The sequence below is a fragment of the Numenius arquata genome, chromosome 13, assembly GCF_964106895.1.
Source record: "Numenius arquata chromosome 13, bNumArq3.hap1.1, whole genome shotgun sequence".
Taxonomy (NCBI): Eukaryota; Metazoa; Chordata; class Aves; order Charadriiformes; family Scolopacidae; genus Numenius; species Numenius arquata.
Genome location: NC_133588.1, coordinates 6,360,975 through 6,505,153, shown reverse-complemented (window position 1 = coordinate 6,505,153; position 144,179 = coordinate 6,360,975). Strand labels below are relative to the sequence as shown.

General features: G+C 38.2%; 2 protein-coding genes across 6 annotated transcripts; one reads left to right on the top strand and one right to left on the bottom strand.

Annotated features, from left to right (window-relative positions):
* Positions 1 to 37,406: 37,406 nt before the first annotated feature.
* LONP2 (lon peptidase 2, peroxisomal) lies at positions 37,407 to 83,524 on the top strand. 2 transcript variants are annotated; one of them, XM_074158125.1, is made up of 15 exons: positions 37,407 to 37,691; positions 38,645 to 38,879; positions 39,667 to 39,798; positions 41,152 to 41,274; positions 42,153 to 42,316; positions 43,037 to 43,131; positions 45,246 to 45,504; positions 54,109 to 54,250; positions 60,177 to 60,327; positions 60,849 to 60,975; positions 62,067 to 62,200; positions 70,618 to 70,760; positions 78,083 to 78,290; positions 79,289 to 79,479; positions 81,293 to 83,524. In XM_074158125.1, exons 1-15 carry the CDS (start codon positions 37,459 to 37,461, stop codon positions 81,512 to 81,514), a joined length of 2,559 nt encoding a protein of 852 aa, XP_074014226.1. In that variant the 5' UTR covers positions 37,407 to 37,458; the 3' UTR covers positions 81,515 to 83,524. The 2 variants fall into 2 exon arrangements, with proteins under 2 accessions (XP_074014226.1, XP_074014227.1); XM_074158126.1 differs by lacking the exon at positions 39,667 to 39,798 and having other exon boundaries at positions 37,459 to 37,691; positions 81,293 to 82,898.
* A 1,688-nt stretch (positions 83,525 to 85,212) lies between these two features.
* SIAH1 (siah E3 ubiquitin protein ligase 1) lies at positions 85,213 to 105,769 on the bottom strand. 4 transcript variants are annotated; one of them, XM_074158124.1, is made up of 3 exons: positions 90,623 to 90,705; positions 89,780 to 89,802; positions 85,651 to 87,582 (listed from the first exon to the last, which is right to left on the bottom strand). In XM_074158124.1, the coding sequence occupies exons 1-3, from the start codon at positions 90,667 to 90,669 to the stop codon at positions 86,732 to 86,734; spliced, it is 921 nt and encodes a 306-aa protein (XP_074014225.1). In that variant the 5' UTR covers positions 90,670 to 90,705; the 3' UTR covers positions 85,651 to 86,731. The 4 variants fall into 4 exon arrangements, with proteins under 4 accessions (XP_074014223.1, XP_074014224.1, XP_074014225.1 ...); XM_074158122.1 differs by lacking the exons at positions 89,780 to 89,802; positions 90,623 to 90,705 and adding an exon at positions 105,171 to 105,355 and having other exon boundaries at positions 85,213 to 87,582; XM_074158123.1 differs by lacking the exons at positions 89,780 to 89,802; positions 90,623 to 90,705 and adding an exon at positions 105,646 to 105,769 and having other exon boundaries at positions 85,645 to 87,582.
* Between the last annotated feature and the right edge of the window lie 38,410 nt (positions 105,770 to 144,179).

Genomic DNA, 144,179 nt, shown 5'->3' with positions numbered 1-144,179 from the left:
GTGCCAGCAGTTGGTTCTACTGGTCAGAACAGCGCTACGCGTACTGAAAGCTTGTCTGCAGGAAATAAAATATGGAATTAAGTTTTAAATAGTTATTTATAGTGGATGCCCCCCATAGTTGGAGGGCATCTATGCTGGCAGACCTCTGACTGAATATATGTGCTCTATATTTTACAAATTAAGTAGACTATGATAGGCATGACTGCAAGATGCTAACAGTTACACCTCTGCCATCCTATCATTATTACACGTCCATCATTTGGAGTTTGCGAGGAAGGAATGTATGATTTTTAAGGTGTGTGAGATTCGTTCATGCTGCTTACTCACTCCTTTTGGGCTCTCTGTTGAACTTGTTAGTAAGTGCATCAGTAATATTAAAAATAGTTTAAAATAAGGGCAATCTTTGAAATTTTATGAAAGCTATTCAGGAGGTTTCTAATTTTAAGAAAGGAGCATTAATATTTTAGAGGAGCAGTATAAAAATTTACCCTGCACAGTTAATTGGACAATTTACAAAATTAAATTAATGTACAGCAGACTGTGTGAGCAATCTGTTGGATTAGACAGTTTCACAACTCATAAAGGGTGTAGAAATGTCTGTGAAAACACACAGGTTCTTAAACTTTTTTTTATGAACTAAAGATAATAAAACCTGATTTAACCTGTGATGTTCATTCAACTGTGAATGGACAAAGAAATACCAATGTGCAAGGGTAATATTCTCATTACTTGCTGAATAGGCAACATTCTTCGTGATTTGTGCGTAATTAAAGATGAAACTTCTAGACTGCTGTCCCTCTGGATATGCTGACATGGCATAATGAAATGTTGCATAGTGGTAACAAAGTTGGATCTAATTGTGTGGACTGAGATATTAAGAATCTATTTACATACTATACGTACGTTTCACATATGTTAATAATCCCTGTTTCTCAGCATAATTTATTAACATGTATGGAGTATACTACACCTAACGCATCACCTCACCCCCCCCCGCCCCCCCCCTTAAGCAAACTTATTTAGGATTGTTTTAGGATGTCATTTTATAGCCCTGCAATATATAGTGTGGATCTTTGTAGTATAAAAATCGTAATTTACAGCGAAGTCTACTTAGAAATATAGATATTTGTGAAATATGCTATTAGGTGGCGCAAGAAAAAGCATATCCAACAAAAAAGGTGTGTATCTTATCAACATGTGTTCTTCTGACAGTACCAATAGTTTCTTGACCATTAAACTTAATATTTAGGCCTGTGAAAACCATAGAACTGCTTTCTCTGTATTTCATTTGATGGTCTTTAAAGATAACTTCTCCTTGACTCAGCCAGACTTTTGGAGGTGACTCAATGTGTTTGACTCTCAGGAATACATTTCAGAAATGGGGGGTGGAGTGTATTATTTAATGCATGCGCAGTGTCTTTAATAATGCTATTATTTTTTAACAGAATTTAAAATATCTGTTAAAAATGTGGTCTTGCTGCCATGTTTACAGGTAGTACCAAGGGATGTTCCATTATCTCTTCAACTGAAGTAAATTTTGAGTCTGTCTCAGTTCCTGTTCTCACACACACCATGAGAAGTCCACTCAGCTGTAATTTAACCAGGAAAAAAAAATCCGATATAATTATTGGAAAATCACCTTTTGTTCATTTTTATCTGTAATAGCTCTGTTGAGGAAAGAAAAGTGACTCATCAAAGTAAAAGGCTGCTTAAGAATGAAGCAATATAAAAGCTCATCAACAACAGAATTCAGTGATAGGCCCTGAGGCAATTTCTAAGCTATTAGAACTGCCTGTGGAGACTGCCAAGCTGCAGGAGCTAGAAAAATATCTTTCACAGTTTGATGTGAAGCCCTGTGTTTTTCTAGCCTCTCTTCTTACTTTTAGGAGATATTGCGTAGTTAATAAAATGCAATAAACAGTATATTTAGTGTGAAATTTTAACTAAATGTATATATTGTAACAGCGCTAACAATCAAGTAGTAATGCTACTATAGTGTGTTTCTCTACGCAAGTTTTTAGTAGATGCTTGAATTTTAAATATAAATAGAAGTAAGACTGAGGTGAAAAAAGGCTAAGATGGAAAAAATGCTTATTGCATATCAGGGTTTTATTATGATTTGATGTATTTGCAGACTGAAAAATTATTAAGAAAAAAAAAAGCCCAACTGAAGCACTAACCCAAGATTGTACAATGATGATGTTTAAGACAAAGATAACACACTTCATTATGAAGGAAGTAATTCTAATTCCTTTTACGCAATGAAGCAAACTGAGATCCATTTTTTTCCTTATGCATTCAGAAAAACCCTGAGTTATGTTTACGTAGTCTAAACACCTATGTTTAGAACTGATACTCTTTTTTTTACTTTATTTAACCGTACACAAAGAAAGTAATCAGATTTGGGGTATACTGTACTAAATGTGATACAGATACAAAAAGAAAATACAATTTCTGCTTTACCCTTAATAAAATACTTCCAATCTTATTTTTAAAAGATAGCGCAAGTGAGTTTAACACATATAGAAGGGCATTAATGTGAAATGAAATACATACTCAGTAACAATGGCATACAGATTAGCTACATGTATAACTTCGTTTTGTACAAGAGCTCTTTCCAAAGTGCAGATTTTTACCCCTCTCCTTTTTGTTCCTCTCCCTTGGGATGCCTGCAGAATGCTGTCTGAATATAAGTAGGATAGAATGTGGCCCAAGAGAATTTAAGTCTTGAACTGTGTGGTATAAACAGTGGCTAGATTAAGAACAACAACATATAGCAGCGTAATTTAACAAGGTTAACCAGTGAATAATTTGTTGTACCTGGATGATGTAAGGTAATGTCAAATATTTTGATGCAGCACTTACGAATAGAGAGCTCAAAATATAATGCCACAATCCAAGTGACAAAGCTGATGAGGATATATGTTCTAACTGCAAACCAGAATAACGCACGGTTGAATAACAGCATACGTTTGGCTTTTTCATTAGTTAACTTCTTTTAACCTGAAATGAACACAAAAATGAACATTCAGTTTTATATAAAAGTTTTTACCAGAAGCTGAAGTTTCATGTTAAATGTTGAAGTGCTGATTTTTAAACATAAGCTTTGTGAATGTCTTCACTCAAAATAGTGTGCAAGCCCCATTTACTGAAGGAGGTGTGTTGATTATGAACTTCACAGAATCACAGAATCTTCTTGGTTGGAAGGGACCTTTGAGATCATCGAGTACAACCAACAAAAAAAAAAAAAAAAAACCCAAAAAAAAACCAAAAACAAAAAAAAACCCAAACAAAAAACCACAACACCAAACACCAAAACCAAACCAAAACAAACACCCACAACCACACACCACACCTACCCACAAACAGATGCAAACCAACAATCTCGGGCACTAGAGCATGCCCTGAAGTGCCATGTCTACATGTTTCTTAAATACCTCCAGGGAAGAATCAGATTAGATTGCCACATATTTTGAAGGACAGTACTACAATTTGAGGAGAATCTGGCAGTTCAGGTGTTATTAGTACCATGCTCCTGTATGATGAAGATATTTGGATTGGTATTTGCCACCTTGGGAATATATTTTCTAAAAGGTGCTGTGTGTTTCCAGCTAAACCCTATCAGTTTGAGCAGCATTCTTTGGTGTACTTGATCTTTTCTCTTCTTACTCAATGTAAATGCACATATGAAAGGACTAATATTTAATATGGTATTTAACCCATTGCTTACTAAATCTGGAAGATTGATGGGTAAACTTTACTTCAGTACACGTATTGAAAGATAAACTCTGTGCAAGCATGGAAATCAAAGTTAAGATCTGTTCAAATGTGGAAAAGAGAATTTTGTATGTAACTTATTTCTATCTCTGTATACAGATTAGACAAGAGGTTAGCCAAGGAACTCTGGAGATTATAAATTTGAGAACAATCCTTTCTTGCTGAAATTGTGATAGATATCCATAAATTTCACTTACATTGACAAAAGCACATGTAGTATCTTCACTGTATTTGGATAGGATCAGGGACAAAGTATGTACAAATTTGAGATTTTACAAGGATGAAGGGACTACAGCTAATTGTAATCATGCAGTTCAGGGCCCTTTCATTGTTCCTGAGAGGCAAACCTTTGTGTGGATATGAACTATCGTATTTAACATTTCTGCTGAGCGATGAGAGTGCCTCTGGTCTGCACAGCATACCTTGACTATATTGATATCTCACTGTTAGAATCCTGTTAGATCAGTATTTTTTAATTAGTTACCGGTTTAAACAAATGCCATGCAATGCATTCTCTACTCCCTTGTGCTGGGTTCTGGACAGACAAACCTACTTACTCTCTTTGAGACAGCTTCCCTGAGGATACATACAGCAGTATCTGTTGCTTTAAGAACCCACTACTGGGAGTCATTGATCCATATCTCTTTAAAAGGGTTCTGGAGATTGCTTAAAACTCACATGTAAATGTATGTGCTATGTTTAAAAACTGGCACAGTGAGATTGGATTTAATGGTGTTTGTTAAATTCTTTTGAGGGCTTGTAGCAGGAACTGGAACATTCCTGTGGCTGCTCATTTTCTAAATATAAAAAGCTATAGGATCTTTGCTGCTTGTGTAGCCTGGGAACTTTGATGGAAACATTCTTTTATCACCCTGTCGGGATTTCATCAAAGTCAGTGGGGATGTCAGCTTACAATATCCACAATCAGCTAATTTTAAAGGCAGTGTTGCTATCGAAATTAGAGCAAAAATGAAACAAAGAATGTTCAATTGCATTTGTCTTACTGGTTGATAGAGTCATCTTTTCTGTCGTTAGCATGAATTACACAGAGACCTTGCACAGAGGAGGTTATTATGTGTAGTAGTGACCTGCTGATATTTTTCATTCTTTTTAGTTCTTGGATAATTCTCAGAAAAAATCTGCAACACGATAGAAACACAATGTACTAATTCCATGTGCCAGTAAAACCACTGTGTGTAAACCATAGCTCAGAATTTGGTAATGATACTGCCTTATGCAGGTGATTTGAACTGAACCTTTGCAATGTGTGTATGCTGACAGCTCTTGGATTATTTGTGCTGTATGATTTTGCCTGAATGTCCCAAGAATGCGGAACTCTATATGTTCTTCCAGCCTCTGCTTTGCTTTTTCTTAGCCGAGTCCTGTTTTCAATTTAGAGAAAATTGAGACTATGGCCCTATCTCTTACTTTTAACTTTTGAAATATTCTGCACCTTCAGAAACTTACAAAAAAGTAGTACTTACATTTCCTGACTGGTCACAGTAATTGTACCTAGGTTTGGCGTAGTAGTAGAAAGTTAGGACAGCCTTCTGGCTTGCAGGTTAGACAAATACCCGTTTTAGGAGTCTAGCTTAAGACACCTTTAAAAGCCTGTTTAAGGGAGTAGCTACCAGTATTTGAATTAGTTCTCCTCAGGTTATCTTGGATCATTAGTCAGTTGAAAACTCTGGCCACACTTGCTGTTTCTGTACCTTCGTTCTCCTCAGGTTCTCCCTGAAGACTTTAGCATAGAAAAATGTTACTAATAAATTTTTCATATTCAGAATCTCCTGTCACATTTCAGTAATCATAATGCGTTAGTAACAAAATAATGCAAGATCCTTACCCTTGCAAAATCTCTTACATTATTTTGTGTCCTTTCATTGGTGATATATTATGAATATTGAAATAAGACAAAACATACAAGAAAAACAATGAAAATGCTTTAATTGGTATTGTCAGAAGGGCAGAGAAGCTTGAAGAATAGCAACACATTTAATCAAGCATATGCCTTTCAAAAAAGCCCTGAGGTCTCTGGAGTGGTGGCTGAATGTGAGAAAGTACCTTTGAATGTTCTAAATTCTTACGTTGCTGGATACTGTCTATCATGTGCTGCAGTAGTGAATTTCCAGCCACTTCAATTCGCCATTCCTGCTAACCTGGCCTATTTCTGTATCTTTGTTGCCAGCTGTAGGACTCTGGGTGAGCAGGCAGTAGTGGTTGACGTGTACCTCTGTAATCACACTTTGCACAGATGAAGAGACTTGGCTACATTAGGAAAAAATGGTTTAACCAAAGCCTGAATGCAGCCCTTTATACAAAAAGCAGAGAATAATTGACAGCTTACCATGCTGGATGTGCTTGCTATTTAAGATACTTGGTTCTACAGTTCTCAGCCTCTGCGAAACCTTAACAAAAGCATCTGCAGAATTGAAGATTAAGAATAAAATACAAAAGCATACACTGTAAATATCTGTAGGTCAGACAAAAAGGATAATTCAAATCACTTAAAATATCTTGAAGGAATAGTACATCAACTTACTTAAAAAGAAAAAAAAAACCACCAAAAATAATAGCTGATAGCAACTGCAATTAGCAGAAAAGGAAAAACGAGCTATTTTGACTAGAATAAAGAAGACTTGAATCTGCTGCAAAACACTCTCAGCGTGAAATGGAAGGCTCACATCCAATTCATCCGTATTATTAGAAAAAAAGGTTCATTAGCCTGCCAGTGGGAGTTGTATCAAAGAAACTCATTGGACTCTCTAAGATCTCTGGATAAAGGGAAAGAACACAATCAGATTATAGTCTTTGTCTTTTACTGTAGTTAGAGTTTATGTAGTAACGCATACAATAGCTTTAATCTTGGCTAAGATTAAAATTATAGGAGTAGAGAACAATGTTATTACAGCTTTTACAACATCAGCATTTATAAAGCAGCTTTTGAAAGTAAAATAAATTTCTTCAAGTGTTAAAGTCTTTCTGTTTTCATAAGTAAAGCAAAAACCAAAATAAATGCCTGAGAGTCAGCATATCAAAGGTGTGATGATTTCATAACAAAACCTACTACCTCCACTCAGTTCTGTGACTTAGACACAAATAATAGCAACTTAAAGCGGATTGGAGGTGCCATTATAGATGAGGTTACACAGAATGATAGTTTTTACTTAGAGACCTCGTCAGAGGGTTCTAGACATTTTATGAAGATTAACTGATTATGAGGTTTTTATAGGTAGTACTTTTTGTGATATAATATAAAACCTGATGCAAAAGACTGAGATTCAAATCATCTGCATTAGGTACCTCTGATGTAGATGTCTGCATCCAAGCCTGTTATCTAAGCCCTTTTTACAATAAGTGGAAGTAAGTACACGCTTCTAGAGGACTGTTCATCTGACATGTTTCAAGCATTTTATCTCAGGACAGGATGAATCTCAATTAGTTGCTGGTTTTCTCCTTCAATTATTAATAAAGTCTGGATAAATATTAAACAAATATTCTCTATTAGCTGTAAAGAACAAGGTAGTTGCTTTATCTTATGAAATAAATTATCAGGTAACATAGCAGGATCCTTTAATATTGCCTTTGGAAAAAATAAACCCTTTAATGATGCTTTGTGTGATGATGGTCACTATACTAATTCCATAGACTAATAGACAAAAGTATGTTCTAGGGTTGTCTGAAATACTTTCCAGCACAATGGGTTTTTGCTTTGTAATCCAAAACGTTGTAGTTTTCCTTTAAAAAATACAGAAACAGATCCATGATCTAAATCTTCACTGGTGTTCACTGATACAGTGATAGATAGGAGTGCAGAAAGACAGGGCAGCTTAACTAGAAGGGACTTCTTCTACACTGCTTTATCTTTTTTCTTTTTTTTTTTTTTCCCCCTTTTTCTTTTTAAATTGGAAAATGGGTCTGCAGAAGGCTGGTGTTGTGTAAAGCAATTTTAAGACATCTCATGCAGAGTAAATCCTTCTACTTTATGTAGAAAAAGCCTTGGATCTATAGGCTTTATGCAAGGCTCTCCTATCACACAGATGCCACATTTTTGTTGTATTGAATTATGTTGTATTGAGTTATGAAACATTTGTAATAATTTCACTGATGTATTAGCTAAGTACTCTATACAGTGTTTAGTTTCACCATCTGAAAACTGCATTTTGACTGAAATCATATTCACTTCTTTTAATACTTCACTTTCCATTTGATATAACTGTCAACTTTCTTTTTTTTATGCTTTCAGACTTTTGTTTCAGATTTCTGGATAACTTGGAAACTTGTAGCGTTTCTTCCACTAAACAGAGTGAAGTTTTTTCACAGGCGGTATAAAGTTAAGTTACAGAGGATAATTCTCTTGAATTTTTAAAGATACGTCTGAGCTCCATGTTATTGTAACCAAATTCAGATGGCTGTAATCTATTTCTTGTTGCTACATCTCTTCTTCTAGAAACAATGTATTTAAAGTTCCATGTGCCCCCTGCTACATAGAATCACGGAATAGTTTGGGTTGGAAGGGACTTTTAAAGGTCATCTAGTCCAACTTCCTCTGCAATGAACAGGGGCATCTTCAACTAGCTCAGGTTGCTCAGAGCCCCGTCCACCCTGATCTTGAGCGTTTCCAGGGATGGAACATATATCATCTCCTTGGGAAACCTGGGCCAGTGTTTCACCACCCTCACTGTAAGAAATTTCTTCCTTATATCTAGTCTGAATCTACCATCTTTTAGTTTAAAGGCCTTAATAAAAAGTCTGTCCCCATCTTTCTTATAAGCCCTCTTTTAAGTACTGAAGGGCTGCAATAAGGTCTCCCTGGAGCCTTCTCTTCCCTGGGCTGAACAACCCCAACTCTTTCAGCCTGTCCTCATAGGAGAGGTGCTCCAGCCCTCTGATCATTTTTGTGGCCCTCCGCTGGACCTGCTCCAACAGATCCATGTCTTTCCTGTGCTGAGGGCTCCAGAGCTGGATGCAGTACTCCAGGTGGGGTTTCACCAGGGCAGAGTAGAGGAGCAGAATCGCCTCCCTTGACCTGCTGGCCATGCTTTTTTTGATGCAGCCCAGGATACAAAATAAATAACTTGAGTTAAGAGTTTTGTATAGTTAAAGCTGTAGGTGTTTTCTAAAACCCACACTTGTTCAATGTATTTACAGTTAAGTCAGAATTTTATTTGCATTCTTTGGAAAAAGGGGTTAAAATAGTGCAAAGTACATGAAATATTTCTTAAAATTAATGGTTTATAATTCTAATTTCAGTTTGATCAATGTAGTGACTATAGTAACAACACTGGTTGTTGTGAAATGAGGTTGATGGAAGCAATGGAAGAGGGATATGCAATTACTGAGATGGAGATAAGATGAATAATATGTTAATCTGCAGTAGGATTTGAGAAGAGCAATAGGGTTATATATCATAATTCTCTAATAGTCAATATATTATTAATATGCTAAATTTGAGCTTTATTGCTCATATACTTCATATATCTACAACTGTCCCTCTAAGAATCAGAAATGAATTAGAATACTATTGATATACTTGTGCACATATCTCTGAGTCTTGCTCTACCCAGGAACTCAGCCACCAGTTACTGAAGACTGAAGAGCTCATAGTCACCATATGAAAGGAACACAAGGTGAAACTTAGAAATGGAATATAAGACCACATTGAGGGCGAAGTAATTTGACACATGAAATTTACTTAATGTGCTGGGTAGTTTCTCAGCAAAGACATTATTACTTAATCCTGTTTTTCATTCTTCATATGTACAGAGCTTCTATTTATGAAAATGAGAATGGAGAGTATAATTATTTTTTACTTAGTGACGTCAATGTAAATTCTGCCCAAACAAAATTTGAATTAGAACATCAAAACTGAGTTCATATACAGGGGAATATCTAACTTGACATTTCTCAGGAGCATGCCAAAGGGGCAGATTCCTATTAAACAAAATTATTTCTGTGCGTATACATCTCACGAAAAGTCACTCACAGATCATTAAATTAGGGACTGAGAGAAAACGGTTTATGTGTTTATAAAGAGGAATGACTGGACACTGCATAAAGAGTCTGAACCTTTTAAAAATAACCAGCAACAGAGACTGGGCATAAATCCGAAAGGTATTCTGAAAGTTTATGATACCCATATAAAAATTTCAGTGGACCTCAGTCCTTTTTCTAGAGAGCAATCAACAGAATAAAAATCTATTGATAAACATATAAAAAAAGGCAAAACAAAAAATCTAATAATTCTAGATTGCAATTGCCAGTAAACCTAATCTTTTATTTAAATAGCCTGGAAATGTCCCCACCATATCCGAGTTCAAATACTAATTTTTTATGACAATGCACTTAACAAAGACCAAAATGTTCCAGATTTTGGTAAATCTAAAATTCTGATGAGATCCACTCTGACTATACACTGTTCTTTTTTATTCATTTATTTATTTCAATGATTTTCTCTACTAAAATATTTCTTTTTGAAGAGGAAAAGAAAGGAGCAATCTGTATCTTTAGTTTATAAATATTTTGAAAGTTTATTAAGTTATTTTTTTGAAAAATACCTCCTTTCATGTAATGCATTTGTCAGAGTTCAATAAAGTTAAAGCAGATATATTCAGCTGAAACAAGGAATAACTCAGTTTAATACCTTAGTTTTGAATGAAAGGAGGAGAACTCTCTGTTTCTTCTCTTCTCAAACAAATTGGTTTATAGGAGCTGCAATACAAATTTCTTTGTACGACTAGATGTGGTCATTTCTGTGCTAGCATCAGCCAATATTAAGCATGTTTTAGCACAATATCCAGACAAAAGAACCTTTGTGTTAGTTATTTCATAGGAAAGTTTTATCAAATCTACTTATTCATATCTAGAATCCCTGCTTTTGCTAAATGCAGCTATGTGGCAGGTACTCCTTCCAGTTTTGTAGCAGTTATTGAATGACTAACCAATTGTGATAAATTATATGTACTTACTAAGACTGATGAGTAGCTTTTAGGTCTGCATACAAAACGATATTGATATTCCATTTTTCCTTTCTCATCCTTGACAAAATAAAATGTCAATAGAAAGAAAAGCAAACCCCAAATTTTGTTCCATGAAAAAGTAGCTATAAATCTATTTCTCTCCTCCCCCTCCCTCCCCCCCATTTTTTTTCCCTGAATTGAACTAGGAGGGCAAAATTTTTATAGATTAAGAAGTAATTTGTCATCTGTGAAATGAACCTTCGAGCTATAAAGAAAATGACTGTGGGATGATGTAATGGAGATCTGCAAAGGTGGGAATGAAATGAAGAGGATGGGTAGGAATTAAGTGGTCAGTGTCTAATATGATTACTGCGATGCCCAAGATGAAACAAACTGAGCTAAGGATGATGGTTCTTCATATCGTATGCAGTAGATCTGTAACACTTACTGTGGATGCTTTACATGGCTCCAAAGGTAGACTGGACAAGCTCATGAGGAGGAAATCTATTGAGAATTACTAAATATTCAGAAACTACAATTAGTCCAGGAATTACATAACATGGCATTTAAATAGTTAAACTCAATCCCACTATCTGTGTCACTAATGGAAATGTTAAAATGATATCAGTCCCAGATAAAGACTTGTAGGGTTTTTTTTCCATGGGACAGGTGAAGTAGATGAAGTAGAAGTATGGTTCTGCCTGTCCGTTGAGGCTGTAGGAATTTCAGAATCCAGGATTGTGTTGGGGACAAAGGAGGAATCGGGTCAAGCCAGTATTGCGAGTTCAAAAGAAAACAGCTGTTAGTGAAGACAACCAGCCAGAGCCTTTACTTAACCTGTTCTGGAATGATCAGTGGGCAGAATGCACAAAAGTGATGCAACTAGTAAATGTTTGCTCTCATTTAGAGTCCTTATTTTACCTTGTTGATACAAGGCAATTAGTTACTTTGCCAAAAAAAAAAAAAAAAAAAAAAAAAGGTTCTTTTTATTTAATGATTTACCTTTTAAAACAGTTGGGCACTTCAGGCATTTATACATCAGCTAATTGGTTTTTATAGTCACTCCTTTTAATTCCTGAAAGGCACTTGCTCTTAACAAACAAACAAACATACAACATTTTTCCAGTCACGAGGCCACGAAGAAAACTCAAAATCAGAAGAAACAAATGTAAAGCCATGCAGGTTGGTCTTTTTTTGAGATGAGACTGACAGAACTTGTGAGCTCTGTTCATCTCAATAGATGCTAAGTGTGAAGTTAAAAAATACTTTTTAGTGTCAGCATTATCTTGTTACTGATCTTCATAGTGGATTTGCCACAAAAATATGTCTCTTCCCTTGAAAAGTTAATTACTTTGTATTTACCTATTATTTCCTCTTTTGTACCCTAAACGCACCTGCGGTAATCCTCAGATGTATTGCTCCGTTTCTGTTCTGTTTCTAAAAAGAAAATAGTGTACCTCTCATACTTATTTGCATATATTGTTTGAAGAATGATTAGTATTTTGTAAAAATATATATACACATTTCACTTATGAATACCACAATATTCATAAGTGAAAGAAAAAGCCCTCTCTTTACCTCCTGTAGTTGATGCGTTACTAACAGTATTGTTTTTTTCCTTTAAGGGCCTCTTTTATGTGTTGTTCAAAAATATGCTTTCCAACATGTGCATTAACTGCTGGTTGGATCATCCAACAAATAAATACCTCTTTTGGCATAAATAACATGCACAAAGATGATCCTTTGTTTCTGATCACCAGAAAGGTTTAGACCTCTTACATCTAAGAGGAAGAAAAAACTACATAAATTAGAGGACAGACACCTAGACAAAACACAGTATTGTAGAGGGTAGCTCTGCATTCATAGTTCCAGTTGATCCATGATTTTCATTGATTATAAGGCTGTGTTCTTAATCAGATGAGGATTTACTTATCTAATATAGTTTTAGCCTTCCATGGAGCAAATACATCAAATGACACACAAATTTTGTGAGGCTTGATTCTGTGACTCAATCTTTTTTGCGTTAGAGTTGCAGTTGCTGGCTTTCACACATTCATAAAAGGGTGCTGTCACCTGTCTCCCCATCTTTGATAATTTTGGTAGTATTACGGTTATGGGAAGGTATTGCCTCACAGGGATAGGGATAACCTGATAGACACGTCCCTGAACCTTAAGGGAACTTGTAGCAAATTTAGACCTCAATTTCATGTCTTTCCAAGAGTCACTGAAATGAAAACTTTTAACAGAACACCACACGTCTCTTTACTGCAGTGAATTCTGAAAAAAAAGGAGTGTGGCTGTATAAAGCTACTGAAGGACTATCTTAACGGGAGAAAAAAAAAAAAAAAGAAGGTTGTATGGAATCTTGTACTTGCAAGTAGTAACTTGCATTTAAAATTATTTCAAAGCATTCTACGAAATGACTCTTGCTTAGGCAAACTGCTACATATTTATTAAAATTCTGCATATTGTTCTTGATCTTAATCACAAGTTTTATTTTAGTTTTCAAAATGTGTAAATCAATCAGTACTTCTCAGAGATGATCATCAGGTAGTAAAAAGGGCAGAAACAAGCTGGGTAGAAAGGTTCTTCATGATTTCAGCTGCCCCCCAAATTTAACATTTTTCTGGCTACAGTACAGTATTTGATCCCAAATCTTTCCGAAGAATGTAATCCTTTCCTTTCCCATATCTGAAATAAGAATTGCAGCTGTCAGCTGTTTAACCACAAGGTATATCTGAAGAAATTGGTATAAGAGCTTCAATGGGAAGTCAATAGCAGTATAAATTTATAAAACTCCTGTTAAAATATATCCTTCTGACAGCTATTTCTCTAGCCAAGGAAGAGAAAAAGACCTTTCTCAGAACAGGTCAGGTCAGTAACTGATCTATTATAAACTGGCATAGAGATGTCTCTGCTTCTTGAAGTTTGGAAGCGAGTTGCTCTTTCCAAGATTTTTGAGAGGAGGATGAAATCTTAAGGGGAACAAAGTGAGTGTGTAACAGGGTGCTCTAATTGCATCACTTTTGTGACTGATCACATTAGCATTTGCTCTGATTATTAGGAACAACTGTATAATTTGAAATGCATGCCTCTGGAGTAGTTGAATTAGCTTCATCAGCTATAGCATAATTTTCTACTGTAAAATTTTTCATCTGTATTTTGAATCCCTAAGTGCAGATCAGGGCTTAGTCACTTTAAAAAATATATTACTAACCTCATAACATTTGAGAATACGATCAGAAAAATAAAAGACAAAATTTAGTAGTTACTCCACCATTTGGAAATAACTGACTTAAACATTCAGTGACAGATGCTCAGCAGTTACAATATCTGATAGCTTCATTCACCACGGTTTGCCCCTGCTGAGACACTGGCCCTTGTGGACTGGCCCTTTATGGACTATAAATGACTCACAGACAGTAACCACACTGAAATGGCAGAAGAGAATACCATCATTCTCCCATGTCTGCTGACGAGACTTCCTTGTTATAAAGACACTCAGTGAACCTCTCCATATTTCATTGTTTTACCATCTAGATTTCTTTATCTGATATGATGGCATGTACTTTATTGACAGTAGTATAAGAAAACTTTTAAAAGATGGTAAACCTTGTACCTCTTTCTATGCAGTATTACCTCCAAAATGCATAGATACAGAATAGTTTATTTGAGCTTCTTAGAGGCAAACCTACCTATACAAGGAATATATATCACAAAGATGATGTGCGCTTAGGAGAACACATGCAAACACACAAAGGGCACATTGAATCCTGAGGCCTACTAACATGGCGAGATGCCTGATGAGATGGAGTCAGTTATGTCTGACATAGACTTTGGTGCAATTGAAAATGTGCTGCTGTGCAGAATTTGAGAAACTTAATTGTATAAAAGAAATCCTGGGATAGAAAGTCAGTGACTGTATTCAAAGCCTTTTTTTCTGGGTAGCAGTTCTTAGGGTTAATTGTGTTAATGAACTTGCTATAGTAAGAGTGCTCCTACAATACGATTTTGAGTTTTCTTCACTTAGACTAGATTTTAAAATGCTTATAATTTTTTTTTTCTCCTTTATTCTTTCTCCCTTTTTCTTAAATGGTAGTATAGTTGCTTACATTTTAGTATGAATTGTAATAGTTAATTCAGTCGTATCTCCATGAGGAAGAATTTCCATACCTGACTCCAGGCTGCATGCATTGACTGCATAATTGTAGCTGAAAGTAAGAGCTCAACATTTCTTACTTTTCATCGTCTGAATAAAATCTCATGCATTGTTATTAATTGTGGCATCTGTGCTCCAAAACAGTGCTTTGAACCATACAGATATATGACTAAAATTCAGTCCTTCATCTAGCTCTCACGTTTCCTCTCTGTAAAATTGCAGCTGTTTCATGCTGTGAGACCTGTGGTATTCTCTTTAGTTCTTATATTTTTTTATGAGAAGAAATAAATTGCTGCACTTTCTAGCTTATATTTTAGACAAGAAGTACTTAATCTGTTTGAAATTTTGAGCACTTACAAACCAACAAGTTATGGACTTGACATAAGATTTTATTGAGGATATACAATGCACAGGATTTTCTCCTGTAATAGGGCAGTTTGCCTTAACAGTCAGGGTACAAATTTACCAGGTTGATTATTTGCCTGTTCCATCGCATTTTCAAAGACACTGTTACTTTTGGTAGTTGTCTTAAGCCAATATGAGTATAGTAGTCCATTCTACAAATGCCCCTTTGTTGCATATGGCATGCTCAATTTTTATTCCAAGGTGAATCCCTCTTCACTACTTTTTGTAATATTTTTTACTTTCTAAGTACATGTATATGAGTATTCTGTCCTCTCTGTATATATACTAGTTCTGCTTTGTGAATGAGTAACTTAAAAATGAGAAAAGTGTTAATGCCATCCTTTGCTGCATATATCATTCCACTGAGTATTTGGCACTTCATCCCATTTCCATGTAAGTGTTCACATTCGGAAGTGAGTACAAATTAACACGGGCTGATCTTGTGACCAAAATTTGGAGGCATTGGATTTACTCCTTAAGAACCATATATTCAATACTTGCTCTCTTCTTGTAATTTACGAGAAGTCAGTTCTAACAAGGCTTAGTTGCTCCTTATCTATCAACATTTCAAGATGGATGCTTATTAGGGAAACTGGAGTCAGTTTAGAAAAGTGCATGAAAAGTTATTTGGAGAGTAAGGGAATAATTTATGAGAAAAGATTAAGTGAGTTAAATATGCATGCCTTAGTTAAAGAAACACCTATGGCATTCATAAAGGTCTACAGATATTGAACAGATATAAACAGCAAGGAGAGTGTGAGCGGAATTATTAAGGGACTGTTAGTCATCTGACTAGAATAAGAAAGTGAAGGCGGTTGGTTTTGGTTTTTTTTCAAATGTTATCTGAAAATCAGAGCAAAATTAATTATATAAAAAATTAAATCTTTGGACTAGCACATGTAACCTTTAGCGTGCTTTGAGATCAGGGTCACGAAATAGTAAGTCTCTGAAGAACTATGGCAGTTTGAGACATCACATTTCATTATCTATCATGGGTTTTAAGACAGAGTTTTGATTTTAAAGTGGTTGGAATTATGAGTATAATTAGTTTAAGTGTTTGGAACATTCGAATTGGATGTGAATCAAGTACTAGATAACAAGCTAGGAAAAAGCATTCATTGGGAAAGCATTAGCATAAATGAGTTTGGTGTTTTGGGGCGGAGGGTGTTGGTTTTTGGGGTTTTGTTTTTTTTTTTTTTGCTCTATGAGTAAAATTGTAAAAGGCTAATAGTGATTTAGAAAACTAAATTCAGAGGAATGGAACTGTGAAGAGAAATCTGTAGTACCTGAATCTCCAGATCTGTTACTATTGGCTTTTCACGTTGTTGTGGTTTAACCCCAGGTGGCAACTTGAACCACACAGCCTCTTGCTCCCCACTCCTGCGGCCCCAGTTTGGGTGAAAGAGAGAATCAGAAGAGTAAAAGTGAGAAAAAACTTGAGGGTTGAGATAAAGACAGTTTAATAGGTAGAGCAAAAGCTGGGTGCCATCACAGGTAATGGTTACTTGGGAAGACAAATGCCTTGACTCCAAATGTGTCCACCCCCTTCCTTCTTCTTTCCCCAGCTTTATACACTGAGCATGACATCACATGATATGGAATATCCCTTTGGTCAGTTGGGGTCAGGTATCCCGGCTGTGTCCCCTCCCAACTCCTTGTGCCCCTCAGCCCGCTAGCTGACGCGGTGACATGAGGAGCAGAAAAGGCTTTGACTGCCTTGTAACAACTAAAACCACCACTGCGCCATCGAAAGTATTTCTCATCCCAAATCCATAACATAGCATGACACCAGCTGCTGGTAAAAAAGTTAACTCTATCCCAGCTGAAACCATGGCACATATAGTAGGGGATTCTTTCCTACTGATGCAGAGACTTTTGTTCCTCTGGGATGGAGCAAAAAAATACTACTCTCTTGAGATGATTTCTGATATTTTGGTCTCTTTGCCTCTTACTAGGAGAGAGAACTCAGAAGAGGAATGTATAAAGATCCTTCCAGATGAAATGTTTTAGAAACTACAATAATGCATATTGTTTCTGTTAACTGATATTGGAAAGAAAACTACAATTATAATTGTTTGCTACTTTGAAATCATAATTTTCTATACCTTAGGTGGTTGTTGCAAAAGCTATTTCCAATAGTACATTACAGTCAATTTTATGCATGTTAAAATCTCATTCTTTATTTGTATACATTTATCAGTTACTGAAATTGCTGCTTGTTCAATTTCAGTTGTGAATTTAGCCACCTTTGTCTGTAATCAAGCTGTAAAAATCTTGTTGAAACATTTTCTTAATACTAAAATACCGTCAAAAAATTAACATAAGTGGAGATAATTGAACATGAGTGTTATAAAGTAGAAATGTTACAAACCATGTGCCATACTTTTTAAAGTGATAATTGTTACCTCTTTTTATGTTTATTTTTTTCAAGCATATATGCTTCTACATTCCTTACTGAATATTCATTTATTCCTGTGACTTCTATTACATTTTATTTCTTATTACAGTATTCTGTTGCTCACTAGGAACATTAGTCAAGGTTCCCTTTTTATGCTTATTGCTGTATGCTAGCAAATGAACATGGGGGAAAAAAAGCTTTAGAAAAAAATCAACTTGTTTAACAAAAGAGCCCCATGTTGTTAAATGCTTGATTAGCAATATATATATATGATGTATTAGATATATGGAGGTATATATGCTTTACGAATGTATAGAAAAAAATAGAACTTCTGAAATACGAAGTGATTCTTTGCATATGAAGTTCTTCTATGTGTTCCAGAAATTTCTTAGGATTTTGCCCTGCATCTTATTTTTAACTGAAGGGACTGTCTAGATAATTGTTGCAACTAGCTACAATGGCTTTTATGACCTAGATGACTTTGTTGTCTAGAACCTCATTGACATCATCTTTGTTGTCACCCTAAGAATGGCTGACATGAGACTAATTGCTTTGATGGATCTGTGGACACTTAATAAATAGTCTGGCAAATAATCGTATTCAAATCATATGATACAACCTGTCTTTTAATACAGTGCAAAGTTTTGACTCACAGAGTAGGATTCCTTTGGTTTGGCTGATGCAGTCATTGTGGAATGAAGGTACTGAAATGTTGTTCCTGATGGATGAGGCTTTACCTTTTCTTGCTCAGTAATTGGTGACGCTGGCTGATGGCATCAAGCAACTAAGTCATGTTTGATGCACACATTCTCTTTCCAAGACAACACCAGGCATTTTTCCGGTGTTTTTACCTGGTTGTAATCTGGTGCCCAGCACAATCAGTCTTCTAAAGCCTGTAATGTCCACTCATTACGAACAAATTCGCTATTCTTACTTGGTGAAATAGATGTAGACAAAAGCATTAATTTTCAAGTAGAAATACTGGAGTAAAGTTTAGAGAAGGGTTCCTGTGGTCCCATAGTCAAATGGCCAAAAAGGAGTTATTCCTGATTTAATTATTATTACTGTGCATACAGAATGTTTGAGAGTAATTTGAATAAAAATACTGTCTCCTTTATAAAAGAATCACATGAAAACTTATAAGTACAATAAATATTAAATAGGTTCTATTTTTAATAAATTCAGAAAAAAAACCCTTTAAAAGTTATATGTAGTGGAATGTTTTACTAATCTTTTATTTTCTAGCTTTTTTTGAATTATATTTCCTTGAACTTGAGCACTTTTCAAATCAGTATTAACTCATCAAAGAAACGTAATGTAAACCCTATACTTAGTTGCCTACTGCTACTGATTTCTATAGCACATAATGCTTGAGTGCCTTTGAAGAGTTGGACATCAGATACTGTAGCAACATGAGAAGGACTCAACCCCTTTTTAGATTAAAGAAAAAAGTACTGCTAGAGTTTTTGTGAAAACTGTGCTTTAACACTAAAAATTACTTTTCATTCCCACTGTTTGGTCATACATGGAATGCAGAGATTCTGGATGACTGACGTTCTCACTGATCTTCAATCAGACTATTAAAAACTTATATTCTGTTGTTAGAAATCTTCCTTAGATTTGGACTAAAACACCACCTTTCATTCATGGCTTCCATATCATAAGATAAAAAACGACTTCTGTGATTTATAATGAGATGTCACTCTATGGAAAATGTGGATGAATAGATTTGTTTTGCTCAGGGCTGTCCCAGGCTCCTCTCTTTAAAGGTGGAGAGAATAGTCTTTAAGCCTTCTTAAATTTTTGAAAAGTTCTTCAGTGAGTATGGAACAAAAGTCATCTGGGTTTGGTGGGGGGTTTTTTTATTCAAATGGTATAGTTGGTTTCATCATACTGAAATTATTCCACTGCAGCAGCAAAACCTGCTCTTGATCGTGGCAGCTTCCAGTGGAACCAGTTATGGGCAAAGAAGAGAGAATGCAGGAACAGCGTGTCCTTGCTTCTGAAGATCAGATCTGTGCACTGACATACATGCGAATGGGGAATGTCGCTTTTGAAAAGGAAAGATGAGGACAAAAGGTCTGCTGCTGGTATTCTTTGCCATCTTCTCCCCATTACAGAAGCAGAGTGTCAAAACAGAGTTGATGGAGAGACAAAGATACTCTCAGCACCTGCTTGCCACCATTCAATGTAGACTTAAGGAAATGCTGAGGTTAAGTGAGTTAGAGATTGAACAGTAGGGCCTTTGCATCAATTTAAATACTTTGGGGGTTTTTATATCTATTTAGTTCCGGTGGTATGATGTGATGTAAAGCAGGCAGTCTGAGGTGCACTGTTCCTTTCTGGAGCACAAGGATTTTGTGTTCATATACTTGAGGAAATCAGAGTACACACAATCTTCTGTAGTCTGTATTGTGGTCTCTGTTCATGCGTGAGAGGAGATGGACATATGGATAAGAGAAACTTCTGTAGAACAGATGGTTTTGCATTTAGTGATTTGTTATGTTAATTGTTCAGATACTAAGAGCATGAAAATACAGAAACTATCTCAATTTTCGTGTGAGGCTCACGATTTCACTGAATTTCACTGAATTTTTTAGAGTTGGAAGGGACCATAAAGATCATCTAGTCCAACTCCCCTGCCGAAGCAGGATTGCCCAGAGCATGTACTGAATTTCACTGAATTTTTTAGAGTTGGAAGGGACCATAAAGATCATCTAGTCCAACATAAAGATCATCTAGTCCAACTATATTTCCTATAGCAATTCTGCAAATATATCTGTAGAAAAATGAAGGCAAATGATTCAAAAATGAACAGACACTGGAGGACACCTTGGGACAACATTTCCCATTGCACTGTTACTTATTCATTGTGTGATATATTCATCTCCTGTGTTGTTCATCTTGCTATTGTATAAGCAAGCCCTGAATTGTAGCTGAGGTCAACATTGATATTAATATATTGATAATATGGTAATATTAATTCCTAGATTGTGGTTTATCTTTCTAAAAACAGACTGTATTTTAAGTGTTTAAAATATCTTCATATTAAGTATTTATGTAGTAATAAAGTATAATAAGAATATTAGTAAAAATGCTCATAAATATGAAGTAGAACTTAGAGGTGTTAAAGCAGCAAATGCAGTGCTAACTGAATGTGCTATGATATCCACTAAAAGCCTCATTCTTTGGAATTTCCGTACTACTTCATCCAAGGAAGGCTTTTTCAGGCCCAACACTTGCAAACTATACTTTCCAATGGTGTTGAAATCTGTAAATAAATAAGTAAATTTCCCTGATTTAAAAAGTGAAGTATTTAATGGATTTTTTTCCAATCCAAAAAAATTGTAAGACACTTGTATAGGAAACTGCTTAAGTAATAATATTCATCTTCTTGCTCTGCCAATCGGTTTATTTGAAGACATCTTTAGAAGTAACATACAGAGCACATTTCCAGAAAACGAAAACAACATCTCATGAAACAAATTTATTATGCAATATGACTCCTCTAGGAGATTCTTAAAATGAAGCATTAATTGAGAATTTGTTTCATGACGACAGACAGTCTTAATTTTTGAGCTAAATGTAGACCACAGGGGAATAGTATGAAATAATTGGTTTTTTCAACCCCTGGCGTGAAGTCACAGAGTGCCAATGTTAAGTTGAAATGAATGTCAGCTTCTAGTGCTAGAAACTGAAGTTTCATGGAGTTGTTAATACTAAATGTAAAACTCACTCATTTCTTTTCACAAAGCTTTGCACTTGATACTATAAAACTCTGAGCAATCTGACCCCACCCTGTGATACTATGAACATGAATTTGAGGTTATAAGTAAATTTTACAATATTTTTAAGAATTCATGCTAATCATGAGCAGAACATTTGGATTGGATTCAGCTTACACAAAAAATTGTTTGCAGCTTCTGGTGGTGTTTGGTTTGGACCAAACGCTAATTTGGGTGGAGACACATGCAGGTTGATGAATTTTGAGAATAATTCTTCACAGCCTTTTTTATTTTATGGGTAGAGAATAGATCTTCTTGCATAATGTTTAAGGAGACATGCAGCAAACCTTTTTTATTTTTGCCTTTATGTTTGTTTCTCTGTTTTTCTGTATGTTATACAGAACTCCTTTTTGTTCTTTTATGTTAAAAATGTTATGCTCCTTGCACCTTTTTTATTTTATTATTTTCTGAGAATGATAAGTTGAACAATGGGAACAGCACAAAATTTTTTTGCAGCTATGTCTGTATCTTTTCATCATTAAGGGTGAAAGCCAAGAGTATGTAGCAGATGAGAACAGCCTTGCATCCATTGGATTAACAGCCAACGCGAGGGAAAACAAAATATATTATTATGTATTCACCAAGTTCATTTTATGGTTGTCGAACTGACCTTACAAACGTTTACTGTAGAAAATTATGTGTTCTGAAGCATATAAAGATCTTTTGATGCTTCTAGGCAGAGATTACCATGCATTTTTTAGGAGCATGAAAGACAACCTGAATACACCACTTGCTAATTAATGGTAAGGTAAGGTCACATTCATGGGCTAAGAATCAAGCCCTTCTTTCCAGTGAATGCTCTCCCCTCTGTTTCTGAGCCAAAGGAGACTCCCCTTCTTGAGGAAAACTGACATTTGCTACATACAGCCAGTATCCTCCTCATGCTGCTATAGGGCATGCACAGCGTGTTAGGGCATATGTTCATGTTACCTTGCAACAATGCTGAAATGTCATATTGTGTGAGTTTAACTCGGCTCAGGTTGGGGCTAAACATTGTCTTGACAACATATTGACCCAGTTAAAAAAACAAACTAAAGAAAGACACTGTTTCAAAATAACATAGCTAATGAAATTTCAACTGTCCTGTATGTTTCTGCATTTAATTTTCCAGTTACAAACAGATGTGACTTACTTTGCTGTGATGTGGATAGGAATCACTGTTTTTAAACTGGGTTCCTATTTCTGAAGAACAGAGCTTTTATTTACTTGTTCATCTGCCTCATGTGGTGCTGAATTAGTCATTATGCCAATATTCAATTTCCAAAGTTTCTTATCCCTGTTCAGATTTTCCTTTGGAGCAAAAATTTGAAAAGCTTATAATTACCTTTAACAATTTTTAAGTAACTACTTAAACATGGCAGCAAACTGCCTGGGATTTTTGCAGTCATGACAGGATGTTATCATTGAAGATAAACATGGAAAGTGTTCCAACTGAACATATGTGTGCCTGTGTGTATGTCTCTGTGTCTTTGCGTGTATTGGAGAATTAGAAATCCCGGTGATGGGAACGTTTTTAGAGGGTTAATAAATAAGGCCAGCTTCAAAGCCACATTTTATTAGATTGATATTCAGTAACAATACATCTTGCCAATGGTTTTTTGTTAATCGCTGTCAGTCATTATCAACACATGTTCAAAGAATAACTTTTTAACAACCATGTAAACTAGCTGAGTATAAAAACCCCCATGGAGCTGATACTGTAATGTTCAACACTGTGGTTACGGTCCTTCATAGTCTTAGTCACAGAAATCAAAGTGATCACAGTTGAGAGCTCTTCAACAAGGAAAGCTGGAACTGAAGGAGGCTTTCTTCCCCTGCAGTTTTTCACCTGTCCTTAGGGTTTTTTATGCTTCTCACACCATCCTGTCATAGTTCTTTTTATTTTGGGGTCCTGGAATTGTGACTTTTGCCAGGCATGTTTCTTGCTTATTCTGCAGGATTACCCTGGTTTTATGAGACACTTTCTGCTTGGTCTGCAGGATGATATTGGTTTCCCTGGACATCTTTTCTGCCTGCTCTACGTGCTTTGTCTTCTAGATTTTACTGCTTGCAGATGTTTTTCTCTACCCCATTTGTGCAACTGTACCACAAATCTCTGTATGCTCCTTTGCTGTACATATATATATAAAAATATATGTATGCTTAGCTGTGTTATAAAAATGCTTTTAGCTTGATTTTGTTATTCATATTGTTAAAATGTTGCAAAATTCTTACTTACTGTCAGTGGTTAGGCTGTTCTAATGTTCTTAGGTCTAGGTTTAAGACAAATATTAATTATATTGGTTATAAATTGGTTAGTTGGTCTGCTTTTACTCTAGGGATGCATCAGGCCTTTGCCTTGGCTACAAAAGTCTCTCCATCATCACTTTTGTTTTCTCCCTCCTTAGAATATGCCGTTATGACAGTATCACAGTGATAAAAATTAGAAAAGCATGTAAAGGAGTATAAAGGCTATGCTTTCCCTTTGCAATCTGATCTTCATTTCAATTACTTTTTCTTAACTGAGCTATTATATCCTTCTCATTGCCATCGCGCTTAAATTTAGCAACTTATAATTTGAGAGAATTTAGTCTGTGTGGTTACCGTTTCCAGTGATGATGTTGACCTTCATTCAGCGTATCATTGGTCTGACAAAAATGAAAACAAACTTCTGAAAAGTCTGCCTTTTTTTTCTGCTGTGCTTTGTTAGTCTTTATAGTTTGTTATTCAATATTTACTAGACATTAAAAAATGCTACACCCTTTTTTTTCCCTTGCTGCTCAGTTAGAATGATCTTGGTTATTGTCTGTGTTGTCTTTCTGTGTGTTGCTACACCCAAATCATGCCCGAAAACATCACCTCAGTGTCTGAATTGTGTAGACTTTAATTGGAATCAGTGGGATTTTTTTCCCAGTAGTGCTTCAGAATTAAGCCCCCAGTCTTTTCATTTGGGTTACATTATCTCACTTATTTGTGCGGATTTCTTTGTGTGATTTTTTTCTGCTCCAGAGTCTTCAAATCATAACTATAGTCAGCTTGTGCCAAAGCTGTATTTTAACAGCTAAAATATGTATGCATATAGGTATGTGGGTGTCTACATACATGTATATATATGCACACAGATAGTTCACATTTTATAATATATAATCTACATGTACACACACACATATATTTACAAACACTGCAGAAATACTACTGTTTCCTGCTTGGTTCCTAATGTTTCTCTGTTACTATAATTCTGTTGTATGAAGAGCCATATCCTTTTCCTCTACAGAGTTCTAGATCACCTGCATATTTGATCAAGGCGCAATACAGCTCTTTCCAGTCTTCATAAATATTAATTATGTTAATTAAATATTAAACCAAATAGTAAATCATAATTAAAATTAAAATATTAAATATTTATTGAAAGAGATCTAATGTTGGTGGCTCTGAGAGCAGAAATTACCTCCTAGTTAATTTTGTGCCATTTATAATTGTTTTGATAATGGTCCAGCAGCCAATTATGTATTTCAGACTGCTACACTCGTGTTCAAGTCACATCATTCTTTCTACTTAAAATAGATTTGTTGAGCTATAATGAAACCACTGATAAAATTTTAGCAGTAAATTTCCAGTTTGGGGACAATGATTATAGCACAAGACCTGAGAAGTATGCTGATCAAAGTTGACACTTGCTCCCCAATTCAAAGGCTGCTGGCCTTGTAACTTGGTCTTTGAGTAGTTTAGAACACAGTGAAAGAATGCAGTACTTTAAACCTAATCATCACTGGGATGGGAAAAAAAAAATCTCTACACTTTTTCCTGATTATACTTCCTACTCTTGGAATTCTTACAATGGAAAAGGCAATTTGTGCTGGACATTTGTCATTTTGTTTAACTGGTAGGTATTATGCTTTTAGCATATCTGAGCTTACTACTCTTACTCTAACCTGTATTCAGTGGTGTAAAAAGGACTATTGGTCTTTCTCTGTTTTCCGTGCAGAAAATCCTAAAGGTGTATCACCTGGTCTTGTATTCAATTAAATTGCCAGTATCTTGACAGTTCTGTTATCTTACTAAATCATCGTTAAAGCTGAACTGGTAGCATGTGTTGACATGAATTTAAAATACAACTTCACAAGTTAAAAAAAGGGAAATGATATGCTATGGCTAGGTTCCTTGCATTTGTTGTATGTTTTCTGTTTTCTATGAAAGATTGATTACTGGGGGAATTGGAGCTGTAAACCAACTGGGACAGAAGAAATTCCTGTTTCCAGGTTCCAGCCTCCCACCCTGTCATAACTGTCAATGTTTTTTTCTGTAGGGATCTCTCATTCATCATTTCATCAGTAATGAAAAATAACTGCTAATTGGGAGAGAGGATTCAGTGCTCCAAAGATTTTAATGTTCCTTATCTTGATTTCGTAATATAGTAAGGTTGCACTAGGGCTGCAATAGAAGGAGAGTTGCTATCAGGTCGAAGGAGGTGATCCTTCCCCTCTAGTCGGCACTGGTGAGAGCACATCTGGAGTTCTGTGTCCTAGTTCTGGCCTCACCAGTATGAGACACACATTGATTGGATTGGAGACATGGATTGAGTCTAGCAAAGGGACGCAAAGGTTATTAAGGGTTATCTGACATATGAGGAGAGGTGCTGACACCTGCTCCAGGTGTTCAGCCTGGAGAAGAAAAGGCTTGCAGGGAGATGTTAGCAGTATGTATAAGTACTTCATGGGAGGATGGAACGATGGAGCCAGACTCTTCATGGTGATATCATGTGAAAGTGTGAGGTTCACCAAACACTGGAACAGGTTGCACAGAGTGGTTGCAGAGTCTCCAACCTTGGAGGTATTCAAAACCCAAATGGACATTGCAACCTGCTCTAGCTGACTGTTTCGAGCTGCAGGTTTGAACTAGATGGTCTCCAGGGATCCCTTCCAACCTCAACTATTCTATGATTAAAAGTTTCATACCATGTATGTCACAGGAGTTGGTATTTTTAATGCAAAATTGAAACTGATTTACTACAACGTGTAAATGATGATAACATGGCAAAAAGTCATGTTATTAATGCCTATACTGTTTACTTATTCCTCTGTTCATACAGCTTAATTTGGTTTGAACTGTTTATAATTTGCATGTATTTAACTGATTTTCAAATATTCAAGAAACCTGTCTTAGATTATTTTCACTAAAACAGCATTCGGAAGAAAAGTATAAAGAACTGGCATAGCTCCTGGAAGCATCAGAAGCATAGTGTCTGATACAAAAGTCTGCCTCTTATCTTTTTCTTCCAAGTTTAATGTGATAAAGTGTACCTGAAACCTGGAAATCCAGCATGTCTGAAACCATTTATTTTTCATGGAACAGACTAGATGTCACAGGCAAATTTGAACAGTGCACTCGGTAAAACAGGCTGAATATTGAATATGCAATAAATAAATGTGAGCTATTTTTTTGTGAACCTGGTCTGAAGCTTTCAAGTATCAAAAGGTATTTGAATATCTTATCCTGAGTTCTCAATATCCCCAATAAAGTCTATCTTGAAAGAAATAGGGAAAGTCTGCTTTTTTTCTGTATTAGTGTTCATAGGGCCTGGTTTTATTAGCTTTATTTCTGGCCACATTTTTGTTCCCATATGAAAATTTTATTCCACTTGAAATTGTGGAGGCTGAGATAATAATCGTCAGCCTAGCACAGCTACCTATTTGAAATAGCTGATCTAACAAAAATGAGGCTAAAAAGAATCAGAACATGTAAGTTTCTATTAATTTTTAAATGGTGCTTGTGTAATTTATCTGCCCTCACCACGTTTTGTCAGTTAATTTCCTATAGCCTAATATTTCCTGAAAAGCTAGCTTGCTGTTTCTTCCCTTCTTTCTTAATGTAGTAATTAAGAATTAAAAATAATTATCCCTTTAAATTATGTCAAGTTACTTGCTTTTTAACAATTGCGCTGTAAATGGTTTTAAAACTACTATGGAATTAAATCAGAAAGAAAGCTGGTGAAATACTCATGCTGCCAAATAATACATGCGCCACCTGCTGTTGGACATTTTGATTGATATTAAATCTGTATGAAGGCTCAACCTTTATTAATCTAGTATAGGTATTATAAGTATTTATGTTGAAACATGAGGCTAAAGGAGAATACCCCATGCATTGGGAGTAAAGCAGTCAGGCTTACCATCTGTTTCTACCTGGAAACTAATTTTAAAAAATGCAAATATAAATTGTATGCATTTTGTGGGAAAAAAAAAAAAACAGGTAGTAAAAAGAGCTCTTGATTAAGTGTCTAAATTAAAAGAAAGGTAAGCATAATGCTGTTACTCTACATTTTGTTTAGCAACAGGCTCTTGGTTATCAGTCGCCAATTAGTTTGCGTACAGCTGCAGACCAAGCAAAGCGTGTAGTGAGACTGTTCTCACTGGGCTACTTCTTAGAGCTATGCTCAAGGATTATTCCAGAATATGCAAGTGCACAACATTTTAATATTCCCTAGATTTAATTAATGGATAAGAACAAAAACATTGCTGACATCAATACTTGCATGCCAGAACCAAACCTAATGGGCTTTCTCTAATGTAATTGTTAGGAAAATATGGTTCTCCCTACCTAAATAGCATATAAATAAACATTGACAAATCTGACTACTTCTTCTCCTGTTCTACATTTCCATAATTTTGGAGAAAATAGCTTGTGTGAAAAAGATGTTTTTACTATATCAACATTAATGCTTTGCAGAGATGACTAGATACATCAGTAGAGATCATTTGCCTCTCTGGTAAAAGAGGGCATAAAAGTAAAGGAACATGAGGAGAATGAAGCAGAGTAAGATTTATGCAGAGGTGTGTGGGAAATCAAGCTGGCTTTTGCTTCTATTAATTTTGCAGTCCATTTTTGCACTGGTTCAGGATTGTGTTTTTTCTTCCTAGCCTGAAGAATTAATCCCAAAATGGGTGATTGAATTATAGATAGAAGTGATTTTGGTAACATGACTTGCTGTCTTGGATGTTATCAGAGAAGCTGCCACCTAAATGGAGGACTTTTTACTCAGCACAGTTCTGGTAAGCGTACTGTACTCTTCATGTTTCATCAGGAAGCTTAATGGTGCAATATATGTCCAACTTAGGAAATTGATGCATATCACAGTGACTTGGTTAATCTCATATTTGTAAATCACAGAAAATTCTTAGCTATTTAATGTGTACTTTACAATGTTAAATGGTACGCTTTTTCTTTTCTACACATCCTTATTTACAGCAGTTTTTTGCGAGACTCCCAGGAATTTTTGAACACTGATAATCATTTTAAGTTTTTATAGTAGATACTGAAAAAAAGTTTGTACCCACAAAAGTTTTACAAAGAGGCAATAAGTGAAAATAAATGTACCTATATCTGACATGTTTTGTATATTCTGCATTATAATATCCTACCAGAGGGCTAACTGGATAAAAAAATAAACATGTAGATGCTGTTGTGCTTAGCTAATACAATCATTTCTATGAAAAACAAGGTGGTTTTAACTTATTTTTTTAACATTAGAGAAATCAGCATGAAGTAGGATGTTGTTGCCGTGTACATGTGGTATGTTTCTGCTATGGAGATTTCAGAATTTCAGACAACGAGGTCAGTGGCTACCTGACCTGAATTTAGACAACCATATTAGAGAGGAAATTGGTTCTAGTATATAATTTCCTGAAACATCCTCAGGGAGTACACAGTTATGATTACTTAGTGGCTTTAAATCAATGCATCTGGAGCAATATTTGTAATATTTGGCAGCTTAAAAGTATATTTAAACATGAAATTATGGATAACATTTTGGCGAATGACTCCATTCAGCTTGTATCGTGATAAAAATAAGTAATGAAGAGCTGCATGTTTATGTAGCATAGATTGTGCCACATGGCAGTGTGCAGTGTGAAAAGGATTATTTCGCTAATTCAGAGATAGGTAACTGCTTCTATTCAACTTTATTTTTGAAGGGTTTTGCCTCTGGAAAATTGAATAATGGAGATAAAATTTGGTTGAATAACTGAAAGCAGAGTAGGTCATGCTTCATATAGGGAATCATTATCCTGCAGGCTTGAAGAGGATGAGGTAGGGAAACATTCTTGAGTTGATTGACCTACAGCGTGCAGTTAATATGCTGTCAAACTGTTGAAAACAGAGAAGAGTGACTAAATCCAGACCAGGCAGTCTATTCAGAGTTCTTGTCTGCACGCTTGTGATAGAAAGTACATTATGTTGCAAAATGAAGAGAAGGAAATACGAAGGGAGAAAGAGCAAAAATACAATGTGAGCCAAAGAGAAAAGGGAAATAAATGATCAAGGCAAAATTCAAGGAAGGACTGAACAAGTCTTGAATAAGGATATCTAAAATTCTTTCTTGGAAGTTGTAGGCATGAAGCAGTACCTCTGCAACCAAATGATTAGGGTAAAAGAAAATCTAGGCAATACTCCACTAGGTAAGTGGAGTAAAATTTGAACAAAAATACTGCAAGAGAGGGTTAAGGACTAATAATAACTGAGGTTGCAGGAGATTTTATACTGAAATAAGGTTGCAAATCAAGAAAATACTATAGTAGTTGTTTATCACAGTGAATTTCGTGTAAAGTTAACCAAGTTAACATTGCTTTAGTATTGATGCAACTGCTGCATCACTGAATTAATTAAGCAACACTGAGTTAATTAAGTTAATAAAATGGACTAGGCACAAACAATAGCAATAAAAAAACCTGTTCTTGTTATGTGACTTGAATTTGAAAATGTGAGCTTGGAAGCATTGGTAGAACAAGGACAGGGTAGCAGAACATGTAAAGTCAGGGCTACCTTACTCTGTGCTACTACCACGAAGAGCCAAATCAAGTTGTCCATCACTAGCATAGAGGTTATGCGTTACTTCTGTGCTTCCTATGAAAAATGAGATGTCCCCTAGTGCAAAGGTAATCCCAGATTGTTAGAACGGTGCTTTGTGATTATAACTATTAGATAATAATAATGTTACAATTAGGAGAGCTGTAATCTCATTTTTTCTCATGTTATTTAAAAGGAACATGATTCCAAGGTTTACAAGATCTCTAGGAGCCTACCCCACAACCAATGGGGCTGGCTTTAAATTTGTCATTAAATGAGACTAGAGAAATGGAGTATTAATGGTTTCTTTTTATTCTGGTATCTAGCTTTAACCACAGTCTTTTTACTTGCTTTTTGGTATCATCAAAATTAGAAGTTGCACATCTCTCTTTTTTTGTATCAAAAATCAATTAAAATGTTTTTAGATTAATGTTAAATCAGTTAAAAGAGACCATTTCCGCTGTCATTATAGACATGCAAAAATGTAACAGTCGGGCTTCAGAATTGCTGAATACCCCCAGTCTGTGAGAGGAGAATAAGCAGGTGCTCAGAAAACAGCAGCAGAATTTGACAGTCTGTAAGAGGTGCAACACAAGGCACTTCTGTTTCCTATCTGTTCTTTCTCTTCTAATATTGTGGTTTGCTTCCTTAATGTCTTAATATTTACTTTGTCTCTCTTTGTATTTCTACTGATGATAATTTCCCTTATTGCCTACCTCTTTCCATTCTTTCTGCTTTTTTGCTGTGGATTATACTGTCCTCTTACTCTCCAGCAGCCTAGTCAACTGCCACTTTCAACTTGTAAGAAACTTGGAACAAAGTTCCCTACTACTCTGTTATAGAAGCACTACCCCAGGTATTGGAGGCAAAAGCAAGAGAGAATTTTATTTTTGTGCTGAAAAAGCAAATCAGGTACATGACAGCCAAACCCCCTCTTCTGTGGTAGGACGCATCATTTTGGGAAGGTACAGTTTCTCGATCTATGCTGAGCTCCTCCAGAGACAACACATGCAAAAATACAGAAAGACAACTTTGTTAGTAGCATCCTGTATCAATAGAACAAGATTGATTCCATGTATCTTATAAGAGAAGGTAGCAAACCTAGCCTGAGAGCATGTATTTTAGCTGCTGTTCTGGGAGCCAGGGAGATGTTCGGGTCTTCTTCCACAGTAGAGTATTAAGTAGTTGCTAAGAAGCAAAAGGAAAACTCACATTCATTGCAAAATTTAACTGTAATTTCGTCTAAGTAATAATTTTGAAAGCAGGCCTGAGGACTCTGTCCCACAGACTATGTGGACTTCCTTTAAGGTCAAACCCCCAGAACTGATCCAGAACATTAGTGTACCATTTTTAGGTTGCAGTCAGCAAATTTTATTTCAACTATGGAAAAGAAAATGCTCCTTTTGATAAGAGGAACATTAAAATGGGATTCTGCAGCTCCTTCAAACTGTTGCTTCATTAAAACACAGACTATAAATATGATTGAGTTTGAGGAGAGTATTTACTTCAATCAGCTGTGGCAGTAACTCCATTATTTTCCACATTTCTCTTCTTTTGGTAGTTTCAGGAGAAAATTTACTCCTCTTAATTAGAAGCTGAACTTTTTCCCCCTTTATGAGGCTAAAAAAAAAGTGCAAAGCTTATAAAACCATACCAAAGATATATGAACCTCAAACCTGGTCCATTCAGCTTTTTCATACAGTTACATTATACTTAGGAAACAAATTTTTATCTCTTACTAGCAGTTCCCATAAAAAGGCTGATTTGGCAGTATGCAGATTAAAGAGAGAAAAGAAAATCACATTCCAGGTAGAATGACACTGTGTGCAGCAAAACTAAGTTTGAGTAAGATTCTCTTTCAATTCCTTACAGCTGTGTCCTCATCTGAGCATTAATCATCACAGCTCTACTGATGGCATTTCTTTAATTTCCCATGGATATTTCCTGTCCTTCAGAAGTTCCTCTGAATCCTTATTATTTTTGTGGTATGCATCTGGTGTGAAAATCCTGTCTGGTGAGGCAAGACAGGCAAGAACTCTGTCACACGCTACTCTAGCTCAAGTTTCAAATTTGAAAAGTAAGTTTAAATTTATTTTTTTGTATACCTTCCCCCTCCCTCCCCCCTTTCCTTGGAGTTCTCTCACACTTTTGAATGTAAGATTAAGTCTTTAAGTTCAGTTGTTCATGTGAAGTCTGTTAATATGTACTCCTAAATTGCCATGAAAGAATCGTACACACAGCTTTAGAAATTTCGGAAAGGTCTCGCACTCTTTCAGTCAGTAATGTGCTGCCAGCAGTTCTTGGCATGTGTTCCATGTGCTGCGCTTACAGAACCGACTGGTAGCTTTTTAATCAAGCTGGATGGGAAAAAACAAAGATTCTTTTGTGTGAAGAAAGAATGATTGAGGATATGTAATACAAAGCCTACATTAGAAAAACAGATTTTAAAATTTCACTCCAACTTTTCAGTGAGTAAAAAAAGTTGACATTAAATGAACTTTAAAATGCAATTCAGTTATATTGTGACATCGTTTGAATAGCTTTACATAAACTTTCTTCCTAGTTAGAGTATTTTAAAGACTTTTAAGGTGTTCGTGGTGCATGCCAGGGTGATAGGAAGCAGCAGAGTACATTCAGCGGTTGAGGAAGAGGAAATATTATTGAGGAAAATAATCTAAGTCAAGTCTAGTCCATCTTGTGCACCGGGGGTTGACTGTGCCTCCATATAATCTCTCATGTGGGAAGACTTCAAAATGTGTGTTTTATCATCACATGTATTGCAAAATCCTGAGAGCGGGTCCTTTATATTATACCAGTCTTGTATATTCTTTATTGGACGTCTCATGTTAACTAATGTCTAGGAATACACCTTGAATCAATTCAGAGCATCTTTTAATAGCATCTTTAAGCATAAGTGCTTTGTTGGATTTGGAGCCAGATGATGTGTGTGGTAAGAGAGGCTCTTACGTTTTGGCTCTTTACGTCTCTCTTATAGTAGAGAGAGAATTTAAAAAGAAAATATGCAGACTTCTTTTTCTGTTTCATTTACAGATATAGCAGTTAAGACTGGAGAAAAATAGTTCCTAAAGAACACCAGTGCGTCAAACAATCTGTAAGTATAAAATAGAAGCAGTATGAGAAAGGGAAAATCTGATGACAGTTTGAATATCTTGTCTTATAAAAACAGCTGCAGAAGGTATAGCAAGGGCTTGAGAGCTCTAAGGAGTGCCAGTGAGGGGGAGGAAGAGAAGTGCACACACATTTTAGGAGAAGATAATTCAGTTTAGGGAGTCAGATGAAACATAGGCTAGGAGTTTATATTGCATGGAAACTTAACAGGATGTTCTTGGTTTAGAACAGTGTTTTTAATATTTGAAATATCCCACTCTGTAGGTACTATGAAACTGTACCATTTTACAGCTCAGTTTTGTGAGTTCAAACAGGTGCTGGGATTAAAATGACTTGAACCTCTTCTACCAACTTTAAAAAAGGCAGGATTGCTTCAGTGCCCTCAGATCATGAGCCTCTGGGAAAGGCTAATTCCATGTAAATAAAGCCTTCATTTTTTATGTAGCCAGGGTCAAAGCATTTGTATTAGGGGAACTTCAAGGTCATAAAATATGATCTGGAATAGAAAGACTAGAAAAAATTAGTAGTAATAATTGATATCTAGTAGGCAAAAAATAAATCTCTCTTATTGGGACTAATGAGAGCTAGTTAAGGATATAGCAACTCTAAAACCTGTAGCACCTCAAAGATGCACAGTCAGTTAAACCAGTCAAACTGCAAAACAGTTTAAAATTCCTGTGCATCTGTAAGAATAGTATTTGCCATAATTGTATTTTCTGTCTTTGTATTAAATTACTTCCACTTTAAAGTAATGATACTATTATTTCCAAACAATAACAGTGGGTGCAAAATAATAGAAATATATTTCAAATGAAAATAGGTAAATGTACAGCAAGCATTTGATCTGTTTCAAGTGCAAGTTTTTAGTACTTTACAATGCAAATTTCCAGATGTATAAAGTAGATTAATGAGAAGAAAGACGCTCTCAGGTTTTTAAGAGGAAAACTACTTAGTATATGTTATCTGTCAAATCTTTCCAACCCTCATGTCTGATAAATTTTGAAGCTTTTCTACAACATGTAACAGTGTTGAAGATTTCAAAGGCATTACGCTGATACGAGTATGGGCTTCGTCCTGGCAGTGGCTAGACAGCAGAGACACATCCTGTTGATGCTCCTACTGGGAAAAAGTAGGAAGAACTGAGCCCTTATAGGTTGTATTTGACATCAACCAGCTGCTGAATTAGCCTGCTTGATGCTCCAGTGGAGCTGCTCTCTCTTCTTGTCTATGGCTTGGCTGTCTGGTGTCAACAACCTAGATGAGGACTGAGGGGGAAATCCAGGAATTCTGTGAGAATTCTGTGCACTAGTGTTAGTCCAGATTCAGAGAGTGGAAGCAGGAGACTCTGCATGGCACAGATTTATTCAGTGGGAATCACAGGTGCACTACACCATCTGGTATAGTATTCACCGGCTTGTACTATACCACATTGACGCCCATCTCCATCAGTCAGGTTTGTGCTGCAGCCATACCTAAGTATTAGTACTTAAGCTGTGCCAGGTGGTGCTATACCCAGGACTACAAACTTCAGGCTTGATTTTATAAGAAGGGAGTATTAAATGGAAACACAAAGAGAGTATTACCCCCTTTATATGACATTTGCAAGACCAGTTATGGAATACCAGTTATAGGCTACCCACATTTTAAGGAGGGTGGGATTTTATTAAAAAAAAAAAGAGAAATATGGCTAATAGAGAAGCTCAGAGTTAAGCGGTGACTTGATCACGGAGCACTGGTCGTGTTCACAGAGGAAAGATTTTTGTCATAGTAGGCAATTCTTTATTAGACACAAGGGAAGTCTCTGGAAACTGAGATTCCAAGCAAGGTGCAAATTTTAACAATGTAATCAACTATTGAAAAACATCCCTGTAAAGGTGGTAGAGTCTCCCTTACAGCCAGTCTTTAAATCAGGGCTGCGTGTCTTTAGGAGATACAGTGGAACTTGGACACTGTGGAAGTTGCTGGTGAGAGTCAGCGGAGGTCAGACCGGCCGGCAATTGTCCCTTCTGACCTTAAATCCTCTGAGCTGGAGGCACAGAGTTCTCTTAATACTTAATGCTAGACTGTTTCTCCATGTATCAAGAAATGTTCAGCTAATCCAGAAAAAGGTTGCATTTAAGTAGAAAAAAAAAAACAAACCCAACAATTTGGGGGATCAAGTACTATCTAGACATCGTAATGAGGATGTGGCCCTATTGTATCACACAGTACCTGCAGTAAAATACGGCCCTGGGTATTGAGAGTTTTTCTGGAGAAATTGAAAGGAATTTTAAAGCAGTTACTGAGATTATTTTTTTTATACAGCTCCAGAATGAATTAAGAAACTATTTGTAATGACCACATGGACTAGTCATCTCTGAGGGAGGGAAAAAATGGTAGCCTGGAGAATAAACATGATGAGATTGGTAGATTCTTTTTAATTAATCTCTTGAACTGAGAAAATTCATCAACAAATGTGAGAAGCAAATGTTTAACCTTTAGGTTTGGTTTATGTTCACATTCGAAACTAATATAGTTAGAGACACTTAAACATTTGTGAGTAGTGAACATATGTTTACAGAGTAATTATATTTAACATCAAGAAATTCACAAAACACTTCCCATATTCCTGTGGTTTATGCCCTTTTGTTTTCTAAATATCATGTTGAATAGTATGTTAAATTCTAGCTTCTGTCTAAGGTACTGGAGGTGGCTGCTTTAGAAGATATTTTTCTCAGCTGTAGCAACTTCTTGTATCTAAATATGTCATTAGTATTTCCATATGTGCTGTTACCTTGACATTTTCCAATAGGCCAACAGGTTAAGGTATTAATAAACTGAACGATTAAGCAAGTTTTTTTTCCTGTAGCTATAGTTGTACATTTCAAACTGTCAGTTTGTTGCTATTGAGGTTTCCCCTCTGTACAGAATTACCTTTGTTCGAAAGGTCTCATGCCAGTCAGTGATTAACAAAGGATTGGCTAATGTGGTTTGTTACATTATGCAATTTTGATATTGCACAGTTTTTCACCAGTGGTGGTGGTGGGGAAAGGTGAAGTTTCTAAACCCCACTTCTTCATCTGAACTCTCCATAGGGCCTGAGCGCACAGAGCCCCTTCACCTGGGCAGGCTTTTGTAGGACTGGGCAAAGGAATGTTACTGCAAAGGAATGTTAGTGCCAGAGCCTCCAGCTCTGCTGGGAACAGCCCTGCCGCGGTGAACTCCCCCGGCATTTGGGAGGTCCCGGGGTCTGTCTCCGCGGTGGCCTGCCTGGCTCTGGCTGGGGAGCACCACTGGGGGATTTGCTCTTCGCTGCTCCCCGGCCCTCGGGGAAGGCACGGAGAAGGCGTTGTATCCTGCATCTCTTCCCTTGGATTTAGGGCTGCCCCGAGCACTTGGAAGAGCACCCGCCCTAAGAAGGGTCCTGAGCTCTTTGGCCAGGAGCACAGACGCAGGAGAGCAGGTGCTTGTATAAATAAACAAAAAAAAAAAAAAAAGGGGGGGTGTCACTTAGTAACTATCTCGTTTAACAAATGATACATTTGTTACACGCTCCCTCTCGTGTGTCGGACTCCACAGCGCTTTCTCTTTCCCCCGGGTAACTCACAGCCTGCGGCAGCCGGACGGGCCAGCCCGACACCTGGCGGTTGAGGCCGCCGTAGCGGCGCTCGGGGGAGCCGGGGCCCAGCGCGACCCTCGGGCCGTGACCCGCAGCGCCCTTCGGCTTTTCAGAGGCGGGGAAAAAAACAACCGCCAGAGGAAGATTAAAAGTAAGCGAGAAGTGATTGCGCGGTACGAGGCTGGTGGGGCCGGGCAGACGACAGTCCTCTCGCGGGGCGGGGGCGCCCCCCACCTCGGCGAAGGACAGGCCGGGACAGCGCGCCCTTGGCGACCCGGTCCGGCCCGTCCCGGCGGAGGCAGGCGGGAGGGCGACGGCAGCGCCCACTGTCCCTCCCGGGCGCCCGTAGCGGGGCGGAGCCTTGCTCCGAGGCCGCCCGGTGGCGGCGGTGTGTGGGCGGTGCGCGGCGAGGAGCGGAGCGGGCGGCCATGGCGGCGGGTAGCGCCATCCAGATCCCCAGCCGCCTGCCGCTGCTGCTCACCCATGAGGGCGTCCTGTTGCCCGGCTCGACCATGCGGACCAGCGTGGACTCGCCCCGCAATATGCAGCTGGTGCGCAGCCGGCTCCTGAAGGGCACCTCGCTGCGGAGCACCATCATCGGCGTCATCCCCAACACCAGCGACCCCACCTCCGACTGCGACGACCTGCCCTCCCTGCACAGGTGCCCCCCGGGACGGGCTCTGCTCTCCTTCCCGGCCTCGGACGCTCGTCCGAGCTGCTGCTCAACCCGATCCTGCCTCCCCGGCCGGGAGGGTGCTGCCCCGAGGCGAGCTCGCCATGTTGTCACCTCCGCGGGGGCGAGTCTTTTCTGCTCCGCCGCCGTGTGGGAAGCGCTTCTCCCATCGGAGAAACTTTTCTCGCAGCCCCGGACGAGCGTCCCGTTGGGGGTGGGGGGAGCGTATTGTGACGAGGGCTGTCTGACCGACGGCCGGAAGAAAAGTTGGAAAAAGGAGGCCAAGATGGAAGAGGAAAATACGGTCAAAGAACACAGGCCAGGAGCATTAAGGCTGTCTTTTCAGCTAATAAGTAGCACGCATAGTGACCTAGTTCATGTAAAATGAAACGGAATTGCATTTCTGTGCGCCAAAGCATGAGTAAAATTAACATGCTGTAACCCTTAATCTCAAAACTTTATTACAGCAGTGGATTTAGTAAGGTTTTGCTAGAAGATAACTTCTCTCTTAAATCTACTTGAACAGGTACATATGATCTAAAATGTTGGTTCAGAACAAGGCTAACAATTTCCCTGAAGAACTTTAAATTATAAACACTCTGTTTTCCAATGTGTATAGTTTGAGCAGAAATGTCAGCATTCCTGTCCGCACCAAGATCCATTAAATTATTTGTGAAAAAATTATTATATGTTTCTAAATCAGGTGACATATTGCATTATCTTAGTTATTTTTTTCAGTTAGCTTATTCATTTTCAGGGTTTAGGGTTTGGTTTTGTAATCTGTGTTACAAAGGAAATTGTATAATTTAGTTGCGTTTCATGATAAGGAGCTATGACCTAGGAGGTTCTCGCAACCTGTAGCTCAGTTGCTTTTTGATACGGAGCACACAAAATGTTCTGTGGAAGGTGACAAATAATACAAAGATTTGATCTGTTTTCAGGATTGGCACCGCTGCCTTGGCAGTTCAGGTGGTTGGCAGCAACTGGCCCAAGCCACATTATACGTTGCTGGTTACGGGCCTGTGCCGATTCCAGATCCTGCAGTTGCTGAAAGAGAAGCCGTATCCTGTTGCTGAAGTTGAACAGTTAGATCGACTTGAGCAGTTTACTAATCAGCATAAATCTGAGGAGGAACTTGGAGAGCTGTCGGAACAATTCTACAAGTATGCAGTGCAGGTAAATTGTTTTAACCCTATGCATCGCATATTGATGTATTTATGCGTATATTTGTTTCCTATCTGCCCTTCTTTTTCTGTAGGTTTTTATACTTTTCAGTGGCTTGTAAAGTTTCAGTACTTCTGCTACAAAATAAATATTTTTGTTGTACCTTAAGGTTTCTATGTCAAGTTCCAGGGTGTCTATACAGCTCATTGCAGGATGAATCTGACTGTTGTTGGTGCTGTGATAAGTTGGTATTATTTCAATAATTTGATAATATTATAGCAATAATATAATTCCACTCAAGTAGAAGAAATACTTTTGATTTTTGTTTTCACCAGGATTTTAGATATATGTATATGTAAAAATATATACAATGGATTGCTTTTTGTGAGGGGTTTTTTTTATATTATTAAAGGGAAAAAATCCTCTAGAGCCTTGATTATAAACAGAATTTGGGTTTAAAAGACACACAGGAAAAGTCATCGTAGTGTTAAGATAACTGAGAAAGTTTTTTATCAGGGTGTGTGGAGGAAATAAGACGTGGAGGCATTGAAAAAAGAGCTGCAAATGATGATATTTTTTTAAGTTTGCCAAAAAGCGGAAAGCCTGAAGTCTTGATTGCCCTATGCTGAGTTAGTGCCTCTTCTGTGAACTTTTTTGTTTACTTCAGTAGCTTTTTGACAAAGTACCTAGACACGTTTCACACTGCAAGATACAATCCTTTTTAGGTCAGATACTCACTAAAATAATTTGAAAAGAAACATAGCAACCATGAATATTGTTCATTGTGTGTTCCTTACAGTTGGTTGAGATGCTGGATATGTCTGTTCCTGCAGTCGCAAAGCTGAGACGTCTTTTGGACAACCTGCCTAGAGAAGCTTTGCCAGATATACTGACCTCTATCATCCGTACGTCCAACCAAGAGAAGCTTCAGGTATTATGTTGTTAAACTTGTTTAAGGGGAGCTGGATGTTTGCTATTTTTTAGGGTTAATCGCTTTTAGATAATTTAGAAATTGCTTACGGTTGAGACTGTGTAGTGATAACATGCCAGAAAGTATTTGTGTTACAACTGAGCGTGAATACTTGTAAAACATTTTTGTGCTGTTGTTTAAAATATTTATATATCCGTATGTCAGAGCTCACCTAATAGGTTAATGAATCAAGTTAGCTTTGGAAACAGTTCATTTTCTTAAACAATAAATACAACATGGACTTCCCCTTCCCATAGTAAAGATGATAAATCTTTCTTCAAATTATGTTGAAATCTTGCTTACTTATCACAGTTGACAGACCATTATACATCTTTTAGTACCAAGAGCTTCAATTTCAGGTTTTTTTAGTATTTTAAAAATATCTTGAAGTGTGAGGATTTTTTAAATCCTGAGACACTGGTTAAACTTGCATCATATGTCAAAATAGCCGTGCAAAAATAGTGCTTATGGCTTGACACTTACTGGTCTGATTTGTATATTTGCTTGCTGTGTTTGGAAATTTTATTTTTCCTTTTCTTTTGTCACTGCCAGCGCTGCATGTTCAACCTTGAATTGAAAGCATAAGTTAGGTTCTTTCAAAGCACAACAAACGGGAATTAATGCAGTAATTTGAAGTGAAAGTGTGTACTGGAGGTGAATATCCTGCTGGAGGAAAGTACCTTAGTCATTAAATTTACCTTTACCTTGCCTTTTTTTTTTTTTTTTCCTTTAATTGGAGGTGCTAAAGAAAAGAGTAGCCAGTGGTGGAAGCTGTGGAAATACAGGAGAGCCAAATTCTACCCATTTCCACGTATCAACATTGTTAAATGTGAAAATGGAATAGTGTATAAAATTTTAAAAAGACAAGCAAAATAAACAAAAAATCCCAAACCAAAATAAAAAAAACTTAAGGCATAAGGTGATTTTTTCCTGTATTAACCGAAGAGATCATGCTGTTACAGACTTTCTTAGAGGGCTAGCTCTTTCCTGAGGCTCAATAATTGAAAAATAGAATGCTTATAGATGTTTGCCACAGAAAATGCAACCAAAATATTAAGACGCTTTAAAAACTGACAGGATAAAATACTTTTTTTTTTCTATTTTGGAGTGCTTTTCAGTTTTGGCATCCAGACCCTCGAGGTTAGATTTGATGTGCTGTATTCTCATTGCATTTCTTGCTACCTTTTTTCCTAAACCATCTCTTCTATAACTCTGGTCAAAAGACAGTAACAGTACCCTCCCTGTTCCCCTTCCCGAAGTGATGATCCATCAGCATGAACTTATATATGGCAACTTATAACTCCTTGCTTTTAGATTTTAGATGCTGTTAGGCTGGAAGAACGGTTCAAGATGACTATACCATTGCTTGTTAGACAGATTGAAGGCCTGAAGCTGCTTCAGAAAACAAGAAAGCCCAAACAGGATGATGATAAAAGGGTATGGGCATTTAAATGTGGGATATTTAAACATTCTAAATAAGTATAAAGATGCACTTTTAAACAGGCTAATGAACGATTTGAATCTGTGCAAAGTTTTAATTTATAGCCATAATGTTTCATGGTCAGTCTGGAGCTGCAGAGATCACCCAGCTGGCAACTTTGGCTGTTTAAGACACCTAACAGAGAAAATACTCTTTTAAAACTGCGTAGGCTTATTTATTGATTGATTGATTGATTGTTTGATTTTAATCTGAGCACTTTCTGATGTTGAATAAGTGCTCAGGTTCCTTTAAAGAGTCATGCGATTCCCAGTTTACTTGCACAGTGTGCACACAATGAGTTTTGGCCTGTGCAGGGAAACGTGTACCTTTTACTAATGGCATTGCAGGTAAATGATAGCTTTTGAAATACAGATTAAAAAAGTGTGTTGTAAAACGTAGCTTGCTAAACTAGGGCAGCTTAGACTTTTGCTGCATCTACCTCTACTTCTGCAGTTCAGTAAGCAGAAAGTAATTGAGAAATTAAAAAGGTAAGAGAGGACTTATCTGTTTTGTAAAGATTACACTTATTCTGCTTAATATGATGGGCTGCAGTGCCCCCAAAAAATCACAAGTAACTCTTTTCAGTTTTGTTCTCGCCTTTTGTTGTCTGCTAGTTTAAGGTAGATGATAAATGCACTTAGGAAATACATACAGTAAAATAAGAACTGTAACTTTTTAAAGCAGTACCAATAACACTGTGAAGTTACTTATTGAATTAAGCTTTCTGAATTTTTCTAGGTGTTTTTGTCGTGGTTTCCATTCAAAGACAAAGTACACAGTTTGTTTAATAACCAAAAGCTGATACTGTTCTCTGGCTCTGTTTTCCATTTCATAGGTTGTAGCTATTCGTCCTAATAGAAGAATCAATCACATTCCAAGCACTACAGAAGATGAGGAGGAAGAAGAAGATCACGATGATGTTGTCATGCTGGAAAAAAAGATTAGAACATCCAGTATGTCAGAACAAGCTCTTAAAGTTTGTCTTAAGGAAATAAAGAGGTAGGAGACTTTCAAATGGTGGTTTCTTCTCTTATTTAATTTTTAAAAACAAATTTTGTATTAACCTTTTCTTATTTGATGATATGTTTGTATTGGTTGTGTTCTGGATAGAATTTTTAAAAACTTAGAGTGCTAGTTTTTGCTTCTAAATTTCACCATTTCATCTTTTTGGAACATCAGAGGTGATGACAAAGAAATATGAAGTCTTCTAGGTACAGTTTGTACATTAACATAGCATTAAACTAAGCTCTCTAAGCCTCGATGTTATGAAGATTGGAAAAAAAAAGCTAAATAACACCACAGTTGTTAATAATTAATGGATAAACTAACCCACTTATTGAGTCTCTTCCCTCTGTTTTTCTTTAGTGAGAGGATAACTGTGCTATCCATGATGATATGATGGACATAACATCCTCTTTACAGTTAACAACCTCTTTTTCGGTGAGGATGCATATATAGTGGTGCATGCATAGTGTATGCATAGGGAACTGGCTCTTTTTCATTTCTGTTTGTATCCTATAAATAATCTATTCTTAGGCAAAGACAATCTCCGAACTGATGGATTAATGACTTGCATTTTTAGTAGTATGGTTGTCAGAAAGTAAGAGGATATGCTGATGACCTCAAATTTGCCAAATAGCTATCTTGTGGTGCAGGAGAGTCTCTTACTTTGCAGTTAATTCCTGGTTAGCCTTTTGAAATCTGAGCATATATTTCCAGATTAAAGAAGATGCCTCAGTCAATGCCGGAATATGCTTTGACAAGAAATTACTTGGAACTGATGGTAGAATTGCCATGGAACAAGAGTACAAAAGGTAAACCCTTCTGTTATTGTTGATTGTCTCTTGCATAGACATTTTAGGACAAGTAACCATCATGTAAACACTATGTACTTAGTTCTGTCTTGCAAATGTTTGGCTCATTGTCTGATCATAAAAATGTCATCAATGTGTTACTGAAGTCTGCCTGGCTTGAAATAAGATCTGAATACTGAATAGCCTGTGTAGCTCAGTTGTGCATCTAAGAATATGAATTTTAAAAGTATTAGTATTAGTATTTAAAAGTATTATCCACATAGAAAAATGAAGGTGTTATTACTCAGAATCTGTGCTAGTATGTATCTAAAATAATGAGGAAAAGACCATTTAAGTACTTAGATGTCAGACAAAAATGCTTTTGTACATTTCTGTACCATTAGTCTTCCTGAAGAAGGTTCTGGCATGTCTTTTGTTAATCAAGTTTGGTAAGGAACAAAAGAATGAAAAAGCACAACTGTAGTTAATTTTAATAATTACAACTTCAGGTTCCGTACAAAAACTGAGTGTCATGTCAGCTTTGTAGTATAGTTTTCAAGTTTCAAGTACCATAGTTTTCAAAAGTTGTGAGCAGGGAGTGATACTGTTAATATAGGAACAGTATGCAAAAATGGAGGGCAAAGAAAGAGTAGAAAACCAAACATGACTTTTCTTACTGACCAACACAAGTAGACTGAGTGGGCAAAATGACTTTCTGGAAGTTGTATTGCTGGAGAAAAGGATTTTAGTTCCTTTGAGCAGCTACTGAAGAGTGTTTTAAAAGCCACTCAAAAGCCTCAATCTGATTTTAGAAAGAAATTTAACATACCACACCAGCAGAAACATCTGTCTATCTTTTGCCTTCTTAGTATGCACGGTGATGAATTTTGGCTGTTCAAACTAGAGCCTTGGCTGTTTACAAATCTTCTTGTATATATTTTCTTTAATCATTAAATTGTAAAAAGTCTGCCTACAGATCTTTGGAGATCTCTACGGTATTATTGAGAATCCCAAAATGAGTAAGGTATCTGTTGACATTCATGTCCTAGCAGAATGTTTTTTTGGTGAAAGTTGCTCTTTAATCTTTTAAAATGATGCCATGTCGCATGTAGTTTGAAGTTTTTACTTTAAGCAAAGTTGCAAAGTTTGTATTCACATTCATGCAAGTGATACTTTGGACTCCATAGCTACAGTGAATAAAAATATACATTAATATAAAAATAGAAAATCCAATAGAAAATGATGATCGTTAGTGAACTTTTTGTTCAGTGGTTCATTACAAACATTTATATGGTTGATGATGAGAATTTAATCAAAATTGTCCGTATGTGAAATACGCACACTTAGCAGTCTGAGGGTCTGTGTCCGGAATGCATAGAATTTGAAGGGGTGTGTGTGTGCAGAGTTGATAGACTTCACTGCTTCCTGCTTTCTCTCTTTATGTTGTAGAGCAAAGAAGAAGACAGCTGCTTTGTGCCAGAATTCCCACTCTGCATAAAGCGTTAGTTAGTGTCCATTGTTGAGGCCTGCAATTATGTCAATTGCAAAAAACCAGATTTCTCCAGTCGTAGTATCGCACGGGTATTTTAACAGTGCCAAATTGCACGGGTATATTTTCCAGTGCCAAATCAGTTACATGTTGCAAAACAAGTAAAGCCTGCCCCTCGAGCCAATAAGATCTTGCTCTGTTTGCAAGATAGTTATCGACTGTTATCATAAGTAGATGATGAAGACATAAGGATGAATTTGTCTTTTGGGAAGGGCTTACAGAATCAGACTTCATTCTGTGAGAAAGCAAATGCTGAAAAATTTGCTTATCATTGAATCGCTGATCTAGAGTAGACACTAAGTTCATTTGAACCAGATTTCAATCTGTAACAGTGAAAAGTGGCATTTTTTTCAATTTCATTATCAGTATTATGATCTGTCTAGCTTATGTCTAATTTCCTTATTATAATTATTAAAGAATTATAGTATCTTTGTTTTAGGAAAACATTGTCTGAAATGTGTGTAAAGGGGATTGCATTGATGAATGTGTTTGAGAATGTGTTTGTTTCTATTATATTGTAGAATGAGTTGTTTCCATTTTTGAAGGTAAATGTGCTGATATCTCTTCTGTTGTCAATGATTGACAGATCGCCTTGAAATCCGTGCAGCTCGAATTCTTTTGGATAATGATCATTATGCTATGGAGAAGCTGAAGAAGAGAGTTTTGGAGTACTTAGCTGTCCGACAGCTTAAAAACAACCTCAAGGGACCCATTCTTTGTTTTGTGGGACCCCCAGGAGTTGGTAAAACTAGTGTTGGAAGATCAATTGCAAAGACTTTGGGTCGAGAATTCCACAGAATTGCTTTAGGAGGAGTCTGTGATCAGTCTGATATTCGAGGCCACAGGTAACTACTTCCTTTCCTAATTGCAGTTTTTAATTTTTTTTTGTCACAGAATGTATTGATTCTTTTCATTGTTTAGTTAATACTTAAAAAATTTTCAGAGAATCATAGAATTGTCTAGGTTGGAAGAGACCCTTGGGATCATCGAGTCCAACCATCTACCCTACTCTACAAAGTTCTCCCCTACACCATATCCCCCAACACCACATCTAAACGTCTCTTAAACACATCCAGGGATGGTGACTCAACCACCTCTCTGGGCAGCCTGTTCCAATGCCCGACCACTCTTTCTGTGAAAAATTCTTTCCTAATGTTCAGTCTAAAATTAGACAAATTTAAGAAATTTTGCTTATTTCAAACAAGGTAGTTATTCACTGATTTTTCTTGATATTCAATGGTATTCTCCTGAAATTCAGGAGAGAATTTCAGTAATGGGAGTGGATGTTTAGTGTTGACGTATACAGCCTGTATTATTTTTTTCCGCTGCTGCCCTTTATTGTCATAGGGGAGAATGGAATTTCATCTCCAGTCATTTTGGCACTTTGAGGTAAAATTCAGTAGAAAGTCTAATGTAGAATTTTAAATGTTGCATCTGATTTTTCTACCTTTTAAGAGGGATGTAAAGGTTTAGCTGTACAAGATAGCCTATGAATAGCAGCGCATTACTTTATAACCATCTTTGTTGCTAAAACAGGAGGAGAAACTGAGAGTGATACTTAAAAGTTGCTACAGGATAGCAACTGAGTTACTATCTCAAACTTGCTAGTGTACTATTTTGCCATTTTAAAAGGCAGTTTATACAAAGACACCTAAGCTGGAAGATTTCATAGATTTTTTTGGGTGATTTTCCTTAGTACTTTTTTTTTGATCTTGCATCTCTATACATCTACTTCTTAGTCTTTTAAACCATTTGTTTATATTAGTCCATTCCCCATTCCTTGCAACTGGAAGCATAATGAATGGATAATGTAAATAACTGCCAAACATCAGTGCAGCAATTTTGGTTCCATTAAATATATTTTGTGCTTATTGCATGCAGTGTAGGAAATTTGGAATAATGAATTTGTTAGTGTTGTAAAGATCTGTAAAGCCATGTGGCTTTTCTTTTTTAAAGTCACATTATTGAATAAAATTTCTTCTTACAACAGTAGGTAAATTATTGTGAATTAAGTCTATCAGTTATTTCTTCGATGCCGTGTAACAGTTAATATTGCCCAATGTCTATGTTGCTACTTTCAATCATCAGAATACACCATCTTTCTTTCTTCAATTCCAGGTTATTCTGTAATTTCTTTTTGTTTTCAAGGCATAAAATGGACCTTGATATTATTACCATTTCCCTATGTAATTTTAATGAAAAATTAGAAGAAATGCCGTAATTGTTAGGTTCGTCAGACTTCAGACTTCTGACTGTGTAAGCCAGTTGCATGTGTGAATGTGTTACAGTGGTGGAAGCTCACAGTCCCAACTGGAAGGAGTGCAGGCAACACACTGGGAAATCTTGTGCTGAACATATGCATAAACTGCTAGGAATCTAGAATATAATGTATTTCTAGGAATCTAGAGTATAATATGCTACGGATCACTTCTTAGACCAGAACATGAGAAACGAAAAAGTGACAAAACGGTGATTTTGTACTTGATGACAGCTTGAAAGTTCGGTGTTGTTTTGTAACACTTTAGCTCAGCACCCTTGATAAAATGAGCAAGGTGTTTATTCCTGTGCACATTCTTCTGTGGCAAATTTGCAGGAGTTTTGTTTTCCAGAGTGTTTGACGCTTACCCAGAGTTTGTCGCTTGAAAGAATCTGGAAGTTTTTTCTTAGTGTAGGTTTGGTCAACATACCTAGCAGCCACTGGGGCTTTGTAGACACATTTGTTTTAATGCATTTTTTTTTACTGCATAGCAGCACTCTGTGCGTGTGTGTGTGTGATTGTTTCGTAAACCTTTGGAATAGCTGGCCTTTTTACCAATTTACTTACTAATGGAAAAAGAAGTGAAACTCTGTCCTTCTCCTTCACTATGTATTATTCCTGTAATTCATTAACTGCACTGTTAATCACTGTTTAATAAGTTAGAATTCTGGTATTTCAGATTACTTATGGTATGGATCCTAAAAACAATTTAAAATGTGACTCGACAACATGTTGCTATTCAAGCTGAAACCACTAGAGGCTGTTGAATACTAAGTATTACAGATAAGAGTAACTTTTTCACCGCAGAGCAGGACTGAAGCCTTTGTTACCGGGAAACCATGTTCGTATAATTGACATTATGAGTCAAAGTAAAACTGTAAAACTGTCATCAACTCTTACTTAATTGCCAGTATTTTTTACTAGTTTCCTTTTTTCTTTTTTTTTTTTTTTTCCTTTGGCTTTCTATCTTGTGCCTAGACCTAGTAAAGAATAAGGACAGCTAGAGTTGTGCGATAAAAGAGGCTTTTAAATACTTTTAAATGTAAGCGTTTTCATCAGCAAAGGAAAATAGTGTCTCGAATTAGCAAGGGTATCATGTGGTTGCCCTTCAATAAACAAGCGTATAGTTTAAAAACAAACTTTAGAGCAGTTAATACAAGGAGTCCCTTGTAACTGACTGCTTTTCTAAGTTTTTTTGTAGGTAAAATCAAAACCAACTGTTGTATACTGTTTTTTTACATTCTGGTTCATTTTTTTCCCCGCGTCTCTGCTTCTCAAAGTAAGATCAAATTAAAACTACAGCTTTTCTTTAGACCTCTTTCTGTATTGTCCTTTTGCGTGAATAAATCCTTCAAGTTATTCCCAGTCAAGTGAATCCATATTGTGCATCTGGTGGCAGTCACAGAGAGGAATTACAGAGGTGGTCTAAAAGTGGAGGAGACAGAGGCTGCTGTTCTCTGAGTTTTAGTGTTACGCTGATTTTCTAATATTACATGTTGGGAACCATTTTTTTTCTCCTAAAAGCTCCTTATTAGGCTTTAAGGCTTAAGGATTCCATTAACATTGCAGAAGAATGATACTAACTGTACCTACAAATGTACTAAACATTTAAAAAAATGTACTAAATGTACTAGAACATTAAAAAAGAAACTATGGTTCAGTTTCACTTGTGAGCAAACGTTGCCTGAAATAGCATTCACTTTGGCTGCTTATTACTGTTGTAAGTGAAAGGTGCAGACTGCACTTCAGCAAGCAAAATAAAATACATGAGACAGCAGCAGGGTGGGGAGTGGGGTTTCAGTAAGTTGCACAGGCAACTAGAAACTCCCAATTTTTGCAGTTTCGCTCTGGATCATGTGCCTGCAGCTGAGGTTTGTGAATCCTTTTTTGATTGGGTGAAGAGTAGCAACTACTGTTCTGCATTCCCAAAATGAAATCATCATCTTGGTACAAAACCAGAACTGCCTTATCAGACATCCTCCAGCTGTTTACCACTCATCTATACCATATGTTAAAGTTTGCTGGTTTACATTTGTCGTTAATTTGTATTTAAAAAAAAAAATTAAAAAAACACTCTGCAGGATGACTTGGAACTTTTTTCCAAGAAGCTCACTGCATTTAAGATCTCCTCAGTGCTGATATTTTGCTTTATACAGGACCTATATGATCTTCTCTCTTGCATGTGTGTGTGGTTTTCTATTTTTAAAAAAGGGAAGATGTAATTGCACCATTTATTTAGAGCGGTGCTGGTGACATCACTGTGAAGCTCTCTTTTTCTCTCTCTCACCTCTGTGTGAAGCACTCTTTCTAGGACAGTTTACTTTTGGCTTAGGCCTGTGCTGAAGACTTGGTCAGGTGCATTTGTGTGAGAAAAGGTGTTTTTCCTCCCCAGTACAGCCACGTGAGCAGAAGTTCACGACACAGGCCTTGTTGCACTAGGAAAAAAAAAACCTCTAACAGTTTCACCTGTGAGAGGAATAGCTTTGTCATACAGGTATAAAGCACGGATATAATTGTAAAGCACTTCAGTAGACACAACCTCTCGTCCTTGTGAAAAATAAGCTGTGACCTTGTGCAAGTGAGTTCAGAAATGGTTTCTTTGGTGGTATTAACTTTGTGATCTTTTCCTACTTCTGCAGTTTTAAAACCACTGTAGTTGAAAGCAAGTTTAAACTTTTTTTCTTTGGAACAGTATGAAGAAAGTGGGTCGTGTTTTTATCAATAATACTAGTACTGCTTTAAGGGTTCCAGTTCATACACATTCCCAGTTTACATTGGGAGATTTCCCTGCTGTCTGTCTTGCATTTTCTAGGATATATAGCTCCTAATGACATACTACACAACTCTAGTGTTTTTTTAAAGGTACCTTTTCACTGATTTAAAAATGAATAAAAAGATTACTAAATTACAGCCCTGTGGCATGAGCTTCTAAGGGTTTTTTTTTAATTGTTATTACACAAGTGAGATAATCGGGAAACTTGATCTGTACTTCTGGTTTTGCATGGAAAGCAGCTGAATCTTTCTAGATTCAGTGCATGGACAGAAACAGGGCATCAAAAAATGAGCAAAGCCATGTTATATCATCAAAAATGCTAATGTAGAATATTGATTTTCCTCCTTTCAACCCTAGCTAAAATAATTAAAATGAAGAATAACATGACATTCAGTGGCTACTGTTTGCAAACAGCAGTATTCAATTTCGCAAGTTACAAGGCAAAGGTTAATATTCAGACAGATAAATGGCCATATCTGCTTGTAATTTTCGTGTATTCTAGTGGTTTTATATGTAAATATCTGCAGGGTCTGTCTTACCGAGGACTCTTATGTTGAGATATGTTCCATAACAACCATTTAGGAACGAAAACAGGCTGCCTATGTTTGTATTTTCAGGGTAAAATACTATCTTATTGTCCTTTATCATTCCACGTGTGACATTTACATTGGCATTCTTCACTTGCCTTGGAGATGTTGAGTCTTTGATTAATAATATAATAAAATAGGTATCGGTCCATCTCTAGTAAATGAAGATGTATCACAGATTTATAGTTACACATGGGAAGAGTTAATTGATACATAGGTATTTGTTATCCTAAAATTTATAGTCTGAGTTCCTACTTTGTGATACCTGATCAAATGACATAAATAAATTTAAGCATGCTTTTATTTGAAATTTAGTGCATCAATTAAACATTTATATTGGAATCTCTTGTTTAGATTTACCATGTCTAGAGATGCTTGAAAATACAAATGAGAAGACAGTATGAGAGAGAAGAGTGAGAATAGTCACTTGTCAGTAATGAAAGGAAGAGCAGAATGTTTCTAGCCACTGTGTGCTTTTCTCATCTGTTAACCCTAATTCTGTGGACACTGAATATTTTGCAGAACCATTGCATATTTCCAACAATAGTTCTTTTTATTTTGACCTGTGAGTTTCTTGAAGAACTCTTGGTTTCTATAGGGGACCATTTCATCCTTTTCATAAATTGGATCAATTTCAGTTGGACTGTGGTTTCTATTTAAGTTTTTTGTATGGTGGTGCATGACCCAAAGCTTGCTTTGGACAGGGTGCATTAACAAAAAAAGCAAACAAAAGAACGACTTTATGTCACTGTTAGAATGTTTTTCTTATTGCTTGCTTTAGAAGCCACTTAATCTTTATACTCTTAAAATTGTATTTCTCCAAGATATTGATCTCGCTTGACTTGTTATAAGTTGTCTTGAGTATATTTGCTTTTTTCTGCTTTTTCTTCACCACAGATCTCGATACAGTGTTCTTCAGCCTACTTAGTGTATGATTTATTTCAAAATGTTAAGAAACTTTGAATCATAGAATGATAGAATTGTCTAGGTTGGAAGGGACTTTTAAGATCATCGAGTCCAACCATCAACCTGACACTGACAAAACTACCACTAAACCATGTCCCTAAGCACCATGTCTACCTGTCTTTTAAATGCCTCCAGGGATGGTGACTCAACCACTTCCCTGGGCAGCCTGTTCCAGTGTTTGATAACCCCTTCTGTGAAGAAATTTTTCCTAATATCCATCCTAAACCTTCCCTGGTGCAACTTGAGGCCATTTCCTCTCATCCTGTCGCTTGTTACTTGGGAGAAGAGACCGACCCCCACCTCTCTACACCCTCCTTTCAGGGAGTTGTAGAGAGCGATAAGGTCTCCCTTCAGCTTCCTTTTCTCCAGGCTGAACAAGCCCAGTTCCCTCAGCCTCTCCTCATAGGTCTTGTTCTCCAGACCCCTCACCAGCTTTGTCGCCCTTCTCTGGACGTGCTTAATTTCTATGTCTTTCCTGTAGTGAGGGGCCTAAAACCGGACACAGTATCCAAGGTGAGGCCTCACCAGTGCCGAGTGCAGGGGAATGATCACTGCCCTAGTCCTACTCACCACACTATTCCTGAAACTTGGTTTGTGTACAACAGTTAAGTCTTACTGAAAGATGCTGTATCTGTGAGAATCTTCCACAAGTATAAATATGTCATTAAATACCCAAATCTATTTGAATCTAAAATGACTGTGACTTGAAGTATATTTTTGGAGTTGTTTGAGGGGAAAAAAAGTATTTCAATCTGTTAATAACAACAACTTTTTTGTATCTCAAGAAAGAAGCACTTAAACAAACAAGAACAGGAAGAATTTTTTCTATTTGGAAGAACTTCAAAAAAGTTTTTAAAAGTGGTGTGTGTGTGTGTATGGGTATAAACAGACAGATTTCTTACTCGGAAAACCTTTTGGTACCTAACACTTATTATCCTTTGACCTGTGTTGTTGCAATTGGATGGTGCAGGAAAAGAGTGATTATTCACAGTGCTTTCCCTTGACTAAAGAAACCCAGTTTACTTTCATTTAGTTTATAAACCAAAGCTGTTTCTTAAAACCAGATGGAACATAGATATCTCAAAATTTTATAGAATTTAAAAGGATCAGATAAAACTTTGTGTATATAAAAACACAAACATTCATTAAAAAAGTGTGGTCTTTAAACCTGCAGTTGAGAATAATCTACCAAGCAAGAAAGAATATTTGATGTTTACCTAATTATGTTATCCTATTACTGACATAAATAGAACATTAAAACCTGTCAGGCTGCATTGTCTCTAAAGTATATAAAATTATTTACTAGTTCTGTAAGTGCCTTTTTGTCACAAAAAAATAAACGAAAAAACCCCCAAAAAATCAAACCCAAGAACAACAACAAAGCCACCACCACCAACCAACCAAAACCCAAAACCACAAACAAACCTAACAACAAAAAACCCCAAAGAAACCCCAAAGCTGCTACAATGATTAACTTGGTTGCACTGAGAAATGATTCACTTCTATGAACTTCAGTTCTGCTTCAGTCTTGTAATTTTCTGATTGCATTTTATTGAATCCTTTCATTCTTTTGGCAAGGCTGACTGTGTGCGGATGGAGAATGAAGTGGCACACTAATATAAGAGCTCCCCCATGCAGATTCTTCATCTGTAATAAATGTTAGAGAGTGCAGTCCTCAGTGGAGTCCACTCATTGCAGAGTAAGATTGCACAAAAGCAGTGAGTGCCTTTAGCAGCTGTCTCATGAAGGTGGTAAATAGGCAAACTGAAATTCTGTCACATTTCTGGCTGTTTAGCAGATCTTAAAAACTTTGATTTTTGCTCAGATCTGGAATTAAATATAGTGACTGCAATTTGTTCCCTCAGTGATTAAATATTACATGGAACTAACACTATTGCTGTGTGGCTTGAGTTGGGTTTTTTTAATATTTAAAGTCTTCTCTGGTATCTTTTGAAATTACTCCCATGGTATTTTTGGTTTCGTCTTTCTAAATGTCATCCTGTTTATTTTGGACTGTATTAAAACAGATCATATGGCAAAGCAGAACAGTCCTGTTCTGCATATCTGCTTTGTGAGGGTCATGAGATAGATACTGGAATTCAGCACTTCGTGTATCTCTTTCTTCTTAAATGACCGGCATTTCATACTCTTAATTATAGTATTTTGTTTAGTTATGGCACGAGCAGAAAAGGCTGTGGTAAATGCAGCAAATAGGGGGTGCATGTAAAATGCAGTTGCTCTGTGCATTGTGAAAAAAAATTTTTTACCAACTTTGCTGAGTAACTTCAGACTCAGAACTTCTTTGTTGTGTTGCACTGTTCTAGTTTTTTATTTCATGTTGAAATGACATAGTAATTATTTTTTGTGAATATTAATTAAAGCATGCTGTATATACAGGGGACATCGACAGTTCAGCATATTTGGAATTTTGCCCTGGTTTGTAACGTGCTCTGTGAACTCTGTTGCAATCAGAACCCCCCAGTATCATCATTATTAAAATGTTAGTATTAATGAGGTTCCCAAATCTGCTTCTGCCTGTTCATCCAGTACAAGGATGCTTGTACTGAGTCATGTAAAATGCCTGCAAGCCATAAAGTTTTGATATACTTTAATACATATGTTTATCTTTCCAGACCAACTAGTGCATCATGGAACTGTCATTTCCATCTCCTGATATTATTGCTTGTATTAGTTCAGATGCATATTCCATATTTTTATCAACTAGTTCCAAAAAGTTTTGCAGAAAAGCAAGAATTGTTAAAATGCTGCTTATTCTTATATTTTCCTTTACATTTTATTTTTGATGTTTCTACTTCTGTTACATGTGTCTGGCCCCTCTTTCCTCATATACATTTATTTCTCACAGGCGCACCTATGTTGGCAGTATGCCTGGCAGAATAATCAATGGACTGAAGACTGTTGGGGTTAACAATCCGGTATTCCTGTTAGATGAGGTTGATAAACTGGGGAAAAGCTTGCAGGGGGATCCTGCAGCAGCCTTGCTTGAGGTAAGAGATGATAAATTACAAGCATTGTTTCATTTGTAATTAAAAAGAATTAAAATACAGGACTCAGAAAAGAAGATTCACTGGACAAATGACAGTGTCAGCTTTTTTTATTCAAATCCCAACTGCTATGTTTTGACATTGTTGGATTTCTGTCAATTAGTTGCACGCAATGCAAATGCTTTGTATAGTACGCTAAGTAACAGATCTTTAATTTCAGTGATCTGTACTTAAACACAAGGATATATTTTGTGCTGGTTTGTATATTCAAAGACTGTTCAGTCCTTAAACATTACTTATTTGGGGGGCTTGAAGGCGTTGATTTTTAATGACCAAATGCTGTTAACTATGAGAAAGAACTGTAGAGCAGACAGATGGTAGCTGGACTTTTTCAAGTTTTCCCTTTCTTTCATGGAACAATTTTAATGTATTTTTGAAGCTTCTGATGGTACAAGCTTATATGGGAGCTGAGCATTTTACCTAGCATGTAATATGTACTTGTTGCGTCATCTTTTAGCAGCATTTCTTTAATTAGTGTTGTAATTAACTTTCTGAACTTAAGTTTTTCATTTAAGTCACAGCTCCCTACTTCTTGACTGATTGTGTTGTAGAGAGGGTTTGTTTTCCATGAGAATCAGCTATTAAGTGTGTTTTTCCTGAAATTCTGGGACTCAGACCAAGATATAAATCTAATTTGGAAGTCTGTGTTATCACAAAGAGTTTAGAGGTGTTAAAGTTGACTTGCTTAAAGAGACAAATCTAGGAGATACAAGTAAGGACTTTGGTGAATTGAGATATTGTTGGAATGTTTTGTAAATACATCAAGTGTTGGGATGTTATTGATAAGGTTAGTTGTTGGGATTTCAGGAGGCTAAAACTCAGTGATTCATGCATCAGAGCACAGACCAGTAATGAGTTGCCAGAACCTTCTTTCTGTCTTCTTTTTTCCTGGAGTATGATACACCACAATATCCCAGTACGATTCCTTCTTCCTCCGACTTGGATATTCAGCAGTTTTATTCTAGCAATTTGCTGGAGAGGGGAAGGAGTGTCCCCTCAGGTGTGGGGAAGAGACAAAGAGCATTGCCCTTCCCCAGCGTCTTAGTGCGGAAGGCTGTGTACCTCTTCCTGCGCTAGAGCACTGCTGATGAGGAAGGTAATGGCAGAGCAAGGCAGGGGTGGGCATAAAGTCTTGAGCCTGTCCAGAGCAGGTGCACTTAAAGGTTTCGGTATTGCGCACATGTAGAATTTCCTTATACTGCTGTATTTTTACACTGTCTACCTCTCTTTTAAGTTCTCTCTGGCCGTAGGGGCTACCGTCCTACGCTGTTTCACCTGAACTACTTCTGTGATTGTTCTTTACCTGTTTCAGTCAAAAGGGTTGGGTTAGTAAAATATATTTATCCAGATTTTTTGAGCTAGCTCACTTTCACTGAAATGATTTAGGGCATGATCCTAGAAGCACCTCAGTTGTCAGACCTAAGGTACGGTAACTTCTGTAGCTGGGTGGTTGTAGGTGGGGATGGAAGTGGTTCCGGTAATACGGCTCTGGCCTACAGAGTCATTCTAATGACTCTTTTTGACTGACAGTGCTTAATACAGTGATTTGAATATGAAAAATGTTACTTAAATTAAGGTGTCATGAGCTCATCCGTATGCTGTATGACTTCCTGCAAATGAAATGTCAATTGGCATTCTACAAATGTCATTATTTTCTTCCTGCTAGATAGTGTAAAATTACTGTTTTGACAAGGCCAACTAGTTCTTTGAAAATCAGCATATGAACAGGCTATGGTTTGAGAGCTCTGTTTTGATATTTGCATGTTAACATGAACTAGTAATAATTTAAATGTACTAGAAAATACCATGGCTTCACTCTTTTAGCTTTTTTAAATGACAGTTATGATCCTTTACCTGTGCATTTCTCAAGCATGTAGTACACATTTCTAGGGCACATGAAAAGCCTCTAAGTGCAAAGAAAAGAAGCAGGGGAATGTAACAAATATTCAAATGCATCTTCTGTGTACTTTTCACTTGCAGGATTTTATTTACTCTTTGCTGTTAATGGTAATGAGCTCTGTTTCTTAGTTTTCTGATATTTCTTCTGTCGTTTCTCCTTTAGATATTGAACTAAGCTGGCCTAAATCTGCATGGATAAAAAAATACCTGAAAATCAAATTTTGTTAGCTAGCTGACTATTGTTTGCTAGGCAGCCAGAATTAGCAATGAAGCAATGATTTGTCATTTCTTGGAAAGGGAATAACTTTTTTTGGAAGTGTTCCGATCAGTAATCCAGATCTGTACATTAATATTGTTAATTTTATTCAACCTCTGCTGTTTCTTTTAATTTATTTTTCATTCCCTGTCTTGCAGTAGAGAATTAGCATTTCCATTCTTCATCTATCACATCCAGTGTGTGAGGGCAAATAAAATTAATTTCTTTTTTAATTATTTGTGTTTGAATTTTTGATACTTTGTGGCTGCTTGAAGATGTTTCTGTTTCCCTTATTTTAAAACCACATTCTCAGTGATAGTCAGCTCAGCTCCTGCCATGGATTATTCCAGCTGAGGCTGGTGAGGTTAGCTTCCAGCTGTCTGCTTGGGCCGCAGCCTTTATGTAAGTCATTGCTAATTGACCATTAGTTGCATCTGGAGAAGTAATTGCTGTATTAGCCATGTCTGGGCTGCTCCCTTCTGAGATCTGTATATCCCTCTACTGCTGTCTAAACATCCTGAAGCAGGTGCTTTACCTCTTCTAATGGAGAACTCATGCCAGGCCATAACAGCTTAATTTTCATCTGCTTTTTGTGGTTTACACTGTTGGAAAGTCCATCCGGAATGAGCAAAGGTGGCTATTATGTAGGAGAACAAACAATAGTAAGTGGTCACCTAACTGGCACATTTGTTTTTCAGACTGCTGCTTCTTGTTAGGTAAGTGCCATCATTAAGTGTAAAAGGCACATCCTTTTTTCCTTAATGTGTAGGTGTGTTAAATTCTCCCTGTCTGTCTACAATGGGATATATTCAAGAAGAAAATTGCCATACCCTGTAAGCTTGGAAGCAAAGCTTGATGTTTTATAATTGCCGGATATGTGTTTAGTTCTAGTGCTTCTGCAGAGTGGTTGCTTAAGCAAAACAGAATATCTTCCTATTTCCAGTTACTGTTCATCAACAAGGGAATGTTTTAGTCTAAATTTAGATGAGCTCTGTTTAAAACAGAAGAAAGCAGAAATGGATCCAAGTGCCTGATAGCGAGTATTTGTATGCAGGGAAATTAGACCAGGAGCATAGCCAGGCAATTAAATGTTCATGGAACTTATTCTGGATTTTGTGGTAATAAAAAGCTGGTACAGAGAAGCCTTTGTGAGCTGTGAGCTGTCGGTCATAAATTAACTAAGGCGTTTTGTTCACTGAATGTTCTTTTTGTACTTAATATTTTTGTATTAGTTGAGTATCTTTGAAAGCTTTTGAACTTGAGCTTTAGCAGAGATACCTAGCTGAAGAACACTTCTATTTGCTTTGGAAAATATGTTTTAAATGCATAGGCATGATATTGGTTTATGTCTTATTCTAAGAAGTAGTTACCGTGACAAAGAATTGTTAGTCCAGAGAAACTCTAGCCCTTGAAGAAAGTCTCAGATAATTCACATTTTTAGATATAGTCTGAGTTGGTTTTGATGACAGTTTTCTTTACCTTTATTGGACAGTATTGTTTGCAGATGAGTACAGCATCACTATTTTGTATATCTTTGTAAATAATGATATAATCACCAGTTTAGCACTTAAAGAGGATTCATAAGGATTTCTAGTTGCAGACTAGGAGAAAGAGATAAACATGTCTGTAGATACATGTTACAAAAAATCAGTGTGGTCAGTCAGAATACATTGCTTTTCAACATTTTTGGAAGTAGTTGCAAATTCTTCAGCTAATCGACCGGAATTCTGTGGAAATACTTGCTATCAGTGTGAAAAAAGAGTAGTGTTAGGGTTTGCTGTTTAAATCGGTTTTGAAAAATTTGCAAGAGTATATGTTGAGTGGGAGACTAATATTTGCTATAGATCTACTTTCCTTGAAGACGTTTGTAGACGCTGTGCTTGGATACACCGACTGTTGTTGCATCCCCCTACATTTTAGGGCCAGATTGTAGGACTAGTTGAGGTAAGAGACATCTATAACTCTGATTGAATTATGCATCGGTGTACTTGGCGAGTACTTTGCCTTCATCAGGAAAGAAAGGGAGTAAATGATAGCAGCTGCCTGCTGAGGAGGGTGAGAGAGAAGAATGGCTTTTGAATGGCTTAGAGCCAGCCAACAATAACATTCACTGAGTTCCAACCTTAGTTCTAGAATTTAGGCATATGCTTCAGTATGTTTTCAGATTTCACTGTTAAGGGGAACATAACACTTGTATTTTATTACAGTTGCAATACATTTCCAAATATTAGTCTTAAATATGTGCAATACTTCAAAATAAAACCAGAAATTGTTGTTTTTAAAAAATTCTGCTGTTTCTAGCATTCTGTAAAAAAAGTATTTTGTTAGTTTGTTGTTAGCATAAAGCATTCTTGTGCTAACGATTTTTAATTTTTCAAAGACTGAACAGAATTTAAGAGTAATGAAAATTCTGAATTGTTTCTGTCATAACCAGCTAAGAAGTGCTCAAATTCAGGTTTTTTAGAATTATCAATACCATTCTTGGCTATAATTCAAGTTGCTAAGACAAGGGGTGCATTCATTTGGGTATAGGCAGATAAATTATTTTGACAGCAGTGTGCTATTTCTCAGGAGATGCATAGGTCCCGTTATTTGTAACATGAGAATTATTCATGTTGGTGTAGCATTGATAATTCATCATTTGGGAAGGAAAAGCGTGGCAGTACTTTAAAGGGGGTGGAATGAAGGTGGTTCATAGATGGTCATATAGAAGTTGGGCGTAGATTGCTAGATACAATGAACTTCCAATTTTCAGCAAAAACTACAAGACAGCACCTTATTACACTCATGATCCACATATATAGAATATTTGTGACCTAATGCAGAAAAGCAGCTTATTCAAGTGATAGCTTAAATATATGCAAGCGTTGCATTAACACACGTAAGTAGTACTAAAAGCAATAGGAAGACATAACTGTTATTTAAGCCATAGTTCTACTTGTGCTGTAAATTTTTGAGGCTGGTCAGACTGTGTGTTGTTATTCTTCAATGCTTGTTTAATTTTGTCTCTGTTTTCTAATCACAAAATTTGGGGAAAAAAAGAAAAATGCAAAGGCCATGTTAGGAAAGCCAGGGCTCACCTAGAGTCAAGACTTGCACGGGATGTCATGGGCAATAAGAGTTTCTATTACTATGTTAGTAAAAGGCTGGACAAAGCTGAATGCGTGGAGCGGGTGATCTGCTGCTGGGGCAGCAGGTAAGGCTGAGATAACCTGTGTTCTTCCCTTTGGTCTTCACAGTGAGATCTCTCAGGTTGGCGTGCTTAGAGTAAGAAGAGCTACCAGCAGCAGATGAGGATTGGAGTCAGGGATTACTTGAGAGAATTCTACTCATGCAAGTCCATGGGACCACATGGGCTGCTTTTCCAAGGGTGCTGAGAGTCCTTGAGAGGCCACTCTCTACCATCTGTGAAAGGTCACGGAGATAGCTTACAGGAAGTACTCGATGATTGGAGAAATGCTGCAGCCATCTTTAGAAAAGGGTAAAAAGAACTAACGGGGAAATGACTTCTGTTTTTTGCATGTAGTGTGGAATGTAGTTACAGAGTAATAAGAGCGAGGCAGGATAATGAGGGTCAAGCTTTAGTAACATTCATAACATTTTATGAATGTAAAGTCAGATTTGACAGATCCAAATGGAATATAACTAAAATGTATATATTTTATTTACTTATAATTGAGCAACTGCATCAGTTTTGTGTTCACTCTTATTAAGGTCTTGGATCCAGAACAGAATCACAGTTTCACCGATCACTACTTAAATGTAGCCTTTGATCTGTCCCAAGTACTTTTTATAGCTACAGCCAACACTACAGCTACCATCCCACCTGCTCTGCTGGACAGAATGGAAATTATTCAAGTTCCAGGTAACGTTACAGTGTTTTCACTAAAGTGGAGTGGCTATTGCAAGCCCTTAAACAATGTTGGGGTGGTTTTCCTGAAATGAAAAGCAGTTCCTTAAGGTAAGGCTGCTGGAAATCCAGACTGAATGGCCAGAATCCTTAAAAGAGACTAGTCAGCATGCCTCCGTTATGGCCTCTGTCATGAGAATGAAATTTAGAATTGCACTTAGGAAAATTCACTTCCAGGTATATGGAGAAACAGTGATACATTCTGTAACAATATTTTCACTAATTTCTAACTGGCTGTTGGCTGATGCATCTTTTTAAGATCCCTTAAGAAAGGGATCTTTGAAACACTAAAATTCTATTCTTCTTGTTCACATGAAGTTATGAATAACCACAAGGTATCATCCCAACAGCCTTTTAAATTATAGCTGGTTTTTTTAATTTTAAATTCAATCAGATACAACTATAAATGGTAAGAAAATTGATTATATTGTAGTGTATAAGCAAAAAGATTAATAAACATGCTTTTTCTTTTGAAGGATACACACAGGAAGAAAAAATTGAAATTGCACATAGACACTTGATTCCTAAACAGCTTGAACAACATGGCCTGACTCCACAGCAAATACAGATTCCACAAGTAACTACTTTGGACATAATTACCAGGTAAATCTGTTATTCAGTGCTCTAAGTTTAAATAACTTCTTTTTCTGATAACTAGTAAACTATTTATAAAGCGATAACACAAAACATCCCTTAAGATCTCTTGTCCTTAATAGCTTCAGATGTTCAACAATTGGTAATTTATGGAATTGCTCTTTCCTGAGCTCTGTCGGGCTCTGCTGTCTGAACCAAATCATCCTTCCTTCTCTAGAGAATTCCTTGCTCTGGCTCTCAGGGCGCGGGTCACAATCAGTTGCGTTGACGCAATTGGCAAGGCACTATGAATAAACAGAAACCCGTGAAGCTTGTATTGCTGTCATGTTCAGTGTGTGAAGCCATGATCTTGGCAGCAGACAACCTTTATTTCAAAGAATGAAGTTTTATTTCTGTCATTTTCATAGAAAAAAATTGAAATTACCATTTTGTTTCTTGTGACTTGATGGGCCACATTTGTCTAAAAATTGGACTTAGGTTAAAAATATTAAGATGTGGTTTTTTAAATAGCTTGTGTTAATTAGAACTACTTTTTTGTTGGATGTGAGAGTAAAGATACTGATCAGAACATCTTTTGGACTTGAAACTAGCTCATTTCCAGTGGAAAGTGTGTATCAGTATTCAATGAAGTATATTATGACCAGGAACAGCTTTTTGGCATTTAGTGAGTGTTATTGTCTGGTGTTTCCTTTCAATCCATAGACTGAAAGAAAATACTCTTTTACAGTCAGTTCCTCAACTTTCAGTGAACTTTGACTTTTAAAATAGTTCTTCCTTTAATTTTTATGCATCTGAGAAGAGCTCAGTGCTATTGGAGCATTGCTTAGCATTTCACTAAGGTGTGACACCAGGTGTTAGTCATGTCTTCTTCCCACTCAGTAGTTTTGTCTTTCTTTACAATTTTATCAGCGAACCACAATTATTTTGATAAAAGCGCATGACTTTTGTTTTTCCTGTTTATTAGAGTAGCCCAAGTTCTCACTGCCTTTCACGTCTCATTTTATTTGGATGTGTTTTTAAAAAGAAAGTGTGTTTACATTCAAAAGAAATCTCTCGGACAAAGAATATTCACAAAAGTAAAACAATTGTCTCTGTGCTAGATACACTCGAGAGGCAGGAGTCCGCTCTCTAGATCGGAAGCTGGGAGCTATTTGCAGAGCAGTGGCAGTGAAAGTGGCAGAAGGACAGCACAAAGAAACAAAGCCAGATCGTGCTGAAGTGGGTGAAGGAGAAGGTGTGTATATTTTGCATGTTTTATTAAAAGGAAACTTCTAACACAGTTACTGGGAATCTGATTTATCAACCTTTTCTCCTTCTTTATGCTTCTTCAAGGGCTCTGTTTTTAAAAACTTTGCAAATAGACATTCTTATTGTGTGTGGTTCAAATAGTGCTGAATTATGGCTTGGCACTTTTAAGTAATTTCAGCCTGCCAGGTTGGTAATTGAGAAGCACGGTGGATCTGTTTCATATCTTAGGTATCCAATTATGATTTGTGTATGTTTTTATGTCTTCCTAGGCTTTTTTTATGCAAATCTTTCACTTTTTTTTCTTTAATAAAGACTAAGCATGGCTTTAGTTACCATATTTAAACAGTTTCTTTAACTGTGCTATGCATGCTCTACCAGCTCAGAACTCAATCCAGTTATTTTGTTGTACTTTAAAATAAGTATCTGCCTGAAAAGTTTGAAATTTAGAAAGGTTTAGGGGCTCTTCTTGTGTGCTTTTAAGACTGCACTTACTCTAACTCTCTTGGAGCTTTGGTAACTTGTCAACTTCCCATGTATACAGACAATAGTGATTTCTCATTCCCAGACATCCAAGAGACTGAATGGAAACTAAACATAAAATTCTCAAGCGTCAAAAATATGCAGGTAACTGCTTGCCCAGTGAAGGCAGACCTCTTTCTAGTCTTAAAGTAGAAGGTGGGAAGGAAGAAGTCAGACCCGTTGTCCAGAACAACATGCAACTGGTGACTGCTCCCTTTTTCATCCCCAAATTCTCTTTAATAAAAATGAAGTTGAACTTCCATATTGTGTTTGGTTAACCATCCCATGCAGAGCACAGAGGGTTGTGCTTTTCTACCAGCCAGTTGCTGATGGAGGATCTCACTGTACACACCAGTTTTCTGCTGAAGGTGTCAGAGTGCTTGTTGCGCTGCAGGAGCCCACAGTTCAAGGTAGATGAGAAATGCAGAAGGACAGAATTTGAACATAAAGTAGAACATCTAAAGCGTGGGTAGTCCTTAGTCTCAATAAATCTAGCAAGCAGAGTGTCGGGTGTTTTGTTTGTTTGTAAAGACTGCAATGAGTCCAGTTGACACTTTCTGACAAGAAATACTGCCAGCCTGTCAGAGAGCAACTGTGTGCCAGAGGACATCGGGAAGCAAAAGCTGCAGAATGGCTGCTTACTTTTGCTCCAGAATACTCACAAACTTAAAATACTAAACAGACCCCTCATGGTTGGATGTTATGAAAGATTCCATGACTAAGCTGATGTGGGAAATATCTTTAAATTTTAATATTTTTTTTTACAGCTAGAATAGTTCTGGACTAGTTTAGAGGAGGACAAATAAGCTGACTCATTATATGTTCCTTATTAAAATAAGGCAGCTTACAAGTCTGAATGCTGCTCCCCCCTGCCCCTTTCAGAGAATATTTATTTATGCTTTCCGTTTATATTATGTGCATCTTGCCTACCTTCTCTGTACTGGATTTTTTTGAAGTCAGACCCTGAGTTTGTCGATATCTCTGTGATATCTGAACTTGCTCTTGAACCCGAACGCTGAGCCTTTGGGCTGTGGTGGCCGGGCTAACTAACATCAGGCAACATCAGGTGTCTTTGCTGCTGTCACTTTTTTGATAGTAATTTTGACAAGTCATATTTTTAAAGTATTTCTTTGCACTGAAGGGTAGCTATGTCTAAAATGTGCTTAAAAGGTTTAACGTGATTGCTGAATAAAAAGAAGTGTCATTCTGCTCTTTAAGCCTTCTGATAAAATAAATGAAAAGTAGGTTCAGAGCACAACTAAAAGAACTAACTAAAAGAAGGAACGTTTTACTATTAAAGCAAAGAACAAAAAGGAACTGTATTAGACATCTCCATCCAGTGAAAGAGGTATTTACAATGTTAAAATTAGCACTGTACTTGCAACTCAGGTATTTACACTGTTAAAATTATACACTGTTAAAATTAGTACCGGACTTGCAATTTACCAAAGCCAATTGAAAACAGCCAGCCAAGTGCTTCAAAAGAGGGCAAAATGCTGACGGTTTTGGTTGATGCACAATTTGGAGTAAGCCCAGAAGAAATGAGCTGTGAAGAGTTGCCTTTGTACTTCGGGAATTGAAACTGTCCATAAGAAAAAGCTGTATTAATCAAAGGGAGTCCAAGGGAGAGGTGTCTCTGTAGTTCAACTTTGCTGTTATGAAGACATATATAGAATAGTACAGTTTGCAAAATGTGTTTTATTTTGTACTAATAATGTGCTTACACCCTGCTGTATTTTTAGGAGAATATGTCACTCGTTGGAAGTGTATAAGAATAGGGCATTTTTTTTAAATATTTTTGTTTGGTTTTCATTCAGTCCGTTGGAAAAAACCAAGTATTTAAAACAAAACTCGGAAATTTCCCTGAACACTTGCAAGTTGATGCAAATAATGGGATTCGTAGCCTAAATTTATTTCTTTGGAATTTTTTTTTTCCTGTTGATTAGTGGACATTTGTGCAGTTGTGCATAGTGATGATGAATTTTTATTTCATATAATGAATGACTCTGGGAGAATAGTTAATCAACTTGCTGTCTCTTAATAGTTTCATTTATAATTATTTATTGATATTTTTTTCTTTATCTGTATAGAAAGACCTATAATTCATTTTTGCGTTACACGTTTGTCAGTGGGATTGAGACTCTACAGTTAGTGCAATCATATGTCAGGAGCTGTGAATATGAGAGGGCGAGCTACAGCCTTGCCTTGTAGTTTCTAACTTGATAAAGCATAATTTGTATATGATTTATAGCATATCAGAGTAGTAACATGGTACCTATTGTGTTTATTCAGCTGAGTGCCTTCTGGCTTGTGGGTTTGTAATAAAAGTTCAAAGACATTAGGTGGTAGAAGCACAAAAATTCCATTGTTAGCATTGATTAAATCAGATTATTAACTCAATGGAGCATCTGTTTTCAAGGCTTTTGTAAACATCAGGCTTTTGACACTGTTTGATAGTAGGCTCTAAAAGCGGAGGATACCTGCCATAGCAAAACTGATGCTGGGAGATCTGCCATCGAGCCATGTTTAGCACTTTCCAAAAATGCATGACTGAAATACACTGGCAGCTTTGTATTGCCTTCCTCGCTCCTTTGACTCCTGAACTTTATGGTGAAGTTGGCAAATGGAGGAGTGTTAGTTTGCGTCAGTTGTTGAATTTGTACAGTGAACTTCTGCAAAAGCAAATGGAGTCATTTTTCAGACCTCTCCAGGGAGTCATCCCTGTGTACAGTAATGCTATCTGATATTTTACTGAAACACTATCTAAGATTTATGAGACACTCATCTAGTCTTTGACACTAGAAGAAATTCTAGGAGTCACAAAAATATGTGAAACTTTCCTTCCTATTTTAGTGCAACTGCCTTGAGAATACAGTGCAGCAACTGTGCACTAAGGCATCGTATCATGGTACAACAGTTGAAACCCAGAGTGAAAAATGATTTGTCCAATTCAGACTTGAAAGGAGGCTTAGGACAGGTAACATTTAATAACCAAAAGTGATTAAATGAGGATTCTGTCTATGTTGAAACCAAGGCTTTGAAAATACTTAAATATTTCCATAACCCAGTAATACAATATTGTTCTCCTCCTTGTGGATGAAAAAAACACTTGGGTTTGAGTTTAAATGCAAGTTTGACTGAAGTGGTCAACATGAACTGAAACAGTCTTTACTCTCCTCCCTCAGCTTGGGTATAGTGCATTTTATTCACAAAAAATTATTATGCATGACTGGGGGTGGGTGGGTGTGGCTTGTTTTTAGTATATATAAGGGCCTTCATACAGCTGGGCTAACATCACTGCTCTTGCAAGAAGTGACTGGTTCTATGTTCTAGCCAAAACTCAGCACTTTTAGCAGCGTGGGATCTCCCGTAGCACTGGGAAATGGGTTTATGAAATCTGATCTGCATAAATCCCGCGGTGGTATGACTGTAGGAATTCAAGTCTGAGCTCAGCTGTGCCGGCGTTAGTGTACTTATCAGCTCCGCAGACTGGAATATGTCGTTCTTTCTAAAAATTGCTTGGAATGTCTTCTCTATTTTAGGCCAAAGAGGCATAAATGTTATGAAAAGTTGGGTTTATAAACAATTTTTTTTACCATGTTAATTTATAAAACTATTCCTGCATGAAAACCTCAAATTCAAGTGCTTCAAATGCACGTTGTTATTCTAGATCAGAATTGGTGGAATGTAATTATTTTGTAAAAAGAGAAATTTTCTGATCCTGTGGGGAAAAATGCACGTAGCATTAAATTTAAGTACACAAGGAAGTATTAGTAGGATTGGGGTTCCAGGGAGGAGTTCCTGTCCAAAAGAAGATCTTTTGGAAGTAACACTTCCCAAGTATGTGGTGCATAAGGTTTAAGTTGGACAATGGAAAACTGCTTTTAAGATGTACTTTCATGTTCTGCCTGGCTTTCAATGTGGACTTTTGTCAACAAGGGCAATCCCATCCTTTCCTACCTAAATGGAGTTTTGTGGAATTGTTAGTGAGTTTGGAGGGGCTAAAAGAATTCTGGGTCGGTCTGTCGTGTGCTGGAGCATCTGGCAGTACATCAGCTGAGAAAAAAGCTTCTTATACCTCTTCATAGCAATTCAGCAAATTGGAATATCTTATGTTAAAAGCTGTTTAAAAATTTTAGGGTTTTGCTATATTCTTCTATCTTGGACAGAAAGTATGGCAAGAAATCTTTGGGTTTAAGACTTATGTATTACTTAATTTAAATGTGTTTTATGAGGAGCGGAGAAATTGCCACATCTTGAGGAATTTTTAGGCTCTTCACTCATTTCCTTTATCTCTCTAGAAGAAAGTAGCAGTCATAAATTCTTAAATCTTTGTCTGTGTGCCATGGAATGCCTTTTTAGATTAAATCCTGAATTACATATAGTGGTTCATTGGCAGTATGATTTCTTAGGAGCCCATTTTCCTACAAATCCAGTATTTACATGCAAGATTTTGTATTGTTTTGGGATCTTTCAAAGGCAGATTCCTTAGGAACGTTGTCATGATCTTTGCTCTGAAAATTTTACAAAAATAATATTTTTTGGATGGTTGGTTGGTTGTTTTGTGGATTTTTTTTCTTTGTTTTTTTCTGGTTTGTTGGGAGCTTGGGTTTCGTTTTGTTTTTTGTTTTTTGTTTTTTTTAAGTTTTTCCAATTTTTAAGTGTTAAAACAACTCAGTACCATGCTGCTTTTGTTTAAGCAGTAATGTAATAGAGCAGCAGGTGGTTCCTCCAGTGCAGCATGGAGCTGTTAAGGGCACTTTGGCTTTTTAGCTTATTTCTCCGACTTAATTCAAAATGTAAGGTGATTAAGCTGGTATCCTAATGAAAAATTCTGTTTCTGGAAACTTGAATTTACTGCCTTGTTTTAGATAAATCTGACAGTTAACTGCGGTTTGTGACTGTTCATTTGGGATAGGTCGGGACCGTGTACTTGTAATCATTAAAGGAAATCTTAATTACTTGCGTCTATACATTCTTCAGAGTCAGCACTTTCTATAAAGGTGATGAAAGAAGATATGTTTTCCTTCAAAGAAAAAGCTAGTATTTGTAATTATGTTTTGGAACGTCACTGTGTGCTTTTATAGAAAATTAGATAATGTCAGATTTTAGGTTAGTGTTTTTAGAAAAAGTCTGTAGTTTGTTATTGTTACAGATTATAAAATGACGTCTTTTAATTAGATTATATAAACCCAAAGAAAGAGTTTCTGATTCTTTTAATAGGGTAGGTGGCCTCAAAAATTACCAACTGATTTGTTCATGAGAAGTCTGTCTCCTTCAGCTGTCTATGTAGAATTAGGTGAAAAAAGAGCAAGCAGAAATGGAAAATTGTGTTTTTAGGTGCTAGAAGCAGTTGTTTTCAAACTCGGTTTTGTTTTGAAATATAAATTGTCATATCAAATTGCTCAGGTTTTGAAGATCTCTAGTGTTGAAATTGCAGTCTGATTTGCAAGAATAGCATGCGGGATAATGTTTCCGAGACTTGCTGGTATTTATGTATTTGAACTTATTATGTACAGAAATAGTAGTTCAACAAAAATATAGAGACCTGCTGGAACAACAGGAGGGGCATCTGGCAAAGGCAGCGCTTACAGCAAAGGAATGGGATTTATGTGTGGAGCAATGAGTTGTACAATGGAAAGATTAGTGGCTGTTGGATAATAACTATTAGATTTGAGTCCTGAATGAAAGCTGAGTTGGTGTTATTATGGTAATGGTGATGTGGAATGTTTTCCTCGATACTGTATAAAGCCATTAGTGAGAATTGCATTGCAACAGAATTAACTGTAGGAGGGCCTTTCATATATCAGGATTAATAAAAGGATAGTTTGTATCTTGTGAAGGGAGACATTCTCTCTTCATCCATTTTGAGAATTACTGTTGCAGCACAGAACACCTCTTAATGTTATATTAAATAGATTAGATCCGTGATTTGTGTTTTTCTAGAAATGTTTAAATCCCTGGATCTTCAAGTATTGAGTATGCATTAATATGCAAAGGAAAACAGTTTGTTCATTGAAAGCAAATAAGAATTCAAAGAAAGGAAGCAACAGCGGGTAATTTCACCAAATACGGTGCAAAAGTCTCAAAGCTCAGTATACATTCCTGCTTCATATAGACTATTGCTTTAAATGTATCCTAGGCTTGTGGGTTTGGGGTGGGCAGAAATATCTTCACTGTATGTATGTGTACAATGCTTTTCCTAATGGCAGCCTCAGGGCAGGAAGGCACTGCCATAAAACTGCCACAGAACCTTAGAAACATCTGGATTGTTCAAGTATTTTTCATTTCTCTGATACGTTTCACTAAAATATTGCTTGAGGCTCTCAAGAAAATGGTAATGAGCCTTTTGCATCTGGATCAAATTCCATGGGGAAATGACTCCCTGCTTACATTCTCCTTCTGTGTACAGTCGCCTCAGTAAATGTGCAGGGTAGGCCTGGTACAAATGATGTTTAAGTCTTTGAGTTTATTCATGCAAACAACCAGCTGTGCAGTCCAATTTAAAACAATTTTGAGACTTTGATATTTATATGATCCCCATTACAATTCACTTTTGTATGGAACACACATTTGTAGAGAAAACAGAAATTTTAAGGAAATGCTGCTAAGGAAACAATTGTATAGGTAAGAAATACAAACATACTATAAATGGAGGAGGGAAAGAGCACACTTTTGAATCCTAACTATTGCTTTACTTATGTGATCTCTTATTGATGATGCTTGAGTATATTGCATTCAAAAGTGGCAGGCTTAATTGGGTTTTATAGCCCTTCCTGAAGAGTAGATCCCACCTGTAGGTATTTCTAAAAATCCATCTTTGAATTATCTCGTCCAACAAAGAAAAGAGCAGAGCCCTGCGTAAGTATTAGTATTTCAGGACAAAAGCCATAGATGAAGTTGTTACACTGAATTTGAGATTTTTTCACTGCACAAGGACTGTATGCGCTGCATCCTGAACAAACGGGTTGAACAAACAAGGGACATCAATTTTGACGTGAATTAACCACCTGCTCTAGTGAAAGGTGTCCCTGCCTGTGGTGGGGATTGCACTAGATGGTCTTGAAAGGTCCCGTCCCACCCAAACCATTCTGTGATTCTATGATTGAGTAAAGCCATAATAGTCATAAAAGACAAAAATCAAAGTACAAAGCGTGATGTCAGAATTATGTGCTGCACAGGCTGGTGGTGAGGGTTTGTGTGCGGGGACTGGAGAGGGGAGGACAGGGTTACAGAGCAGTAAGCGACGTTGGCCTTGTGGGCCACTGTGAGATGTGACTGGCTGTAATGCAGGGTCGCTCTAAGTAATGCAGCCGTGTGGCAGAGCAAGGTATGTAAATCTGGCCAAAATGCTCCTACTTTATTTGACAGGACTTAATTATTAGTGTCAGAAGTTAAGCATTTAAATCCTTGCAGAAGGAGACCACAGAGAGCGCAGTTGTAAATGTAAGTAAAAAGAACAGTAGTTACTGAACTTCAGTATTTCCATATTCTGTATTACACTACATTAAACATAATCATCTCCTGCAAATACTGGTTTTACGTACGAATCTGATGAAGAGTGTGAAGTCCTAAATGAATTTACTGTATTTTGTCATTCGACCTAGTTTATAATGCATTTAAGCAAGTGAGTTGCATCTCTTTGTCAGTGCTCTAAATTTAATATTATCTTTCCTGAACAGTTAGAACGTGTTTAGGCTTAATAATTAAATTTTATGCCATATTTTTAATTTGACAATATTTTTGTGAAAGATGGTGTAAGTGCACTTTCATGAACTTTCCGAGCGTTTCTTTGAATATTTTATTTTTCTTTGTCACGATTTTTTTAATTCCTGTGTCAAGAAAGACTGCTACAAATCCTAAATGAGATTTTTCTTCTCTTAGATTGCAAAGAGCATGTCACAGAAGATGCAAAAACAGAATCCATCAGTGACACAGCTGACCTGGCTCTGCCACCTGAAATGCCAATTTTAATTGATTTCCACGCTTTAAAAGATATCCTGGGGCCACCCATGTATGAAATGGAGGTAACATCCTCATTTGTTTCTGTTTGACCGCTGTTTCTGTCTGGTGGGACTGGTTGTCTGTTTTATTGCTATTGACTGAATTTACACAATATTAACTTTTTAAAAAATGTATTAGTAACGGGATCGTGTTTCCTTGCGTTCCACCAAGCGCTTTTTCACCTAAAGAAGTTTTTGGTTTGGTTTGGTTTCATTCAGGGTACATAAATAACATAATGGCCTGACTTTTTGTTAGCAAAGATGCCTGCAGCAGTGCTTAAGAATGTTGTGTTTTTTCGGTTTATAACAACTTTGCTTTTGTTTGGGGGATGTTTGGGGTGGTCTTGGGAAAGAAGCCAAAAGTAGAACCCAGGAATCCTGTCTCTCAGGCAGCTGTGTCTAGGACTGTCCCATGTAGCTCCTTAAAGCCAGTCAGCATTTTTGAGAATTAAAACCACTTCAGTTTGCACCAGAAATTCTCAGACATTCTTTAGATTAACGTGACTCTTAGCTATTAAGAATATTTTATGATTGGTCAGTCACCTCCAGCTTCCTAGGACCAGCTCTGTTCTTCAGCAGGCATGTTCCAGAATTTTCTCTTTCCCCCAGCAGTATTTTGCTACGTTCTGTGAAAATACCATCGATTAAAGTAGTTTGTTAGACTGAGATTCTCTTTTCACCGTTTACGTTGCCGTTATTCTCTGCTTTACTTCAGGTCCAGGTGAAGTGACCGAGCATAAGTAGTATATATAGCACTATGACAGGAACCCAGTTGCTGATGGAACCCTAAATGTTTCTGTCTTTATCCTGGAGAAAAGATCTGTAAACCAGTAAGTTATGGAGAAAATAGAAATGAAGGGAAAATTCCCAGTAGAGACAAAATTCAAACTTTTAAGAACTTTTCTGTGATAATTCTTGTCTCCTAGATGAGAGAACCAGACTCCAGTGAGATTTGGAGGATAAAAAGGGGACAAGAGATGCAGGGGAAGCAGGAGAAAATAATTGAGTCAGTTTTTAGACCTGAACTGAGGTTTTTGGAGATGAAGATTTTATCATAGAAGAGATTCTTAATGAAGAAACAGAAATGAGGGAACAAGTTGAAAGAAGACAACACTATTGATTGTGTCAGAGGATGATGATGGTAGCAGTGGAAGCTGGGGGGAACGGGAGGGAAGGAAGATCAGGTGATCAAGAGACCAGTCTCCCTTATGACTCTTGGCTGAGTTTTTTCACATTGGTCATTTGTGTTCTGATTTCTTTTTCATTTCGGAAATTAGAAGAGATTGCTCTTTAGGCAAATGACTATTGTAAGCAACTCATGTTCTTTCTTTTCATCCCTCTGAAGTAGCTATAATAAAATCATGTGAGACAGTTTAAGGCCATTTTAATTAAGCAGGTAGTGTGGATATACTTTAGCTTGATTTGGAATGACCAGCCATCAGGCCGTTTGTAATACTCCTATGGAAATTTTTACAAGTCTGTTTATCTTTTTCTCACTGCCTGACTTTTAGAAACAATTACTGAAAAATAGCATGTGGGTTTTTTTTCAGAGAAATAACATTCTATCTGAATTTTCATTTTGAAATATGTTACGTACTTCAGACATCTGGTCTTTGGAGCTAAAGCGCTGCAGGATCATTTGGCTTTTTAGTGCTTGAATTGCAAAGGCACATAAAGCCATTGTAGTAAATTGAACTTAATATTGAAGCTGGTACTCTGATTTCTATAAATGGTGTTTATTAGTTTCATAAAGGTGCCAAAAAAAAAAAATTTATAAATTTTTACAAAAGTTCTGGTCACTTGCAACTGTACTCCCAGCTCCCAGTCAAGAGTAGAATTAATTCAAATAAATATGAACTTATCACACTCTTAAAGGATTAGATTGTAGGCCAAGAAATATGCTAATATGTGACTTTCCTTAGATGTTCTGCCTAGTTTTGAACTTTTTCTGGAGTTGATTATTCATTTAAATTTGGTGGTGCGGCTGTGTTGGCAAATTTCTGCTATTTTGTCCTTTTTCTACAGGAGTAAATAGTGCAGGTTAAATTTTTTAAATGTGGTTCTTAATTCCAAATATACGAATACATGAGTGCTGGGTTGGGGTTTTTTTTTGCACGAGGAGTTGCCCTGAATATGCACAGAAGCATTTCATGGATCTGCTGGCCTGTGTAAGCTGAAATAAGACTGACTGAAGCTTTTGACCTGTGTATCAAAGATTTTTTTAAATGTTTCCATATTTAGCAGGCAAATTAAGTAGTGCATAAATAGAACTAGAGATGAATCCACACAGCATCAGTTCCCTGAGCAGCCCAGGATTTATTTTCAGGTACTATTTGCTGTAAACATTTCTCAGTGCACCCTTTATGATTCTTTCAATGCGAATTGCCCACATAGCCACATAGCTCCTGTTTTAATGAATTGTCCCAACTGACCTATTATTCCTTTGAATTTTCTCAAGTGCCCCCAAGATTCTTTCAGAGGAAGAGCATAGCTCCTGTCTCAATGACAGGCGTTTCAGATGGGCTGCTGGTGTCTTGGCTGGTTTTGTAGTCTGCACTGTGTGTCTCTCTCTCTAGGCTTAAAAGCTTCACCTTTGACCTGCATTTTGCCATTTGTAATTAGTTGAAATAAAGATACAATGGAGGCAGCCACCGTGTCAGTACTTGGATGACACTGAGCAAATAGAACTGAAAACATGGCATGACTTAATTGATCCGTTGTCCTTCAGGGAATACCTTAAAATAAGTGATCCATCTTCTCAGCTTTTCAGTATTTTCTGCAGAGGTCTCCCAGCAGAAAGGTGTGACAGAACGCTCAGCTCCTACTTGTAGGATTAATTCACTTATCACAAATAAATAATCTTATGTGTCACCCTACAGAACAAATGTTGAAATAAATCACATAGTAAGGCTTTGGAAGAATAATCTTGACAGTAGTTTGAAGTGTGAAAAATGTAATGAAATGTTCCAGCACAGCACGCTTTTGGGGGAAAGGGTTTATAACATATCCAGAGTCTTTATAATGAAGTATTTCTCTTTTGACTTGGATTTTAGCTTGGTTTTTTTTTTTTCTTTTTTTCAATGCTTAATTCTGCTCAGTTAACAGAAAATTATTGGCACAAGTGAGCCCATCAGATTTGGTCCATATCCTCCTAATGCGAGTGAAACTGAAGTGACAGAAGCTCTAGGTCAGTGAAATTACCTGAAATGAAGGTGCAGATGCCATAAAAGAATAACTCTGTTTCATGGGACAAACACAATGTCACAAAACTGTACAAAGCACAGGTTTAGATAGGCATTTTTAGCTAAGAAATACCAGTCTTGTGGTGATATTTTTGGGAAATCCCCTCCCCTTAAAGGGGAGCTGCAGTGGTTTGCTGGGCAATGAATCGGAAGAGTGGACTAGGAAAAAGGTTTGTACAGTCAGGCTGGGATAACAAAGCTGCTAAAGGCCAGCAAGTAACTTAGGGCTGGGTCTCATCTGCCCGTTGTGAATCAGTGACTGAACAGCCTTTTGTCAATTATGCTGACTTACAAAGTAACTCCAAAACTGCACACTTGCGGGTGATGTCTCTTTTCTTTTATCTTGGAATAATAACCTTAAATATTTTAAAATAAATGACTGCACTTAAATGTTAACACTTTAATTTTGCGGTGCCCAGGCAGCTAAAATATATCTGACAATATGCTCATCTACTCAGATTACAGCTAAATCGCAGCTGGCTTGGGCTCACCTACAAACATTTTCAAAAAACCAAGACTGTTTATGTAGGTCAGTGACCTCTTCTTCCATTATCTGACAGACGTGACCAGTCACCAGTTGATTCTAATGGTCATTTTTAATTGAAGTTGTTTAAAAAGTATAAGTTTTGATTTTTTTCTAATTTAAATTCCTCTGACTTTTTGTGAGAATAAATTATTCAGAGGTGCCAGGAGTGATTGAGTCTTGTGGAGCTCACTGTAACACTTCATAGGTATGTTTAATGTAATAGAACATACTTTCCTCTCAGTGTTGCATTGGGGTTTTGTGTGTGTGTTTTTAGGGATTTTCAAGGGTCTTCTCTGTAGACAGCTATCAAACCTGCCAGGGTGTTTCCTATACACACGTCTGTCAACGCGCATCAGTTACCATGCAGGTGAGGAGGCTGCAGTAGAGGAGGCAGTGCAGCCTCTTGTAGCCCAGCCAGAGAAGTTGGTGGCCTCTGAGGCTGCCAGTTAGTGCGAAGAATGATGGTTGAAAGGGGATTAACACTTACAACACGCCTAGTTTCTCTTACCAGATCTCAACTTACTTGTGAAAGTAGGAGGAGGTACCTACCTAGTCTGAGGGTAGAGGAAGGAGTTTGTATCGAGGTGAGATAAATGTTGAGTCTTTAGAACCATGTGGGTTTTGATGTTTAGTCACGTTTGCTATTCTCTGCCCCTGAGCTCTCAGTGGAATTAGTCTGTCAACTGTTTTGAGTTGATACACAGTTAGAACCAGTGCTAACATCCAGTCTGAAAAAAAGGAAAAGAAAACAGACGACCCTAAACCAACAGCCCTTGTTGATGGCTACTTCAGGGTGGGTGAGGGTACGGACAGTTACTTCTGTTCATTGTACCTGAAATGTTTGAAACCGTGACCGGCTGCCAAAATACACAGTTGTCTCAAGCGTAAAGGAGAATGCTTCAGTGGTGTTGGATTTCAGTCTGACTAAGATGAATTGATTTTGTTAACCTGAGTTACTAAGCAATTACTAAGCTAATCAGATTAAGTCACTGTAACTACTAAAATACAGGGAACGGATATAGAAACTTACAATAATGAAAATGAAAATGCTTGAGAAGATGAGGTATTTTGATACCATAAAAACGAAACACTATTATGTACAATTTTCTGAAATGCTGGGAAAAGAAACAGCCATTCTAGCTAAATTATGCTAATAAAAGCAAATGGCGTGATGTTGTTCAAAATATGTAGATAACTGAGAGCCACGGGAGAATGAAGGAGGGGGCTGTGTGGCTTCCTTTGCTGGGCTGTGTAGGTGCTACCTGCCCTGGCTGTCCCAGCCCCACCAGCCTCTGCTGCTTGTCTCACCTGACAACTGGGGTCCGGTTTGTTCCAGCAGCTCCTGTGTCAGCACAGCTTTGCTACGGTCGGACTTAGGCTAACTTCCCTCAAACCAAGGAACAGTGATCCTGAGCGAGGGCCACATTTGAAATCTTAGTCATCAAACTTAGAAGACAGCACTTGCTAGTTCAGGATAGCATTTGGGAAAGCATATAATACAAAATCAGAAATTATAACAAGAAGCGTGTATGTTTAATTTCATTTTGTAGGGCTTCACATGCTTTTTTTTATTTTTTTGCTTCAGCAATTCTCTTGCATGAGCTTGTGTGTTTGTAAATGAGCTTTTTTTTTTTTAAATATGCATCTCTTTTTGGCCGGTAACCAGAGGTACCAGCTGTAGAGTGAATAGTTGTTTACTCTTACTGCATAAAGGAAATGTTTTCTATTTGTGAAAAAAAGAGAAAAAGAAAACTGTGCACTAATAGTTCTACGGTCTTGATTTTGATTCTTTTATGATGGGGATGGATTTCAGCCTAATGCAGAAATGTTAACGTTGGGCCCTATTGAGAAGGAGAGCTCTTGTTCTGGTGACCTGATGGAAGGCGATGCTGTTCTGTTTGGGTAATCCACTGCTGCACTTTGGCTTAGAGACCTTTAGGCCCCTGTACTACCTGGGGACTTGCAGCAGCATGTCTCACGGACCTACAGAGAGGCATTTTATTAAGGGAGGAGAATACGATCGTCTTACTGTCTTTGGAGCTCACAAATGGAAGCATTTCCAGTACAGCCAGCTCGCAGCGGGGGCCGTATGAGTATTTCTGCCTCCAGACAGAAGGTGTGCGGCTGTCGGGGCTTCTGCACAGATTCCTCTGACCTTGCAGCTGGGCTGATGGTTAAAAGCCAGTCGGCTTTGTGTATACAGAGCTTTGCCTTTTCAGCATCCGTGCAAGCTCTGAGCAGTTCACTTCACTGCTGACTCTTGGAAGGAAGCAAAATGAAAGTGTTAAGATTATGGCAAGCGGCGCAGTGCAGAATGAGTTGATGCTGGAGAGAAAAAAAGGTTCTGTTGCTCTGGATTTGCAGGTAGTATAAAATGGAATGTTAAATGTGTTTAGAAGGGACAAAAATGGTTTGAGAAATGTTAAAGTAACTAGAAATGCAGATTTCAGAATTGGAATTCTTTTACTATGGTTGTGTTGTAAGGCTCCTTTGACTTGTTCTCTATCCAAGAAATGAAACACTTCTTTAAATTCTCTAAACAATTTAATGAAGAATTCATCCCTTTCAGGAATGAATCGAAGTCAATTCTGCATTTCAGCAAGAGACAAAATTATTTTAGAAGGGGCCTATTGCTTTATTTTACAAAGGAATATTTTTCTTTAGCTCTAATCACTACCTGATACTACAGTAAAAATTCATCCAATTTCTTTTCTGCCTTGTAATAAATACGTAACTTAGTAGTTGAGGCCGTGCTGATTGGCTGTATGATCGCTCGTCAGGGTTTCTTCAGCTCCTTGAAGCTCAGGAAAACAAAAGGACTCTCTGTAGTCTAAAAGAATCTCTCAGACAAGGAAAAAAAAAAAAACACAAAACAACAAACTGGAACTTCCATGGAAAACATCCTGCCTCTCTTTCCTTCTCTTAACAGGGGAGACTAGGGTTCAGAGACCCCCATTGCTCTCATCAGTAATGGGGCAGGGGCAGAGTTGTAGATACGCAGCTCGTAGGCTTGTGTGGGCTGGAGCTTCCAGAACGGCTTGTAGTTAGCAATGGAGGCAGTCAGGCTTCCCCTGTCCTTCATATCTAGCCCGCTAGCACACTCCTGGCTTCGGTATTCGAAATTATTTATAAACATTTGCAATGAACAAAATGAGTGTGCTGTCTGGCAGTAGTTCAGGTAATGAAACCACCTTTAAAAGGCTTTAAGGTAACATTCGAGAGCAAAACTGGCTTTTTCATACAAGTAAGAGAGGGCAAAAAATACAGTCAGGATTGACTAAATACTTGAAGTCCTTTGAGGTGAAGAGAAAGATTCTCATTGAACTTTTGGGGGCGGGGAATGATACACCCAGATGTTTGCCATTGCCTTAAGCTAAACAGCCCCATACAGCTCCTATTCTGTAATGAATGTTTACACATGGTGCAGAGTTACTGCTGCATTATAAAAAAAGAAGAGGAGACGGATGAGACACTTGGGCTTAACGTTGGTGTTTTAACGGGTAGAGTTGTTTTCAAGGCAACTATCAAATTGGTTTTGTTTTGACTGTTTCCTAAACTGTTTCCTGTGTTATTTTCAGGTGTCAGAACGCTTGAGCCAGCCAGGAGTAGCCATAGGCTTGGCCTGGACTCCCTTAGGGGGAGAGATCATGTTTGTGGAAGCCAGTCGCATGGACGGAGAAGGTCAGCTTACTTTGACGGGTCAACTGGGAGACGTTATGAAGGAGTCGGCGCATCTTGCAATTAGCTGGTTGCGCAGCAACGCAAAGAGATACCAGCTAACGAACGGTAGGTTGGGAAAAACCGACCAACGCCGCGTGGCTGTATTGTGTCATCGAGATTGTGTGCATCCCGTGGCCTCTTATTGCTGGGAAGCATTAATATTGCATGGAAATCAAATATCCTAAACCTTGGTATTTTCACATTGCTGAGTATCATTTTTACATTCAAGCTTTCCAGCAGTACGTTTGTGATGTGGAAATAGATATCCAAGTCTGTAGTTTTCCTCTAAAATCAAGACATAGTTTCTGTTAAATGTATGTTTTTGAAGTCTAAGTTTTAATAGTTTGAGAATTATGGGTTTGTGTGGCACGTGTCGAACTGCAGCGCAACAGGATGCAGCCAAGAAACTTTTAGCTCTTGTTTTTTGCTTGAACCTCCCGAGAGTTCTGGAAACGTGCTTTCCAGTTTGATCAGTCACCAAATACTCAAATAACTGTCCATATCGTTATTTATGGAAACTTAGATAGGTTAAAAACGCTAAATTGAATCAAGGTATGAAAGGCAACTGGCATTGACTGCATACACACTTACCTCTAGTTTACACTGTTATGTCATGTCCTACAGGTTAAGTAAGGTGAAAAGATGTAAATGAGGGATTTGCTTTGTAATACTGGTTAATACTGGGTTTCTGTGGAGTGCTGATTTTGTGGTATGTTCTCTGAAAATTTACATTTATGGTTTGGGACTAAAAAACCCTAAAAATTCTATTTGGAATTCCTTGGTTTCTACATTAGTTCCTACTCTGAATTTCCCAACACAGGCAAATGTGGAGCTTACTGGTTAACTTGTTATGGTTTTGCCCAGGAGTCTGGATGTAGGAAAGCTTGTTGGGTTTTCTTTTTCTTTGTTTTTCTAGGGCCTCTGCATCATAGCGTTGTTTTTTCAGCCTACTGTTAAAAAACAGCGCAATGACTTAGTTCTCTGGTGGGCTTTTAGCATAAAGACCAGGAACAAAATGGGTTTAGATTTTTCACATTCAAACCATTCTTTTTTTTTTCCTTAAGCTTCTGGAAGTTTTGATCTCCTTGACAACACTGACATCCATCTGCACTTCCCAGCTGGAGCTGTCACAAAAGATGGACCATCTGCTGGTGTTACCATAGTAACCTGTCTTGCTTCACTCTTCAGTGGGCGGCTGGTGTGTTCAGATGTAGCCATGACAGGAGAAATTACACTAAGAGGCCTTGTTCTTCCCGTAAGTATCGTTTGAGAGAAGAGCTAAGTTGTATTAATTCTCCATATTCTGGGTATAAAATCTGTTTATAGGCATTTACAAAAGCAAAGTCTCGCTGGATCGTTCCTGAGCTGCAACCCAGGCTCTGCTGCTGCAGTTGTAAGAGGCTGATGGAAGCCAGCGCCCGCTGTAGCGCTGCGCCACTCCTCTGCTTTGCCTTTAATAACAGAGCTGGTCCTGGTGCTGGGCTCGGGGAAAGCACGTTAAAATGTCCAGGTAGGCAGGAAATCTAGAAATCTTAACATTCAAGATGGTTCTGAAATGTGTATGGCAATTTCTAAATGTACTTCCTCCAGCTATTACTGCAGAAGTATCTCCAGTTTCTTTGAAAAGCTGTTTCTTAAAGCTGACAGTAATTGCACATAGGTTACACTTGAAGCCATCTCTATACATCTATTTTTAGATTCTTCTTAAATTGCGTTCCTTGTATCCAGTTCGGCTGAATGCTGTTCCCATAAAGCCTTTTCAAAGTCGGGGGGCAAAGGGAAGTTTTCAAACAAACACAGTTTTCGGTTTAAGTGTCAAGCGGAGCCTGGTGTAAGTGCTTAAGCAGACACAGGAGTTTTACCACCTTGTGCCCAAAACGATGGACAAAGGAAGGATGAAGCTGGAAAACAGTATTTTGTTTCGTGCAGTAGAGAGTAAAGCAGAGAGAACGCGATCAGGTAGCAGACCAGAAGGCGCTCTGAAATGGCACTGCGGTGGTGGTCACACTGACAGGATGCCTGTTCTTCAAGGCTCTACTGAAAAAAAATAAAACACTGCATCTGGTGTTGAGTTTGCTGAGCTTCCCAAAGAGATGGCCTTTATTGCACCAGGGACCAAATTTTGCCTGTTGTTCCAGGTGGGTGCAAAGATTAGGTCTCTCTAATACTAAACCAGGTCGATGATCTTTCTGAATGTTGTCCAGAATCTTACTATTATTAGTAACTTCCCACGAGCGTGCCGTTGACTGCCCGACAGCAAGCACTGGGATACGTAGCATTATCCGGCCCGGACGGTTCATAGCGCCTTGGTTTACAGCAGCCTAAACGTCGCCCTCTGTGCTGTAACACAAGGCTTTCCTTTCCTCTAAAGCGTGGTAAAATCACACGTGTCTTCCGTGTGCTGGTCTTTAAATAGGACTAGAAAAGAGCCCAAGGGGAAGAAGCCACAGCTGTGAGAAAGAAAAACTGATTTAAACCCCCTCTTTACATGGCATTTCAAACTCCAACCAGCGGCTGGTGAAGCGGTGCCCGTTTTCCCAGCACAAAGCCACCTTTGCAGTTTTGCAGCACAGGTTTGCTTTTCTGTGCGTTTTCCGTTGTACAGCTCGAGTTATTTCTCAGGTGGCACTGCAGCCTTACGACTCTTCCCCCAAACCTACCACTGCCCTTATCTTGGAAATCTTCTGGTCTAAGGTGGGTGCGGGATTCCAGCACGTCCTGTGAAAAAACTGAGTTACGGGCATCTTTCTGCAGAAAAAAAAATCCTGAAAAGCACGAACTTTTCCACTATTGATACTTTTGTACCTGCACACCCATATTTTTCCATTTTTTTCCTTGTTATTAACTGTTACAGAAAGGGCACTGTAGCATATTAACATATTTCCCTCATTAAGCATATAATGAGATAAAACTACTGCCGCATTTTTAACTGCTTTCCTAAATGATCGGGGGAGGGAGAACCTTTCATTAAAATTTAACTCCTGATGTGATTTGTTACAGTAATTACTTTATGAGATGAGCGTCGTGGATTTTTTTACATATATATATTTTTTTTTTCTCCTTATTAGGTTGGGGGAATTAAAGACAAAGTCCTGGCAGCGCATCGAGCTGGACTGAAGAGAGTTATCATTCCTCAAAGAAATGAAAAAGATCTTGAAGAAATTGCAGTGAACATCCGGCAAGATCTGACGTTTGTCCTGGCCAGCTGCCTCGACGAAGTTCTTAACGCAGCTTTCGATGGAGGGTTTGCAGTTAAGCCCAGAGTCGAGCGCTTGAACAGCAAACTTTAAGCAGACGGGCCCAGATTATGTCCGTGTCAAATTTAATAGAGATCAATTAATATCAGCTATGTGTGAATCGAGTACAACCATGAGCTAAACTTGATCGTTTGAATGTGGGTGTAAAAGCAATCAAAATAAATAAAAAGTATCACTTCAGCTAGTCAACACCCTGAAACTACATTTTATGGGCATTTGCTGCTTTTTACTATTATCAGCAAAGACTCTTGAAAAAGATACTCATTTCCTGGGAGATTCAAGCATGAGAAAAGCTAAGGGGTTCTCACAGCTTCAGCTCTCTGGCGTGTATGGATGTAAACGTCAGCAGCTGATTACATCTTAAAGAGCACACCCCCACCGGTGGGATAACGCGCAGTTCTGTGAGCTGCGTTCCCAGAACACGAACTGCAGCAAACGCAGCGCAGCGAGAGGCTGAGCAGGGGGTTGTTACCAAAAAGCAAACTGACTTAGCGCAGGAGTTTTTACGTATTTAGGAAATACGACTCAATATACTAAGGAGCAGAAGCGTCACAGGAAAAATAAGGTTTTTGAAATCTAAAATATATGCATAAGGGGTTTGACCAGAAGCAATGTGCTCTGAAGTAAGCTGTCGGGTCCTTTCAGCACTCACTTCTAGTTTGGAGCGAGGGCAACGCAGATGTTGTTTTTCAAACCTAAATACAGGAAGCGGCTCCAGAAGAACTGACAGGTAGTAATTCTCCTGTGGGAAGGGAGATACCGCCCCGGCGTTCCCATGCGCAGAGTTGTCCTTACAGCACCGAGGCAGGCGGAACACACTTGAAGACTTTATGAAAAAGCCTGGTGACATTCCGGAGGGACAAAGTGCGTGTCCTTCCTTCTTACCTGACACAAATCAACTTGACTCCAGGATGCCTACAGTCGGAGCTTAGCCTATAAAAATTAAATCCATTTAAACAACACCAAGAAAATACTGGATCGTTAAATTGCTTTAGGTACTGCGTACTGTGAATAATTTAAGGTTTAAGAAAGTCTGTCACTACCCCATCTCAGGTGACGGCTTTGTCTCGCACCTTCCCTAGGATGTTAGTAAAGATAGAAAGTTAAACTCATGTACTGTAAGAGTTTTTCATTATTTTATACTAGGGTCAACCACAAGAGAAAACCCAGTGTGTTACATTCTCTTCTTGCTCATTAATTCTGAAACAAACCCAAATGCTTATGAAATGCAAACTGTAGCCGTGACAAAAGCCTGTTCCAGGAGCAGATTATAAATCTAAAGTAATAACTGTGTTTTGCTTTCATCTCCATAGACAGAGAGCTGATCTACCTGGCACACAACAGCACTGACAGTAATAACCTGAGTGGATACTTCTGCACCTGGTTTACAAATGATTTCTTCATCTAATAAAAGTATAAAAACTAGTTTTGTTTCACTATTTTAAGAATTCTACTCTTAGCCATTCACTAGCCAAGTTCCAAGGGTAAGAGGCAACAGAGAGTTTCAGAATACTTTCTGCCTTACAAAATCCTTGAACACAAAAAGCGCAAAGAAACTAGAGGGTAAAACAGCAGAAAGGTGCGATAACCCAGGCGCTGCTTTGCCTTTAATCAAAACCAGTAGGGGAAAAAAAATTCTCTACCGAACTTAATGCAGTAACAATCCTGCGCTGCTCTGCACTGGGGAGGACACAGACATGCATGGAATGCCGGTGCAGTCTCTTTATACGTGTAGAAAAAAACCTGCATTTTTTGTTTTTTTTAAAAAAAAAAAAAAGTTTCCGCAGCGATTTCAGTGCAGGAGAACAGGGAGCTAAACCCAAGAAAAGTTAAGCGGTGACTCTGCCACATCACTCCAACTCACGAGCCTCATCCCCGTGGACTTCACCTGAAAGGTGTGGGGTTCAGTGCCGCCCTGACGACACTCACAGGCGTTTACCTCCAGCTCTTCACGCTCCCGCTTGCAGAGCCCGCTTGGTTCTGTTACTTTGTTGAGATTTTTAAAATAAAACTTAGGCATTACCCATTATACCAGATATAGACAGACACGCTTTAGAGCCTTTTCTTTAGCTTTCACTGAGCGCCGTAAGAAGAATAACAGCAGGCAGCAGCAACCCGGAACAGCAAAGAACTTTTAGAGTCATTCCAATACACTAGGGATTATTCTGCTTTGCAACGGCCAGTTACATGGACCCGATATTAAAGGCATCCCTCAGGATATACCATAAGGTAAGTACCAAAGGTAAAAAGCAAGCAGTGGTAGCTCCTCTATCCACACCATAAATCGGAACAGATAACGACTGTCCCACTAGAGCAACTCATGCTTCAGTCCCAGCAGCTCTGGAAAGATACCGGCTAATACAACAGTAGAGGCAGCGATGGAGAACAGTTCACCTGCTGTCATTTGAAAGCACTGCTGCAAACAAGAACTAGCAAGAAACGTCAAAACAGAACCCAAATATTACCATCCACATTAGTCAAACATTTTCCTTTTAAAAAAAAGCAACGAGAACCGATGGAGATAGTGCTGGCAGACAAATGCAAGATCTACTGCATTGCATCTGTTGAAGACCATTTTGAATACTCTTCCCCAATACAGCAAAGTAAAATAGCACTTTCTAAAATAAATAGCTTGTGTTAAGACAATGCCAGGCTTTAATACACCATTTATTTTGGGTAAGTTAGTAAACTGAACAGGTTTCTACTACGTTTTCTTTTTCATATATAACAGAGTGTATTTGACTTACCGGATCCTCAGCCTCTAGAGGAGATCCACGGAATCGAGCTGCTCCTACTTGTGAGGATCTGGGCCCAAGTAGAGTTTTTTTTACTCCTTCCATCTGATGATGGACAGCAAATGTTTTATACAGAGATTTTTTTTAAACACCAAATGGAGTAATACTAGTTTACGTTACCCTAAGTCAGCATACATCAGTTATGCTATAGCCTTTGTCACCTGTAAGACATCGCAAACTGTCTGACCACACCAATTAGCTTCTACAGCTCATCGCAAATGCAATTTTTAACGTCCCCTTCAGCCCGTTCTAGCCTAAATAAAGCGGCTGCCCATCAGCCCGACAAGGTTCTAAGGCTCACGGTTCTCTTGGGGACAGGATACAAGCAGCAGCAGAGTCTGACGCAGCCCGGCTGCTCCCGGATCACCCGCCCCGGCCTGGGGAGCGCTCTCGCAAAGGGTCAGCTCCCCGGCCTTCCCAGATCCCATCGCCCGGGCGGGCAAACCCCACTCCAAGGCAGCCACCACCGAGACGGTGAGGCAGCAGATTCCTCTAAAATCATTTGAGGTATTGAGCCACGTTTCTGTCAATAGACCAGAAGGCAAATCTGAGGTAAATGTAGACAAGCTTAACGAGGTGAGAATAATTACTGAATTTAGACGACTGCAAACAGTTAGGTGTATGTTCATAACGAAAAAATGCTAGATTGCAGGGTTTTTCAAAGCGTTTACCTCCTGTCAACAAGGTACCAGTACATCTTTTAAATGAAATCTCTGCACAGTTTGAACAGCCTAAATATCAAATTTTAAGAAGTGAAACTTTTTACTTTCACTACAAGAAGCCAACTATTGCTGCAGTATTTTATGAATCCAACCTGATGGACCTTCTGTGCCTTACCTGTAGAACCACTTACCTCATCGCGCATCAACGTAACGTCAGCAGGAGTTGTCTTAATAGATCAACTTCTGGTAAGGAAGTCAAGACAGCGCAGAGTAAAATAAGCTGTATTTTAATGTTACAGAAGCAGTTACAGCCAGGTGGCCTCCCCGCACAGACACCCGCTGCCACTGGGTTTGACAAAGGTTTCTTTCAAATCGCTCCAGACGAAGCAGCTTTTCCCCTTACTCTTTTTCTGTCTCTACGTCTGTGTTTGGTACCACAAGCACCACATACATTCACGGTTAAATCCTTCACGCGCAGGCAGCCCGAGTACAGCCCCACAGCCTCCAGGAGCCTCCGCGGCTGGTGACTCACACCTGTAAGAGACGGTTTGTGTTGTAACCTGGGTCACCTCACTAAAACCAGATACAAAAATCAGTTCCAGACAGTTACTTCGGTAACAACCCAAAGAGGTGAAGACAAGAAACAGCAAGAGTATCAATGTGTCAAACTTTGAGCTAAAGCAAAAAGCAAAAGTTGGGGTTTTTTAATTTGCCAGGTATTCTTTTAATGACAAATATAAAAAGACTGAAAACATCTCATTCTGACTGCCTTTTTTTTTTTTCCTTTTAAACAAATGGTCTGTTTTTATAATTACAAATACTGTGTAAGACAATACCTTCTTTGTACTGCAAAACCAACAAATACAAGGATGCACTCAAGTTTCTAAGCATCTCTAAATTTGAAACGTGAATTATTATTTTTTTTTTTTCATTCGGAAAATGCTTAATAATTGTTCATTTTTGTTAGAAGGTAACTCAAAGTACAACAACATCTAGAGCTGTTTTTAAAGGAGCTTTCTTTCCTGATACATCTTTGAAACATAATTGCTCCTTTCGAGTTCAGTACATTCACAAAATAGCTCAATTAAGAACAGTATCACCAATGAATTGACTACTGGAAAGAGACAAAATTTACCAAACATACAGAAATATAACTTTTACCACAGCAGTTATGCATATCAAAAGATGACACCTGTAATTAATTTTTAAAAGATACAAAAAAAAAAAAAGAGAAAAACCTGAATTACAGAAAAGAAAGTCATATTTATTTAATGAAAAACTAGAAGTTAATAAAAATTAGCAAATACACAAAAAATATACACAAACAGCAGCAATACTATGTAGTGACTTACAAAGGGGGGGCGGGGGGAGGAGGGGAAGCAGCGGCCGGAGGCCGGGCCGCTCAACATGGCTTGTCAGTCAAAGGGGGGAGGAAAAAAACACAAACGAAAACACGAAACAGTATCCTTTTCAACAGTACAATCAATCTACAAACAAGTTTTTAGAATTATTTTACAACATTTCCTGTAGAATCAATTCTTAATACAAAAGATGCCCATTTTGGGTGTATATATATTTTCAGTGGTTTACTGTTGACTTATTTTAAATATATTAGTGTTACTACATGCAACTGCTTCCTGTAATTTAACAGCCTTTCCTTTTATTTACCTTCATATATGTCTACCCTCCATCTACCAAATAATTTGTCTGACAGTCAAAGATGGTTACCCTACTTTCTGCTAAATTAAATGCAACGTTTTTAAACACTGGCCTGATGAGGTTTGATTGCCGTTTCAACACATGGATATAGTTACATTGATGCCTAAATTGCCATTTTCTGCAAAGAGCTGTGCGATGCTGGTGTCAAAGACTAGACAGTCACTATTCATAATGGCTGTTGCAATTCCCTCATGAATGGACCGAGGAGTCGCTTCCCAAGTCAATCGCCGCCTATGACCATTTAACTCCAGTCGATAAGCAAAGTTTTCCGCTTGCTTGCGTGTTCCTATCAGCTGTACAATCGCAAAGAACTGCTGGTGACCATCATACTTTTCCTGTTTCTCCAATACTAGCATGAAATGAAAGCCGAAACAGGACTGCATCATAACCCAGTCAACAGCACCAGGAAGATTAATGTCTGTAGCAAGGAACACTATATCTTCTCCCTGAAGTGTTGTAATGGACTTATGTTGATGCATCAGGTGGGGCATTACAGCATCCAGAGAACCTTGCCATTTACACGAAGCACCGGGACAGGGACAGGAGTAAGGCCTAAACTCACACAGCTCCTCGTGGTCTGCTTTTTCGGTGTGTGGCAAAGTTATCTCGCATCCGGAAGAGGCGTATTTACATGGGAATAGTACAGAATTGGCAACTTTCTCCATAGCCAGGTTACGGATGGAGCCCAGCGGGCCTCGGCAAGTTGGACAGCACGTAAGTTTGGGGCGACAGTTGCTACAAACAAGATGGCCACTCTGACACTGCAGAATTGGTGGCAGCACATAGTCAAAACAGACAGGACACTCAAAGAGACTAGCCAAGTCATTATTGGAAGCTGTAGTGCCAGTCAGCGCAGGCACCCTCTGCGATGGCGTGCACTTGGAAGTACCTGTAGGTAGTGCTGTGGCAGTCTGACGGCTCATTTCTGTAACAGAAGAGAGAGAAAACAATGAGTCTCTAAACAAATTTTATTTTCCTCTGCACACAGTACTTTTTGATGCACAAAGAACCTTCAAAATAAAATAGATACAAATGAAAGCATAAAAACCCATATAACGCAAACTGCGAGTACGTTACGTGTAGAACACCAGCTGTGCTGCGTACAATACAGACACTTGGATGACGAGCAAATTGAACAAGTGAAGAAGTTCTGCTCAGTATTCTGAAGTGGGATTTGCCTACTGGAAGCTGCAAAGGAGATGAGTAAAGATATGCTAAAAATGCAACTAAAATCCTCAAAGAAGTTTGGTGTTGGTTTGGGTTTTCTTAATGTTATTACATTTATGAAATACTCCCCCCAGGTCACTTGCGTGTAACAACCAGGAGCCCTACGGAACAGGTCTAAGGCTGAGTTCTAAGTTGCTGTGTATTAAGTGAGGTAAGAAACTAGTCATTTGTAATGAAAATATGAACTTCCAGATCTGACCTTCTCAGTAACCATGTTTGGTTCTGTTTTACCTCAAACCAGGACATTACTGCACAATTTTTTTTTTTTAATTGAAAAACAGTAGCAAGGAAAACCATAGCTAGGAAGATCACTGCACTGGGTTTTTTTCCCCAGGACTCTCCATTTTCATTACTCTGTTACTAAGGCCCATGCCTTATAAAGCGCATCCATTGCTCCAGCTTCCTAAACTAACCCATCTGTGAAGCTACCAGAAAAGAAAAGCAGTTATTTTATTGAATTTCCCAAAGAAGACAAGAAATTCAAAAGATTAAATTTGAGAACCAATTTTAACATACAAGCACTCAAGCACTTGCAGCAACTCGAACGGGCGCTGTTGGTGAAGCTTTACATTCAGCGGGGTTTACACTGAAGTTCTGTTCTTTCAGATGTCCCCAGACAGAAGCCAACTGCCATCTGACCAACCACCTCCCTCAGCGTTCAACAGACATGGTGAAAGTACCGTGTTTCTTACCATGTTAGGGACGCTACGCTTTGTCCTGCACCCCTCAGCTCTCCTCCTTGTGCAAAAGGAACCCCTAGTACTACCCGAAAAAATAAACACTCGCTTTGAAAAAATGAACCTTACCTTCGTAGGTGAAGGAAAGTTAAGTAAAATGCTACCCAAAAATTGGCTTCCCTTACACAGCGAGATTCTCAACCACCCTAAGGGCTTCTCTGTATGTCACGTATGTAGAAAGCTCTCAAAATAAACCTCATCTTTAATCTCCTTGCTATTTGACATGGGAATATTAGGCAATAGGCAAGCTTCCCATATTTAGCATCATTTCACCCACAAACTTACTCATACTTGGACTAGATACCTCCAAGCAGCATACTGAGCCGCATACTGCGCATGCTTTTGCAAGACATGCACTGTTTGGGGCACGAAGCAAAGGCACTAAGAGATTCCAACACGCAAAATAACATCCCTTGACACTCAAAAAGTAATCACAGACAGGCAGTTTCAAATTCTTCTACAGAAGCACCTCTCCCCAGTCCAGAGCTAGAAAAACAGGGGTGTCAAAGTTTCGGTATTCAGTCACTGATTTTATTAGCCTCACATGCTCAGTAACAGCATCATCTCACCCCTCCAAAGTCTCTTCCTTCATCTCAGGCTTGTTGGACCAGAAATATCCAGTTCCCATCTTCAGGGGAAAAAACCCAACCATACAGTGGTTTCCAACCCAACCATACACTGGGCCTTAACTGATACTGCAGAGATACGACAGGAATGTTTCTATCTTCTGGCCTTAATTTCCTACTGTAAGGCATTCCAGCTTAGATGAAAAGGTAAGGATATCTGTGGCAAATCAAATGTGTGTTCTGGGGAAGCGATGCCACACCGGCTCGCTGCGAGGAGATTCAAACGATAAGGCCTCTGTGACAACTGAGCACTGCTGCTATTTTTCCCCAGCCCCCGCAGGTAGGAGGCTGGTGACGGCACACTGCAGTTCTACGCTCTAGAACAAACCACACAGAGAATAACTGTGCACGGGAGAACGAACTCTCATCACATTGTTCGCTTGGAAAGAGCTTAGAAATCACATGCATATTCGTATGTAAAATTCTCAAAGCGTTTCCCTTCAAATATTGTAAACACATACATTTCAGAAAAGTTTGTGTGCACTTCATCTTACCTGAACCTATACCTTCTGATGCCGGGATCCCCAGTAACCCACAGATAACACTGGTGAAAACCACTGCGTTAGACCAGTTCCCAAGGCAGTCTGACGGGCTGGGTGAGCTCTGCTTGCTTTAATTACACCTCTCGGAGCCCATTCAACAGTTAAATTAAGCAACCTACAGACTTTGCAAAAGACCTTACGCATAGGTGTACTTCCCACTGAAGCTTTCTAAGCTACGGAAGCACTAGAGAAAAGAACGATACAGCCCTGCCTTGTCACCGTTTCTGTACGTGACCAGCCTTCACACGCACCTTCCACAACTGGGAGCTCCTTCCAAAGGAGCAGGGAATGAAAATGAGCAGGAATCTTTGAACCAGACCATTGAGATTAGCAGCACACAAGGAAGAAACTGGATAAAGCCATAAACTGTAATTTACCAAGCCTAAACCTGCCCAAAGCCTACATTTTCATCACTCTCGTTAACACAAAGATGAATAATAACCAACATGACAGAAAAGTCAGAGAAGCTCATTTTTTATAACCGTCTTAAATACTACAAGTTAATCACAAGCGTTAACAGTGTAATACATTTAATCCACCAAACTATCAAAAACACACAATTACAAACCAAGTAAAATGAACTACAGAGCTGGAAATAAAGTTTAAAGATATTTTTAGTTACAAAAACTTCACTACAAAGCCCCCTACATGCAGGATTTGCTATGTTATCTTTGTTTGCACACACTGGAAGTAAGTCTCTAAGCAACAGTGACAAATAAGGTACACGAGGTGTCATCTTCAAAAGTATTAGCTCCTACAACACAAATTATTCAAAAGAATGTACAAATTTGAAAAAGTTTAACCAACAGAAAGAGTGAAAAGGGAAAAATGTGTTAAGATTTCCTAGTTCTAGATCAAGAAAAACGGCCCTCGATGACATCAGAACGCACCGACCTGTTGATGTTGATGAAACTATTCTCAACACGGTTCTGGGGCCGGGTGAAATACACGCGCTACCGAGATCTCCGGAGGGACACGGCTTCACAGCCCCTACGAAACCAGCTTAACATCCCGCACGTAACGCGACTGAACGGCCAGTACCTTTCCCCTTGCAGGTTCTACTTCCCGGCAAGCAGGCGCACAGGGCTCCCTTCCACGAGTGCAGAAAGCCGCAGGCCGATCTCCCGCTCATGGGCGGCCAAGACGCTCATGGCGTTTCTGCCCGGAGGAGAGCGGCCGGGGGCAGCGGCCCCGGGCCGGACGCGGGGCGGCCGATGCTCCCGGCCCCCGCCCCCGCGATGCCCCGCGGGACCCCGCGCCGCCTTCTTACCGCTGCGGGCCCGGCCCCCCCCATTTACGGCCGCCCACACCCCGCATCCACCGGCTACATCCGCGCTTCGGTCCGGCGCCCCAAAATGGTTCCCCTCGAACTTCCCCCGCCGCGCCGGGCCGGGCCGGGCCGGCCCCTCCCCGCCGGCGCCGCCCCTCGCCCGGCCTCCGGCCAACGGCCGAGCCACCGGCCGGCCCCGCCCGCCGCTTGCCCGGGGGCGCGCAGGGGAGGGCGAGCGGCCCCGGCGGCCGTCCGTGCCGCCCCGCAAGCGGGGGAGCCCGCCCCCGCCGACCGCCAGCGCCTCTTCCCCGGCACGGCCACCCCGCGGAGCGCGTTGCGGCTCCCCGCGGGCTCGCAGGGACAAGCTGCGCCGCACGTCACCGCGGGGTCCCGCCCCGTCAGCGGTGCCGACGGACTGACGGATCTGAGCATCTTCCCTAAACAACCGTTTGTAAAAGCTGTAGATTCCATTCGAAACACTTGTAATCCATGAGTTCCACCTCCCGTTCCTGCTATTTCAAGAAGGCTGCTCAAATCAGCATTTTCCACTGTGGATCTATAAAGCACCCATTCCACAGGACTTTTCTCCATTTGTATAAAGATTATTCATTCAAGCAAAACCACAATAATCTCAAGGAATAGCCCAGATCAACAGATTTGGAGCAATGTGGCATATTTGAATATCCACACGGACTATGAAAAAAAAAATAAAAATTAGAACAGCTTAAGGATAAAGGAGCTGGAAACCAAGCCAACCTGCCTGCATGATGCACACGCTGGGCTCAGAAGAGCTTAGGCATTACGGAATACAGATGTAATGACGATAAGATCATGGAAGCACAAGTTTCAGTGGAGGCAAGAGAAGAGCACGCTGCAATAAATTGTTTTGGTCACATAAAAAGTAAGGCTACAGGATCCGAGTAAAGAAAATTATCTTAAAAAGTGCTCTCTCCTACTACTTGAAATCGAAGTCCTGCTCCGGGCAGACTGCGGCAGCTTGTATCAGCACTGTAACACATGCAAATAACACCTAATTACTATTACCAAAAACTACCAACTCCATACAAGGCATGCTGCACCTTCGCCCCCAAAATGTCCAATATACAACATCCCCCCCGGTTAAGAGTCAAGAAAGTTTCCAAGCACAACAGAAACGCTGAGGAAAACCAGCAGAGAAACAGCTTTCGAGAAACTAAGGGCATGTTCTGAAGTGTCTGAAACTCGCCCTGGGCTTTCTCTCCTGCAGGAAAGCAGCTGTCCCCAAAACAAACGCAGGAGCCCCCCCGACAGGTTAGCTAACGCCGTGTGTCCCGTTGCCACGCTGTGACGCAACGGACGTGCCCGAAGAGAGAAAGCCTTTGAAACCCCAGACGGGTCAAAAGAATTGCAGTGAGAATGGATAGACGCGATCAGTTCGCTCAGTTTAACAACCTCAGCGAGGCGCAGACATAAGGAAAGCAGTCTCAAGGGAAGTTCAAAGAGATGATGGTACCTCACATGCCACAGAATTAACAACAGTACCCGGGAACAGACTGATACCCTGTCAGCTTCTCATCTCGCATAGGTGTTCGCTTCAGACACCATTCCAGAAATCACATCTCCTGCATTGCACTGAAACACGGGGCACAAATTCAAGTTAACACCACCTACTTCTCCAAAATCTTTGCTCATATCAAATAGATTAAGACTTGGGTTTAACATTTTAATTTGCCTTTGAGATGGTAACCGAATATTGGTTTTGGAAAAAAACCCACAAAACTTCTGTACGGTCATCTTAATGGCCGGAGGGGGAAAAACCTCATTATATAATGCTGAGGAGTGATGCAAGGACAGGAAAAAAATGCCTTATCACAAATGTCTAGATGTGATGCAATTAGATCTTTTTGCAATCACGTTTCAGAACTAATTGAATTCAGAGACTTCCATTCAAAATGCATACTTAATGCATTACAGCCGTCAACAAAGTAATACCAAACCTTTCAACTTTTTCAACTGCACAATCATATTTGAAAATGAGAGTGTTTTAAAAACAATCCCCTGTCACAGAGCACTGGAAACGAGAACATTTCACGATAGCGTTCAAAGCTGTGAAAGTCACTGACAGGTTACCTTTTTCAAGATGTGATATAAGCCAAAGAATGTCACAACCCAAAAGCCACACGAACTGTTGAAAATACTCATTAAACAGGTGCAAATAAGAACTTAAAAGAAGATACAAAAAGATTAGCCAATATCATCAGGTATTTGTACAATTCAATATTGGTAACTTTTGTAAAATATTGTGAACAACAACTATCTCATAAAATATTATATAGAATAAATTTAAAAGATTGAAGAGGCACCAATTTTTCTTTGGCAGGAGAAAGAAGGTTTCATGAATGCAACAGAAAAAAAAAGTGTGTGTATATTTAGAAACAAGAAGGAAGGGGTGGCAGGGGAGGGGTGCACACACTTAGACAAGCACACACAAAGTACATAATATCATGCCCAAGAAGCTGCCAGTGTTACTGATACACAAGTCCCAAGTCACTACTATCTTGAGAATGAAGGTAATTAAAAAGCATGCTTTGTTCTGATTAAAAAGGGGCGCCAGTGTATTTTAAGTAGGTAACTTTCCACCATTTTTAAAGTAGCATTAGGTTAATTTTATATTAAAAGTTCTTAGGATACCATATTTTTGTACTATAGCTGCTCAATTATGAAAAGTCTCAAACAGCCGAGGACAACATCTATAGCACTACAGAAAAGCCAGCTTTTTGACTATTTTTGATTATTACCTACTATTTCTGAAAATAATTTTCGAAGGAATCCACCTTTCCTCTGTCCCCTCTTCCTCTCATAATTGTCAATGTACAGCTCAACAGAAGGGAAAAAGGTTTCAGCAGCATCTAGTGAAAATATTATATATTGCCCTCACCACCACCAAAACCATACTTCAGCAAACACATATAACATTAAATGTATTATGCACAAGTCTCTCAGAAAAGCTTATGAAATTTTTTTTAATTAATATTTTTAATTTCTATTTAAATTTTACAGAACATTTTAGGGCCCAAGGCCTTTCCATGTTGAAGCGTATCAATTTCTCTCTCTTCACTCTCGGGAGACGTCAGACCACAGAGGTCTGGCAGGGTTAACACCAAATGCATGCCTGCTCCTGACAACGTGGGGCACACGAATGTCCATCCCTGCTTATACACAGCCTCTGTGCCTACTGGCCTACTTCAAAACTTTTAGAAGACAGCTCATGACACAAATTATTAATCAACTACATAACACAATTTAGTCTCTATACACTCTGGTTTTGATTCATGAATTATGAATTTTTTTTCAACCCTTCCGACACTGTTTTCTTTAGTGCCCTTAACTATATGCTATTTGTTATTTCAGACACCTCAGGGCTTCTCTTTTTCTGCATAACAACCAAAACCCAGAGCAATCCAGTGGAATAGAATATTATAAAACAAGACAAAACAAAATTTACTAAATTGAGGCAAATCTCATCTCTTTTCCAAAATGTCACCTGTCCAGTTTATCTCCTTTTCATACAAAATTACAACAATTTCCACTACCTTACAGTGACCTGTCCCGCCTGAAATTGCAAGTTGTTTTTTTTCTTTCACCTCAAGATACTCCCTACAAACCCCTCTTTCCAATCACCAGGAAAAGAAATCCCAGTGGATTTATATAATCATGGAATCAGTCATCCTCTTCATGGCTACCTCTGCAGTGAACCACCAGGCCTTAACACTCAATGTTTCTGATGCTATCATATATGTGCTCTTGTACACAATATGATCACCAATTGAGTCATTACCAGTGGGCAATCCAGATCTTCTCCAAATTCAACACATACTACGTGGCAAACGCAGATACAAACAGCACTACGTAAACACAAACAGTATTATTATGCCTACCAAATTATAGCGACCTGTTTCTAATCCAATACACATCTTGTGCCCTGGTTAGCACTGTCTGACTTCTGCTTCAAGACTATCGTATTAACTATTTCTCCTGCCAGAATTATTATCTATGCCAGAATATTAAACATCAACCCAGGGGGTGGGTTTTTCTAGCTGTAAAAGGTTATCTTTCCAACAACTTCATAATGTAAAATTAAGAAGGAACAGTGTCCTATAGAAGATATACAACAACCACATAAAAATCACAGTAGCAAGCAACTACTGCCATGACTATAGCAAACATTTTTAAATGCAACAAAGAACTTCATCAATTTAAAAAGTGAATAACCCATACTCTAGCCAACCAAAATTTTCCATATTCTAGAGAATCACGATCCAAGTTAGCATGCTAGATCAGAGACTACACTGCTATGATACTCCAGTCTTTCAAAGACAGACAAGCTGAGGAACAAAATTCAGCAGAAGAATGACTAACTGATAAAACCCCAAATTTCATTCTAGAATGAAAACTAAAAATGTCTGATCAATAGCAAAAACCTGAGTTTGGACCACCCACTCTCAACTATATAATCACAGAAAACCCAGCTTTCACATGACTTATAATTACACGTAGCACTAAATAAGAAAGCAGGTTTCTTTGTAAATTCAGACCATCAACAAATGATAAAGCAAAATAGGATGTTTATATTCCCCATCTTTTGAGCTTGGAAGAAGAAGAAGCAGGACAGAAAGCAAAAGCTAGGGGAACTATGAAGGAAATTCCTGGAAATTCAAGCTATACTATAAACAATTTATCAAGTGCCACCACTAGAAAAGGAAAATGCAGCAATACATTAAATAAACCGGTATGAGCAACTACAGCAAAAATTACTGATATTTGGTAATCTGTTGTCATAAAAGAAAGTTAAGCCACAAAGTAGCTAGTGAAACAATCTTTTCCATTATATATAGTTAAACAAAAATAAAGAGAAAAAGAACCATTATTTAAATACAAATCAAAACCAAGCACTTGCGTTAAAAAGATCATGGACCACTTCCAAATTGGACTTGACCATATTTCCCTTTTTGAAAACAAGCAAATAACTGACACTGCCGAATCCCACCCACTGAAGAGGGGTGAAGATGGTGATAGAGAAATACTGCTCAAGGCTGGATACTGCACACTCTTGCACTATACCTGAAGCAGTGCTCTGTGACAAAAGCCTTCTCTTTTCTCCACTCACTAGGTGGGTATCCTCAGCGCAGAGCCTTCCTTGACAAAGGACACCTGAACCTCTAACACGACCACGCACGGAACCTCTAGCATGATAAACTATAGTGTGAACTCAAACCAGCACCCGTCCCACACCAGCCTTCTCAGATACCAAGCTGAACATGCCCTTCTACAGCCTGCCATAATTTGAGCACAGGAAGCTAACTGAGATAAAGCACAAGTACAGGTTTCAAAATAAAGACAGCAGAAACCACAGAATCTAACAAAATAAAAAGCCACCCAAATCTTCATATGAAAACAGAGACAACTCTATACAAAAAATAACAGGCAAAACAGTTTTTATTTATTTTATTTTTTAGTAATATCTAATTTCCTTTCACTGTGCACAGAGCACAATGAATGGGGCTGCATCAGGGATCATCTTCCAATAATAATTCAGCCCAGTGATTTCTATAAACACACGTAGACAGTTACCTCTTAAAAGTCCCAAACATAGCATGTTGCAATAAAACGTAAGGCAGGCCACAGGTGGATCAGCTAAAAAGTGAATTAGTAACAGTACCAGGAAAAAAAAAAAAAGTTATTTTTCATGCTGTAACATATGCTACCATTCAGAAGTATTATCTAAAGCAGGAAGCACTTACTTCTGTTCTACAAGATATCATAGATGGGCTCTGTATACAATTACACTCTATTAGTAAAAAAAGAAAAACAAACACCACAAGCCTCTGTAAATGGTAACAGCAAATCCTACCGAGTGTGACAATTTGGGGACTGTGTTTCTTTCCTCAGTCTGATTTTGCAAAAACTATATTCTTCACTGCATACTGTAATTGCCACGCAATATTGCATCACCATTGCTGTGTCTGTGGCAGACACAGGGAAGAGGGTGTGGCATGGAAATGCCTACCTTAATTCAGTAAGGCTAAACTAAAAGAGGTACCTGTACTTTGATGCGTCTTCACATACAAAGTCCTCCTGCGATAACTATTCCAATTAAAATTAAAGACCTATTTTATGCTCAATATTTTTCCTGAATAACTAAATAGTACTGGGGACCAGGCCATCAAAACAACCAGACCTGATCAAGGAGGAGCTGGCCTATAAAAGAGACTGATCGCGACACAGAAAGCCGCTCTGTAGGAGGAGTCAGGACAGGATTACGTATGTTGACTATTTTTATATAGAGACCTCTCCATCTTGTGCATTGCTTAGGTTCATACATATTGCCATCTTAATAATTTATTCTTGTGATCCTAATTTGTTCTGTATTCCTGTATGCAGTCCTGATGACAGTGGAGCCCTGTGAAGAAAGGCAACCCGACCTGTGGAGGGCTAACATATAGGGGAAGGCTTGGAGAACTGAGACCCTGATTGTACCCCGAGTACAGTGCCCCAAGGTACGTCAAACACAGAATCTACACCAAGTACATCCAGCACCACAAAGCACACAGCAGTGACACTGGAAGCCTAACTTTTAACTCATCAGAAATTACTAATTTTCCAGAACTTCTAGTACTAACCTAGACAGAATCTCTGGTTGTTTTGAGGGAGAGTTTTTACAAGTTCTTTTTCTTTTTTAAATCCAGATATTTTTTCTTTAGAAGCAAGAACATTCAGATTGATGTCAGATAAAGGTAACGTCTTTATTTTATCACACACGTACACAACACGGAGAATAAAATGCACAACACTGTAAAGGGTCAAGCCCATATTTTAAAAATGGCCTTTTCTACATTTTGGAAGTAAGATTTTCCTACTATGGATACCTAATTCAAAAGGAAAGCTATGGAAATCTAAGATGGGACACAGGCTTTTGTATCTTGCTGATCTACTGCAGGTAGAAAATAAACAGCACTGAAATTATCTATATTGTAACAAATATAAGACCTTAGTAAAAGAAGTGCAAAAACCACAGTGGCATTTTCACGTTTCTGATGGTTCCAAACTATCGGTAGTTCATTACTTTAAACTCCCATCTTCTACATGCCCTGTGTTTCTCACATCCATTCTCTGAAGTACATGTGCCTCCATTAAAACCAACATGGTTTACTTAAGTGACTGAAGTTTTCCTCACTCATCAGTTCTCAATCAACTGTTTCTGTAGCAGTTACACAAGGATTCAACTGCCACCATTAAAAATATTTTTTTTAATCATTATTACAATGTTACTCAAATTCTCAAACTTGGCTATTGACAAGTCTACCATGGTCAGAGTCCTGCACAGAGCAACAGCTCCACTGCTTTTCATGAAAACATCAGTTCTAGAATGTGGCTTTATCTCACGAATAAGAGCACTCTTCCGGCAAGTATTATCAACCTGAAGCACAGGAAATAGAAAAAGCTTGAGCTGCTGACTCCACAGACCACCGTGTTACGTGAAAAGATTGAGCATTCCTTGAAACCTTAAAAAAAAATTAAAAATTAATGGTACTAGAGCTGTAGCCTGCGGCATGGGAGACCTGGGTTTAGTTCCTGCTCCGTCACAAGTTTCTGAGTCACCACAGGCAAGTACTTCCCTGCCTTTTACAGGTTTTAAAATATGAAAAGGAGCTGCGAGTCTCGGACATAAACACAAAAGGGAATGAATTAATTTGATAAGGATACTAAATTAACTCTGTAGACCCTATTCAAATTTACTTCGGGTTAGTAATAAGTAAATATCATTATTCAGTAAAGGACACTATGTTAAATTATTTAACATTTCAGTTTCTACAGTCAGCAGTAGCCAAACTTCAATCGCTGTTTACTTTCCGAATCCAGCTCACATAGGGGTAACTGCCCTCTATCCCTCTATTCATTCCAGTATTTCGTACATCAAAGAGACAAATTAGGAAGACAATGGCAAGACCCTTCTCACTAATTCTATTGTATCTAATCTGAAGGCCTCCTTCTGAGCCACCAACTCCATACTGACATTTTATGGAAAGCAAGTACAGCAACCTTTCCTTAGAGGGATCCTCGCATTACAAAAAAAAAAAATCCCTCAACTTGCTTTGCAAAAATCCAACTACCAAATTTTTGAAGCAAGTGATTCAAATTCAGCAGAAAAACAGCTATAAGGCAAGGGAATTACACATTCTTTTATATAATTCTGATCAGGTATAACTCAAATGCTAAGTAAAACGCACTATTTCACTTATTTGTATTGCTTGGGAAATGCTTCATGGCATACAAAATTAAAATTCAACCATAATCACTCTGAAGTCAGGCCGGAGTCTGCATCAGAAAATAAAACACAAGATATTATAAATTACAGGAGTAGATGTATCTTTCTCTACTTCACGCTCTCTTTATGAGCACCTTCTAAATTCCACACCTACCACTACTTCCTTCTCCGCGCAATATTGTCCTCTCTTCTGTTACGTAGTTAAATCAAAACTTGAGTCTATGTTGCGGTGCTGAATCTCAAACACCAAATCCTAACAATGTCTCACTATCTACAGTGTAACTGTAAACTTCAGTAGTTTTTAGCCTTTTTCTTTTACAGGAGTATTACAAAAATATATTAGATTAGAAGATCAAGCATCCAAAAATTAGCAAATAATAAATTTATTTATTATTTTCACAGGCAACCCTAAGTCTACTTCCTTACATGCATATTAAGAAACAGCCTTCATGAAATAATCTTTTTTCCCCAGACTCAACTCCTTTAGTAGATGAGCACCTGTACTTCCATGGAAGCATTACGATTGCACAAGGAACAACAACTTTTCCTTAAATGGAACATCTGATTTTAAAATAAAGCTGTTTAGGGCAGCAGCTGGTTTTAATATGCATAAAAGTGGTCTCAAAATTACTGCTTTACAGGTGCTGTTTTAGAAGAATTCCCATCTCAACTTCTATTATGGAATGCATACTTTTTATTTGTAAAATTTCCTTTCTAATGATTATACTTGACCTAGCACAAAGCCAGACTAAAATTTTATAGCACACCATCAACATCTGCCAGCCAAATTATTCCCTAGTCACACCTGTGCTACCAGTCTTCAAATTACATCCTTAATGTACTTGCATAATCACACAGATATCGGCCATGTAGAGACAAACCTACAAAAATTAACTCCCAACTGCGTGACACCTTCATGCACAAAAAAGGGGGAAAATTCCTGTAAATGAAAGTTATTTGTTACTCTAATGATTTATATATTACACATCTGTATGTGCATATATATTTCAAAATAAACAGTCATTCAGAAATCAAAAGATTAGTTGAACAGCTTTTACAAGACAACAACTACACATAAGGAGGAGGAAAGGAACAAGACTTAAGGCTCATATATAGACAAAAGTGAACAAATTTACTAGCTTTAGAGTAGCTTTACTAGACTAAAAACTAGCTTTAGTTAAACATGAGAAGTTTATCTTGTACACCCTAAAGTGGTTATGTATGCGTCAATGCACAAATGCGTATTGAAGATTAAAGAATATTAAAATATCTGATCAAAGATAGCAAAATCTGAGTCCTATGTCCAGTCAAAAAAATGTCAGGCGGTAGTGAAGTTTCAAAAATTAAAAAAAATAAAATTAATAATAATAATAAAAACATAGAGTCAAGTTTCACAGATCTGAGGACAGGATTAACGGCCTGGTTCTAAGCTGATACACAGCATTATAGTCATTATCTTTCAAAGAGAAAGTAGCAACATTACACGTTGGAAAGGTTCTTAAATGTTTCAATAGCATTTTTAAGAACTGCTTGGTTACAGTATTTCTTAAGAGCTTTCAGATACTATTACAATTAACTGAAGAAAATGGTTCATCTACAGCACAAAGAACAATCCACCAGCTAGAGGCTCCACAACTCCAGGGACTCACACACAGTATGTCGGAGTGCAATTCCACCATTTCGACAACAAACAAAAGCAAGCTGCCACCAAAAGGAATGGTTGTGCTGCCTGCCTTTTACCCTTTAGTTTTCTTTCTCTTTAAGGTAACATATTCAGCAAGATCAGTCTTGCACAACTAGGTGAGTGGCACACCAGGAAGACACCAAAACCAAGTGAGCAATGGAGGGCGAGACCATTCCTAGCTGTAAGCCTGCGCTTACCCTGATCTGCAGTGCACCCACCATGACAGAGGATGACATCCCTTGCAGCAGCGCTGGCTCTTCCATTACCATGCAGAAAGCTGCTCTGGGAAGTGAACCAGATGATAGCTACCCATTCCCCACAGGCAACTGGTTTTCAACTTAACTTGTGACTAAAACCAGCCCATTTCACATACACATTGGTGACAGCAACGTTGCAAGTTACCACTGGCAGCCTGAAGAGAAACTGTCTTCAGCTGCTGCTGAACTGTGCTCTGGATGTGCCACAGCTTGTTCAGTGCCGCGTCTTCTATTATTTCTTCTTTCCTAACACTGATGTGTTAAGAGCAACCGACCACACATTTCAGAAATAACACTAAATGACATTTAGAAAAATCATAGGAAAGACTAACTTTCAAAACCCACTTCAAACTAGTACCTACATCACGTTTCAGCATAAAGCAACACATACTAAGATTTACAAAACTGAACTTAGAAACCTAATATTCCAGCTGTCATCCCCTTGCAAAATATAGAAGACACAGAACCTTCCCTCATGAAAGATCCATAATACAGAGTAAACAGAAACAGCAAAGATAAGCCTTTTAATACACCTACCTTTCTAAGCTAGACACCAGCTCTAGCAATTTTTATGTAAAGGAATTTATTTTCAAGCTTTTCCTCCTCTACTTTAATACTAAATTGTTTTAAAATACTCCTACTCCAGTTAAAGCCTTTTCAACTTTTTGACAATCTGTACATTAGCGAAATTTAACATACAATTTTCCTTTGCATATAGTTTTCTTTTGACATATTTCATCTGAACACTTACTTGAAAGTAACTCTTAAAAAGCATGGCATTCTAAATGCTCTTCCTTGACAGCTTCCAAAAAAACTAACACAACCACTGAAAAGCCACTGTGGTCTTTTATCAAAGACTAAATGAATTTTTGCTCCGTTTAGTACTATATGCAAAAATTGTAGGAAAGAACTTTAAAATATTAACTTCATGCCACACAAACCAAAGTTCAAAGAACTGCTGTTTCACTTTAAAGGAGCTGATGACTAATTCTTTAAGCAGTAGAAGTTATCACTACACTCTCCTTGTTTTTCTTCATGTCTCAGCAAGGTCATCAATTGTTACAGAAAAGATACAAACCTGTTTCTAGATAAGGCAAACAAAAAAGGAAATGGTCAACAACTGTCTGTAGATGAATTTGTTGCATTTTTAAAAATCAATTTTGCTGTAGGAATACATCCACAGCAATTTTTTAAAATGCATTTCCAGATGCAAAAGGACAAATACAGTCTACACCATTCAAATAATATTTTACTTCCCCACTGAAAACACAGCCAACCTCAGCTTCCGTATTCAGCTTCTACAAAGGGAAACAAGTCAAAATCAGAAGTGCACCATTTGGTTAACTGTAATTATCTAGCACTTTATCTGATTAAAGTACTGTGGAATTAGTAACCAAATCTCTCATTATTCCTGTGATAACACAAGAATCACCATTTTATAGATTAACTCAACAGGCATATAGTTAAAACAATTGTTTTGGGCATTAGAGAAACATAGTATGTAGTCGGGATTAGAACTAGAAAATATACACATATACGAAGTGTGGCATAAAACCTAAGAGTATTAATGGGGCATTAATGCTAGGTTTTGCCTTCTTTCTTCACCTAGTCTAGGTAACAGCTGAACTCACTGTAGCATTGTACAAAGCAACCATTAAAGCAGAACGTCTATTTGGCAAAACTGAGTCCAACTGCTAAAGCTGACAATTACAAGACTACCAACACTATTACAAGAAGAAAAATAAAGCAAAGAGATTCTACCTTAAAATTAAGAACATTATGTTTCCCATAGGAGCGCATATATAGTCTTCTAGATAGTTGCATGTGAAAACCAGAGCTCATAAAACTGTCCTACTTGATTTCTTTGAGTTTTCAGACCAAAAAGAGTTGCTTTATACATGAACATGCTCATGCTGCCACCTCTTCCACACTAGAGGCAGGTGTCTTTGACATCTGAGCAGTACCTCTTTCTCAATTCACACTAAACAGACAGCAGCAACTATACTCAAACCTAAGTATGGAAAGTACTTGTGTTATTTGAAACATTTACTTTCCTTAGTTCACACCTACTTAGCTGGAGCCACTGAATTTCTGAGCTAACTCCTCTAGTACAGTCTAATTAGACTATAGCATTAAAACCTTATCAACAGATATGACAGATTAATGGACAAGATATTTTGTCATGATGTGCACTTTCAGGACCAAAATGCTCATCATTTCATCAGTTTCAGAATTCTTAGGTCACAACAGATTGCTAAAACTGTATCACTGATGGATGACTCTTATCCTTGTGCTTTCTTGTATAATTTTTCACTGCTGTGAAAAGTGCTAAAGCTATTTAAGAATATTAGTTTCTACTGAAGTTAACACAATCATTTCTAGCACTTAATTTTTAGATCAATATTATAGCGTAGAACAAACAATAAAAATAGAACTAATCAATTTATTCTATAGGTATACCCCCAAAGTTATTTTCTGCAACAGACAACTAGTCCAGAGATCCAAATTTTATCCTAAAAGCCTCTGTATTAGTCTACCTGTATTCCAATACCTCAAATCTTCTTGAAAACCAGCTTGAATAAATCAGGGTTGAGAAGAGTCCCTTCCATTTCCCTCCCCCCCTCCCCGGAATATACCGTGCTAGCCTCAGACTTCAGAAGGGAGAGAAACAGACAACTGAAACTATGTCCCGTGTGTGGAATATCCCATGTCCTTCACGACCCAGTCCAATTAGCCATGAGCTTCCTAACATCCACTCATCTGCCACGTTAAACAAATTAAGTCACTTTATCTATTTATTTAGCATGTGAGCAAACTGATTATTACAGAGGAAAGGTAGTATTCACCCAGACTGGTAGCAATAGAGACTGAAGAGTGAATATTGGAAACATATTGTATGTTTACAGTTACAAATGAAATATGGGCTTATAATAAAAGTGCCACCAGTTCACCACTGGAAAAGAAACTTGTTTTTTCTTCTGAATAAATACTTAGGATGCTTTGCCTTTCACTACAAACGCTATTGTTTCCTGTCCTTTTAAATCCGTGGAGAAGGGGGAAAAAAACACGGTCTCCGGCCTTTTAACTTTGCAGGAGAACCCGTGGGATGAGCAAGAATCTCCCCCACTCTTTGCTCTCACCGGATGAGAGAAGGAGACGGCAGCCTTCCCGGGAAATGTCACAGAGGGGCACCCAGCGGCCCATTTACTCCGGCAACCTGTTTCCCGCGGCGGCTGGGCCCGCCGGGACACAGGCAGCGAGGGCCGCCGGCGGGGCTCTGGAGCGGCGGGCCGCCCCCGCCTCCCCGCGGCTCAGCTGACCTTCGCCGGGCCCCGCTCCGCTCCCGCCAGCACAAAGCGCTCCGCGCGGCGAGGCCGGGCCCGAGCCCACAAAGGGGCAGCCCCGCGGCCCAGGCGGCGCAGGCCCAGGCGCGGCGGGCCCTCCGCAGCAGCCGAGCCGGGCCGCCGCCTCAGCCTGGCGCACAATAGCCCGGCAGAAGGGCTCGGAGCCGCCCGCCGCCGCGGGGCCGCTTCCCTCCTCCCGTCGGGACCCGCAGGCCCGGCCGGCGAGGAGAAGGGCCCGCCGCGCCTCATTCCCTTGGGGCCAAGGCTGCCTTAGCCCCCCGTCGCGGGCGGCGGCGCGGGGCCCGGCCTCCAGCAGGAAACCGGACGCCCGGGCTGCGCTTAGGCCGCGGCGGGGCCTTGTCCCGACTCTCCTCTGCGGCCGCCGCGCCGGCCCCGCGGCCGCGCCGGGACCTTCCGCGGGCGCCGACCCGGCGCAGGGGCCGGGCGGGGAGAGGGCCCCGCCGGGCGAGCCGCTTCTCGCCCCTCCGAGGCCGCTCGGCCTCCCCCCCCGGCGCGCTCACCTGTGGGCGCTGGGCTGGGCGGGACCCCGCTGAGGCGGCCTGGCTCCCCCGGTGGTGCGGGCTGCGGGGCGACTGGCTGCGCCGCTCTCGCCGAGACGCTCGGTGCCCGGCCCGACCGCCCGAACCGATCGCGCGCTCCCTCCTCCTCCTCCCTCTCGCTGCCGGCCGAGGAGACACCGCCACGGGGGCGCGCCAGCTGCGGCGGCGGCGGCGCTCTCCTGCCTGCCAGGCGCGCTCCCGAGGCAGGCGGGCGGGCGGGCAGGCGGGCGGGCGGCAGCGCGCGGCCGGCGGCGCGCACGCGCACCCGGCAGCAGCACGCGGGCCGGGCCGCCCCGCTGCCAGCGCGGAGCTGGGGAACAAAGGCCGCTGGGCTCCACGGGGAAGCTGCGCGGCTGGACCCCGGTTGCTAGCGGCTCCCGCACCCCGCCATGCTTTCACACCCGTTTCCCGGGCCCGGGGAGAGGCCGTCCCTTACCTGCGCCGCCGCCGAGCCCCGCCAGGGTCACTCGGCTCCCCCGCGGCCCCGAGAGGCGGCGAGGCCGGGGCGGCGCCGAGTCCCGGGGCAGGGAAGAGGCCGCGAGCCCGGCCCTCGCCCTCCTGTGCCCGGTGAGTCGGGGCGGCGGCCCCTTCCGGGCTCCCGGGAGCGCTCCGGCCCTGAAAGCGAGCCTTTTGGCACACCGGCATTTGCGGGGTCACTGGGGTCTGTCACAAGGGCTATTAATTCTACTGTAAAAACGGAAAGAGCCCTCGAAGGTGGCCAGCAGCGTCCAGCACGGGAGCATTCCGGCGATTTTAAGGGACTGCTAACAACAAACCCCTCCTCCCGCCTCTCCCTCTTGAAAGGCTTTGCATAGTTCAGGTTAGGCCCCACTCCAGCAGTGCCCTAAATACATGCGTAACTTTCAGCGCACAAACTGGATGAAATGAATGTAATTACTAGTGTGCTTACATATGCTTTGTTGGATCGGGACCCTGTTCATCTACTGAAGCTATTCAGAGGTTTGCCAGAGGAGAGCCACTGTTTATTTTATTTTCAGTAAAATATTTTAAAATGTGTATTTGCTATCTTATTTCAATTTTTGAATGACTGAAGCATTTTCTTGGCTAGTTTAATTGGTTATCCAGATGGTTCTCAGTATCCTCCTCATTCCTTTTGATGACCGAAAGCGCTTCTTTTTGTGTAACATTTTTATGTTGAATCTGCCAAGTCCGCTCTTATTCAGAGATTTTTTGGGATTAGTTTTAAGGCAGCTTCTCAAAAATACATCACTGTAGTGATGCCGTACAATATGTACCAAACCCACTATTTAAGAATCCTCCCAAGTCTAGGTGATATCAATTATTTATCATCAAAGGATGACAGCTACAGGAGTGGAACTTCTTTTGCACATAATTTTTTCCCTGCACATCTTGTATCTATGCAGTGGTTATTGAGCCTTTTCCTTTAAGTATTCACGAGGGGCGATACACATGGCACTGACTGCCAAGCCATGGTTGGGTTGACTTACTGAATACTGAAGGAGATACATTATGATTAAGTATTATTTTTCACCCTGGATAGGAAGGACACATTCCTGAAGCAACATGTTATCAATATTAGAGTTTTTTTTTCCACCTTTGATTTTAGTACAGAGTAGGGACAATCATTTGATGTATTTTTGAACATATGGAAGTCTATTCAGTAGCGGTAACTTCAAAAAAGGTAGTCTCCTATAGAGAACAAGGAAAAAAAGCTTCTCTAATAGTAGCAGTTAGTATTTTTAGATATGAGAACCAGAATGCTTATCAGTTCCAGTAGTCTGTGTGGTTTCTTACAAAGTGTCTCTGTGGTTAAGGCTTTGATCCTGCAAACACACACTAACTTCTTGCTAAAAAAGGCAAGTTGAGGGAGTCTCACAGTCCTGTACCCGATCAGTGCATTGCTAGTTGGTCCGTATTACTAAGCGTTTGCCTTTCACTGAATATAAACTAATTCCTTGAGCAGTGAAAGTAGTTAAGGCTAGTTTCTAATGGATTTTCCTCCTCTCTCTCTCCTCACCACAGGAACCTTCCACTTCACTCCCCCATTCCTGCTAACCTCCCCTCTGAAACGCCTCCAGCTTGCCCACGTGCCTTACCTAACCCTTTGTAGCACCCCAGCTGGCTCAAGCCTCTAACTGACCGCTGCCCCAGAGGGGGCACCCAACACGGCTGCTTCCCAGCTGTGTGCGTACACCCACTGCTCCATCACCCAGTTCACATCTTCCAGCTCTCCAGCTGGCAGAGCAAAGGCTTCACAATTCCCTCCTTCCCTCAATAGGACCACTTATCTCAGTTTTCCATCTCATTCCTGCCTCAAACTGGGGTGAAATTAGCCCACAGGTTCAAAAGTTAGTAGAGGGCTGTCTGGAATATACCCCGTAGCTAGATCACACAAGCTTCGTTACTGTAGGAAATAAAGTAAAACAGTCTCAAAGACACATTAAGAGGTCATCTAATCCCTCTTCCTGCTCCAAGGTAGAATCAGCTACGCCTTCATTATTTCTGACTGATGTTTGTCTAAAACAGCTCATAAAAATCCTTCTGCAGTAGAAATTTTTAAACCATCCTCTGAAACCTGTTCTAGTGTTTGTCCAAACCATTGCATTGTTTCTCCCCATGACAGATAACCTAAACCTCCCATTATAGTTTTAGCCCATTCTTGAAACACTTCAGCACACACAAAAACTTTTTTTTTCCTTCTCTGTTTTTGAAGTCTTTAATCTTCAGTAAATTACATCAGTTCCTTTCCACCTTTCACCACTACAAGGCCTCTGATCATTCTTGTCTTTTCTCTCTGCATACTCTGCAACTGCTCCTTTTATTCTATTTTGACTATAATTCTGGGAACTGGACACAGCACTCCAACTGAGGCCCTTTTAAATGCTGAGTAATAAAGGCTGACTCTATGGGGATGCCATTAAATTAGCAGTATCAGTCAATATAATTATTGCAAACTGAAGTTAGTTGTTTTAACATCAGGTTTTACTAATTATTAATTTATTGACCTTACTTTTGTACGCATTGTACCTACTGTCACTATAGAAGCGTATAATATCACTGTGGTTGATAAAGTTACGTATGTATGTAGTCCTGTAGTTTAATGGGATTACTGTGTTTCCTTACTAGACAATAATGTCTGTAAGGCTTCAGTTTCATATTAAGATGTAACAAAATACATTTTTTTTCTCCTCTAAACTTTACACAGTATTCTCATTCTTATAAAAGGAATGAACTAGTTCACACTATTTATGTGAGTTTCTGTAATATTTTATACTATATATTATTATAGCTTACATGAGTTTTTAAGTGAAAAGTCATTAGTGATATTTTATGTCTCTCTCACACTCTTTGTTTCAAGAATAGAGAAAGTATTAGCAACACATGACAGCATTCTCTTCAGATGTAGAAACATCATTACCAATAGATAAACTGGATCATCAAAATTTTGTGGGTGGATCTGGTTTCTTGGGCAGAAATGCTGCTTCTGCTCATTCATAGTAACACTTGATCCTGGCAGCTGAGCACTTACCTCCTCAGCACAGCACCCAAACAAACTAATTTCTAAGCTTGTCTGTAATAACACTGAAGCTAGCAAAAATACACATGCTTAAGTGAATTTTCTACTTACAGCATTTTAAAGTCTCTAAAAAGTAATGAAGAATTAATTTTTACCCGGTTTTGAGTATCCTATTCCAAATACTTTTTTTGTATCAAAATGAGAACTTTAAGCCCTTAAGAAAAATGCATACCTAGCGTCCAAGAAAACACACTTATTTTGAGACTTGGGTAAACAAAGTACCTGAAGGTAACATAGTACCCTAATTGCAAATCAGGGATTACAGAAATTGCAAAAGGATATCTAAAATAATTGTTCCTCAAAGTACTAAATACACTATGACTTTACAAGAAAAAGGCTATTCTTTGTATGAAAAATGATAAGTTATCTTCTATATAGATATTATATATCTATATAGATACCAAAATATAAATAAAATATTTTAAACCTTATTTTTTCTAGTCAGTTAATATCTTCCCCATACATATTAGCACTTTGGATGCATTACTAATGATTTTTGCTGTCCACAATTTCCCAGTATCACAGAAAGAAGGACAACAAACTCTCAAAGTTTGTTTCAACCAACCAGGAGGACTCTTAAAGACAATAATACTGATTAAGATGGAAGATCAGTTGCTGATCTCATCATCCTTTTTTTAATTTGTATTCTTCACTGCCTAGGCTACTAAACATCTGTTTTCCCAAACACTTTATTTAGGGACTTTCTGACAGCAAGAAAGTGAAAGAATAGCACAACTATTTAAGGCATTTCATTAAAAAAATAATCTTATATTTTCAACTGTTTCATATTTTTGGACCACACATTTTGCATAGTAATAAAATTCTGAACTAATAAGAACTCAACAAGAAAGCAGTTTTGGGATATGCTGAAGACCTTCTTATACAAACTGTTGAACTAAACCTAGTTTCTAAGAAAGTAATGAGATTCTCTGAAATATGTGTGATATCCCACTCTCAACCTGCAAAGCCTCATACATACACAGGATTGCTGACTCCAGTTATTTTAGATAAACACTTTACATGACAAAAGGCTTGGGGAGTTTTTCCTGCAATGCTACCTCTAATATCTGCAGCATTCAAGTGATTCCCTCAAATTTGGTTTCCACTTAAAAAAGTGAACAAAACCAACCTTCAAAAGTAAAAACTAAAGTTTCAGAAGTCAAATAAATAGAATTCAAAACTTAATATTTAAAATAATAAATATTTCATTTTGAAGCTAACATTACATTAGACTGGTTGGATTTGATGGTCCTGATGTACCAGTTGACCTCATTGGATATACTCATAGAAACTATATGTTATAGTCTACTATTAATTACAGTGCAGCTGTGTACTAAGCCTTCAAACGCTTAAGAGAGAGGCAGCCTGAAAAAATACCAGGCTGATATTCTGTATTTAATAATTATCATGATTGACTAATTTAACTGACATCAGTTATTTTATAAAGAAACATTTCCCATTTTTGTTTTTGAACTTCATATATTTGATTTATTTACCACTTACGTCCTTTTTAAAGATTTATAAGATGCTGAAACTGAAAGAAGAGGCATAAGACAGGTTTTATAGAAATATTAGGAAGAAGGATTTTTAGTTTAGTAATGGACACAGTTGAGGAGACAAACAAAAAGAACCTTTTTAAAGTGAAAAAGATACTGAATTACTTTAAAAAGTTATTCTGGGTGGGAAAAGATGCCTTGTTACCCCTTAAATCATATAAACATATTAAAGTATACTACAGAAGCACTACAGATTTTAGGCAATACCAAATTTACTAACTTGTCAGAAGCTCTATATAAGTTAATTTAAGACTTGCCTTCTTCCCCAGCTTCGTCCCTCCTGAGAACGGGCAGCATCTTGACATTCTGTAGATATCCTAGCATACAGGAATCATAGAATTAGGTTGAACATATTTTGTCTTTATGTAGCAGTTAGTTAGAAAATGCATTTTAATAATTTATCAACCAATTGTAGGCTATCCAGCTAATCTGATAGGTCATGGACCTCCACAGAAATATTTATGATCAGCATATTTCTAGCCAATTATTACCTTGCAGTTTTAGGAGGAAAGCAAACGGCTGTCTGCCAACGTGGGTGAAGTAATTAATCTAAGTTCTGTTTCAGAACAACAAGCTCTGATTTTCAAGACAGGAGTGGTACACTATTAGCAACAGAAAGAACCAGCACAACCACTGTCCTCCTGAGGATCAGTATGAATCCGAGGATTAAGACCATCAAGTCATTTTGCAAGTATTCATAACTAGTCATTAGAGAAAATACAGTTCCAGTCAGCCCTAACCTCTTTTAGATTCCAACTAACTAAATTTAAAAGTCTTTAAAACCAATTAAAATCTCCTGTATCATCCAGTTCTTACTATGTAAATATACATTCTTCATTTAACTCCTTCTGAGTCAAAAATGAGATGTGTAATTATATAACATTTTAAATGGAGAAATTCTGTGGACACAAAGCACAGGATACTATACAGAAATAAATTCATAACTACTTGGCAATTCCGTAAGTAAATTACAAGATGAAAAACAGATTTAAAAATAGTGTGGAACATACATAATAAATTTTCCAGTTTTGAAATGTGTGTGTCTGTAAGGTGAACAAGATAAGGAGGCATTTTTGAGGGTTTTCTTTTGGCAAGGTTTTTGGGAGGTTACGTCTAGGTGAAAGAAATTAGTCTTATACCATGGCCTGAAGAACAATGTAACTGGACAGTGATAGGTAATTAGAAACAATATCAAGTAATAAGTTGTCCATTAAAAAAAAAACCCACAACAAAACAAACCTGGTTTTCTTTTTTTTTTTTTTTTTAATTTAGAAACTATTACCAGATTTGAATTAGTTTGACAGATAATCTGTGTACACAAATAATCAGGTGCCAGCTCAAGCCTAAGCCTAAACTCAATACATCTTTAGTTTAATGCAGGAAAAAAAAAACATCAAACAGTGTATGCAAACACTGGTGGCTGGCACAAATAAGCTAGTTTTCCAAGAGGTATACAAACATAGTCCCATACCAAGCACAGTATAAGTAGTTCCTGTCTAAATTCTTACGGTTTATTTCATTATATTGATACTCATAGTTCAGGCAAACAACCAACATTTCAAACCTTCATAAAAGGTTTCAATCAGGAGGAGACCTATATAGGATTTAGGTATGTCTTTGGTATAAGCCTATTTATTTATGAAATAGTTGCCTTGAACATATTGGAGGGAAGAGGAGAGTGGCATCATTTTCCTTGCTTATGAATTCCTTTTTTGCTTTTGTGATGTACCTCTGACAGAGGCTCATGGCTGCTCTTCAAGTTTTCTGATGAGAAAACACACACTAATCCCCATTTCTATACCTGCAACCAATCTCCTGAGGCACATGATTAACACCTTGCTCAGACCCTGCCACGTCTGCCAGTTCCTACTGTTCTAGCTCTCTCAGTACACATGAATGTTTCATTGTTCCCCTGTTCAGCCTTTACTTATTGACTGTACTCAGGCCCGTGACTGAGCACGTCACAAACATTTGCCAGAAAAAGAGCATTCTGAGAACACCTCCAAAGAAAAGGGTCATGCTTCCACCCTTTTCTTTCCTCTCTTCTTCCTCTGTCCATACAAACAGGGACAAAAAGCCTACTGCTTTTCATTTTCTGCATGAATCAGTGAGAATGAGAGCGCTACTATGGCGAAGCTTGGACAAAGAAACAAGGTTTGCATTCAGCTTTAAATGAAGAGCGATTGGGGAGTTGTGATTTCTTTTTTCCTCGTTACTAATTTTTCAGCAGAGTTCTGGTGGTCACTAAGCCATAAACGCAGCAAGATCATACAGTACAGTAAGGGTCCGCTTCATTCACATTCATATTTATGTTTAAAATGCATTTAAAAATCATTATAATTGTAAACAAAATCTTGTCACCAGAAATAAACCAGCAAATCCTGTACTGGCCAAATATAACACCTTATATTAGGCATTCTGGAAACAGTACAAAGTGAGGATATTTATTATCAAGTATCCTGTGCTATGCAACATTCCTGTTAATTTTACTGGGAGTTAGTGTGAGCAGGCACCACAGAGTGTAATGAGGATTATAAAATTGGAGGGGGCGCCTCACTGAAGAAGCTGTCGGCCACAAAGAAATCTGATTACGTGCATTATCCCTGACACTTCTGATTTACCAGAGAGGAGGGAAAATTACAAAAGGCAACATTCCGGTTTTCACACCTGAGTACAGAGAAAGCTTGAGGCATTATAATGTTCTTTGATACAAATGCCTGTTTCATACTGCATGCATCTTTTTTCCTTCCTACTGTAATATCATTTACCATTGTAGCACCTTCTGCTTCCAGCCCTTCCCTAGACTGCTGGCGCTGCACAGGAAAGCTTTTGAGTCACAGGCTTCCTTTTATTCAGCAAAGTCATTATAACAGTGTTATCCCTGGTCTCAACAGGAAAAAAAAAAACCTAAAAACACAGCCTAGTTTTGCAACAGGATAATTCAAAGAATGTAATATGGCAATAATAGGTTGGCCATCCCAATTGGCATGGTGACACTGACCATCAATAATGCCACTGTAATTTTCCCTACTAAAGATGCTGGGTTTTTAATTCCTGTTATTGTTGGTTGGTTTGTTTTGGGGGGTCTTGGAGGTTGTTTTGGGTGGGTTTTCTTAATTTCTTTCAGTTGCATGGAGAGAACTTGTTCCCTGGCTAAGGTGAAAGACTCTCTTTTTTTAAATTACTAGACTTGATTCATTAAAGATTAAGCACATACACCAAAGTAAGCCCAAAATGAAATATAAAATCTCTTAGGTAGTTTTAAATAAATCCATACTTGTTTTGATTATTTCATGCATTTACTTAAAAAGAATAGCTCTTGGGAAGATCACACATTTACAGAGCTGCCTGAGAGAAAATTTATAGCTTGTCAGCTGGATAAAGATATCATCTTCCAAAGTATTTTTGGGTGACATGGTAACAACATTCAATAATATGTTAAACAGAAATCCTTTGCAAGCTGTGCCTGTGTTCACTGCGATACTGCTAAAAAGTTTATTTCTCTCTAAACGAAAGAAAGCAAGCGTATCATTTGAACATCTGCACAATGAAATATACAGCCTTTTCCATAATTATGGAGCAAATCCTGCCCTGGCTGGCCTAGCAGGGATAAGGAGAAGCATTGCATAGTGCATCCGTTACCACAGGGATCCTGTAGGCTAGGACTGGATTCCAACAGACACACCCCAGGGAGGAACTTCATGGCATGATAAAATATTATATCCCTGTCTGCCTGCGTGGCCTCATATATGGTAGGAGGGAAACCTACAATATCACTATCTTCTTATTTTTAATAATATGCAGCTGAAGGTATATCACACTAAGCAGACGCCTGTCATAGTCTCAGTCTTGTGATTTCTTAATACATTATTGTAACACATGCTTCCTTAAAGTGGTAATGAAAAAAAAAATCCCTACTTTGTTCACAAGAGCACAAGCTCTAGTGCATGGGAATTTCTTCGTGCAGAACTATTCTTGCTGATGGGCATCCTACACATTTAGAAAGTTTGGATGGGTGGGTAGGGAAAGCTACTGCCATAGCAATAAAATCAATCATCTCTGTACGTATCCTAAACTACACAATTCATGGACCAATTTAAAATAAATTGACTCCAATAGTTTCAACAAACATGTCTGTCTCTTTAGTCATCCCATTACAGACAATTTTCACAATCAATACGTTTCATCCATGAGCTTCCAATAAACAGTCCTTAGAAGCATATTACAATGGGAAGCCCTGGAATGTGACCTATTCTGGTAACTAACCAAAGCAGAATCTTCCCCAGCTGCACATCAAAGCAGCTGTAAAACTGCTTTTAGCCAGGAATTAGAGTTCATACAGAAAATCCAACTAATTTACCCTATCAAAATTCTCCTCACTATTGACTGTAGAATTCCTGTAGTCCAAAGTTCTGCCTTTTTGTTGTGGAGGTTTGTTTTGTTGTTTTTTTTTTTTTTTTTAAGGCAGAGATAAATTTTAATGTATTCCTGGAAAACAGGGAAGAACTTCATAATTCAAACTACTAAATCTGCCACCCCTCCTCGTTTCCAATTTCATTTTGACAATTAACTTCCTTTTACAATGACTGCTTTCTCTTGAAAAGTTTTATTCCACTATTCAGCTTCAACTTTTCAAATTGTGCGTTATGTTTTACAGGGTTGCATATCTTCCTTTTTCTAAGAAACTAAGAAACTACTTCAAGCCATGGCCGCTTGAACTTCTTCCTTCTTTTTTCAACTGATGCTTACCATAAGCTCCCAATTTTATTGTCACCTTCTTGCTTGCTGTCCGACAATTAGACATTGAAAAAAAGGGTATCTGGAGTTTTCATCAGGGAGAAAGTACCCCTGGGAATGAAAAACAACCCAGGGCTGCTGCATCTGCTGAATTCTAGTGGAAATGAATTTAATCTGGTTAGAGGATAGACACTGGGGCTTATTAGTGCCAGAGGCCTTCTGAAGTGTGTACAGGCTTATCATAAATCCTCACAAACTATTTTAAATTTCATTTATCTTCGTACCTTTCTAGTTTTGTAACTTTATTATAAATGGCATTTAATGAAACAATAAAAAAATCCTTTTACTATGCAAAACTTCTTTCAACATGATTTTGTACAAGCTGACAACCAACATAAACAAGAAGTGGGTGGCAGGGGTGATACCTGTTTATGAGTACTGCTAAATACATGTCTCAGCAACCTGAACTTGCATGTATCAAACCTGTAGCCATATTTAAAATATTATCCCCCAAACCTGCTTACCCCAAAGAGCATGGTGAAAAGACCATATCCTAGAAGGGAGACAAATCTCTACAGGCTATCAATACAAATTAAGCAGGAAGGTTATAAATTGCAACCTCTTGTACTGATAAAAGAAAAAGGCAAGCAAATTGTGAATCTTGCCCCTAAAATTCTAAGTCCAAGTGAGGCACTTTTTAAAGTCATTCTCAGTTTATTATGTTTTTACCTTGAGTTTTAAACTGCAGTTGCTATGACACCAAGATGTAAATATCGTGATCTGACTTAAGCATATTAAAACACTATACAACTAACTAATTCAGCCAGTAGGCTAAGAAATGCTAGTTTATCTGCCTTTCAGAAAAGTGGCTGCATGCATTTTTAAAAAATTATTTTTTTTTTCCCAGCAGTAGAGATTAGCTTAGACCAAGTGCTATAGCTACACACTAATACCCATATAGTCAAGTTACAAGGCTAATGGCAAAATGTCGTTTACTGTTTTGGACATCTGACAGATGTTATTTCCTATATCAAAAGAATTATATTATCTACAACATAAATGATAAGTCATTATGTATTACACTGTGTTAATAATCTACCAAATTCACCTAGACAAGCATAATCTGGGAAAACCCTAATAAGTCTCCTTTTATATGTATTTAATACAAACAGTACCAATCTTCCATATTCTAGGGTGCCTTGAACTCAGACAATTAACAAGAAAAGCAAAATAGGATCTGAAATCCTGTGTCTCTGTTCCCAAGAGCAGTTTCTCTGTGTCCTGGGGAAGATGGAATAGTCACTGCACTTCCCCAATTGCAGTTTTCCCTCGTCTTCATGTCTGCATAAAAACCAAGACTGATGCATTTGATTCACTATCCTTGCAGTACCTACAACAGGACTAGGAAAAAAATCCAACTCTTCATGACTGTAATTCACACCCTCCTGAACAACCCTCCTGAACAACCAGGACGTTAGAGTGTTGATGGACAACTTCTCATCCTTTTGATGTCACAAAAAGTACCTACAAGCCAGCCCCCTGGCTAAGGCATACATACACAGCCCGCACACAGTTGGCTTGGTTTCTGTGATGAAAGACTGAATTTAGTTTTCTTCTATAGAAACTGCAACTGACCACTGCTTCAAACTACAAGACACTAAAGTGTATTAGGTAAAAACATGTCAACGGGATTTTTAGAGATCTTTGTCTGATAGTAGATCCCTTTACATAGCCTTAGTAGTATCAAGTCTAGTTTTGCACCAGGCTAAGTTACATAGTTAATACTTCTCTTATTAAATGCACTCATGTCTATAAATCCTAATCATATGCCAGGGCTTCAGTATGCCAGTTGTTCAATGAAAAAGTTAGAAGGACACTTCCTGCCCCACAGACACTTTCATATAAGATGGGAGAGAGAAAAGAGAATACAGAGAAAAGAAAGTGGCAAGACAATAAAAGCTAGCAATATAGGAAGTAGTTACAGTATGTTGACATCCTGTATTTATCCTGTTTTATAGGCATGACCAAAAAAATAAAAGAGGGGGGGAGAAGGTTTACTGAGATTTGAATGAAAATAACAGTTTTGTAGGTGTGCAAAACCCTCTTCTGAAGCACGAGGTCTGGCATAGAAAAATGTGAATATTTGAATCGAGTAATTAAGTACAAAGGCACAGATCCTACTGTGTTGAGCTTATTGGAGGAAGGATTTAATCATTCAGTACCATTCAGAGGTGACAGACAGTAACGGAGAGGCTGTGAATAGATCTAGGGAGGTGGATGGTTGGTTTGCTTGATGCAATATGCAAACCGGAAGCATATGACCCCAGAAAGGCATCATATTCTCAGTCACTGTCTAGAAAAAGAAATAAATAAAAATTTAGCAAGATAGACAGAGACAAGTACCAGAATACATTCATTTACTATGAAGCACAGATACAGAATCTTAGAACTACAGCTTTTTTTTTTTTTCTTCCCAGCTGACATACTGCATTTGTTGAGAAGTAGTGAATTATGGTACTAAAAATTAATCCTCACAATGTGGTTTTGGAAAGCATTTCACATTTGCCAGCTACATATTTAAACAGAAGAATCCCCTGGCATCACCATTGGCTTACACAGAGATTCACTTATACACACTCCATTTTTCATGAGGTGCTCACATCAGCCATATACCATTACTTACAGAGAAGCCTTACTGATTTTCCTCCACTGTTTTTTTAGTAAGACAAGGTTTCTGTTTCTTCTGGGTCCTACCATTTCCTCTTTGTTACTTTATATCCTGAGGCACAGAAGAGCAGCTGCTGCCTTTCATTGTATTCCTCTGCTGGCTGTAAGGAGTAATTTTCATGCTTGGTGTGTGTAAGACCTTCATTAGGAGAGACCCATTTTAGCCAGAAGACCTCTCTCTGCTCTGAGAAAAGATTAGGTTGTTTCTTCTGTTGTATCTCTGGCCTTGTGAAAAAACTGTGTTAGGCCTTCCCCATTTGCTGAAAGTCTAGCCTGAGTTTCATCTTCCAAAGAAGTAGATCTTCATATCTATATGCTTCATACCCCATTCATCCTGTGGGAGCACAACCCTTTACTGTCAATGCAGCAGACACACAGAAAGATTTGGGGCCAAGCACGAATAGCTGAGCTATAGCTAAATGCATCTCCCAGGCTAATTCATACATTGCATTTAAAATTAGTATTTCTGTCCCTCAAATGATGGTGCAGTGGTAAAGAAAAAGCTGTATGGATACTTTGCATCCTAATTTGAGTTTCATGGAAAGAATGGAAACTGCTCTCGTAATTCTCCTGTACATATCTGCCAACATTCTGAGCTATAATTCACGGAAAACCTCCCACAGGTTTCAATAGTTGGTAGAGAAAGGCTAGAAGCGTTAAGCTATTTTACAATTTCCATCAGTAGTTTGGGCATTAACCCTGTTTGACCTCCATCAACACAGATGCAATTTGTCAGGCATCAGACATTCAGGGAGCTCCCCTGGTTCTTGTTGATAGTTCTCAGGAAAAGTTCTATTTTACTATATTCCTTTACCGAAACATGGGCAAGTGAACCGCTTTTCCATTTTCAGGAGAATTTCTAACAAATCCTGTGTTGGAATCTCCATGGCTTTAGTGATTTGAGCCTAACAGGCAGACTAATTGCTGAAGTCTTTGAATCTCTCAACTGGAAAGAGATTGCTACCTGTAATTTAATTTATTAACTGTGCACATACTGTTAATTCTCTACAGGAATGAAGTAAAGGATAAGAAGGGGAATAATATATCTTAAAGCCATACATTTAAGTGGCTATGAATTAACTCCCTCAGTTACTGCATAATCCATCATATTTTGCTTCTCTTTTTCTCTACGTATTACTGAAAAGCCTGACTAGATAAAAGGGAAACACAGAGAACTTGTGAAGAAATAGAAAGAACCCCTGACACTTATATCTGGATATGCACAGCAGGAAATTAAAATAATCGTCAACATCCAAGTTTTCACTTTACCCTATTAACCTTGATACAGGAATTTTGAAGACAGGTTCCAATCTGAAGAATAGCATAGAAGAGTCTACACAGTGAAAAAAGGCTTTCTAAGCTAGAGCAAGGCATTGTACAGGACAGTCCATATGTGGTCTCTCTATATTCTAAGACCTCTGTTCATGGTGGTGCCAAATCTGCATTAGGTTCATCACTTGAGAAACAGAACATCTACACCTCTCACCTAGCATATAATTTAAACAAGAAACTAATACTCTTTTTAAAAATACAATTGAAGAACTTACAAATGATTAAATAATAAGAGTTTGGACTTCATATAACCTGAATGTGGTCTCCTTTCCAGTGACCGCAATCTAATTTCATCCACAGTAAGATCTGAAATAATTTCATTACTAGAGAGGTAAAATATACTGCACATCTGTAAATTAATCATGAGGGATGAAGGGCATATTTTCATATAGCTCACACAGGAAAATGAGATTATGATAAATGTAATCACTTCCCACTCTATTGAATAGTGTTCTCCAGTTCAACAGATCCAGAGTTTTCTGGCAACATTGCGCTTACAGCCCCTACAAAAGGAACAGCTCACAATACAAATTAGTATTGGGAAACAACGCAGTGATGTTTCAAAGAACATGTTTGTCATACTAATAAATTCCTCCCCCACACAATGGCTATAATGTAAATCTTCAAACGTAAGTCAGAGTTTGAACATACAGGAACAAAAGGCATACCCTCTTAAGCTTTCAAGGGAACATGGGGGCTGCCTCCATGTTCCATCAAGACAAAGACTTTGTGAGCATTGTATTTCTTGCTATCATCTTATTTTAACTCTCTCTATTGATTTGTTATGATCATCGTCCTTCTCCCTCTCTGTGTCATCAGTGAAGTTACAAGTGAACATGCTCACATCCTGTAATTAATCTCTCTCTCTCTCTAGTGGAAATTTATGAGATTGCCAATGTTTGTATTACAATTTATAGTGCAAGAAAATGCCTACAAGTGAACTTTATCTGCCCATCTGTCAGCAAAAATCTCTGAATCACATCTCATAATTCTGATTTTCCCTGAAAATACAACTTTTATTTCTTCTGTACTGTCCCAGCATTCTTTTTACAAGGGGGAGGGGGTGTCAAGGGTTCAAAATGTAAGCCAGGATAAATTCAAGTATGCCACGCAAGAACACCTAATCTCGCAGCATCATACAAAGCAGAAGTATTCAGCTGTGTTATGATACGGATAACCTTTCCCATTATTTCCCACGAAAGCACGAGTGTTTGTCTAAACTAAATATAACCATATCAAATAGGTATTTTTTCATTTTATATATGTCAGACTGAAGAATATTTAAAGCATTTTTTATTGTTATTATTAAGATAAAAGGTATTTTCCTTTTAACATGTATTTCATGTACTTTGACATGATCTGGGAAACTACCCAGAATAAAAGAACTAAATAGATTTATTTACACAGCGATATGCTGCCAAAAAGTGTTGGATATGAAGGCCAGAAGTCAAGTTCCAATCTTCTGAGTCAAATCCACAATAGAAAACAATGTCACCACTTCACATTTTCTGGAAACATTGTCTGTCTTTTTTGCTACCCATTTGTCAGCACTCCATCAAGCTTCTGCCACAGCATAATGAACTGTTAGCTACCTCAGATTATTCACTATTATTAATGTATGATCTTGCACTATTTGGCTAGATATTTTTGAAACCTCATTAGCAAAGGTTACGTCATTAGTGAAGACTTAGTCCTGGCAAGGCTGGGACTGTTAGAAAGAAAGGCTGAGCTGTTATATCATATAGTAATTTTGCAAGTTATATTAGCTATACTTCCACACTTAGTACAACTGTGTTTATATTAGGTATTTTGTTGGTATGAAAAGAAAACATAATTACTCACAAACATTCACTCTGCAAGCAGTGAAACTAGTCAAGTCTAGCCTCTGGACCTGTCTGGAATTTGAGCACTTGTGGCATCTGATCACTTTCTGTCACAAATACAGTAAGAAAAAACACCCCTATCTTCATGACTTTGGTAGAAACTGGACAGTGGTGTGAAAGCTGACAACTCAAAAAGCAGCTGAAAGAAGGTAGAATCTTATAAAATTCATTCAACTGCAAAGCCAAGCAGAGTAAATATCAGGTCCTAATCTAGATTATTACAACATCAAGATACTGTAGCATGAATCAGGATTTAAGAAGAGCAATGATATTTAGAAATCTGCATATTAAATTAGTATTAAATTCTAGCAAGTATGAAAACAAAGTAAGTTAAAAGTTATTGATGAGATAGAATAAGTTAACATAAAATGCTTCTTAAGAAAACATAATATATTCTGCTCATATCACCAACTGGAGACAGCTGTATAATGTGATACACACAGGATAAAAATAAGAGAGAACTATGAAAATGCCTGCTATCTTTAACACACTATGCTTCTCTAGTCCACTGCAGAGAAAGCTTAAAGCCTAGGAGTTTATTTAGATTTATTTTTCAGAGATTCTAGGAGCTCCTAAGAAGACCTCCAGATGCTGTCAGAACACCTTTAACTTATCTTGAAATGCATAAGCCAACTGTCCCTCAATTGCTGTTAAATGTTTTCCACCATTCTTCCCCTGCTGGCATTACACTCCCTTCGCAGAACCTGAGCTTAGCATGCTGCAGCCATTAAACTTATCTTGACCCATGCAAGGGGCCAGAAGAACTGAATACACAGGCTATTTTAATTTCTTTATAGTCAGCTTGTGAAAAAGGTCAGTATGCAGAGTGCGGGTGGGTCAAAGCCCATTGACACAGACGGCAATGTTTCATAGATGCACCGGGATGGGAGTTTGCACAGGAAATCGCACTGTCTGTATCAGAGAAAGGCACAGAGCAGAGGTCCCCACCACTTGTTTGGTTGAAATAAATTTAGAAATAAACTAATTAAAAGGTGGTGGAACCATATTCTACTTTCTTCCTCCACTTTGCTTTCAAAAGCAACATAGCGTAGTAACAGATAATTTGGGCACTGAGATCACTTATGCGAACACGGCCACATACACCAAGCCACATCCTGCTTTAAGCTAAGTTCTGTCCCAAGTCACAGCAAAAGCTCTGTCCATCCCACCTACCATTCTTGTCTGAATACACCCTACTCTACACATTTTACCTTCAGAACCTTAACATTTTTATTTCAGCCACATCCTTTCTCCTTGGTGTATGTTCCAAGGAATACCAGTGAAGTTTGCTTAAAAGAAGGGTTATTTATATGATACCTAATAAGTGGTATATAACACTGCATAGAGTTATACACTATGATTAACCTCTGTAGCATATGCTTTCTAAAGCACATATATGTAATTTTGGTGAGATACCTAGAATTAATCTTTGTATCCTTTTACGCACAGAAATAAAAACATCAAAATTGAAGTCTCACAAAACATGCTTTCTCAATGATTGATAGATCTCCCTTTATTTCTCATTTTGCGGAACAGCAGTGTGCCCTGCCCTCGCTAGTATATGCATTTATTAATATTTCCTCTTGAACTTCCATAATCAAGGAGGAGTTTCCCAAAGGAAAGCCTTCCAAATAGTGTTTCATGTCAACTTGTGACCCTGAAGCAAACTAGCTGACATGCCAGTATCTTCCAAGGGTGACATATCTATTCCTCTGATATATGAGCACCTTGAACTCAATGTTATGTAGTCCAAATTGCAGGGATGACTAGATCATGATGCAATTCTGCTGATTTAGTAGGATTGCATAGAGGTGTATTCAGTTTGTGGAACTCAGCAATGTTTTCATTTCTATTTTGAAAGTGTACTGGAGAAAGACAACTCCCCCACAGACTGCCCCATTAACTCCCACTGCTAGTACTGACAAATGTTAGTTTTAAAAAACGAAAACTGCAGCACACCACGCAGATAGCATTGCTTCAAAAGCAGGCATTCTGCTCCGTTTCCTGCACTCTCGTTTTTAATACTATTGCCATCTTCTAAATACCTGCTATCCTCTGAAACGATGACCCTTTTCTCCTCCTCCTGTTTCTACCCCCATATTGACTTCCTGACTTACATAGATAAGGACAGAGTATAATCGCACGACAGATGTTAGAATCTAAGCTTTTATATATAAAGCACTTATGGATAATATCAATATAATAATAAAACAATCTCCCGAGGAATTCAGTAGCACTCTTGCAGTCCCACAAGGTCAGTGAACATATAGGAAAACAGTATTTGTCCCATAATAATAGCATCCCCACTATGCATAAACAAACTTTCTTCCAAGAGTCACTCCATTTTCTTCAAATAAACTTTTTTTTTTTAAACAGTGAAATTTAGGCTTCCAATTACTTAGTTCCTATTTCTAGATTTAATATCCTGTGTTAGTAAAACAGTTTTGAAAATATTATCCCAATCTAAGAAAATAATAAATAAAAATAATTTGAGTTGAAAATTCCCCTCTTCAAATGTAGCACCGATACTTATTACAACACTAGCTTTTTTTTTTGCCTTTTTTGGCATTTTTAGATACTTGGCAATTATGCATATGTTTTTGTGGATGATCTTTTGATCCTTAGAAGTTCATTGAATATTTTATACTTTTGGTTTCCAGTAAAAACATTATTCGAGGATTTGCTGATTCTCCAGAAGGCTTACAGATACTGTCCAAAACTTTTCCTACTGCTCTGTGGTAGAAAAGGTGAAGAAAGTGATTATACCATATCCTATGATACTAGAGGAGAGTTAAAAGGAGTGCTTTACAGGAAGAAGCAGCCATTAATCTTTCATTTCAGAAAGCAATAGCTATAATAGTATAGACTCTTGCAAAACATTTTCCCTCTAGTGTGAGTTGTAAAACATACTAAGAACTGCAGTCAATGGGGACAGACTACCATTATCCTAGCTTTGCTTCTTACAGCAGCAGTGGGGGTAAATGGTTTTGACTGGACAGGAGATAAAACTAGGAGCACAGGGATCAGAATGTAGAATTTTATTTCCTTTGTATTCACTTTAATTTTTTGAATTAAGTCTCTGCTGCAGCAACAGCAGCTAAAAAGATTGTTGAGATCAAATTTAGGAAAAAAAAAGTGTGTATGTGTATATTTATATTTGTGAGAGATTTTCATTGGGTAATATGAAACAGCTGAAAGTAGGAATTTATGTGAGGCACACATTCCTATCACCAGTGGCCAAAAAAAAAAAAATTCAAATCTCATTGGGGCTTTTCCTCTGCTGAATTCAAAATACCGCCATTGATGACCCCACTGTTCCTCACCATGGACCAAAAGTCACACACAAATAAGGTTTTAATATGCTCTGCTGGCCAGGTCAATCCCTTTGCAAAAGCATTATGGTATTAGCCTGTCATTTGTTCCTGTATTATTTGTCCAATTTCTATTAATGCTGCATGAGTACAGAGAAGGGAGAGGAAAAGGAAGCGTGATGCACAACTGGTACATCTGGAGTCCCCTATTTTCAGAGAAACTACAAAAGTAATTAAGCTTTTTAGATGAAAGACATACTGCCCTATTCTTGTGGCAAACCCAGCATCAAATGTAGTAGCTTTTCTCAGTCACAGAAACACAGGACAACTTAGGTCAAACCCCCTTGCTCAAAGCAGGTACAAGTAGATCTGGTGGAACAAGGCTTTGTCCTGTCCAATTCTCCAAGGACAAAGATCCCATGAATTCTCGGGGCATCTGTTCCAGTGTTTGATCATCCTCATGGCAAATACATTTCTCTTCATATGTAATTGTAATTTCCTGTGTCCCAGTTTGCATCCATTGTCTCTCACCCTGTACCTGTACACCCCCTGGGAAACGTCACTCTCTGTCTTTTCTATACTTTACCATTAAAGAGATGTAGACAGCAATAAGGGTTCCCCTTCTTCAGGGCCAAATGACCCAGTTCTCTCGGTCTCTCCTTGTGTATCACGTACTTCAACCCCCCCGGTTATTTTAGTGGCCTTTTGCTGAATTAACTCCAATATGTCAATATCTTTCTGGTACTGGAGAACCATTACAAGGTTTCTAGCACTCATGTACCAGACAGATGCATCTCGGCTAACTGCCTGTGAAAGGTTTGAAATTCTTTCAAAAGTAGCAGTAGAATATTTTACAAGTGGATCATAAACTGTCACACTTCTGCATTTTATCTCCTCCATCTTGCACAAAGCTTTTACACACTACAATATACATGACTTAATATATATCAATACAAGAAGCTGTCAAACTTCTGTTTTCTAAAGTTTTTCTGCTGGAATTAGGAACTGGAAACTAGGACACATCCTGCGTAAGCTTTACCTTCACTCACAGCAAAAAAGACATATTAACAAGGACATCAGGACTTTGAAAAGTGTCATAGCTTTGCTGTCCTAGATTTAAAAAGGAAATAGTAATGCAGTGCCTGCCACAGTGAGACTGACTCCTGGGAGCCAGAGTGAAAGCAGATGAAAAGCAACTTTCTAAATTTAAACCTCCAAATAGAGAGATCTTGCAAAGATCTTAAAGTGAAACCTTATCCCACTTCTAGAAACAATGATATTTTTTTTAATGTGTTATTCCCATAGAGAAAAATAAAAGCACAGGGATTACATCACCTCAAAAATATATAAAAGGATAATCATGGATCCTGTGCTTCTAAAAGGAAGGTGGTGCAAACACCAGCCTTCTCTTGGTTAATATTGACAAAAGGCAAAGGAAACAAACTTTCTCTTCCTCACACTGTACCTGGCAAAGCATGGTTCCAGTGGGGTGCATGCAAATGGAGGGAGCAGAGGCAAAGCAATGACCTCATGTGGGCTACTGTGCTGGAGTAAACACTGCTGCCTTCTAAGAAAACACTGCATAGATCCCTGCATAATACTGCACCTGCACTGTTAATACTAGCAGAATGCCTCACATTTTCGCCGGTCGGTTTTCTGAAGCACTCAGAGGATCTCCATAGCTCCAACAGTCAGCCAGGTCACATACAATAAATAAATCAGAAACCTGCTAAAATGTGCACTCAGTGAATAATACAGCTTTCAGCTTTGCTTTTTCTTTTAAAACCAATGGACACCTGGAGGCAAAATGGGGATTCAAGACCCCTTAATCCCATATTAAATTGCTGACTAGATTACTCCAATACATTAGGCCTGCATTGCAGGCACAAAATCTTTGACCTCATTTAAGCTACTGCAAAAACAGAGACACAAAGATGGCAGTGAAAAACATATTTAAAATTAGACACTGAGATATTCAGACAGCATGTGCTAAATGCTGTTTTATTCACTGTCAGGGAGGGAGTGCTTGAATCAGGAAGTTTCTTAAAAACTGAAAATGACAGTGGCTTGCATAGTGAGAAGGAAGTGAGAACTAATCCAGCTAGTTCCTCAGTCTGTCTATAGGCAACAAAATTCTTTATGTTTGTTTTGTATAATTCTCCAAAGAGTTTAACCCCAAACGGGTTAGCTATCAGCCCCTGGCAGATAGCTAAGGCTGCTAGTTAACAGCGAGAAGAGTTAGAGACCTCCTGCAAACTCCTCGCATAAAAAGCTACAGCTCGCATGGAAGCATCTGACCTTTGTTGAAAGTCATACCAGGGTAAACAGAAGTGTTGTCTTTCCATAACAAGTACTTGCATAACTAGGGCAATCCCCCGAACAGATGAATTCAAGTACCTTTACAAAATACAGGGAAGCAAGACTATAGCTGGAAATGACCTGACTTACAAACAATCTCTGTCTATTTGTTCTTCTTTCATTTATACTTAAGGAAATAATCAGAAAGGTTGTCACTTCCGCTGCTATGTGTAGCGGTTCAAGAACATCAACAGGCCCTCCTGATTTTCTTTCTCACTGAAACAGGTGTCTTGGTTTGGTTTTTTTTACTGTGGTATTACCAGTCTCAGCCTCTCACATTAAAATCTCACTTATTGTAGCCGTTGGTGGTGTTTTCTTCAGCTCGTGTTTGGTGCTTGTTTGCAGTCTCATTTTCTACCCTTAACTTTTGGGAAATCATAGAATGGTTAGAGTTGGAAGGGACCTTAAAGATCATCGAGTTCCAACCCCCTGCCATGGGCAGGGACACCTCCCACCAGACCAGGTTGCTCAAAGCCCCATCCAGCCTGGCCTTAGACACTTCCAGGGATGGGGCATCCACAACTTCCCTGGGCAACCTGTTCCAGTGTCTCGCCACCCTCACAGTAAAGAATTTCTTCCAAACATCTAATCTAAATCTCCCCTCTTTCAGTTTATTACCCCTCGTCCTATTGCTCCACTCCCTGATAAAGGGATGTTAGTGACATGTCTAATATTTTAGACTTTTGCTATGCTTTTGGATGCTGATAGATAACATTGGTGGACAACTTCTATAATATAACTATGGGAAAACTATTGAAAAAAGGCTTTCATCTGAAAGACTTTAAGATACCTTGGGGGAAAAAACACATCTCTACAATACAGTAAGAGAAAAAAATTAAAACCTATGCATAAAATTTGATAAATAACTACTTTTAACTCTGAAATACTGTCAGTGTCAATATTATTAATAGCTTTCTGAAGAACAATGTGAAAACTGAAACTCCATAATGACACAACTAGTAAAAACAACCAAAATGAGAGCATAGAAAGGGGGGCTTTGGGTTGTTTGGGTTTGGTTTGTTTTTTAAATTTTTTTTTAATAGCTACTAATAGGGAAAGAATGCACTGTTTTGAACTGTCCTCTTCTTATTTTTAAATTAAATATCTGAGGGCCACACAGGTATTGGCCTTCTTGACACAGTACTGTTAAAATGGATCTCTGCTCACCACAGCTCACCCACTACTTTGGAACCTTAGTCCATTATACCTCTGAATAACCTGAAAAAGGCTTAGAAATATAAATACCGAGATGAATTCAAAGGATTTATAGGAGGAAATGGGCAGGGAAGAATCTGTTCCTTTTCAATACAATATTTAGGAAGAGACAAAGTAAATACAGCACAATCTCAATCATTTAGATGCCAAGAAAAAAGATCAACTATGTTTGAAACAAGTGATTTAGTATGGCTTATGTAGTCCATGTATGCACCCACATCCCCTACAGGGGTCTGGATACCAACGTCACGTGGACCTTCACCTACTACAAACTGGGAAGGAAGCCAAGAACAACCTTTCCACTGGCCTTTGATGGCTATACTTTCTATCAAGCCAAGGAAAATTGCAGAGGGACACTCAAAAAGTGAATGTATTTCTATACTTCAAAGATCTGGACTGATTATTTTTGTAAACAAAATACCAAAGAAAAACCCTCATAAGATCCATTGCAAGTGATACTCACATAGCGAGTATCCATGTTCTGCACACTTTTATTGCTATACCATACAATTTTTAAAGATATTGTTAAAAAACCTAATATGGATCCCTTTGCATTAATATTTACTGTTTGATTTTTGAGCATTAGTATTTTTATATCCTGCCAGTTATTCCCCTAACATTGGAAATTGTTAAGTGGAAGTAAGACAGCACATCTGAGCAAATACATCAGAGGTTGGCCCAATTCACCAGCTGGCTCTGAAAATCCTTCTGGCATGGGGATAGTTAGGATGTAGGGCCTTACGCTCTCATCTATAGCACTTAATATTTAGAACTATTGTGAAAAATACAGTCCTTCAAATTATTTTAAAATAATTGTATTTAGATATAACAGAGAACAAAAAGGATATCTGTTCCCTTATGACCGGGCAGCCAATGAAGAAGTGGAATATCTTAGGATCATCACAATGGCAATGGACATTTATGGTTTTGCAACCGATTCATGCCCCAGTAATGAAGTCTCAAAACCTAGAGGAAGTAAGATAGAGCTTGCAGGATTTGTGCCCTATGTGCTGTGTCTAAGTAGCTGCATAATACTAACTGCATACCTTAGGAGAATGTAACAGTGCTTAATTAAACCTGAGGTAACATTTCCCACAATCAGAAAACTTTACAAAATTAATCTTTATAACCCATAAGATATTGGCATATCATAATTTTACAAATTGAGATGCAACTATTTGATTTCATTGATACAAAGGACTACAACATTGCAAGGAATCAGGATAGAAAATTCACTGCAGTGGTTTGCGCTCAAAGCCAGAGAAGCTTAATATGGGCTGGAGTGCACATGTTCAGCTAGACCTCTCCCCATCTCCTGACTCCCCAAAAGGCTTTTATTATGTACGGGAACATTTTCCCATGTTGTTTATAAATTGCAAAATGAACATGACTTGACCATGCAACTTAAATTCAATCAAGAAGGCCCGTCACTTTGAAGTTACAGCTACATTATAGTGGTAAGGAATTAAATTTGTTCACTAACTAATCAACAATATCAATGTCCTTCGTGGTTACTAATGCTCATAGACAAAAACATAAATATTATGATCATCAAAGGTTATTTTCTTCATGGATTCATAACAGTGTTGCTGTTTCATGTACCTATAGTATTCAGTACCTCAAAGGGAGATGCTTGGTACTTCTCTGATTTGGTCATAAAGGTCCATATTCATTTACTCTTGGAGAAAATAAATTGGAAGTTTGCCAAAGGCTAGCAAAGCAGCTTGTCATATCACTGTTATGACATCAAATGGCAAACAACAAAAACCAATTCAGAGTGAAAACTTCCACTACCCAGGATCAGGAACTATTTTACTGTTGTCTTTGCAAAGCGATTCCTGAAATGTTTTTATGCACCTCTACTACAAATCCTATGATTATTACACTGCAACAGCATTCTGCACGTGAACTTGAATTTCATTTTCTATTTTTTCTTAAGATACTTAGTATTAAAGGGTACTTACTGGGTCTCAGTTAGTTGGATTGATGGTAAATTTTATCTCAGAAGAGTAATGCAGACAAAGTATTCAAACCTCCAGACACCTATTGCAGTGCATTGGAGAGAGGCCAGTTTTCACTCACAATGTTCTTTGACTAAATTGAATCCAGATGTTTACATGGAATAAAATATTAACAAATGTCTCCCAAGGGCAGCCAATCATTGAGTGCTTTAATAACCTAAACCAAAAATTCTTTAAGGTGACAACTAGCCTTTAGCCAAAAAGATACTTGTTCTTATTTTACTTTATATTTTTAATAACGTGGGGTGTATTATCCTAATTTAATTCCAGCTTGTCATCAACAAAATACTTATCTGGGATAATTCTGAAAAAGCTGTACAACAAACCATTTGTGAAAGCAGTAATAACTTAGTTCTAAACAGATGGTTCCAATTTTGGGTTTGGGTTTGGTCTTTTTCCCCTATAAACATAGGTTACTTGTAGCTTTATTTTTGTAACACAAATCAGATATCTTTGAGAGAGATCTAGGCATAAAAGAAAAGCAGTATTTACATTTTCAAACTACTTCAATAGCCCACCATTTTGTCCCTATAACAATATAGTACTATTTAACAATATTCCAGTTCTTGTAGATTAAATTCATAGAGGGGCTATTATTTAACAGAAATTTCCAACAAAGACATTTCATCTTTGCATTTCTTGGGAAAATTACTTGACACTGTCTAAACAAACATACAGTTTATTTGTGTCCGTACAGCCCGTACAAATACAAATCTAAAATTCCAGATATCATAGAAGTGAGCTTGAAGTTGACCTGTGAGGACTCAATAGCATGTCAAGAAATTAATATGTAGTATTTTCACTATGTTCAAGCATACAGGAAGGTAGTGTGACGTTCTCATTTACATTTCAACTTCCTTCTTGAGTAGTTTGGCCTAATTTGCTTTATTGGGAACTTGCAATATGCAAGGAGTAAAGTTATGGTCCAGTTTAGTTCTAAAAATTATTCTGATAATTAAAAATGTATACTAAATTTTCTTATGTTTTTTAAATTTATTTTTCTTTCACTTTCTTATATGTGCTTACCAACTTGTATCCCCCCTGGTCAAATACAAGCCAGTTTCTTGTCCTTGAAGATTAAGGATGCCCATTTCCCTCAAATGCAGAAGTCTTATCCTGAAGCGCCAGTGAGTGTTTAGTCAGGAAAACTCCTTCAGTACTAAGACTCCCCAGGCACAAATTTCTTTCTTCCTCAAAACTACTCTCTGACAAACCTTATCCCCCTTCCCTATCCCAGCTGTTGCAACCATATTGCATGCAAAGAATCTCCAGCCTCCTAATTTACCAAACATATTTACCCCATCAGAGTGGTAAAATACAGCTGTATCATGAGTAGAAACATGTCCTAGAAACTTCAAGAGAAAGTATTTTTGTCACCAGGAAAGCAGTTTACGTTACATGTCTGTTAAAATGCAATATATGGACAGAAAAGCTGAAATTCTATGTAAGGCATAGACATTTCTAGAGCATCTTTATACATAGATGCTGTGAGGAACTAATACAAAGTTCAAAGAACGCTCAAAAATATCAGATACACCGGAGAGCTTAACCATCCTATTTTATACTGCCCTAAAACAAGAGATGGAAATATGTGGGATGTGTTAAAAGCTTTCAGTGCATTTGTCACGCAAAGAGACAATGGGACATGCAAAAATGCATCAGCTAAGACTCTTAAGTACTATGCACAGGGAAATACTTGTGGCACTTACCCACTAGACATGCAGAGACCAAGCCAACACAAACACAGATGGTGAAGCCCTTTTCAGACCCTATCTGGTGTCAAAGGCAGGAGAAGGTATCAAATGAATTCTGCAACCTAAAAGTACGTGAGGAATCCAAATTCCTCGATCTGCTTTGCAACAATAGTTAAGCACACTAAAACAGACAACGACGCAAGAAGTGGACTTTCTAGTCTTGCTTTTTGGTTTGCTAACGAGGACTTCGTTCAGAACCGTATCAGGGTAACAGGCTCACAAGCCTGCTTGGCCATAGATATGCACATGGTTACTACCTTCTCTTCTACTTTACTTGAATTTCATATCAGTTACTGAAATGAGATACAAAGTATGTTGATTAAAAAAAGTCCAGTGTTACACTGACATATGGAAGAGATGTCACAGAGTTGATCCTTTACATAGACTGGGTGGTGTTCCTGAAAATATTCTATATTTATATCATTTGGAGAACAAGACTTAGGCCTACATTTTCTTTTGAAGACAGATTTTTGATACTTACTAGCTGACAGAAAAGCAGTAGCTTCCAGGAACGTACTCAGACACTACAGAGATAACTGTAGTGCAGTAGTGCACAAATCTATAAAAATTGGATTACAGTTCACTCCTTCCAGGCTCCTCTTCTCCCCTGAGGATCCTAGCCTATTAGTTTAAGGGGGTTATGCACTCAGGTTCCCAATGTATTTCCATTATACAAGCATACAATCATTTCAGTTGGAAAAGACCTTTAAGAGAGCTTCTAGTTTCTTTCAGACTTGTTGCAAAACCGTAGTCAGAAATGGATAGTACCACTCCTTTTAAATTGCAGATATTCCCCTCTTCCTAATTAGCAAAGCTTGTTTCAAATGCCGTATCTTTTAAATAAAGTATCAGGATCTGTCCTATTGTTTTTTCTTGATAGTTTCACATTGTAATGCAATCAAAAGAAGGGTGCTTAGACCTTAGAGAATGAGGTGTCCATGCCAAGCCTTGGTGTTTAATTAACCTTCATTCATATTTAGTTCCAGAAAAATATTTATAGCATCTTTGAAAACTTTCACTGTAGTACTTAGATAATGGGCTGAGAATCACAAAGTAGGATACTGAGTATATTTATGGTGTACAAGTGCTACAGAATAAAAGTAGCAGGATTGTAACATAAACATACTTGAACTTTCACATATGAAAAATTTCCACAGCTACTCAAAACTGAACTGAAAATATATAATAAATAATAAGAAGGGGAAAGCAGACAATTTCTGCCTTTGCTAGTAATGACACTCATCTCCATGGGAAAGACAAAAAGTAGTTGAAATTAAATATTCACCTATGATCAGAAATCTGTGCTTCTTCTGCGTCACATTATATAACATCTGTATCTTATGTTGATTCTGGATTTGTCCATATTTATACAGGTGCTTTGGTAGGAAAAAGAGCTTAATCTTTTTAGACCAAAATATCTTATCCTGACCATTAATTCATGGTACTTTTAATCTTGAGGGAGCCAAGTAAAAAGACCTCATGATTTAGCTTTTCAGTATAGGCAAGCACTTACAGTCATTGAACAAAACAAGCACAACAAACGGTCATTTTAAATGAGGAACAGACAGTAAACAAAATTCTTAACCACTTCAGAGGTTCTTGGTCCCTCTAAATAATAATAAAAAAAAGGAATCTAAAAGGTACTTTGTTCATACCTTTCTTCTCTCTCTAGCTTCGTTTTATTTTTCTTTTCTGATCTTCACAATCCTTTCTTCCTCTCTTGGGCTCTGTGGCTACATATATACAAATAAATAAGATTAGCCAGAACCTAGACTCTGACCACAAGGACAAGTGGTACACAGCCCAGCCTACATCTGGGGGGGTGCTGAGCTCCCATCTTTTGCACATACACAGAGACAGGCCCCCCACCCCTTTCCCTCCAAAGCCCAGCTGTGCCCTGTGCTGCCCCTAGGCCATGCCTTTACACCGCCTGGGGGAATGCACTGCCTCAGGGAGCATGCTAACAATTAAACAGCATGGGTGACCGAGGGTCAGCATGTGAATCTGTGCCCTAGTCTGGCTTAGTTTGCTAGTATAGACTAGAAAATAGCTCTTTTTCTCCACCCCCTTTCCACCCACCCCCACCCCCGTAGCCCACCTATTCCTTTCTGTATTTTAGGAAACTTGCAGTCAGACCAGACATCCTCCTCCTGCGATGGAATTTTACTTCTGTGAAATGTCTGGGAAAAGTCATAGCACCACTCAAAAAGCAACAGTTGGTAGCCTCCTACTTAGATCGTATTTGAAAACATGCGTGTAGCTGTAAGCTTCTACATTCCTTTTAGCTGGAGCTCTTTTAGGGTTATTGTTTTGCCTAGTACTTCTTGGAGAGCATATTTTCCAGCTGTCACTAAGGAAAAATATCTGGAGCTTAGGCCATCCAGCAGTGTTTTCCTTACTACACAGAAACCAGGAAGGCAAAGCAAAGAAGCTATCAAAAAAAAGATGACAGATTTGGGCATACACTTGGCACACAAATTAAATATAAAATGCTGATACCAGCAGAAAAATCAGCATTACCATTCAGAAGGACCCTTAGCCTTAGATGAAAATTAAGAATATTAGGTTAATTTGGGCGTAAATATTAAAGTTCTGATTTCCACAATGGCTCACAGTCTTTGCTGGGCCAGATCCTGAAACAACTGATCAGCTATGATTTGCTTAGGATCTAGCAGCATATCTGCTTATGCTTTCACCTACCATTATAGTGTCTGAAAACCTTCTATATACAAATTAGTAAAGTGCAAAGCATATTTCATAAAATCTTTTTCATGTCTTTTTCTTGTGGAGTCAAACGTTTGAGACCTTTACTTTAAAAATATAAAATTAATTTTTGTCAAAATAATTATTTGATGCTGCCTGGGTTTTCTTGGGCTAAAGCTGGTATCCAGATTACATGTGTAATTCCAACAGTAAGAAGACTTTTTCCATGAAGATTTTGCAGAAGTTCCCAAAGATGTTCAGTGTCTGGGTTTAATCTGCCCTAGAAGCATGTTTCTAAGCCAGAACCACTGAAATGAAAAAACTTTATCCAGGACTTTATGATCTACATTGTCCCATGGAATCACAGCTGTTGTCTTAGCATTTCAGAGTCTGAAATTCCATCTCCAGCATAGCTGTGGTTTGATCTATTAACCACTGTGTCTTGTCACCAAATTAATGAAAAAACCTTGGAAGACAACATGTTATGTAAATTTAATCCATGTAACAGCAGCATTATTCAGCCAAACATTACCACTGGAGAAATCTATATTTCACTAAGCATGACTGCCACAACGTATGACATTCTGAACTTTGTTTAGAAACTATCTGAATAGCCCCAGCAGTCATACAAGACAAGAGTTAGAGACGTGATAATGAACCATTCAAGCACAGGACTGATGACAGGAGGCACATCTAGAGAATATGTTTAGTGTGTACAGTCCTCTTGAGAAGGAAATTACGCTGGTAAATAGGAGCCACACAAGAGGCAAGCTTCCTCTTTGTAATAGTATAGCTGTCACAAGGGAGGAATCAATGTCACAAGCAGTTTGAACTTAAAATAATAAAGTATGTTAAACAGAAGAGGAAACAAGTTCAGATGCAAACACCTCTGCACAGTGCTTCACAGCCTAAACAAAGAATGTTGCTTTAAGGTCGATACAAGTCTCTAAGCAAATCACTGGAACTTATCTGCAAAGTTATCCCAGATGGTCCTTCTTGGCTTGACACCGCAGTAGCTGCTCCAATGACAGGAGCGATAAAACTCAGTCATTGTATTAAGATAACTAGGCAGCTAAGGGACTATATCGCCATTTGGAAATTCCCTGGAGAATTTCAATGAGCCAGTTAAATGTCAGATATTATCAGTGTCTAAAAGAGACCAGCACACCCTCTTGCAGATGCGCTGGGATGAGCGTAGGGGCTTCCTGGGAGACATCGCAAATGGAACTCGTCCCAGAACCCCAAACAAATGAGTAAGAGGTGGTTACAGAAAAAGCCTTATTTTTAGAATATACATCTTTATTAGTGGTCCTTTATTTATAAAGCCTCATAGCCAGAAACAAAGACTCATTCAGTATGAGAATAGCTCAAGAAACACACTCTAGAACTACTACATTCAGAGAAGCAGCAAAAATCCTCCTAAACTTTGACCAATAAATAACACCCTATTTGCCTAAACAAAGCACTTGAAATGGGTATTAAAAAAGTTCTTTATGATTAAATTTTAATTCCTGTGACGTCTGTCTTTCTTCAGATTCTCCTCTTCTGCCTATTACCATTTTTCATTGCATTAATTTGTGTTAACTCATAAGCTCCTCTAAGGCATGTTCTGTTCCTATCACACGCTATTTAGCTCCCAGTAGGATGCTACGGATAAATTTTGGCATACTCTAGAAACACACCAGAATAGTGATCACATGAGCATTCCCTAGTCGTGGACAGACTGGAAATATATAACTATTAACTTTATCCAACCACCTGGTACGAATTTCAGAGTCAAATTCAAATGAATATTGGCCTTTACAAAATATCATAGGGACAGAATTATGTAATTCTTATGTATCATTCCAATGCGCTAGTGACTACTTAAATAAGTACTGCTTTAGAAGAAAACTGTAAATGCCTATTGAGGGAGGACTAATATCTATTATTGAGATTATGCGGTAGAAGGAAAAACTCCAGAACTTTTATCTTTCAAAAAATCAAAATGTTTAGAAATTGCAGAATTATCATCTTGCATTTCCTACCACCTCATAATTTAATATGTTGTGTTTTGAACTTCAAAACTTAAAACGTTAATCATTAAAACCAAAACTGAATTTGCCCAAGTGAAAGTTTTAAGATTTAACCCATAAAGAACTGTCTTTGTGTATGAAAAATGTTTTGTGAAAAGCAACTTATTTGGTAGCATAAGGGAAAATTCCCGATAATTAAATACATCTTGGGAAAATTCTTTCAAAGGTTCCCTAACTGAACTTGCTTAGGCCCACAAGTATTTTTTTTAAATAGCATGTAAATATTCAAAATCCAAGAGGGACAAGGTTTGTCTAAGTTTTAGTTCTTAAGAATAAGCAAGAAATACCTACTGAAAAGACAGTTTGTTTCTGATTTAGAAGTATGGTTTTTCTAAAATTGTACACTTACAAAAACAAACCAAAACAAAACTTGGTTTCTTGTTCAGCCACTTTCAGAAAGTCTGCAGAGCCAACACAGAAAAGGTTCTAAGTGTTAGAGAAGATGTTTTTAATCCCTTTAATGAGGTAGCAGTAATTGCCTTTAGTGTTCTCTTCCAATCAGCAATGTGCTTAACATGCTTGCTGCACTGCCAGGTAGCTGTGAAGTGTACCCTTCCTTCTCCCAGGGCCTTAATTATTGCTTCCTCCAGTAGCCACAACAATCCATTCTGATTTTCATTAGACACTGTTGCGGAGTGGGATCCTCTCCTACTGAGAGTGCCATATGGAACTAAAACGCTAACTCTAAGATAAGCGAGTTCTTTGGAGCCTTCAATGGGCTCTTTAAAACGTGCAAGATAGTAACTATTGCTACCCACAAAAGCTTAAACAATCACCCGTTAATTTAGCAACAGTTTCACATACCCAAAACTAATCAATTAATAACCATTCAGAAAATGTAAATATATTCTGAGCCTGTAAGTCCATGCTACAAGCGTAAATTAACTCTTGTTTACTATGCCCTGTCTCCACAAGCGCAGAATTAGAAAGACAGTAGGTCAATTTTTGGCAAGTCAACTCTTGCTGCAGCTTTCTCTCACTCAAAACCAGGCCATCTACTTGCTCTGGATGAAAATATTTTAAATAAGCCCATTCCTGTGAAATTTATCCTAGATACTTCTGTTAAGTCCTAAACATTTCTAAACAGTAAGAAGTGCATGATAAATCCTATTTCAAAATGAAGGAAATCAGTTTAAACACCTACACTGACAATGCTACGGGTAGTGCTAATTAGATCTGAATTTTCCTAGAACACAGAGTTCTTTGAAATCAGTTTTGGCATTTGTCTCAGACATGAGAATATTTGCATGAACAATAGTTTTGGAGCTGCCACTGCAATGCATTAACTGGAGAAACTACTCTCACCACGTCTAGCTCTGCAACCCTACACACTGACCTTTCCAATAAATAAATAATACAGAAGTATAAAACCATACCGAACTAGCCAAGAATTGCACAGAAACTTATTCAGAAGCTCACAATTTTTGTCATCTCTGACAATTAAATACAGTGCAAGTTACTTGATCAAATTCAAAACCTGATATACTTATGCAGTCTAGCCCTGCCAGGGAGTCTTCTCATTCCTCATGCTAGGAATGTGACTTTAAACAAAACTACATAGCTGAGTTATGCTCCCACATCATCATTTAAAAATAAACTTATAATTGACTTTTTGTAAATTTATTTTCAAAACTTTTCTGTTGATTTGTATGTATTCTTAATTCCTCAGATAAGTACAATGCTCAGATTATATCCATTTACATAATTATTCATAATTAGCAGAGCTATCTGTGTACTACTTGTTATCTGGACTTTCTGTTGATTACATGTACGCTACAAAGCGGATCTCAAAAATAGAAGCTTCCATTTAATCTCCTCTGCATTACACAGAAATATTTGGCACTTGTTCATAATACATTAGCTTCTAAGTAACATAATAATAGAGCTAGCTGTCTGACTCAGGGCTATTTCTGAAGCTGCTAATTTGATTTTTGTCCAATAAACAGAAAACTTTCCCCATTATATATACCATTATGTGGCTTTTCTGCTTGCAATGAATTATCCCAGATTGCTACATAACTAGATAATCTGATAAAACAAATTCTGTTTGTTTCAAATAACTTTCATTCAAAGCATCCACTACATACAAAGATGAATGTAAAGCAAGGATATAATGATTTTTTAATAAACATACCTTATATTTTTGACTGATTTATATGACAGTAATATATTTTAAGTATCAAAAGAGGAGCTGTGTATGCTCAGGGGGCTACGCTAACACAAATCTATAGCACAGAAATGGCACATTGGTAGCTGCTGAATGCTCAGGGAAACACTGATGCAAGCTCATGCAGGTGTAGTTGTTCTAGATTAACATTACTCTTGTAGATATATTTACTTGGTCTACATGAAGACTTTTCCCCCTTATCTAAGGAAAAAAAAAATCCAAACTTTGCAGTCATCAATATTACAGCATCCATAAAAAAAATTGCATGCTAGTACAGCATGTAAATATGCTCATATCAATAACATGCTTCTAATCTAAGTCCCAACTTTAAGATAACCCTAGAGCTGTACACATTCTGTCCCATCCTGGACTTGCTCCTGAGCTCAATGGAACAGTTTCAAGAGGAGATGGGGGGAATTTTTTTTAATTTTATGCTTAAAGAGCCAATCAAACAGAGCTGCGTGCTTTTATAGGGATAAACATGAGAGTTCTGTTGCCAGTGAGTACATAGAAACTTATTTGGCAATTCAAAATTCCACGTTTAGATTTTGGTTTCATTATTATTAATTGCAAACTCTCTCAGAACATGAGAGACTGAATTTAAAATTGAATTCACATAACTTCACCTACAATGGCTTTTACTGTAAGAACTGGACTAGCAATCGTTACACAATTTAGTGAATGCATTGCTATACAACAGCCTTGACCCTATACTTCTTTCAATTAAGAACTCTGAAATTAATGGGGATTTTGCTAGGAAGAATGCAACTTTACCTCTTATCCCTGCCCCCAAACTGCCAAAGATCAAATAACCCTAGAGTTAGTAGTTCATTAAATAGCTAGACTGCATAAATAGAATGTTTGATTGGGTTCCAGTTTCTCATAGATGAAACACTAGGGCTGCTTAGTGGAGATTAGCCAGACTGTGTGCAATGATACATATTTTGCCTTTTAGGTAGCCACAAATCAAAGATGTGCAGTTTCTCATAAAAGATTTAACTGTTGTTAATAACCTCTAAACATACCTCCTGATTTATATTAAGCTGATATTAAGAATGCATTTGCATTTCAAGAATAAAATCCAAAAGAACCAGAGAATCTACTTGAACTACTGATCCCACATCTCCTATTTTGTTTGCCACAACCAAACTATTGGCTTTTCAAAATATGAATCTGAACAATTCCTGCCAGAGGTTTAATGTTACTTTTGTCAACCCCTTAGGGAGCTGAAAAAAGTTGATTCAGAAAGACAGCAATTTTCTGGTCATTCAAATCCAAACTGAACATCATCACTTAGTGAATCTGAGAGACATAAATTAAATTATTATGATACTGTGTTTAATCCGATAATCATCTCCTTGTGTGTCAGCAAATCCACTAGATAAAAACAGCAGTCCCTCTGATTACCACCTCAAGATTTGGGCACAATCCAGATATTGGGAAAGGAGTCAAAAGGCAATCCATAGCTTGTGTAATGGAACAGCAGAGATGATGGTGACAATGCTAGTGGCAGCAGAGAAACAATGGAAAGAGTAAGACTTGAGAAAGAATTTTCCTATAGTGACCACTTTCTGGTAGAAACCTCTCCTTGTTAATATTGCTGGCACAGAGCCCAATTCCTGAAGACAGTGGGTTAACAATGCAAAAGCATATGACAACTCGTATTTGTGCAACAGTTATGAAGCTTTCAGTACTGCTGTCCATACCGCTTCTTCTGTGAATGAGAAGAGGACTTTGGCAATCACATTTAGAATTAGTCATTTTCTCCAACAATTTAAAGTAGTAATATTTAAAAAAAATTGTTTCACCTTTCATATCTGCTTTTATAAAAGCAAAGCAAATAACGACTGCCACAGACATCATAATACCGTGATCTCACATAAGTCATTCTGATTGCTGCATTCTGAAATAGTAGTGTCACCTCTTCACCACCAAGGTTACTTCTGCAATTACAGCTGACAATGATGGGAGATGCATATGTGACTTCAGCTCTTTCTCAGTCACCAGCTCCTAACTGATGAGTACCCAGAGAAAACCTAAATTTATAACAAGCTGGGAACGTTTTTCTTGCTGGGTGTGAAGAATCAGTGGGGCAGTTCAGGGACAGGAGGGGAAAGAACATTAGATTGCCTACTTTCACCTCCCAAGGAGACTTCATCTACACATTTTTCCTACAGTTCTGTTTTTGTTCTATCAAATTAAACAAACATTTGTGCCACCTTATGCTGCATGAGTCCTCATATTGACCCTAAGGACCCTAAATATAAATTTGCACAGACAGGCCACAAAGCAATGCAGGACCTGGATTGCAACACATAAATACCACCCATCAGCTGCTCTAGAATTTTCAACCAAGCTAACAGGGAGACGCATACATTTCTGTAAGGACAGAAACATGCAGAGAGCAATCAAGCATCTGGAGATGGGTAGCATATGTTATGAAGGGAGTTGAAGAATAATAGAGGGAAGTTTCTTGTTAAAGCAAGAAGAATGCGTGCCTCTAGGCTGCAATAAAGAACAAGACATCCCAATTCCCATTGTCCTTAAGTAACCACTGCAGCAATCTCCACAGACATCATCTTTGTGGCATTAATATCATGCTATTATGCAGGCCTTCCTCTCCCAAGTACACAGACTAAACCTTCTAGTTGCAGGGTTGGTCACCTATGCTTTCATATATATAGGTCATATAAGAAAAGTAAAACTCTCAGAAATCAGCTTATTTGTGTTAAGGCTCCAAGAAATGCTTAGTTGGTGTAATTCAATTTCTTCAGTGTTGTATCAACAAGAATTCTGCTAATAAAAGACAAATTTGTCTTTGTGGTATGAAAAAAAGTCTTATAAATGATTCATTGTTTGATAAAAAAAGAGATGCCCCATATATAGAAAGATCAGGTCAAGAATCTCTTGTACGAGATTTTTTTTTTTTTTTTTTTTTTTTTTTTTTTTAAGAGTTAGGGTACCATCATTTCAGTAATTGTGTAGAAATCTGGAAGCAGTTTTTGTTATAGAAAATGCCTTATGAAAAAGGTCCTTTCAGGCTGGAAAGGGAGTGCTGGATTATAAACCATGTTATGCAAGCCTGCTGGTCCAGAAGCCAAAACCCTGCCCCATCAATTGCATAACCAGCTCCAAGGGAGATCTGAGCCCTGCTCCTTTACGAAGGAGCCTCGATGGAAATTCAGCAAGTTACCAGCCTTCCCCAGGCAATAAACAAGGCATTTACTGTCACTTGGTATTTACTGGAGCCAATTGTGCGCAATTTGATTTTTTTCCCCCTTCTCATTTCACAGTGTAAACAAAGAAACAACTTACAAAAAAATAACACTAGGCAGACTGTCTCCTGTTGACACTATTCTGATCTGGGAATCATATTGCCCCTTTGAAATGCTGAACAAGCCTGTAGGCTGCTGGTACAATTCTGAGAGGAAGTGGGAGAGGCAAAAGCAAAACAAGATGCTCTGCAATGGAATGCACTAAAGAAACCAAATATTTCAACCAATATTTAAATTTCTCAAGTGTGGGACAAGACCTACTGATCTCATCCTTAACAACTGAAACCACTACAAAAACATAAGGCTGATTTATACAGACATTTAAAAAAAATGTCATGCTTCACTAGGGATGAAGAGACACCTTAACCATTCAGTTACTGTGTTTTTTTCTGTACTGTTCTTTCTAGATTGTAGCTGTCAGACCTGCTACAGGGCCTGCCAAACTGTTTTGCCAGGTTTGTACAGGTAAAAATATAGGCGAAAATAACTGCACAACTTTCATTTCCCATGTACATCTGCACTGAGTCGTGATTCACATTAATGCTATTCTTCCTCTATTGTTAGTACCACATTACTAAAGCCTTCTGCATGCATATTGTTCTCATCTTTACTGGTCTATGAACTGATTTAAGATGGAGGATGCCGCACTGTTGCTTTTCCATTACAGTAAAAGGCAAAAGGAGAAAAGAAGGATACAAAGTCTATCCAAGTCTAGATGACTAGAGGTTTCACTCAACATGGCAAATGTTGGAACAGACAGATCAAGTTCATTTAAATTTAGTTTTGCACATAATTTTGTTTTACCTTTGATTTTAAAAACAGAATTCTTATGCCGAGCGTTACATTTTTCTAAATACCACATTTGTTGATTACTGGTTAGGGTAAAGAATTTTTATAAAACAGCATTTAAATTTACATTGATTTCCCTACAGCAGCAGCTTTTCAAACAATATCTCCTGGGAAAATAATTTTGTTATTCATAAAATATATTGTTTTGGCAATCATTTTTCTGCAAAGCATTCAGCAGAACTGAAAGACTTGAAAAAGGCTGAGTTACACTTCCTTCACAGATTCATAGAGACTGAAGTATAGCAAAAATAATGCCCCTGTTTGAAGAAAGCAGCTGCAGTCACCTAAAAGAAAAATTTACCCACCATTCTTACACCATTATGTGCCACATTTGACTTGAAAAAAATTAGCCACCATGCTAAAAATCTAGCCCAATATTTTTAAGTCTCTATAAGCAGTTAACTGTAAAAGTAAAGCAATGTTGCAGTTTGTAATATAGAACCCAGCAATTAAAAATCTATGCACTAACAGGAAGCACTCGAAGAAAGGCCTTTTGAGATTTCAGTTTCCAGGATTCCTTAGATATGATTCATAAGATTAAACTGATTAAGTTCATAGTCAGCACAAATCCCCCTCTCTCCCTTGAATCAGGTTGCACAACACAAGTGACTGAGCAACATATGCTAGCTACCTTGAAGATACACTTGATTATCCTGACCATGGCTCAATGCGAACTTTACTATAAATAACTAGATAACCAAATGAAAAGATAAAAATTATAACATGAGATGCATTAACAGGAGCATTATTTCACGATACACAAGGCACAAGCTAGCTACAAGAATTATCAAATGGCATTACTGAGCACGTAAACCAGCTCTGAGTAGGTAACTTTTTCCCCTTCACAATTAATTTTCCTATTAAATTAATAATCATTAATCAGAGCCTGATGATCTTACTGTGAGCATACAGAGGATTCCCTTTGTTCTGCTGCTTTATTAAGGGGACTACTTCATTTTCATTTCTTCACGTTTGCTTAAAAATCCATTTGCTTTGAGATGTTAAAATCTCCCTGAAAGACCATTTTGGCCATACATGTTCCTGTAGCATCCTAAAAGTCACTTTAAACACTGACAAATTTAAGTAATGCATGATTGATTGAACAGAGATTAGCAAATGAAGGCCTTTTCAGCTATCACCTTGGCCCTCACATTGTTTTCTAATTAGTTACTGTGTTTGAATCTACGCCAAACAACACACCCTTAGCTAAGCATCCCTTAAAACTTCAGTCAACAAATTAGTCAAGTTGTGCAATCGCTTTTAACTCTGTCAAGCCAAATAAATATTGCTTTGATATTATGGAGACACTTTGAGTAACCAAAGTAAAATGTGTTCATATTATATAAACCTGAACTCTTTTCAATTAAAAAAAAAACTTCTGGCAGAAGGGTAGTGTTTCAAAAGCACTTATTTCCCCTTGAAATCAATGGGAAGGAGTCAATTAGGCA

Bases quoted from the DNA above. Each gene is read 5' to 3' on its own strand.
- LONP2 (XM_074158125.1), top strand. From the start codon at position 37,459: ATGGCGGCGGGTAGCGCCATCCAGATCCCCAGCCGCCTGCCGCTGCTG. The intron at 38,880-39,666 runs GTAAATTGTTTT...TGTTCCTTACAG, and splicing joins TCTACAAGTATGCAGTGCAG to TTGGTTGAGATGCTGGATAT. The intron at 78,291-79,288 runs GTAGGTTGGGAA...TTTTTCCTTAAG, and splicing joins GAGATACCAGCTAACGAACG to CTTCTGGAAGTTTTGATCTC.
- SIAH1 (XM_074158121.1), bottom strand. From the start codon at position 90,921: ATGAGCGGGAGATCGGCCTGCGGCTTTCTGCACTCGTGGAAGGGAGCC. The intron at 87,583-90,830 runs GTACTGGCCGTT...CTTCTGTTACAG, and splicing joins TAGAACCTGCAAGGGGAAAG to AAATGAGCCGTCAGACTGCC.